The sequence below is a fragment of the Thunnus albacares genome, chromosome 3 (genome assembly GCF_914725855.1).
Source record: "Thunnus albacares chromosome 3, fThuAlb1.1, whole genome shotgun sequence".
Classification (NCBI taxonomy): domain Eukaryota; kingdom Metazoa; phylum Chordata; class Actinopteri; order Scombriformes; family Scombridae; genus Thunnus; species Thunnus albacares.
In genome coordinates this window covers 15,421,049-15,565,227 of record NC_058108.1, presented here as the reverse complement: position 1 = coordinate 15,565,227, position 144,179 = coordinate 15,421,049, and the positions used below count along the sequence as shown (strand labels likewise).

General features: G+C 39.4%; 6 protein-coding genes across 13 annotated transcripts in view; 2 read left to right on the top strand and 4 right to left on the bottom strand.

Annotated features, from left to right (window-relative positions):
• The window catches only part of zdhhc5a (zinc finger DHHC-type palmitoyltransferase 5a), a 28,588-nt gene extending 11,207 nt beyond the window's left edge, over positions 1-17,381 (bottom strand). The window contains 6 exon segments of the mRNA XM_044346665.1: positions 1-73; positions 384-556; positions 1,485-1,642; positions 2,096-2,217; positions 6,574-8,899; positions 16,922-17,381. The exon segment at positions 1-73 is cut by the window's left edge and continues 30 nt beyond it. Coding sequence (XP_044202600.1) covers positions 1-73; positions 384-556; positions 1,485-1,642; positions 2,096-2,217; positions 6,574-6,737 — 690 coding nt within the window. The 5' untranslated portion in view covers positions 6,738-8,899; positions 16,922-17,381.
• Positions 17,382-21,845: 4,464 nt separating this feature from the next.
• slc43a1b (solute carrier family 43 member 1b) lies at positions 21,846-45,248 on the bottom strand. The gene is made up of 15 exons (XM_044346662.1): positions 44,980-45,248; positions 41,049-41,207; positions 39,710-39,893; positions 39,476-39,531; positions 38,873-38,949; positions 29,650-29,742; positions 29,289-29,422; positions 27,564-27,706; positions 26,127-26,273; positions 25,859-25,894; positions 25,141-25,273; positions 24,759-24,888; positions 24,524-24,597; positions 23,139-23,262; positions 21,846-23,021 (listed from the first exon to the last, which is right to left on the bottom strand). The coding sequence occupies exons 2-15, from the start codon at positions 41,200-41,202 to the stop codon at positions 22,794-22,796; spliced, it is 1,713 nt and encodes a 570-aa protein (XP_044202597.1). The 5' UTR covers positions 41,203-41,207; positions 44,980-45,248; the 3' UTR covers positions 21,846-22,793.
• Positions 45,249-52,488: 7,240 nt separating this feature from the next.
• si:dkey-28b4.8 (sarcoplasmic/endoplasmic reticulum calcium ATPase 2) lies at positions 52,489-90,001 on the bottom strand. Its single transcript, XM_044346660.1, has 25 exons — positions 89,823-90,001; positions 88,303-88,360; positions 86,586-86,705; positions 86,143-86,160; positions 85,932-86,014; positions 85,386-85,490; positions 82,500-82,638; positions 70,848-71,014; positions 65,234-65,389; positions 64,901-65,042; positions 64,554-64,720; positions 63,631-63,719; positions 63,379-63,481; positions 63,105-63,236; positions 62,684-62,809; positions 62,351-62,572; positions 62,133-62,244; positions 60,616-60,854; positions 60,268-60,488; positions 59,881-60,083; positions 59,068-59,153; positions 57,844-57,977; positions 57,522-57,639; positions 57,174-57,308; positions 52,489-57,050 (listed from the first exon to the last, which is right to left on the bottom strand). The coding sequence occupies exons 1-25, from the start codon at positions 89,862-89,864 to the stop codon at positions 56,871-56,873; spliced, it is 3,297 nt and encodes a 1,098-aa protein (XP_044202595.1). The 5' UTR covers positions 89,865-90,001; the 3' UTR covers positions 52,489-56,870.
• Positions 90,002-90,297: 296 nt separating this feature from the next.
• On the bottom strand, positions 90,298-98,208 carry pold4 (DNA polymerase delta 4, accessory subunit). The gene is made up of 5 exons (XM_044346661.1): positions 98,078-98,208; positions 96,640-96,758; positions 94,688-94,771; positions 90,920-91,031; positions 90,298-90,369 (listed from the first exon to the last, which is right to left on the bottom strand). The coding sequence occupies exons 2-5, from the start codon at positions 96,743-96,745 to the stop codon at positions 90,345-90,347; spliced, it is 327 nt and encodes a 108-aa protein (XP_044202596.1). The 5' UTR covers positions 96,746-96,758; positions 98,078-98,208; the 3' UTR covers positions 90,298-90,344.
• Positions 98,209-103,424: 5,216 nt separating this feature from the next.
• p2rx3b (purinergic receptor P2X, ligand-gated ion channel, 3b) lies at positions 103,425-114,506 on the top strand. 2 transcript variants are annotated; one of them, XM_044345530.1, is made up of 13 exons: positions 103,427-104,493; positions 104,664-104,766; positions 105,858-105,993; positions 106,101-106,172; positions 107,511-107,580; positions 107,787-107,880; positions 108,302-108,379; positions 108,467-108,608; positions 110,243-110,379; positions 111,070-111,163; positions 111,930-111,995; positions 112,898-112,975; positions 113,902-114,506. In XM_044345530.1, exons 3-13 carry the CDS (start codon positions 105,919-105,921, stop codon positions 114,025-114,027), a joined length of 1,032 nt encoding a protein of 343 aa, XP_044201465.1. In that variant the 5' UTR covers positions 103,427-104,493; positions 104,664-104,766; positions 105,858-105,918; the 3' UTR covers positions 114,028-114,506. The 2 variants fall into 2 exon arrangements, with proteins under 2 accessions (XP_044201464.1, XP_044201465.1); XM_044345529.1 differs by having other exon boundaries at positions 103,425-104,766.
• A 3,088-nt stretch (positions 114,507-117,594) lies between these two features.
• On the top strand, positions 117,595-122,651 carry LOC122979674 (zinc finger protein 239-like). Of its 7 annotated transcripts, XM_044347330.1 has the most exons (4): positions 117,599-117,698; positions 117,832-117,911; positions 119,526-119,673; positions 120,967-122,651. In XM_044347330.1, the coding sequence occupies exon 4, from the start codon at positions 120,976-120,978 to the stop codon at positions 121,951-121,953; it is 978 nt and encodes a 325-aa protein (XP_044203265.1). In that variant the 5' UTR covers positions 117,599-117,698; positions 117,832-117,911; positions 119,526-119,673; positions 120,967-120,975; the 3' UTR covers positions 121,954-122,651. The 7 variants fall into 7 exon arrangements, with proteins under 7 accessions (XP_044203266.1, XP_044203265.1, XP_044203269.1 ...); XM_044347331.1 differs by lacking the exon at positions 117,832-117,911 and having other exon boundaries at positions 117,595-117,698; XM_044347334.1 differs by lacking the exon at positions 117,832-117,911 and having other exon boundaries at positions 117,630-117,698; positions 119,548-119,673.
• Positions 122,652-144,179: the final 21,528 nt, after the last annotated feature.

Sequence of the window (144,179 nt, the reverse complement as noted above, 5' to 3'; positions counted from 1 at the left end):
AAGGACTATGTGGAAACCAGTGAGGCCAGCAACGGGAATGAAGAACAGGCCTGCGACACACATAACAGCCAGCCTGAGAGCACAGGAGGTCAAGGAATATATTAAAGACATTAGAAGCAACAGAAAGGTGGAGGCCATTCATAGATTTCATTGTGATGTGCGTCATGACCATCGGGACACAAAAAAAAAACTTACTACCGAGAAAATTTTCTTAAGCAAGTTAGGTGAGAGGGGAGAAAGAAGCAGATTGTATTAATGCATGAAAACACATACTGACTTGTTGAAGCTTTTGAGAGCTTCAGTCGTTGCAAACTGAACAGAATCTTCAATCTAAAATGAATCTAACCCTATTCATAGAGACTAGGAGGTTCTTAAAAGGATACGTGACGATGGCGTGCAGGCGGTCGATGTTCTGGCGATGGTAGAGGATGAAGAGCAGGCCGAAGCCAAACACAGCTATGATGTGAGCCGTCAGTGACAGGAGGAAGAGGAAGAAGTAGCGGTAGTTCCTCCTGCCGATGCAGTTGTTCACCCACGGGCAGTGGTGGTCGAAGTCCTACATTATGAGGGTTAGAAGACATTGAGGTCAGAAAACTGGCACAGTCAATGACATTTGCTGATATGAAAAGTGATATTATAACATGAGTAACTTGATTTGATGCTTGATGCAAGTTTAGCTTGATATTTTTGGTCTTTGTAGAAGTGGCCTCAGATAACGTGCAGTAGCATATTTAGTTACTTTATTGATTCCGTTGCTACAGACAATGAGGTGATGAACAATGTGAAAAGCTCTGAGGAGTGTCAGTATTTCCATAGTAATAAATCTGGTAAGGCTTCACTTCACAGTTCATCACATCAGCTTCTATTTTTGGTGACTATATATTGTGTTGTTATATTATCATAGTGTGGGCTTTTTCCAAGTCAAACTGCACTTTTGTAGGGCTGTAGTCTGCTGGTCGACTAGTTGGTCGATATGCTCTCATCCGACTAAATTCTCATTTCGATTAATCTCCGTGTTACTTTCATAAGGAGAAAAGTGCTACATCAACAGCCGTCCAGGATTAATCCATTATTTCCTGTGGCGGGAGGGACAGACTAACAAATTACCTGTGAAAACGAGTCAAACTCTGTGTCGTTGCCTAGGAAACTATTGGTAGCGTAACTCTGTTAAGGAATACGGCATTGCGTAGTATGTTTGCGTAGCGAGTGGGAAAAGAGTGAGCGGCAGAGAAGTGACGGTGGATGCGAGCGGAGCAGAGGAAAAGGTTAGCAGTAATTGTCAGTCTGGCAGTAAATGTACTGTCTCACTTGTCTGATTTGATTTGGATATACAAATCTTCATGTAGGTCTTCTTTAGGCAGACTGTGCATGGTTCAGTAGGAAAATATTTAAGTAAAAACTTGACTGTGACCTTCCTAATTAGAGACAGTGTACATGAATATTTTGTGTAAATGGTGAGTGTGTGTGTGTGTCTGTGTGCACACCTCGACACAGTTGTCACAGACGGAGCAGTGGGAGCACCGTGGCGGCCTGTAGAAGCGACAAGTTGAACACCACTTCATCCTGACCTGGATCCCTCTGATCTCCACCGTCTTGTAGAGGGGAGCACGGAAATCGTCCTCCTTGTCCTCGTCCTCCTCGGCTATGGAGACAAGCCACAGAAAACACACGCAATCAACCCTGAGGTCAACCATAATGAGGGTTTTAGACCTGATATCACATCACAAATCCCTCAACCCAACATCTAACTCGTTTTCTCTCAATAATCGCCCTGAAATTCCTCCTCGGATCAATCATAGATCAAGTGAAAGTGAAATTTGTTAATCAGTCAGTCAATCAATCAGTTGCTGTCAACAATATTTTAATGTGACTGCTGTGAGCTCTAATTTGATTTTAAAATCAAACCAAATTAAACTGAACTGCCTCAACTCTGTCCCCTACTAAGTATCTTTCTGTGTCTATTAAATGGTGAAAATAACACAAAACCAACAGCAACAAAAAAAACTGAAGCTACAATTTAATGGCCTATTTAGTGACATAAAATACATCACGTATAGACATAAAGTGCAGTGTGTACCTCCATCTAACTACCCACCTCTCGGGAAGATGCCGGGGTCCATGAATGTGGCCATACAGAAGTTAGCCAAAACAAACAGGAAGATGACTCCATTGTAGATGGGCACGGCCACTGAGAAACGCTCTGAAAGCCATGGACATCTAAAACATAAACAGAGAGGACAGTGCCTGACAGTTAGAGAAAAAACCAGGACAACCACTTTCATATGATATTTCCTAGTTATCATGAAAATGAGGTCCTCTTCCAGACTGATAATTATTATCACTGTAAATACACTTTGGGAAATATGCTAGTTTGGTGATATTCATCTTCAGACTAATTTCATCCGTTTCATCCAGAGCTTGTAGAGGTCCAGAGAATAGTTCTCCATATGTGGCTAACTGGGAATGATATGCTTTGACTGTAGATGATTTCACAGGTCTTCAATGCTGGTTTAAAATGTGTCTGGAGTTGCTGTCACAGCAACATGTCTGTAGGCTCAAACCTGTGAAAGTGTAGGCTCGCTCAAAGTGAGCTGAATCACTGACCGTGCGGAAAGGAAAAGGCTGACCTTTCTTCTATATTTTTCTTATTACCAACAAATCTCATGAAAAGACAGAAACCAACAATGTATTTGTTTCCCAAACCTTTCCCCATCCTGCCTCAGCCCCAAGTACACTAGTTCCTCCTGAAGACGTAGGTCAATAAAAACATCTCACAAATACATGGCTGCCTAAGATTACTTACAACAGTTTTTACAACAGTGCTCAAACCTGACAACGCCCAAGAAATAGCTCCAGGAAGTCAAGTGTCACATGTTGAATGTCTAAGATGAAGGGTCCAATTTCAACCATGGAAGCACAACAACAAGCATAGCGTGGTAGATCTTGGGCACATGGACAGTGTGGGTGTCTCCTGGCACACCTGCTACATTGGTTCATGTCTGCACAGCAGTGCAAAGTGCAAAAGGGCATGGGTGAAGTTGACTATAGATTAGAGGGTGTGGTGATTCATAAATAAAGCCAGTCACATCACTGCTCTCATAGCTCTCAAACAGTCAGTCATCAGTCAGTCATCAGTTAACAGATACTGTATCACCAATATTCATTTATAAATCAATGCAGGCTGTTTTACTGATGTTCCTAATTTAATCACATTAAAATGTATTTTTTATGCCAATTTAAAACTGGAGTGCGGGTCTTTTGTCTCCCTCTACTGACAGAGTAATTACAAAAACACTGTTGTTCTACTCTGTTGTTACGGTTGCAGCTGTTAAATTATGAATAAATTGTTTTGAGTGTCACACAACTAGTGCAGGAACGTCAAACCCGACACCAGTTTAAAAACTCTGGTATGCTGTGAAATACAAAGAGATGTATCTGTAGGTGATAGACTTAATCAGCATTGTGTGAAGTCAATTAGCAAGGGCTTGAATGTAACAAACCTTCATTTACATGTAAAAGTTCTGCACTGCAGGTTTAAATCATTGGCTGAATATTTCATTAACAGTTAATTAAATTATATTATTAATATAGTTTATTTATATTTTAAGCAAATTACAGCACATTTGCTACAAGTGTTTACTTTGCTCTTGTTGATAAAATCACCAAAGTGTCAGTGGATTGACATCGTGCCAAAAACAGAGGTACGTCTAAGATGTCTCTTCTCAGCGTGAAGTCTAGGACCCAAATTCCACTAAATACCAACAACTTTGTGTTGCGTCTTTGAATGAACCTCCCACCTATTTGCGCCTCTCCTCCCATCTGTGCCCAGTGTGCTAAGCACCAAAATACCACACAGACCAGCAAAGTGAATTTCATGGTCAGGAAAATACCAAAGCAGCATGGCACTGCTTACACTGGATTGTTGTGTCTCCATGACATTATACCCAAAATGTTAAGATGCTGTTGTAAACCACATTTTGTCACATTTGATGGACACTGCTGACTGAGCTGGCAGTATTCCACTGCTTCCAGTCATTGAGCTAAGCTCATCTGTGTCCTGAACTGAGAGAAATTAAAGTGATACTGATCTTTCTCATCAGACTGTGAGTAACGCAGCAAACAGATGTTAAACTGGTCAGTTTGACCAGTATGGGTTTTGGATGGTTGATGATGTTTTTAAGATAGAAGTAGCTTACAATGAGTACTGTTATTTAGCATTATTGTATTTGACTATATGCATTCCAAAATTAATTACCTCAAAGAAATGCATATTATTAATCATTTTTCTAAAAAACAAAATAATAACAATCCAATATTTAAACAACATAACCATACGACTGGTTTATGGTCTCCTCCTGTACTTCCTCATTTTTCCAGATAATCTTTTCCAGCCTGTTCTTGCAGTGTTGTAATCTTTCACTGATGAGAAAATGAGAGGGAATGTGAGAGTGACTGCAGGGACACAAACACTAACACACTCAGGGAGAAAGACAGAGTGAGAGACTGGATGATGGGCTTTTGTCAGGGTGACAGATGTTGGCCTATTTTCTCTCCACTAATCTGAAGCACTGAGCTAACTGCCCACCAAACTGACCACACACACACACACAGCTTAGATTTTCTCACATACTGTTTGCACACACAGATATACACAGACAGGCGGGCGCGCGCACACACACACTAACTCAAACCTGTCATTCTGACTTTTTCACATTAACAATCCGTATACACGTCATTTCTCCCACAGACAGCTTCACACATTCCCACTCTCACTACTATTTTTTTCCCTTCTCACACTCTCACCCTCTGACAAACACACACAAACACACTCCAGAGTGAGGTGTCAGCAAGATTAGTGTTGACAGTCTATAACATCATTGACTTAGCATTCTGTCAAAAACATTCATGGGGCTTAAGGCCACACTGGGGCGAATAAATCTGAAAACGCTGTTTACATGTGAAAACAAACTCAGCTCAGTACTGACTGTTTTTTGTTGTTTTTTTTTACAAAGTTCTGCATCCATACTGAAACTCTCAAACTAGAAAAGTGGCTGAATCTCTTCACAATCCACCATTTGTAGACAAATAACCACACTGTCCTGGCTGTATGTTTCCAGGTATCAAGCTGCTGCATCACAGCAGGTTAAATCTGTTTTTTTTTTAGCTTAAACATGTGCAGAGAGTTGAAACTATGGGTCCTCAAATGATTGGTTCAATGTTGCTTATATGACAGTGCTCATGATTATAAAATCTACCAAAGCAATGAAAACATTTAAGAAATTAAGTCATTTGACAAATTTCCAGCAAACTGAGTTAAGTATTTGGTAATACGTATTTATACAATTTATGAAACTGACTCAAACTTAATTATATTCAAGTTAATTGTTTCAATCCAACTGTGTACAGATGCAACACTTCATACAGATTAGTGTTTATGTGACAAATACCCATCAAAATGTCAGTTTAATTAACATGTTTCCTGGTTCCATTAGTCTGATAACTAGAAAGCAGTACAGATTACATTTCTTTTGATAATGACTTCCCAAACTAAATTTGGCTATTTTTTGGCTGTACTGTACAAATTAAATTTTATTATGTAGCCTATTTTATCATGTATAAATGTACAGTATTTTACTCTTTATTGAGAGATTGATACACCAATAGATTTGGTTCATTTCTCTATCCCTAAAAGACGGCCTTCAGCTTGATAAAACTGATCCAGCTTATTGTGAGCAAGTCTGGTTTGAGCTTAAAGCTGGCTAAATCTTGCTCTTTAGCTCCTAAATGCTCCACTATGTTCACCAGCTAGTTGCTGACTGTGTCTGCTGTTTGATGGTGGGGCAGGTATTGTACAGGTTTATCAGAGCTTAAAACAGTGCCTGCTGCTGCTGGAACAGGAGGGCTGATGACAACGCTGAGAATGGACCAACTAATAAGTTCATAAAACCAAAACAACAAGCTGAAAGACACTAAAAGACTTCCAATACAACTCTGGTCTTCTGCAGAAATGTTCAGATGACTCTGCAGTTGTGGGGTGTGTCAGTGGTGGACAGGAGGCCGAGTACAGGGAACTGGTGGACCGCCTTATGGCATGGTGTGGGAACAGCCATCTCCTTTTAATTATGACCAAGATGAAGGAGATGGTTGTGGATTTTTATAGGACCATGAAAAGTACTGTGCAAAAGTTTCAGGCACCCTAGATGTTTAGCTTCTTATCCATTATGCAATACCATCAGGGAGGTGTTTGATTGGTCCCAAATTTATTCATGACATGACAAGCATACAGCTAGAGTCATAAAGAACTATTTTCACTATTTTCAAGAAGAATGATGAGTCCTGCAACAGATGGTATGGTTTGGACCCCACAGATCCCTGATCTCAACATCATGGAGTCAATCTGGGATTACATGAAGAAGCACCTGAGATGACCTAAATAATAAATCCACAGAAGAACATTCTTTCTCCAGGATGGTTACAACAACCTACCTGCAAGTTACCATTTTTCTGTTTGTGAGATGAAATGGTCCTTTCTGTAGCTGTATGTGTGTGAGACTGATGAGCTGTTCCACTTACGTGAAGCAGAAGAATAGCGTGGTGGAACCAACGAGGAAGAAAGTGGCTGCTGACACAGGGACGTAGCGGGAGGGTCGCAGGGGTCTGCTGGGCGGGACCACGGTGTGGGGGAGGGGTGACGAGGATGGACCCCGCCCTCCGCTCTTACTGCTGCCACCTGGCATCACTTCCTGTGTGTTGATGTGTGTGTGTTGTGTTCAGCAACGGCTATGCTGAGGGATTCGTCATTCAGAGTTAACAGTTTCTTTAGGTGTATTGAGTGGATTTGTAGTTAGGGTTAGAAATGGTGGATTGGCGAAAAAAAAGATACAAAAAAATATGGAGGGATAGTTGACAAGGACTTCCTCTTTCTCGTGGAAAAGAGGGAAACACTCCTTGGCATCAGCACACTGAGATGGGAGGAGGAGCCAACACTTGTTTTCTTAGGTTCTTAGGTCAATCCTGATCAACTGTGTGTGAGAGATTAAAAGAAGCTTACAAGTCACTGCTGTAAAAGCTTTTGTTTTCCAGTCAGCCAGAAAAACAGGTGGGAATGCGGGATAAACAAATAAGCCACAGATTGTTAAGAGGAAAAGGTGTCCGGACAGCTACCTGTTAAGAGTCGCAGGCAAATACACAATACTAGTTCAACTCTGCTCTACCAAACATGTCAATCAATTAAAAATACAAGCCAATAGAAATAGATCATTCTTAAGGGTCCACAAGAATAAAATCAGTCTAAAAAGACTAAATCTGCTTGTTGTATAGAAAGGTAAATAAAGGCTTGGTGAAAATCATAATAGTGCAATTAAAAAAACATGGCTATTATTTAGATATAAAAAAAGTATCTGGACCCTTCTGCTGACACAATAATTTTGTTCCTTAGTGATGTTGAAGTCCTATTTGAAATACATAACTATCAAACCTCAGCACAACTGATGAACCTTGATTGACAGATCAAACTGAAATTTGAGATTAAATTCAATTGTGACAGAATGGTGCTTTCTATGTCTTGTGTCTGGTGTGAGCAGGTTGGTGGACAGGTCAGTAGACTGAACACTTTGATTTGATTGGTAAATAAATGGGACTTTTGTGAGGTACAAGAGTAGGCAGAGGTAGACCTGTTTTGGTAGGAGATGAACAAATAAGACAGAAGAAAAGCAAAAGCGAGACATAAAATGAGAGTGAAAAGAAAGAGAAAGGACAGCTTGAAAGAGAAAATGTCCTGTGTGATAATCTGACTTGGCTTTTGGTTTTCCTTCCTCTGTGACCTTCTTCAGCTTAGAAAAAGTGCAGGTCCAGACCAAAAATGGGACATGGGATTGTTAGTAGCCAAGTCTGTGCTAGTAAAATATATGGAGATTCTGGAGTTTTCAGCACCCGCAGATCAGCAGTCTGCGCAGCTGTAGCAGTGTGAGAAAAAGTCTTGTAAATAAAAAAAAAAGACGACAACCCTTTTGCTCTCTGTCAGAGAGGGAGACAATTTGCTTTCAGTCCAGGACTCGTATTAGAAACAGCAGTCTGTAAGCGGGCCAATGGAGTAGCCTGGTTTTCCTGTGTCGGGGCATCCCTAAACCCCGCCGGTGGCTGATTCAAACCACCTCACCTGCCAGCTGCACCAGGGGTGTGATTGGAAGACAAAAAGCAGGAAGTAATGGTGTGGTACTTTCCAAAACATCTGGGTGAAAATCCAGTAGAACATCCATTAGTATCCATGTAAATGAAAATGCTGAGAGCTAAAATTACACCTAGGAGGTTAAACGTGAATACAGCTGTGTTGATAAGGAGCCCTGGGGATTAAGTGTGAACAGTAAATGGGAGTAATATCAGCCGGCTTCAGCAACACAGAACACACTTAACCTCAGTTTCTCCACTGGTCTCCTTGATCCACTGTGTTTGCGAACAACCGCGCCTGTTAGTTATATAACCGTCAGCCTCCCAGCTACAGGCCGTTTTCTTCTCCAGGGACTTCCAGGGCTTTCCCTCTGCTTCCTTCCCCAGCAGAGAGCACTGAGGCTTGGATAATACCCTCCCACAACAATCCCTTGGAGGATACAGCCTCTCTGGAGCAACGTCCTAAAACATGACCTTAACGCAAATGTGAAAAAATGTTGCTATTATGCATGGAAGATAGAGACTGCATCTTGAGGTTTTCCAGGTTTGAAGTATCCTTCTCCAACCTCGAAAAAAAGTGCTGATCAGTGGCCTCCTCTTTTGTGCTGCAAACTGCTTTTGTGTATATGGAGGAAACACGTAGGAGGTGTCAGGACTGAATATTAATTCCAAAAGATCATCCTTGGTCACAAAAAAAGTGAATCCAGTCTGATGGTTGGTCCGGATGCTGCACCTAGTAATGAGAGGGAGAAAGGGTTTGTTATACCACATACTCCAGTTAACAGTTATAGGTGCTGTATTTTAGATGTTTTTTTCCACTGCCTCTACAACTATAAAGGGACAGTCAATCAACACCATTAGGACAATAAAAAGGCTGACATGTGATGACAATATTTTTTTTTCCTACATCTTACACTGTTCAACATTGAGCTGCTGCTGCACAACTGCTTACTTATCTACAGTACAGTAAGAGTGCATGTTCACTTTCATTAACACAATACAAAGTGAGACTTGCATCTTAACCAAACCCCGACAATCACCGGTATCTGATAACAATTCTATGGGAAACACCACTTCCTGAGACAACTCTTGTTAACGGTGTCTGCTTACAACCAAAAGATTGGAAGAAAAATGTTTTAGGGCGTTTCCATCATAGAAACTTTCACAGGGGACCAAGAAACTTTTCAGGAACTTAGGAACTAGGGATGAAATTTAGTTCCTGTAGGAAAGTTCCAGTTGTAAAAACAGGTCCCTGCTCCAAGGGTAGAACCAAGCGGCAACCTCTGGGGCTGAAAAATGAAGCAAATGCGGAAGTGCCAAAAACTGCAGTTCCTCGAATGGCCACTTGAGGCTGGCTCCAAAAGTGAGTCAATCCCCATAGAACCCCATGTTAAAATGCCCAACTTTACAGCAGAAATAAACATGTTCACAGCCTGGTACAAAAAACGTTTTTGGTCACTATAGCTAATTTCCCCTTTGATGACAAATGTACGGGGGTTGAATTTTTTTATAACTCACCTGATTAAATTTTATTAAGCTGTAAAGTTGTGCATAATGAAGGACATGGCTGCTTTGAGTGACAGGTCCGCCAGCCGCTAGGTGGCTTATTTCAGCCATTTGGCCCGCCTCTTTGCCCATTTTGGATTGGCCAGGAGTTAGGCAGAGTCACGCACTGCCAAGATGGCAACGGCCGGAGCAGCAAAACTGCTCTTCAGAAACCAATGGGTGATGTCACAGTGGCTGCATCCATATTTTTATACAGTCTATGGGTAGAACTCTCCAATGGTTCAAGAACTATCAGGGTGGACTTTACATGGCTGAATATGGAGGGTTTTAAGGGCTAAAACTAAATGAATAGATACATAAATAATTATATAATAAAATGCTTAAACGCACAATATGTAATTTTAGCCGTTGGGGTCTCTCAATCAAAACAATAGCAAAAGATGGAGTGTGATGATGGTGTGAAGTAGCGTGGGATCATGGGAATTGTTGTCTTCATTGTTAAACAACCGGCTTCTCCGGGATATGATTACTCCAGTGTTCATCGTTCAGGGTGTTTTTACCGGGAGCCGAATTATCCACAGAGGTCTCCTCCTCTCCAAAACAAATGGACCCGGAGATTACAGGTAAAAACACTGAATAAAGCTGTTTCCCCTAAAAAAAAAAAAAAAAAATCAGTGTTTCTCCAACGTTGTTCGTCGATGTTGTTAATGTAAGTACACAACTCAACAAAATATATAACATAGGTCTAGTTGTTTTTAGACATTTTAATGCGGAATAATTACATATTATGGCTTTAAATAAATGAATAAATAATTATATAATATAATGCTTAATAAATATAATTGTATGATAAAATGCTTAAATAAATGAATAAATAATCACATTGAATGCTTAGTTGTCACCATAAATTAATAAATCACAAATTAAATGAGACATTAAATATATAAATTTTAAATTTATTTGTGTACTTATTTATTTAGTTATACACACACATTTGTATATTCATTTATTTATTTACATATTTGTCCATTTATCCACATATTTCCACTTATTTACATATACTTTTATTTATCCATAGTGTAATTTGCTGCAGCCAAATAAATAAATCTGTCAACTTCATCCAAAAGTCAGGGGACAAACTATAACTGGTGGTTGAACTTGAATCTACTGCTTTTGCCTTATCCAGGATGGCAGCACCCAGTGTGGATCTTAATGAAATCTTGTGTGCTACAATGGTAGATATGTTGGCTGTAGCTGAACAGATGGAGGCAAATGTCAATTCCTATGCTTGAGATCAGACTGATGGCTTGACTGAATGAATTGGAATGATATCGGCCCTGACTGACATAGAAATTAATGAAGCTGTATTAACGATCCTCACAGAGATATTACAGCAACTGAGGCTGCAGGGTGATATGATGGAGGGCTGCAACAATGCTAGTCGACCTGGACGGTGTTATTATGGCTCCCGCTGCTTTTCTTGGCAAGACACGCCCTGCGTACCATTCAAGCGCTAGGATTGGCCAGGCGTCCATGCTTGCATCGGTAGCCTGCTGTTTCCTAACTGTATGTTCAGTGGGTGTCTGATGTTGAGTAATGGGAAATGCTAATTCCAAAGGACTATGAGTGAACAGTTTGAGTCAAGCATAGAGGCTGTGTTGTGCGTAGCCTGAAAAATAGCGATACGGGGCACTGAATTTGATGAATTTACTGTTTATCAGACCACAAATGAGACAAGAATTACAACACACCTACTCTCTCTCTCTCACTCGCTCGCTCAATCTCTTTTCTCGTGACTGCTGCTGCATCTAGGAGCTGTACCCGCCACATGCCAGCCACAGCGCACCGCAGGACGGATAGAGATGTTGCCAAGGTCCACTGTTTGAAATGCAGTTTTGGGAAGTTTTGGAGGTTTGCACCTTCCACCAGCACTAGCAACTCTCGCCTCAGCTCCCAGCACCAACATCACACTGGGCTGGCCTTTAGATTCTTTTTTATTTTTGGACGGTGCAAACTTCCAAATCGTCCGGAAACTGCATTTCAACAGCGGTCCTCATCAACATGTCTATCCGTACTGCGGTGTGTTGTGGCCGGCGTGCGGCACAACAGCTCCTCAGTGCAGTAGCAGCAGTCCCAGGAAAAGAGATCTGAAGGAAGAAAGAAAAATTCAGTGCCCCATATCGCTATTTTACAAGCTATCCATAATAAAGCCTCTATATTTGATTCAAACTGTTAACTCATAGTCCTTCATAATTAACATTTCCCATTACTCAGCACCAGACACCCACTGAACATACAGTTAGGAAATAGCAGGCTAGCGACACAAGCATGGACGTCTGACCAATCCTAGAGCTTGAATGCTATAGAGGGTGTGTCATGCCAAGAAAAACAGTGGGAGCCATAATAACGCCCATCTGCTGGATTGTAATAGCTTAACAGTGTGAAAACTCAAACCTCGATCAAAGAGAGCTCAATTGACTGGTTGAGCCTGCTGGGTCTGTAGCACTGTTCATTCACCAATCAGAGGCTTTAACCAAACGCCTGACTTTTGATGGATAAAGTTGACACATTTATTGATTTTTCTGTAGTAAGTTACACTATGGATGAATAAAAGTATATGTAAAGAAATAAATAAAAGTATAAATAGATGAATAAATGTGAATTAATGAATAAGTAAATAAATAAATTGATACACAAATGTGTAAATATATCTAAATGAATTAATAAATAAAGAAATACGCAAATAAATTTAACATTTATATATTTAATGTCTCATTTCATTTGTGGCTTATTTATGGTGACAATTAAGCATTAAATTGCATAATTATTTATTTACTCATTTATTTAAGCATTTAATTATATAATTATTTATGTATTTGTATATTTGGTTTTGAACCTTTTAAACCCTCCATAGCTGAATGTTGCTGATTGGTGAACACAAACGCCGAGGCAATAACAACTTGTGTACCACTTCATTCACTAAAAAGGAAGTCCTGCTATCAATGTTAGGACGAGGGACGATAGAACAAAATGAATGAATGAGAGAAACAAAACTTTATTTGCTGAGTGTTTCACGGTAGTCATGTTCTAAAGTAGAAACGAACAGCCATCAAACACTCACTCAGCAGACCGTCTACTATGGAGAGGAGTTCCAGTCTCCTTTTCCACCTCTTTATGTCTCCTTTTCATTCATTCATTACATCCAATCAAACATCAGAGCCACACAACAGTTAATACAAAGACTATGACTCTATGTTGTTGTTGTTTCCTTAACTGAAAATTGCTTTTAGTTCCTTGTTTCATAGTTCCTGGAAGTAGTCAAATCACGCTGCTGAGTCTTTCATAAGGAATACATTTGTTTGCCGTTCTTACTGGCGGTAGAGTACTTACTGCTGTACAGTCGGCCAATGCTGAACCAGGAAGATGGTCTATAAAGTTTGACAAATGTGTACAACAGACAGTTTAGGTAATGATATGTAGGCTTAATAGTAATAATTTTACTGTTTGCTATTATTTTCTCTTCCAGATATAAATATATATAATTGATGAGTCTTGCCCTCTTCTGTTTGCAGTGAATGCTTTGGACACCCAACCTGTTTGGTGTCCGTTTGGTTTGGTTTGTTTAGGCTGGTGTGAAAGCTGCCACAACAGCCCTGGTGTTAACCAAACAACAGACTTGTCCATGTAGCAATCATGGATGTATTAAGAAGAACTGGATACCACGTCCTACGAAAGTTACTCACTGGGCACATACACTGAGAAAGCCTCTGTGGGCTTCCACATTTTTGAACCCATAGCAGCATGTTCAGTAGTCCTTCTCCAGCCCAGCAAGTTGAGAGCATGCAGGTCTGAAAAGTGCTGGAACGCTGGAAGAGTCATTTCAGGGGGGGTTTGTGACGCTTAGAAAATGTTATTCACCATTTTACAGTCAATGTAGGATGACAGCAATGGCAAAAGGGTAAAAGTATTATTTATTTCCTTGATCTGGACCACAAGAACAGAACTACGGCTGTGAAAGCACTATGAAGTTGCTTGTCAGTATCCTATCGGTCCTCTTTCTGAATTGCTTATTTTACACCATATTTGCATGAAGCAGTAATGTCAGCATTCTATCAGAGGCGGAGAAGATGTTCACACTGACCAACAGATTGACAGCATCCTGCTATACACCACAAGAGCCACAGACTCTCAACAACAACCCACATTAGCTTCCCTGCTAAAGTTTCCTTCTTATCCAACTTAAAAACATGATCACACATCTTGTCCTGCACCTTAGCTTGTTGAACGAGCCACCAAACAAACATTCACGGGGGAATAAGCGCACTGCTAACATCAGTTTGCTGCTAAATAGCTAATTAAACAGCATGTAAACGTACCTGCAAATGTCACTTTAGTCCAGTTAGATGCTGGTGTGGTTCTTACTCTTCAAAACTACTGCTAACAACACCCTGTCTGTCCATGATATGTACTGTAGCTACAATGCGAGTTTGTTTACTTTGTACTTCGTCACCTACTTTGCCTTCCGTTGCCCTGCTGGGACTGAGCCTGCCAGCTACTGTCCATCCACTCGCCTCTCCAGCTGAGAGGAAATGGAGCATTTTATTAACAATAAATCTAAAAAAAAAAACAAATTGACATTGTTTTTGACTGCAAAAGGGGATGACTAAATGTGATTTCAGTTGGACTTTAATGCATTACGGTTTTTCTGTGTCTTGTTACTTGTGCAATAAATAAACAAAGAAGAAATAGCTCAGCAGCATCTTTATCAGAGAGAGTTTGCAGAGAAAAGGACAAGCAGAGACACAGTGGTTCAGTTTATGGACTCAAGTCTTCAACCCTTCAATCAATAAGCAGATGAGTGCACCTGTTCAGGCCAGGCATGATGGATGGACCTGTCGTCCTACACTTTATCTATTAGTGCTGCCCCATTCATCAGCATTAATTGCTCTCCCCTTTCTCTTTCTCTCTGTCTCAACTTGTATTGATGTTCTCAGTAATGTTAACCTTTTCAAACACTACAAAGTCAGGGAGAAGAAATAAAGTCTCCTCTGACAGCAGCTCAGGTTAGGTTAAATAACCTAACTCCATAATTCTGGATCCTGTCCGAATAACAAGAGGCAAGTCGTAATACAACAACTCGAATCCCACTCCCGCATCATTCTACACATCAAATCAATTATATAAAGGCAATCTACCCTACAACTGTTTCACATAACAATCCATTTACTGAGCTTGCGGTGTCTGGCTCTCTGAATTGCATTTCATTTTTCAGCTTTGTGCAAACATGTTTCTAATTGGGATAATGTAAATAGTATCCTATCCATTATGTTAGCAAAGAAACATTAATTCTGCCACTACATTCCCCAGAACATGCACAGGGGTGATGAAATTCAATAACAGAATTGCATTGTATCAGTAATTATTGTTATCATTTTGTCACTCAGCACTGCTCTTAAACACATCTTTTTAAACTTGATGTGGTTTACTAATTTTAATGTAGGTCTATTTTAAGCTAAGTGGACACTTGTATCTGTATTATGTATGTATTACACAAATGCTGACAAAAAAATCTTGATCATAACATATGGAAGAGGAAGTGTCTGCAGTCATGTTTTACCCTCATGGCCTTCCAAGTAGTGGCCATTTCAAAGCAAACATTACTGAAAATAAGAATTTCAAAGAAAATCTACAATTTAAATGGTTTTAACAAACACAAGCCCAATGTTCAGGTGTGGAGGTGATTTGTAAAACTTGATAACACACACACACACACACACACACACACACACACCATGTCATGCAAGCTCCCAGGAATACAAGATATCACTTCTTGTTTATTACCCAATATTTGCCTAAGCTTGCCAAACTGCCACAGAGGATGATGTTCTGACATGTCAAGGACAACATTAAGGTTTGTAACTGTCATACAGACATGGTACTGCCAAGCAGTATAACACAAATTAAGTTCTCTCATATATATATATATATATATATATATATATATATATATATATAGCCTACATATGTGTGTGTATGTGTCCTTAGTCCATCATGCAGAATTTCTACCCTCAAATGCTGTAAATGCTAGAAAATAGCCAGACACAATGGCACATCCTTACCTGTAAAGGAGCCGACAGCATTGCCTTCACCTACAAACATAAATACTGGGTGTGTAACGTTATGGCCCGCTGCAGTCACAGCAGCGCTGTAACAGCGGCAGATGGAGCCTCGGTATATGCACCAAAACCGGCAAAACGATGGCTTTTCCCCATATATGCAAACTACCTAATTTCCTGACCACGAGTCTGCAATTTTGGCTTGCAATTTCAATCTAATTTTGCTTCGTGGAAAAAATAACTGGTTTGAACTGAACAGCTAACTGACGTCTCAAATGCAGGCAGAGGATGCTTGATACATACAGCTGAGCCAGGTGACATGCAAACCCTAATTGATTCAGCCAAGCGGCCCCGCAGCGCTTGGTTTGACAGCTCAGCGGACACGATTCAGCCCAGCGAAAATGTGCTATTCTCTTTCAAGCCGGATAAAACGTCACGCCAAACTTATATTGAAAATCTCACAATTTAGTGGGGCGGTTGTGATATTCAAATGTATATGTTTAACACATTATATAAACCCCTTTCGATCGTTGTAGGATCCACTCCTTAAATCGGCGTGCACATATAATAATACAGTGCCCCCTGGGCTTGATTATCGATAAACACAACAGCAGTTTCCAGCCAAATTTAGGTAATAATATTTGACATAACGATCTTCAGCCCACATTAGACAGTGGGTGGGTAATACTGAGGCTGGGGTGGGGACGCATAATGTTAGCTAGTGAGGACGAGGATAACGTTACGGACCTGCGTTATGTTAACGTTTGCTATCTTACATTACAATGCTGACTAAAGGTAGTCCATTTAATGATGATGAAATTAAAGTAGGGTGAAGATGAAAAAAAAACAATACTGAGTCACAGCATTGACACGATATAGGCAATTCTTGCTATAACAAGCTTATTCGCTGCTATTGTGCACCAACAGGAAAAAAGAAAATGTGTGACACATAAACATTTACACCAAAACGAAGACGATTCATGGTTTAGACGACAATTAGTGTGAGTGAGCTCAGTATACTGTATGAGCTTTTTTTTCAATGTAACATTAACATTAGCTAACTTAGCCTTAAAAGCTACTCAGCTCTCCAGTGGTTAACGTTAGCCCTGGCTAACAGCAGGCTAACTGCTCACCTGTGAAGGGTTTTATTACAAAGGCTCTGGCTCCAAACACGGTGAATGGGATGTGCCAGTCTTTGTCCTGTTGTTTCCTCTTGAGATTACAATCAGCAGAGACAACTCGTTGCATACATAATTATCCGTACGAGTCATTCAGCGGTGCCAGGTTATGCTTTGGTGGCTAGCTATCCCAGCTCCAAGCTCATTTCCAGATAAATGTGAGCTAACAGGCAGCTAGCTGTACTCACTGTTAGCTCCGGGTGGAAGCTGCTTGGTTTTGTAACTTCTTTAAAATACCGACGATCTGTCTGCAGGTCGCTCCGCCAACATGGAAGGTTACACAGAAGAAAACCCTGTGAGGAAAATTCCGAAATAATGATGTGTTCTTCTCATATATCCATAACATTAGTGGCCAAGAGACTCCCAGAGGCCGATACATTTGTCAGTACAGTACTACAAAACTCTGATGCCAGGGTCCAACAGCAGACTTGTCGTAATAAAAATAGCGCTGATTGGATGACAAGGGTGTCAATCAAGCTACTAGCGTTTTCTATTGCCTCCCGAGCAATGACCCCTCGTCCCTCACAGTAAACGTCATCATTGCACTAAATCGTGAACATTTATTCCCCAGCACAGCAAAACACAGTCCGTGGCTTGTTGACTGAGTTGCAATGGATAATAAAGCCTTGGTAATATTTTTATTGTCTCTAAGCATGGTTGGCACGTAAGCTGTCTCTGACATGAGGTTTTAATCCTCTCATGTGACACACTGACACAGTAACGTATGTTTTGTGTGTGTGTGTGTGTGTGTGTGTGTGTGTGTGTGTGTGTGTGTGTGTGTGTGCAGGGCGTGTGCATGTTCATTGACATTATGTGGCCACTGATGTTACAGACACTTACAGTACGCATGCACTTGTACACACACACACACACACACACACACACACACACACACACACACACACACACACACACACACACGGGCTACACAAAAGAGAGATTAAAATGACAGCAGGGGCTATGAGGATAAGCCCACACAGCCAAGCTCCTCATCAACACACACACACACACACACACACACACACACACACACACACCAAAATAATAACGAATCTGAAATCCTGCCACCAGGAGATCATACATGGAATTGGATCATGGTTCACTGTGTGTGTGTGTGTGTGTGTGTGTGTGTGTGTGTGTGTTCCAGTTGGCATGTGAGTCCATAAATCCCTTAAACCAAAGGGGCAATCATGGCATTGAAAAAAACAATGGATAATTTTGTGATGACCCATTTCCCATAGGGGGTCGAACAAAGAAAAATGTTTTTCAATATGTGTCCCTCCATATGGCTGTATACTGCTGTGCGTAAATGAAGCTTTAGGTGTAATCACACCTATAGATAGTTGTCTTTGTCTGAACCATGCATGGAAAACATGTATCAAAGAGGTCTAAGAGTTCATGAGGAAACACTTATGTGTGGGCATTAGTGGAGTCATAGGTTACATTATATTCATTTGGCAGATGCTTTCATCCAAAGCTCCTTACAACTGGGAGAAATTTGGGGTGTTGCTCAATGCATGATGGGCAGGAGGACCTGAGGATCAAACCAACCCTACAATTAATGTCCGCCTTACAACCATTCTCCATCACCTGAGCTTCAGTTGCCTCAGATACCAAAAAAAGACAATTAGAAGATTGCGCTCCTGTTTTAACAACTAATTAGCTGCATCATAGCTCCAACACTGGATTACCAACAGGGCAAAGCAGGCAGTGGCCTAGGGACCTCACATCCCGGACTCAAGGCTCCACGTTTACCTTGTTGTAAATAATCTGTGGTAATTTAATGAAATTGTTTTGGTATACTGTATGTACCACTGCAGCACAATCTAAACCAAAACCATATGCCTGTGTTATCATGGCTTATCATTTTCTTAACCTTGAAGGGGCTACAATTTAAAATGTAAGTTTAAAGTTTTGCATTTTTTGTTTCGATTCAGTGTAAAGCAATGTTAAGTGGCTATTAATCTTTGCAGTTGGACTTTCTATTGCAATTTTATGAGTGATGTGAATTTCACTCCATTTTGCTTCCATCTCCCTAAAAAAATAAATGCTGATTTCACATTGACTAAATTTCTATGAGATTAAGGCTAAATTTATATTGATTAAGTCTCTCTGCAGCCCACGACTCATTTTCATTTTCCTGCAGCTTTTGGTTTTGTTTTTATGATTTGAGAAGAATGTGTCACTGTTAGACTGGAACTTTGACTCAAGTGACATCATTCCAGGAATGGGTCCAATTTCATTCAACTTATCACAGATTCATATAATCATATTTGTCATATATTCTTATAGGTCTTATAGGTCATATATTCTTTCAAGTTCATGTCAGAATGTTGCTTCGCATTATGATGAATTGTTCCCAAATACAAGGAAGCTATTCATAAAATTCATATTTCTTTCAGAATAATTTGAAATATGAGAACAGGAACTGACACATAATTTAACACTTTCATTGATTTTTACATTTCTCCACAACAAATCAAAGCAACATAGCAAATCAAGTCACTAAATGTAACACAAAATAAATCTTCATCTTTTGAGAAAAGTTATTTACAGTGAACAATTCTTTACATAATTAAATTTTTAAAGATGATAAATATTTTATTTGTGGTATTTGACTTTATTTGTCAATCTTTTGCTCCCTCGTCATCACTAAAATGAGTGACAATGAATGCTGTGACAATTGATTCTGCTGTGACCAGCAGGCCGTAGCTACCACTGATAAACAATGCAATAATAACATAAATTGGGTGGACAAAATAAAAGGAACCCTTGTGCAATGTGATGCGATCCAATACAATGGACATGCAATAAATACTGTCTTTCTGAAGCATGTGTCAGAATGATTCATGTGGCTAGTGCTACTGTATCGGATTGCATCACTTACTTAGATGAGCAGGTACATGTAACAAAAAACATGTTCAAATAAGGTCTTTCCCTTATTTGTGCACATGCTGCCTTTGTATCAAGACACTTGAACATCAGCAGATTGCACTTTATGGGGGTCCCTCCCAAAGCATGCAGATTATGTCACACACACAAACACATTGCAGCTATTTTACACATCATTTTGTAATCACTGAATAAATCTCATGGATCTTATGAACTATTGTCACATTTTTCTATTAACACTGTACAAGGTCTCTGTTCACAAACAGATTTTACTAGAAGCCATGTTGTGCTCTCAGCCTGCAGGCATTCACAACAAAACAGTTTCAAATCTTTACTCCTCATGGCTCACTTGTCTTTGATAAATTCAAGTACTTCTTGAATTGCCTTTACTGTATTTTATACATTTTCCTAAGTGACTAGATTTTATTCATGATAATTAATTTTCGCTTTTGCTCCAAACAAGTCTGTGCCTGCACAGAATCTCAGAAAACCTTTAGGAGAGGTGAGGAGGAGTAATTGTAGTTGCAGTCATCTGTTGGACTGGAAAATGACATTCTAATGAATCAAAATGAAATTACTTATGGAACCTGCACCCAAATTCTTATCAGCTGGTTACGTTATGTCCATAAGAGTGGGAAAGATCTGTTCTTTAAGTTGCAGGTGGAAGTACCTGTGACATCAACTCCCCCCCCCCCACCCCCCCTCTTTTTTGTCCTCCTAGGAAACACTGGTCTGAACACAGATGTGATTGGCTAGAAATATCTCTATATTGTGATGTCATATTAAGCCATTTCAAGATCAAGTGCAGTAAAGAACCACCAGCAACAAGATGCTAACATTATTACCACACTGACAGAAAAAAGCAGGATGCACAGCGGCAAGCCTAAAAAAGATAAATTAATGTTAAGCTCAGGAGAAAAACCTTTAAAACCTTTAAATTACTTTTAAATAAAGTCAGCTGATTGAGTCACATTTATGGTACAGAATCAAATCCAAATACCACAGAGAGAAAGTTGTTTGCTACATGACTATCAATGTAACAAACTGCTATAGAAGTGTTGTTATGGCACCATAGGTATGTAGACAGTTTCAAATAATTAAGAAAGATTGCATAATGCACCACCCTCAATAAGCATTTTGCTTAATTTTCATCCTTCCTTCATTTGCTTTAAGTACCAAAATTGTCAATTTTATACTTAAACACTGCCAGCACTGTGGATAGTGGCATTTGTGGGTTTGGTAGTGTCAGTGATTCTCCCTAAAACCACAACTTGTTGTCTTTACATTTATGTTTGTATACAGCTTAAACAAACTCACTTTAGAGGTGCTGATAGGTGGATTTTTAGCTACGCTAAAATAAGCTAAAGGCCTCCCAGCTCTACCTTCAAACTAGCACGCAGACATGAGAGTGGTATCAATCCTCTTATTGAAATCTTGGCAAGAAGCAAATTAGCAAATTTCCCAAAATGTCTAACTATTCCTTTAATACACACAGGGGGATTGTTTGTGATTATCCTAACGCATTGCTTGTTGCTTTCATGCTAGTAGCTGCATTCAGCTTGTAGTTGCTAACTTTTACTTATTTACTAGCCAGTATGCCATGTTGCTATGTCAAATATGGAAGCATTAGTATAACAACACAACTTAAATATTACTAAAATTTATCAAACATTGTCATTATTGTCTAATTTTTTTATGATCAAAAATTACATTTCTGTAACTAACAGTAATTAATCTCAAACTGTTAAAAACATATTTAAATTATCTCGCAATGTAAAGATAACAAATAGTACCCATAACTGTAAGCATTACAAGCTTGCAGTTTTGTTGTCCCCTGTGATGGATTACTTAAAGGAACCACATTCAGTAATCTAAAAAGCTATATTACACTTTGAAAAATGGCTGGAAATACTCCAAGTACAGCTACTGTATATGGTTAATAGTAAACAAGATAAAACATGCAGAAACATACATTCATGTTTACGAAATACTTTTACATACATTCCTATTACTTTTTATATACTTATACATTCACTGTATAGTTATTCCCAATACTCAATAGTGTCTACTAGACTTGCACTATCCATGTACAGAGTATTACCAGGCATTGTCATTGATTATATTTACAGTATGGTCCTAGTTTTTAATTTTAGTTCAGATTTTATCTGTTTTATCATTCTATTTTCTTATTTACCTGTTCTGTTGCGTCCTTGTGTTGTTTTTGTTTTGTGATTCATGTGTGACTTGGCTGCTGTAATTCTGTAGTTTTCCATTGGGATTAATAAAGTATCTATCTATCTTAACACTGGTATGGTCCATGATTTTTTATGTTTGTTTTTCACTTATTGCTAGGGTTCAAGTGTTAGGCAACAGAGCCTTTCCCAGCATGCAGTTCACTGGTCCATCACATGTACACATATTCTCACTTATAGGGAGTAGGGAGTTAGGGGAGAAGGCAAGCCCCATAAACAGGGGAACAATATTTGAAGTCCACACAAGAAGAAGCATGGCTGGCTTTCCTTCTGTGAAGTGACAGCGCTATCCACTGATGCAGTGAGCCACCCTTACATGTTGTTTTTAAATGATCACATGATGAAATCTAGTGAAAAATCAAATAGTATTTTCCAAATGAGAAGCCTGACATTACAGTTACAGATGTAACTTCCTATTCCATTGCAAACCCTGCTAACACATGGCACTATTACTGGCTATAAGCTTTTTGTTTTATTTGTTTATGCCATTTCTGATACCCCAACTTTAATGACACTGATTAAAGAAAACTTGTTCAATATATATGTTTTGTTTTGCTTTGTTTTTGCAACAGGTCATAGTTTCCTAACCAAAGTGAGGTTGCATCTTCAGAGTATTCATAAACGATGGAACGACCATTAAAAAATAAGTCATATGAATTGGTCATTTCACTCCCATCAGTCATCTAAGCAGTATGTCCATTTGGTGTGTATCCATTAGCTGCATGGCCATTGGCGTGGCTCTCAGCAGTTCCGTTGTTTGATTGGGTTAGAGGTGCATTCTCTTTAGCTGTTTGGCTGGCAGCCAACCTGTCACGCTCTGCGTTTGCCCGGATCAGGTTTCTACGGTGATGGAACAGATAGCCTGGCAACAGGAAGCCAGCCAGGGAGAAGATGAGAAGGCTCAAATTGATCTGTTGTAAGGAGAGACATGTCAGTGCATGCTACAACCTGTATGAGACCTGTTGCATGTATTTGCACACTCTTGTCTTCTCTTTGATTGTGTGTGTATGTGTGTGTGTGCTCCCTACCCAGTAAGGATCTCCCTTGAGGGGTCCCAACATCACCATAAACAGTGGCTGTTGGAGCAAGGCGAATGCAGCGCTGATCATTGACTGCATGCCTGTCAGGGTCCCAAAGTGGTTGGCTGGATAACTAGAGCAGGATAGGAGAAATTATTAACAATAATCAGAAATAAGACCGTTGTCTTTATCCACATCTGTCATTCACAGTAAAAATATAGAAACTTAGTACAACAGGATGAACATGTACGAATTCTACAGTTTTGTCACCATCGAAACAAAAATAGAATAAAATATGAATATACTGTACATGTCAGTATAGAGTAGATGAGAAGTTTATTTTTTACAACTGGGTCTACTAAAATTACAAAAAGTTAGTGAACTAGGTAACTTTATCTGATCTGTTAGCTAAACAGATAAGCTATAACCAGCAAAATTGTTTTAATGTTAGCTGTGTGTGTGTGTGTGTGTGTGTGTGTGTGTGTGAGAGAGAGAGAGAGAGAGAGAGAGAGAGAGAGAGAGAGAGAAAGAAATATATCTTGCATATTGCGATATTAATGTATCAGAATAGGTGTGTTTCTCTCTTGTGTTTCTGATTGTAACTGCCTGCCAATATAGGCCATAATACTGAATTTTATTTAGGATTTCTACATAAAATATATTGCTTAATGTAGTATATTAACCGTTCAGAATACCAAAAACAGTCCTTAACATTCAGTTCAGGCAAAATTGAAAAAATAAAATCATTGTCTGCAATATAAATGCACAATAATGAGATTATATTTATGATTGAAAGCATGATATGAGCTATAATAATCAAATTCTACCAGAATCTTTGTTTTTTTGGTTCATTCCAGACAGGCCCAGTTGTTTTACACTCATTACTTTTAATAAAAAACAGTATTGATGTATTGGTAGAAGGATTATAAAATCAACATAAGGCTCTTTCACCATAGGATCCAATTACAGCACGTTTAAAACTGGACCCAGAATGGCATGTCATCATGACATGTCACATCTAGTGTTTTATATCTATATGTGATTTACTTGCCCATTAAAAATTTAAACATCCATTAATTTATTTTGTTGGCCGCTGGGGGGGGGCAGCGCATTGAGCTGTAAACATAACAATCATGTAAAACAGCTGCCTGCTGCTGCTGGAAACGTGGTTGATGAAGCTTTGAGACTGAGCCAAAACAGTTACAATGCAGGCCGTAAAACCAAAACAATGAGCTAAAAAAGGCAAAAAAAAGATCCACAGAGCTGAGGGAACACAGGGCTGTGTGTTTGTCACTAAAAGCATCACCTTTCAGATCGCATGTAGTCTTTTGATCCATTGTCAATATAGAGATATTGATTTGCGGAGCTGTAAAGCTGTCAGTGGTGGTACTCACACAGCAGCATAGAGACCTCCACAACAGGAGTGGATGAATCCTCTGACCATGGTATGCAGAACAAATGAAACCACCTGATAGATAAGTGAGGACAAACAGACAGAGGACAGATATAGAAATGTTTAATCGAAAGTGTTGCTGTGTGTTTCTTTATCTCTGTGTATTCTTCATATTGTATTAGCATGTATTGAATCTTGTCGCTTGTGTAGATATCCCTGTACAGCATTTTTCTAACCTGTATGGGCATGTTGTCAATCAAGGAAATTACTCCAAAAGTGACCAATAGGAGGTTGGTGAAGGTGAAAGCTCTCAGGGCATTGGTCAGTTTCTGGACCTTTCTGTCTCTCTTTGGGGGATCTGATTGGCTGAAGGGAACAAATACCAAATGTCAAAAGAAACGTACAGCTAAAGAAGAGATATGGATGTTACAAAGTCCAAGATACAGGAGTATGACACTGCTATTACCAAGAGGACTGGATTTTGTCCCTCATCTTTTACAGTACAGTCGAGGAAAGGAACCCTCACATATATATTAAACATCTGGTTTGGTCTGCTGTACAACAATGTATAAATTTAGCAGTGCAATGCCTAATCCTAAATCCAAACCCTCTTCATACCTCTTTTCTATGTGTGTGGTCGCTTTTTCCTCTTCACACTCCTTCATCCTCCAGTCCATGATGTAGCCAATCATAGGACAGGTCAGCAGACACAGCAGCTGCAGTGTACCGAAGATGGATGAGTAGAAGCCAACTGGGGAAGACATGCAGAGATAAGAGAGTGAAGTCAACAGTCATGCATGGAGGGAAGTAAATAGGAGACATACATCCTCTACATACATCTACATACATCCAACCTGTTAATGTTTCATCACCCAATATGGTGTTTCAAAGCCCTCTCCATGCTGCTGAATAAAATTCTGATGGAGATATATTGGATTGTGCTGGAAACACATTGGGTCTAAAAATACTGACGTCAGCCAAAAAAAATGTTTATGCGTTTAACTGTAGATAGTAAACTCCCTCCAGATCCCCAAATTACATTACATTATAACCTCAGTGTCCTCAATCATAGCTATGGTGCTGCTTATTGTCCCACTGATGAATAATATATCATAACAAAAAAAGATGATTTATCATTGGGTAACACTCCAAATCTGACTCATACAGGTAAGCTAAAATCACTTTATTGTAATTTTCAATACAATTACTGCCTTTTTTATACTTATTATAAATCTGTTTTAATAATAATTTCTCATTTCCAGCCATCATCAGTCAAAACACTTTAGTAACTCCAGCTCAGTGCATGGCAGTCATATGTTAACATGAGGACTCTCACCTTGTTCCTCCACCTCGTTCTGCAGCTCTTCTGATGCTGAAAGAGGCAACATCTGCAGGTCAGTGATCACCACAGATGGATTACCACTCTTATATGAAATGTTTGTTGTATGTAGTACAAAACATTAGTGGCAACATCAACACCCATCAGTCATTTTTGACCCAGATTTTGTCAGTATAAAATAATTCTAACTGCTTCAGATTTACTTTTTTATGTGGATGATTAAAAGCGTGGATGTCTGGTTGTATGTAGGTTCTACTGTTCTTACGGTTTGGGTCACCATGGGTGACCAGGAACTCCAGCATTTTGTTCATGGCACCCATGAAGAAGATAAGCCTTAGCTGTGTCATCGCCATGGTTATGACACTCCACAGGAATATGGGAGAGCACACAGAGCGAGAGAGTGGCACCGAGCCTGAAGGAGAAGAGAGAGAGAGAGAGAGAGAGAGAGAGAGATGGTGTGTGTGAAAGTAGTCTTTAGTTCAGCTGGTGGTGAAACTCCTGTGGGAATCTGCAAAGTTGTTACAGTTGACTGGGAGTTCACTTCCATGGAACATTACCAGAGTGCACAGTAAAGAAACTGTTTGTTTTTTCAGCCTGAAATCGAAATCACTGCGTAGTTATTCACTCCCAGCAGCACTAAGAACCAGTTTGAAGAGGGACAGTGTGAGACAGATAAGACTAATGAAACTAAAAGAAGAGCTTTGCTGTAAAAAAAATAGTCATACATACAATACAATACATACAATAGTAATACATGTGCATACAAAATACATCGATGTTGACAAAAATTTCATGGTTGAATCTACTAATTGTAGATCACTTCTTTTGAACTGGTATTCATATTCTCACTGGTAGAAAAGATTTAGAGTTATCTGTTAGATTTTGTTGTAAAGTAAGCAGCTGAGTAGCACATAATATGTGTCTGTAGTAACAGGTACTGACTGTTACATAACACATAGATATGTAATAGATACAATTATTACCTTATTATTAGCTTATCATGTGGAATATGAAGAACTAGGATTGAACTGCAATGCAAGTTTAAGAATGTTTGTAGTTTAGTAGTTTGACATTTTTGAAAATACGTGTTTTGCATTGAGAGTTAGATGAGAAGATTGAATCTACTTTCATTTCTGTGCATTAATTATGGCGCTATAGGTGAGAGACAGTTAGCCTAGCTTAGCATGAGGACTGGAAGCAAATGGACACAGCTAGCCTAGCTCTTTCAAATATACCACCAGCAACTCTAAATACTCAATAATCACTCATTAACACATTATAGCTAGTTTGTTTCATCTAAACAATTGGCAAACAACATCCGGGCGCAGTAACCTCAAGCAGTCTTGTCACAGTGAGGTTGCCAGGTGATCAGCCAAGATACTACGCAGAAGTGCTGGGGGGCAGATTAACTGCTCCTCTAAAACCACAAATTGATGTTTTTACATTTCTATTTGTGAGATACAACATGTTAATTAGTGGGCTTTAAAGGTGTTGGTAGGTGTATTTCAGTCTTTATGCTCTCTAGTTCAAACTATTTACATCACAGTGGCTGCCCACTTCAGTGCAATAAGACATGACGTTTTGTTAGCATTTAACAGCAGTTTGTTCTTTGCCACCCATTTAATAATCATTTTAGTCATTTGATAAACATTTTTATGCCTAAATTTGTGTGTGTCATCCAATAATTCTACACATTCCTCACCCTGGGCTGTGTTTTGGGAGGCTGGCTGATCAGGCTCTGGCTGCATGGTTCCCATCATGTCTTCCATGACGGTCACATGGGTGATGTACCTGTCCGAAGCCATCTTGTGCTCTGTAGCAACCCCTTTCAGCTTCGCCTTTTTACTGCAGAGAGAGGAGTAAGAGATTGAATGTATGATAAGAATCTAAAATAACTCCAGAATGAACATGTCTTGTAAATTTCATGACAAATCTGCTTATTAGATTTTGATATTTCTTGTGTTCACATGAAAACTTGACCTGATTGACTGTGAATATTCAGACCAACTTCTGTTATATAATAAAATATTTAGAGCTTAGCGAACAGTCATCTTTCCTTCAATATAAGCCATTGCCATTACCAAGACCTATGCTGTGTCTCAAATCGCATACTTCTGTTCTTACACTTAACATTTTGAGTGCATAAGTGTGTTCACACTGAGAAGTATGAAAAAATGCAGTGCATTGAGTACCCGGATGGTGCACTCAAAATGATCAAAAAGTTGAGTGTGGAACTATGGACACCTCTCGCCCTCAATGGTCGCCATCTTGGCTACGTAGCGGAAGGAGAGGGACCACTTTTCAAGCTGGAAATGGCGGCCAGGTACGTTGTAGCTACGGTGAACATCGCCACATTATACAAATGTAAGTTATACATGTGTTTTTAGCACTAAGCGCCACTATACTGTTGTCGGATATAAGCCATCAGTATGTCTTTTGGGTTAATTAAGCAGTCTGTAATGATTTGATTTTAATGCTAGCTAATGCTAATTTGTGATCGTAATTTCCGGTAAGTGCACAACAGCTGTGTTTGATTTGAGACAACACTACCCTGTCAAAATTTGTGCACTACGCCAGTAAGTACATAGTGTACACAGTGTACTACATGAAAGTGTACTCACAGAAGTATGTGATTTGAGACACAGCTCTAGTTTTTGACCTCTTAGTGTACACCAATGTAACATCATTACCACATAAATGCCTGAACATCCTTTTTCTAAATTGTCTAAAGTCACTTTGTGTAATGTGATTATTTCATCTTTTAGATTAATCTGATGACTTAAGTTTGTATTTGTGGAAAAATTATACAATTAGAGAGAAAGCTTGGGCAGTGTGTTCATTGTGTCTTTCTTGTTGTCGCCACTGGGGGCGCTAAAGTTGAAACTTTTAATATTTGGTTTTATGGTGTTTTAGAGTCTTACAGCTCATTGTTTTGGTTTAATGGCCTACAGCTTTAATCTTGGCTCAGACTCACCTCATCTCACCTCATCAACTTCATTTTCAGCAGCAGCAGGCCACTGTTAACAGTGAAAAGCTCTGATAAACTCATTGTACACTACCTGCTCAGCACCAAACAGCAGACAGACAAAGCAACTAGCTGGAGAACATAGTGGAGCTTTTAGCAGCTAAAGAGTTTTTTTCAGGAGTTGGTGAAGAGCAAATTAGAGCTAAAAGGGAGAATGAATATTGGACTTAGATTCATCAGGTGGACACAAACACTACTCCAAATTAATGATATTGTTGCTCTGTGTCTGCTGGATGTTTAAATATATGATATCATATCATTTGAATGTTTAGTTTTAATCCCAATGTTGAGTGGTCCTGCAACTCATTACAGGTTTTGTTCAGGGATGAAAGAGTGTGTTTGTGTGTGTTCTCACATGTACAATGATTTGGAAATGTAATGTGATAGAATATTTATACTGACTTGTATCTGATGTCTTCAGGTGCAGGGAAGGATTCAGCAGGCCAGTTTAGGAAGCAATTGAGGAAGACCATGCAGGCCATTCCAGACCAAACCCACATGATGATCCGGAACGACACGCCAATGTCATAAATCAACTGGAGAAGGGCATTAAGACCAGGAGGAAAAGGAGCATTTGGGAAGAAGACAGGTAAAGAGTGAGAAACAGAGATGGAGAAATGGGAAAAGAGAAATAATTGTGTGTGTGTGTGTGTGTGTGTGTGTGTGTGTGTGTGTGTGTGTGTGTGTGTGTGTGCGCATGTTTGTGTGTGTGTGTGTGTGTGTGTGTGTGTGTGTGTGTGTGTGTGTGTGTGTGTATGAGTACCTTGACGGCAGGGAAGGTGACTGCTGAAGAAGCGTAGGAGCCTATCATCAGGGAAAGGACGGTTGATCGTATATTCCCAAACATGTTAGGCAGCTAGATGAAAGAGAGAGAGAAAATATCTATCATATTAAATCAATAATTTAAACATGCATGGAATAAGAAAATTAGAAAAAAAGCATCTGGCTTCTACTTATACTAAATTTACTATCTTTGATTAATGTGTTTTTCGGTCTGACCTTTCAGCTTTTTCGGGCATTTGTATAAAACAACAGATACTGTAAAACCTGCTAAAATAAATTAATTACGAAGCTGGTCTGAGCAAACAACTAAACTTAACCACTTATTAAAGTGCAATTTAATAATTTAACCAGCAGGTGGTGATACTGACTCTTATAAATACAAGCTTTTCAATTGAGGGGTGGAGGTTAAACTAACACACACACACACATATGGAGTGTGTGTGTCCACAGACTTTTACTCTAACTATAGACACAGCTGGAGCACTGCCAATCACACAGCTCACTGCACGTGGCTCAGTTCACAGTACAGGCCTTCATGCTCAGTTTAACCTCACTGCTCATATCAGATTTTTGGATGACTGATGATTTCTATTCTAGAGTGTCACCAGCAGTAGTTCCCACACCAGCATGAACTCCATAGTTTCTAAAGTGTCTCTAGAGGCACTGTTCATTACAACCAGCATGAGACAAGGCAATAGGATCATTAAAATTAAATGAAAGCACACAGATTATCCAGAAAGAAAATCTACTTCAAAATCCCACTGACATTTTGTAACTATGCTAATAACTAAAAATCCATCTTTGCAACAGAGACTTTCTCAATAACATGTTGTGTAGCTTGCTTCATATGTTTCATCTAATATCATTTTTTTATTCAATATTTATGTTTTTAGTGACCTTTAATGGACACCATTTCCCATCCAGGGGTTCTCAAACTTATTACTTAAAGGTCTGCATTTGATTTTTCTTCAAGGTCAGAGGTCTGGAATGATTGGGGAGTACAAACTCGAAGTGAGCCGACAATGCATCTCTCACTCTTGTTTTTGTATAATGGGCTGCTCACAGAGCAACTGGCCCACCGGATTGATTTGCTGTTCAGTCTGGATGTGGACTGAGGTCCGGACTGAGAAGCCAGATGTTTAGCCCACAAACGTCTAGGCCCTAGATGTTCGTGGGCTAAACATCAAGATTGACACATGACATGTGTCCATGAGCGAGGGGTCACGGCTAGGTCAAACATGTCTGTATCATGGATGTTGTAAGGAGAACTGGATTCCGGAATGAAAGATGGCGCCCAGTTCATTCCACTTCATGCAAAAGTTGCTTATGCGCCACTGATGAAGTCAAAAAAGATGCACTAGAGACTTGGCCGGCCAAGCCGGCTTACTTCCGGTTGGCTCTCTGCTCATGGGGATAAAATGATTTAATTGTGCAGCTCTTCTAGACTAGACTTAGGACCTGGAAGTTGTAATTACACAATTTGGTCACTATGTCAAATTGGCTTCACAGCTCAGCATTGCTCTTGGGGACTTGGTCTGTATAAACAGCATAGTCTTGCAATATCAGACTGAGATCTCCCCGCCTACCGATTGTCTGGAGATTACTAAACGCACAGTAAGTGCTTGAATGGCGGAGAATGGCTGCTTACAAATCTACACCCCTTACATTTTGTAAAGGATACACCTTACAGAAATGAATCCCTCCCCCCATTCTCCTCAGATTCTCCTCCATAGTGAACTGCATGTCATTACCCTGATATGAAGGGCCACCCTAAAGACTTTGGATTGGTTCTGCAATGCTGTTTTTTTTAAACTCCCTAATTGTTTCCAGCCAGTTTTAACAGTGAAAGCTGGGAGATTGTCCTCAGTCTCTTGAGCGAAGCGTTAGAGACTTGTGAGCCTATTAACAGCATGACAGAGAATTAGCAGTTATTAGACAGCAGTAATTACTTTAAAAACATTAAGGAGTTTTATGGATATGGACAAAACAAAGTTACAATGATGTAAATACCCGTGCTGCCTTGCTTTTAGTTTTTTCATGGGGCCTGTAGTTTTTTCTGTGCTCTGTCTTTGTTTAACTTTGTTAAAATCCTGAAGGTTTCAACTTGTGATAGTAACTGCTGCAGTTGTCTTAGAATATGGAACATTAACTCCAGGAACATGCTCACATTTATTTAGAAAGACCAATGAAAGAAAGAGAGAGACAGAAGCTAGTGGCTTCAGCCCTCTATAAAGTTGTATTCTATTGTATTCTAGTGGCAAAAACCAAACAAAAAGTAAGGCCTGTATTAAATTAAGGATAAGGAAGTTGTGTTTTATTGCCTATAAATGTATGCTTTCCCTTTGTATGAGAAACAATGTGGCAGTTACATAGGCTTGCTTTTAACTAAGCAGCCATTTTAGCCTGAGAGGTCATTGGAAGAAACAGCAACAGACTGAAAAGCTGAGACAGATTTATAACCACAATAACAGCTACATGGTTGTATTTCAGTAACAGCTGTGGTGACATTAATCTGGTTGGGAGAGGGTGGCTTTCTTACAGTAAGTATAGTGTTCAGCATTAAAAAAGTGTTCCTTTATCTCTGTAAAGTTTATCACAAAATTTCAGAAATTACATTTTAAAAATCACTTCTCAGCCATCTTGGCAGTAATACTGGTGGTGTATTACAGTGTTGTTTTTCCTATTTTATTATTGACAGTTTAACGATCACAGTGGTGTGCCACCTCTGTAAACACTGTAGGTTGATACCCTTCTCAGGACTGCAGGCTAAAGAGTCTGCTTTGGTTAATGGACAGTGTGACACATATTTGAGTTTGAATGCTGTGATTAAGGGAATATTGCATGCTCTGCTTGTGTATTTTTGCCCTCTGTGTTATCTCAAAGGGTCAACTCTGACATATTCTATACCCATTGGATAAAGGAACCAGGTTCAAACAAAGTCGTGTTTGATTGTGTTAACTGGAAATTCTTTTTTGACCTCTGGGTTAATATTACAGATGTGCCCCAATGGGTATGTTGTTAAGTTAAAACTGTGTGGTTTGGTGTGTATGCATATTTGTTCTCTTATTTTTTCTGTCTGAAATCTATTGACAAAAATAGATTTATATTGCAGTAAGCAAGATATTTACTCTACTAGTCCCAGCTGGAAACAGAGGTTGTTCAAAATCATACTGCTTGGAGACAAGGAGACAGAAGTAATATCATTTACTTTCAGTCAATGGTGTGGATGTAAAATATGATTCCTCTCTACTCTGAAATCAATACTGAGGGTGAGATAAGTGATCAAAATTACATTTACATAAACTGTGCTATTGTCAAACATTGTGTAAGCAAACAAATGAGCTCTCTCTGTCTGCCCTTCCTCTTACTGGTCAGTCTGTTTATCTGCCCAGTCTGACTGTCTGTTTGTGTATTATCCTTTTAGAAACAACAAATCTGATCTGTCCAATCAGAGTTGGAGGCACTTTAATTCATGACATAGGTATTGGGAAATTGATCTGTGCTACACTATGAGCTCTTGAACTTAGGGCTAAGTTTCATCCTCTAGCCATGTCTGGGTTGACATCAACAAAGGGGTGTGGAACCTTGCAGCCAAAAATGTGTGACCACGCAGAGTGTACACACTACAAGCACCTCAACTGCGCAGGAAAGCAAACTACTATAGGTGCCCGTCCTTGGACCTATTCCCATTAAGTGGTTGCACACACTATTTTCTTTTTTGAACTTTTTCTTATTGTTCAGCCAAATACAACAAACGAAGGAACTTTCCCTCTTGCTGTCATGAGGTTGCCACCTTATTGTTACAAGTCCATATCTGTCCCTATGTACAACAGCAAAGGCACCAGATTCACTGTGCGTCAGTAAGTCTGTAGTAATTTGTTTGAACACAACTTTATTTAGGAATAAAATAAAAGTAAATGCATAAACGAAAAATTATTTAGGTCTTTATAAATGGCCTAGTTACAAGACAGTACCAGAAAAATGCAAGGACCCATGTTTGTTGATAACATAATTTATGTTTAATGGTTAAAATTCTCTGTTTACAGTTCATCTACTTAACTGTAAAGGGTAAGTACCCAACTGATTCAAAGTGACATGGGGTTCTGGGGGCCCTTCTTTGTGCTGTTGGTAATCCAGCCTTGAGTTAAAGTAGTTGTCTGCTCTCAATATCAGTCACATGTCTGTCTGTTGGTCTGCCCTTTTTCTGATTCTGTCTCTCTGTCTGTTTGCTGTCCTCAAGTTCATTTAATGTCATAGCGGTAACACAACAGTAGTGGTCAACAGTCATAAGGTTTAACTTATGTCAAACCTCTCTGCTCTGTCTTTCTCTCTCTCCTCAGCAATGTTTCCATGCTGTTGTAGCTTTGCTCCCACCTCTGTTTTTCCATTCTTATCTGGCCTCCCTTTTCCATGGCTCTCTTTCCACTAGTTGTTCCATCTGCTCTTTCCTTCAATTCCCAAAGCCTGCCTCTTATCATTCTTTATTTCATTCTTGTGCACTGCTGAAGTGCACATGCACAGTAGTTTGGGAGATTTATCAAAGATGTTCAAAAAAAAAAACTATCAACATGAAGTTCTTCCCACATGTAATAATCATGTAGATGATAACCTTGTTCTAACCTTGTTCTGACCAGACTATCAGACTTTTCTAGGACTTTGGACTATTTAAATGCTTTTCATCCAAAACTCAAGTTCACACACAATTCCTTTTCTAGTGCTGACACTATTCATTTCCTCAACCTCACCTTTTACCATAATGAGAGCTCCATTTTTCATAAGAGCCACCAGGACAATGTATTCATTTCACCTGCTCCATATCTTGGAAATATAAAATCTCTTGTATCTGAAGTCTTGTGTCTTGAGCCAAAATGCTCCTAATTATATAGTCCTAGTGAACTACAACTTTGCCTAAGAAGAATTCTCCAAAAGGGATTATAGATAAGATCATGACAAAACTGTGTTTGGACAAACCCTCTAGTACTGCTGTCCTACAACATGGATCCATCTGCCTAAATGGCAGACTGGGCAATTTGGAGAACAAATCTTAAGATCTCTGTCAAAACCAAGGAGGAAGTTAACCAAAGACATCAAGTTCAAAACAATATTGGGCTGCAAGAAGACTTCATACTTCACATCCACTAAAGATCACAGACATATATATCCTAAGTAAACTTAGCACAAAAAGTAAGGAAATTTGTGTTTGGTAGATTATTTCTTTGTTGTAACAATGCTTCTTGGCAATAAATCGTATAGGCTGGTGACCAGCATGAGAAGGAGGTGCCAGGCTGTTGTGGCTGTATATGGTTCTTCCGCACGCTACGGAGGCTCCTGTTTGTTAAATGAATAAATTGTTAAATTGCTAATATGTCTTGTTTCTTCAAACTTCAATCAGCCAATCCACCAAACACCAAATAAGAGTCAATGGCAGAATAAGCTGTTTGGCATTGGCAGAGAAAATTTGGCATATTTTTCATGGGCGCAACCCACATACTCAGGTCTGCTGCTCATCCCACAAATGCATGTTCCTTACAAATGTGGCACCATTTAAAAGGGAAATAAACAGGCTTTCCAATGGTATAATAATATAAATAATAATCTACCAAACACAAATTTCCTTACTTTTTGTGCTAAGTTTATATAAAAGTTCTGTTGTAAATCACTTCAAATGTCCTGCTTGTAATACTGATTATATAGCAAAACGGAACGCTGCTTGAACACGTAAACAGACCCAACATTTTATAAGCAGTGCAGGTCTTTGACATCATCAGTCAAAGTGATCCAATCAGCTGGGATTTATTAGCTATTGTTACCTGACACCAAACTGTTCCTGATGGTGGTTTTTAAGAAAAGCTGAAAGCTTGAGACTGGAAGGGATGGCAGTGTTCAACTGAGTCACCAGACAAGAAGGTTGATATTGAATGATTCTGTAAAACCCAGAATTATGTTCAATTTCAATATTTTTTATCAAATGCCAATTCCTGCTTTCTACAATATCTGCACAGTATCTGCGACTTTGGTGATCCCCTAACTTTTCCTTTAGCACCACAAGCTGGCCAGCTTTCACACATTTGGTACACACATATATGCCTCCCTCAGGATGAATTGTAATAACTTTGGTGATCCCTTAACTTTTTTTATCTAGTGCCATCATCATGTCAAAATTTGAAATTGTCCAATACTTTGACTAATGACCAAATACCCAAAAAACAAATGGCATTCCCATCACCCAGGGCTTTACTTTGTGTTTAGTGCTGTTTATATGCTAACATCCTAAACTGAACAAATGTTAGAGCGTTAGTATGTAAAAACTATACCTGCTAAACATAAGCATGTCATCATTGTTATTATGAGTATGTTCTCAAAGTACCGCTATACCCAAGTAGAGCTTCATACAGCCATGCTAGTGGCAGTCTTGCTTAGTCTTGCTAAAAATGTAATAAGGGCAGAATTGACCCCTGCTTAGATCCCTGGAAATGGGTGATTTGTGGCTTATGAAGCTATTGTGTGTAGAAGATTAAAATGCCTCTGGCAGCTCTGGTCCTTCAGTGTATTATAGTGCAAACTGCCTTATCAAAGTAGACAGAGCACCAAATCTGTTGGCAGCTAGTTAGGTTAGCTGGGAAAATACACCGTTTACATAGAGTAGTTACGCAAGAACTTACAAGAAGATGACACATACGCATGCATGCACGCACACACACACACACATATACACACAAACACACACACACACACAACTTAGATTTTCTCACATACTGTATGCATGCTCATATATACACAGACAGGCGGGCACACACACTAAATCTCAGCTGTCCCTGTTCGGACATTTCATTGACTTCCATTCATCGTGGGCAGCCTAACCAAAACCCTAACCAAAACCAAGACCTCAGAAATGACTCTTTGCCTCATTAGGACCAGGCTTTGGTCCCCATTAGGTCTACCGGTCCTGACAAGGTCAGTATTTATACCAGAAAAAGGTCCCAATGAGGTAACAAAAACATGTGCACGCTCTCTCACACACACACACACACACGTGCGCACACAAACACACCAGACCAGGAATGACAGCAGTGAGGCCAAAATGACCATGTCAACCCCAGGACATGGTCTAGGTCAGAAAGTGGAAGGAAGAGAGAGAGAGATAGTTGACAGGGGACAGGGCTGTGGGTGGGTGTGTTGGCTGCCCAGGTTTTTGATTGGCTTAGAGGCCGCAGCAGAATTTAGAACAAGTGGAACAGCATGTGCTGCTTTCCAAAATACACACACACACACACCACACACGTACAAACACACAGAAGAACATGTGCTTATAATCACAGGTACACAACTCGCTAAACAGCCACACATATAATGTCCCACACAATTTGTATGTAGATGTGCTGGGCTTCAAAAAGTTAGTTACAGCAAGTTAAGTTAGGCCAGCGAACAGCTGCTACTCTGTTCTCTGCAGGTTGAAACCATGAAGCATGGAGCACTTCTGTCCACACCTCAAACTGTGATGTCACATATGTGTTTTGACTTTGACATATGGAAATATGGAAAAGTGGGTATATGGAGCGTCCTGATGACCTTGCAGTATGTGCAATGTACCATGTCACTGTGATGTCCTAGGTTCCAGACAGCAGGGACCTTTCTCCTAAGTCTCTGTCCCCACAATTCTGTCTACTGTGCTTCATGAGTTCATACACACATAGACATACAGTACATACATATGACCTTCACACTGAGACACAAAGTATCTTTACATTGTACTGAGTTTCATCAACATCAATTATAAAATGTCAATGTGGACTGAAAGTAAACATAGGTCTCCAGGCTGTCGTCAGTTTCAATCCTAACTAAAATTAGGAGAACTCAAAGAAGATGTAAAGAAGCAGTTTACATCTTTAAACCTGAGTTCTTTTTTTTCTTTTTTTTTGCTGATTTTTTATGGGGGCAGCAGAACAAGACAACACTGACATATTATCACCTTATAAAGTTGTTATAGTGAACCTCTTAGCAAACCGGTGCTTATTTACACATCTAGCAGATATAGAACAACATTAGCATTTATTTAGAGCTGTGTTTGTGTCCACCTGATGGATGTAAGTCCAATAGTCACTCTCCCTTTAGCTCCATTTTGGTCTCCACCAACTCTTGAGGGAATTATTTGGTTCTAGTTAATTGCTAATTATCTAACTGGTAATTTCACCTGTGTGAAATTTGGTGCTGGGCAGGTAACGTACAGTGGGTTTATCATTTTTTATTCAGAACAGCTGGAAACAAGGTTGAAGAGAGCTCCAAGTGTGAACCAAAACAGTAAAATTGTGAGCTGTAAAACCAAAACAATGAACTGAAAGACTGTAAAACACTCTGTAGAGTTGAGGGGAACTGCAGGGTTGGCGAGTTTGTGCATATTATGCATTTTACCCATTTTAAATATAACAGTATTAATTAGTGAGCTTCCAATGCTATTGTTGGATTATAATGAATTGTTCTATTATGTATTTCTACAAACTAATTTCTTTAAACCTTAAAAAATAAATGATGTCTCTCTTTGACTTGCTTCTTCATAGGTTTCTTTCTTCTTTGACTGTTGGTGGGGAAATGTTGCTCTTGTGGGCCTTTAGTGCCGATTTTTGCCAATTACAGCCCAGTTACAGTGTATTTGATACAAGGGCATAAAGATGAACTTGGCTTGACATTTAAGCAATGATACACAACAAGGTGTCCAGATATATAAAAATAATGAACAAGTTTGAGGTGAAGAATGCAATGACACAACTATTGCGTCATTTTCTCTGCCAGGTCCTTTATTTTTATATATCTGGCCATCTAGTTGTGTATTATCACACTCCCATGAACACTGACCAAAGAAAAAGAAGGTATGTAGTGTTCAAATCTTCATCTATTTTTCAAAGTTTGTTTGTAGTCAGTTTAACACATGGTTAGGTGTGTTTCAGAGGGTTGAGGTGGATAAGGATGTCTCCTAATTCTTTAGGTTTTCCAGGCACCTCCAACCAGGTGGAGACCCTGGTATAGACCCAGAGCACACCATAGGGACTTTGTATCCTACTGCACCTACCTTACCTGGCCTGCAGCCACCACAACAAACCGAAATTTTGTAATAGAATTGCTTATTTTTCAATGTAACCTTCCTAAGCACGGGTGAAGCTGTGAATACATTTATGATGTGTGTGCATGTGTGGGATTGGGAATCATACTGTGAGTGAGGTGAAGGTCAGGCAGATTCCTCCAAAGCCATTGAAGGAGACAGCCAAGAAGATGAGGATAGACAGCACTGATGGAACACATGGAAATTAAAAATACAATAAGCTAGGATGAAACTTTAAAGGTAAATTCAGTTTTTTTCTTACAATGTCGACCACCATTCCTAACTGAAAATGAGCACACACGACATGTCATGTTATAAAGCCTAATTGCACTGAAAAACAGTGCGCTTGCACAACTTCAGTTCAGCAGATCAAAGCTGAACCAGTTTACAAAAGACATTGGGTAATTTTATTATTTGGCTACATTTTCTCTTCCAAATGACTCATGGACTGTCTGAGGGCGTATGTCCCTTGTCCTGATGGACTGATATCAGAGAAAATTTCCGGGATCTCAGCAGTGACGATAGAAAGAAATGTTATCACAACTGATAGGAATGATGGCAGAACTACAAAAATAAGTCCCAGCCTGTAAAACAACTGAATTTTCCTTTAAGCACAGTGTCCCAGAGGGGAAATTGGGCTGTCACAGTAGCGGCACTGGATCGAAACAAGCATATGATGACTCAAAGTATGGTGCATGGATGGTTTTCTTACCTTCAGGTTTGTATGCAGCAACAGCCATGATTGAGCAGGAGGCTGCAAAACAAGAACTGAAATACATACAGACACAGAATGTCAGAACACATTTCTGTGTGGTGTCACATTCAGATAAAAATCAAATAATAAAATGAAGTATGAAGTGATATCTGAGAGCTGATACATGAATGATTTGATCAGTGTAACAATGATGAAACAATGTGAGTTGTCAGAGGTCATCTCCACTCATACCTGCCAATGAGCCTCAGTGGGCGTGGCCCAAATCTGTCCATCAAAATCCCCAGGGGTAAAGTGGCTGCACTCAAGAGGAACGAGCCAATGGTAAAGCCCAGATTCAGTATCTCCTCCTGCTCGACACAACTCCGCCACTCACCACTCTCCACTGATGTCACGTTGGTTTTGACAGTCTCGTTCTCTGGATTGGGTCAGAGGAAAGTAGAAAGAAAAGTTTTTTTATGACAAGCTTCAGTTTCAACATGAATTAATTTGATGAACAAATAGTTTACAGGAAATGTTGAGGGAGAGACAATGCAAGATGCAAAATACTGGAATAAAAACAGCAGTCTTATTGGCAGAAAACTAAGAAAAAAGATACATCCAGGATACTTTTTGTACTACATTTATATCTAAAACAAGCAGTATTAAGGATACATAGATCAGTCCTTGAACGATGACTCATAGCCTCTTCAGACAGAAACATCAGCTACAAGATTGCCTTCATCAAGTCAACATCTCAGAGTTTTTTGCTAATACTGCTTCAAAAGAATTCTTAAAATGTAACAAGTCCACAGCCATGCTACTGGCTCTGTGAGGCTATTCTTATGCACAGTAGTGTTTTGAGCCAAATGCTAACATCAGGTGGTAGATCTAGATCATGGTGCGAGATGAAAAGTGACGTTAAAGTCACCAAAGTTATTACAGTTCATCCTGAGGTGGGCATGAATGTCTATACCAAATTTCATGGCAATCCATAGTTGTTGTGAGACATTTCACTCAAATGGACAAATGTCAGTCTCATGGTGGCACTAGAGGAAATGTCAATGGAGCATGAAAGGTATTAGGATAAACCATCTGGGAATCCTGAATGCCTGTACAGAATTTTCTGCCAATCCATCAAGTAGATATGCCACTGTTTAAGTGAAAACTTTGACCTGCTTGTGGCACTAGAAGAAAAGTCAGAGGATTATGAAAGTCATTAGGATTCATCCTTGGGAGACCAAGAATGTCTGTACAAAATTCCAAGACAATCCATCCAATAGTTGCCAAAACATTTCACTTAACTGACAGTTATTGAAGTTATTGAAATATTTTAGTCTGGGCCAAAGTGGGTCTGACATTGCCTTGAGCCATGCTGCTGCACGGCAAAAAAATTCAAGCATTCTGTCTGTGTCACTGTAACAGTATCAAAGCCTTTATCAATAAGATCAGAATCTATGCTATGAATGTCCATGTTAAGAAATGTGTGTTGGTGAAACTGCAATACCTTTGAACCTATCTGAGCATGAAAAACAGTTATCCATTATTTTTAAGAGGGAAAGCAAATGTTTGATGGTTTGGATGGTGGTCTCACCAATACAAACGTGTGAATAGAATCCTTCATTCTTCAGCATGATGAGCAGTGAGCCCCAGCCCAGCAAAACAGCGGAGAAGAGCAGGTTCTCTATGATGGCTGTGATGGCCATCCACCACCTCCTCCTGTACGCCTGGTCCAAGCTGGGAGCCATGACGGCTGGAGACACAGAGCAACAGGAAACAAGACGGAAATTAGTCCACAAACCAGCATATTGTAGCTAGGAACAATTCCTAACTGTGCACCACACAATTTCGATATTAGTGTCTCATTCACATAACATTTTAGTTGTCTCACCTTTCTTGCTTATATTTGCTTTTTAGATATTCTGCTGCATTTGACAAATTATCCAAAGACAGACGTCAGGCCTCAGGTTTAATCCAAGCAATGGTGAAAGATGTCCTGTCAAAGTGTCCCTGAGCAAAGTCCTAAACTCCTCACCCATTCCCTCCAAGATGTCCAAGTATTTCTATACTTTCTATCTTCTGCTCTACTACTGTAGAATGGGCTTAATCATGTGGTGACACACATAAACACATTCACAGGTGTGGTGCATGCAAGTCATAGTGCTAAAAAGAAAATTACTGTTTTATTTTTGTAGTTCAGGTCATCGGATCCATCACTTGTGATAATTTTGTACTTGGAATGCAAAATCTCTGAATACAACATCATTGCTAAAACCAGCTCCAGGGCTAATAACACGAGTTATGCTCATAAGATCATGTTGGTTATAAACAAGTCGACAGTTAAGCTAGATGTACTACCACTTTATTTGGAGGTGAAACTGAAAGTGAGAGGAACTATAATGTGCTAATAATCTCTCGTTGCACAGGAAACCTGTGCTCACAAATACGGCAAGTATGGTGGATCAAAATTGAAATAGGAAACTGTGATGAATGTTTACAGTTTGGGTAGCTATTTTACTGTTTGCCTCTTCCAAATAAGTTTGCCTTACCTGAGGATTTGTTTAAAACCTGTCTGTTTGTCTGACTACCTTGTTGGACTTATTTTTAGCAATATTGCTGCATTCCTGGATCTCAGCACTTAGTTTGATGGGTACAACGTTAGCTAACTTGTAACAATAGTTACAAGTTAATGTTTTTAGGACATCTCGCTACCACTGGAAACCTGGATAATCAGTTGTTAGCTAGGCCTGTGTGTCAAATCACCCAATGTGATGATAATTTAAACTGGTATTTCTGGTTATGTCTGCCAAAAAAAGGGGGTGTCCTTGGATTTTACACTGTTGAACAGTTGGTGGTGGTAAAGCAACTAGAAACATAGCAATGCCCTGGCAAAAGGCAGAAAAGCTAGTAGGAGTGGGCGGCATGAATGACTCTGTAGGCTCTGTGTGTTTGCATGAAAACCACACAGGATACATTTAATTTTGTCACCATTAAACAGCAACACTGTTAGTAACACTGGGGTAAAGTAGGTAGAGCTGTAGCGTATGTGATGTCAATTAGTGAGCTGCCATGCATCCTGAAAGGAAACGAAGATGAGACCAAAAAGGGAGTTTGACCCCTCTTGACCTTCTGCTGTAGCTGTGGCTATCAAGTGTCATGCACTGATCTCTCTCTCTCTCTCTCTCTCTCTCCCTCTCACACAAACACACACATGTTATGTTTCCATCACTTCACAGGACATTACATTGACTTACATTCATTTCCTAGAGACTTTTCCTAACCTGTACCATAACCACCACATGCCTAACCCTAACCCTTACCCTAACCTTAACATAGTCCTTAACTTTCCTTGACTTTAAACCAAGTCTCCACCCTAAAATTAATGATTTACATCAAGGTGACTTGCTTTTTGTCCCCATAAGAGAGGTGAGTCCCCACAACATGACTCTGTAAACAGATTTACATCCCCACAACATGAGGAATACCTGGACACACTGAAAACATTAAGGTTGAAAAACGTATCAATGGACCCAATGTTCTTCTCAGCGATGAGTGTGTAAATATTTGACGGACTGAGTTTAAAATCTACATGGTGAGCGTGTGTGCAGCTTTAGAAAGTATAGTGACTCAACGTGTATCACGCACATGTTTGCGCAATGGGAGTCCTGCTGACTGGAGAAACAGCAGTGCTGTCTCTCACTCTCCCTTAAACATACACACGCACATGCTCTAATATCAGGAGTTGAAGGGGAAACACTATTCAGTCTGTGGAGAATTGTGATAGTCTAGGTGGAGATAGACGTCATCCAATGAGCTGTGTATGTGTGTGTGTGTACACTGTGTGTATATTTGGAGTTTTTTTCCACTTTTTTCTGGTCTTACCCTCATAACACCCTCACTGTTTTTGTCATCTATTCTCCTTTGCTGTGCAATCCAACCAAAAACTTCCTGTAGCTGCTTCACAGTAAAAAACATGATTGCTGCAGACTGTACATGAGAGGCAAGTGTGCATTTTCTTAGAGTATAATACATTTTCATAACACTCAGCTATGAATCTGACCAATGATCATTCTGAGATCATTTACATCTTACGGCTTCGGTATGCATTTTGTGATTTTGGGTGCTTAGTTGCAGATTCATTTTCTGTCAGTTGACTAATTGATTAACAGATCAAAATCATTTCAGTTCCAGTTAATACAGATGCAGCAATGCACAACTAGCATTTTACTGTTGAAGCTGGTCGGAGTGGAGCTAATTTGAACTATTTTATATGCGATTCAGTATTTTACTCCAGTGGTTCCCTACTTAGGGGTCAGTCAGGTCAGGAAAAACATAGTTCTGCCACACAAAGTATTTATTTTTAAATAAGTGGTGGCCATTTGGGTCCCAGTATTGCAACTCCCATCTGGGAAAAAGGGAAGGATGTAAAAAAAAAAGGTGCTAAGCAACCAGTTTGAGCTCCATTGTCAGCCATAAGGTTCCTATAAAATGTGAAATAACACATTCTTCCTGTTTCAAATGAAAAGTTGAACTCATACACAATGAAATGCACTCTTGATCAATTCTATGCACTCAGGTTTTTTTTTCTGCTACAGCCTCATTTGGTCTGGTATAGATAGTAGCTTATGGTGAGATAGATTTTGATATGTAACCGATACACTTTAAAGCACACCATGGCCAAATCCTGAGTCTGTTTATTGCCATTGAACACAACAAGGGACCTGGTGGATACCTTTGCCTTATTGTTGACCCTGATGGGCACACACACACTGATCCTACAGTATATGGAGCTGATACACACTTCTTCCCATCACTTAACCTACAAGTATGTGGGGCCCACTTGGATATGCTGGATTGAACTCTATTAGAATATCCAGGATTATTACTTTAAACAGTCTGGGTGCTTCCTACAGGAAATGTCCTTTTTCCAAAATAGTGATTTTGTGTTATTTCATTTCAAGGTCATGTTTATGAATGACAAATACACAACGACACTGATTAATAAAAATGTAAAAGTAACTCACATGGATGCTGATGTTTTTTAAAACATCATTTGTCACAACACTTGAACTCTACTGGAAAAGTTCCACTTACGAAATCATGAAAACCATGTTTCAGTTCAGAACAGAGTAAACACAACCGCATGTGAAGACACCATATCCTGTTTAACTCTATTCCTCCCTGCCTTTCTCTCTCCAGAACACATGTTACACTGATACCTTTTCCCAGTTGCGTTAATGGTCAAAGTGACATCACACTCACCCATCAGAAAATATTTGTGGCCAGAGTTGAATTACAAAAAAGCCATCTCCAGGCCATTTCCTCATCATGTGTTATTTATTAAAAAAAGGATGACAAGATAAAGACACATCACACCTGTTGAATGACTCAGAGTGCAATCCCTTACAGCATCAGAACTCATCAAATCCTCCCTGCTGGCTTTAAGGGCACACCTTGATGTGTCTACATGTGGAAAATAAGGAGGAGACAACTATGCAATATTTTTAGAGAAAATGTTCACTTACTTCACAAGTTCTCCTCCTCCGGTGGATGATCTGTATTTATATGGTGATAATTCAGCACGTTCTCTTCTCTGCTGCTTCTGTTTCTCAACAGGAGAAAGTTTGCTTCTGTTTAATCTTTTTCTTTCTTTCTTTCTTTCTTTCTTTCTTTCTTTCTTTCTTTCTCTGTCTTTATTCTCTCACTCTCTTGCAGAGGTAGCGTGGGATATCCTCCCCTCGGTGTGGCAGCTGTGTTCACTGGCACATGTGCACTCACATTGACTCTTTCTCTCTATGTACAGTTATACTATAAATGGAGCTCAAGTCTCTCCCACCCACTCAACTGCTCTTAACACACACACACACACACACACACACACACACACACACACACACACACACATGCATACCACTAACTTTAATGGATCAGACTTCTTGCTCAAATTTGTTTCACTCAGCTGCAGAATCTGGACACATTTAGTTCAGTAGTTTGATAGAAAATAATAAACCTTCTATCTCCGGTTTTGGTGATTTTAATGCTGTCAAATAAGTTAAGGACTTATATATATATACATAGATATACATTATATTCCCTAACTCCCTCAGTGTCCTAAAACTAATTACTATAATTTGGATAATTTCAAAAAATCCATTGTCATCTAGAAAAAACAATGTATTTGTTCTTGTGAAACTGACATTTTGGAAATAAAGTTTTTTTCCTGACATCAGCACTGATGTAGTGGTAGCTTGCTCACTGGCCCCATCATGTGGTGAACTGTAATGCCTTCAAAAGACACGCATGCACACTCACACGCACGCTCACAAGCACGCACGCACACACAATAAATAGAATAAATAATTCACAGGGACTTCAGTCTTATGACATGTACAGACAGACAATGGCACTGCGTAAAAAAATTGTAGCATACCCAGTCAGGGTGGAGAGTTTTCAGGTAAAGACTACCTGCATTCCACCAATCTTACATATGAAGTTCAGTTTACTTGTCATGAGGAGTACTACATAGTAGCTCTGGAGGAAGCTTTACAAAGTTTGAAAAGATAACATTGATGATCAGGGTACAGTTTGGGGTTGAACACATTTTTAACAGTAAGCCTGAGTTACAGGGAGGGAGGGTCTAATGAAAAATGCTATTGAGTTGCATTATGGGAGGTGTAGGATCCAGTGTTTTCGGATCTTGACCCATACTATTACCCATATATTTTTTTAATGTGTCTCTTGCAAGCCAACCAAATGTTTGGAAGTCCAATACAGAATTCTTGGTGTACCCCTTTAAGGTTAGTGGCACTTACATTGTTTTGTTTTTATAATAGCCTCCACTTTGTAAGATGTGAAGTGTTTGTTGTAGTAGACATGGAATATGCCCAGAAAACTTTGACTTATGTTAATTTTATATAGTTTACTACTTAAAGGTTCTATATGTGGGAATCAGAAATTCGTTCTCATTAGTGACATCTGTGGCTGTTTAATGAACTGCAGTCAACATCCTGGTGCTTGCGCTCGCGACTATTGCAGGTGATGTCTTTCTCCTCGCTTACACTTCTCGTAATTACATAAAAGATCTCTAATATTGTGTTTTGCACCATGTTTCAGCAAAGCATTTCTCACTCCCAGTCAGTCAGCTCCAACCCCCCGCTGTGTGTACATACGCTCACTCGCTCACACACAAACACACACACACACAGAGGCTCCTGTTGTGCTGTGGCCGCTGGCTGCTGAGAGCCAATCCGCACCACCCAACTCGCACAAATATGCATTGATGGACCACTCGAACCTGACCCAACCCGCAAATTTTTTTTACCAACCGTGTTCACTAAACAGTGAGCTGTGGCCAGGGAGCAACACGCTGTGGTTTTGTTGTGACGTGTGCTTATTACGACCTTTGGACTACCAACAGGAAAAACAAAAAGGGGTAAGCTATGTTCTGCTATCGCTCTGGAGCTTGTTTTCTGCTCCTTTGTTGAAGAAATGATGTTGTTTTAGCTGTGTGTGCTCGGGAGTGGGTGGCTTGTCATTGCGGGGGTGTTTTGTTGTGAAATGTGTTGTGGTTAACGGAGACAGCTAGCTGTTTCATTAGCTGGAGAGCTAATATCTGCAGGGTGTTTCTAGTCGGATAGCACCGTTTTTCTTGTGTTGGTGTGTGGTTATCTGGTGTGGTTGTCTGGTCGTTTGTTGATGTTAGCGGGAGAGAGGCAAGGCACTTGGGAACATGCAAAAATGTCACATCCTTTGGATTTTCACAGAAAATCCGGCCCGAGTCCTTCACATAGAAATGAGTCCATAGGCTGTTACAGACAACTGAGAAAGCTGGGGAGGGTCTCATTTTTTACATCATATTACTACCCGTTCACTCATTGGCAATAAAAAACAATTAACACGTGTAAATTGCTTTACAATTCTACATATAGAACTTTTAAGATGGATTTATACTTTTGTATTAAGGTGATATACCATAGCTACAGCAGCTCTGTGTGTAGGCTCTGAAGCTTTACTATGATGTAACTGAAACACGCCTCCTCAAAAATGGTAGTGGCTTTCTTAATAGGTCTTTAAAAAGTAATTTAAATGATTATTCAATAAGATTTTTTTACAGGTTTTTTTTAAATGATAATGTTTCAACAGAATTGATAAAAGAAATTGGAAAAAATAAGTAAAAGAACAAATAAAGTAAAGATGTGGGCTTGGCTTTTCAGGTCTTAAACTGGTCACTTACATTTTTGGGAAATACACCAGGTTGAAATAACCAGAATTATCCTTACGTTGATTTAAAATAATCCATAGGTGATCTTACTTTTGATGCTGTCTGTCAGCTCTTATTGGAGGTTACACCCATCTTTGCTGTGGAGTTGCCATCTGAGATTATGCATACATCAGTGTCATCCCTCTTTCTTTAATGCAGTGGGGACTGTGGTGGGCTTGTTTATCCTGTAACTGTCTCTGTTAGCCCAGCATCTGCTCCATCTTTACAGGGGAGGTGATGGGAGTTCTGTGTTGATCCAAAAATAGTTTGAATCTCTTAAATATCATAGCAATAGTTAAACATTTTGGAAAATGTTCTTATTTGCTTTCCTTCCAAGAGTCAGATGAGAAGGTCGTTACCTGTATTGTGTCTGTGCATTGACTACGGAGCTACAGCTGGAGGTCGATTAGCTTTCAACATTTTTTTTTTACAGATATTAGGGGAGAACGGGGTAACATGAGCCATTTTTTACATTTGATGATTTTACTGCAAAATGAAAGTGTATTTGTTTCAAATAATAGTAACTACATATACCTCAGGTTGTTTTGTACCCATGGAAATTAAAACAAGTTATCGAATTATTATGGTTTTAGAACAATGAGCCATCAAAAAAAGTTATTCCTATGGCACAACTTGCCCCATGGTAGGGGTAAAATGAGCATGGGGATGGGGTAACTTGAGCACTCTAGGGGTAATTAGTGCTTCGATTAAATACTGATATACTTATATACTCAGCCCAATTGAACACCTATGATAGATTTTAGACCAATGTGTTAGACAGCACTCAACACCACCATCATCAAATGAGGAAATATCTTTTTGAAGAATGGTGTTCATCCCTCCAGAAGAGTTCAGAGACTGTAGAATCAATGCCAAGGTGTACTGAAGCTGTTCTGGTGACCCAACACCTTACTAAGACACTTTATATCGGCTTTTCCTTTAATTTATCACCCATCTGTATGTACAGCATGTTTGTGTGTGGCTTAAACTTAACGTCAGTCAACAATTAGGTATTTATTCATCAACATTGTAACACTTGTAACAGTGATCAAACATTAACATGAACAATGTCTCTAGTTTCTAGAATATCAGAAAATAATTTCTGGGGGTAAATTGAGCCATTGACTCAACTTGCCCCAACATCACTGGCACGTTTTACCCAACAACCTCCATTTTGACAAAACTGTTTCACACAGTGGTTCAGATCCACAGTTATGCTAAGTTTATGACCTTGTTTTGTAGCTTACACTGACTTAAATTAACATGTAATCATGTCCAAAATTTATCTATTTTAATTAAGATACAAGACTGATAAATTTAGTAACATGATGAATTCACTTGGCATGACAAAAACCTTTTTTTTTTTTGCTCTGTTTTGCTTACCACTCTCTCCATGTGCTTGAGTCCGAGATGGATTGATTAATGTGAACAATACTTTCTTAATTTGTGGTCACATGATTACTTTTGTTTATGGTTACCTAGATAAAGGGAGTGGCTCATTTTTCCCACTGGCTCTGTTTACCCCGTTCTCCCCTACAGTTGTAAGACACAGATAGATAATGGCCAATTAAAGTTACCGCAAATCTCCACAGGGTGGGTTACAATCCTGTGTATAGTGCACAAAAAACTCTTCTGTTTACAGATCATCGAGCCACCAGATGATCATTGAGCAGATCATCTGGTGGCAGTACTGTGTAACTATATGCCTCATCTGTGGACACAACATGATGTTATACCTCAACACTCATTTTTGAAGGTTTGGCAGAAGAAAAGTCCCACAAGTTAAATTGCCTACAGAAGCATACTGCTCTTGGGTGATCAAGTAATATGTGTATTTTCACTTACATTACTCAAAAAACATTTATGGATTAACTGTCTCATTATGTCCTTTTCAACAAGAAAATGCTACAACTAAGTGATGATACATTGGAATATGGCCTCTTTTGTATTACTCACCCAATGTGGGGATTTCTTTTAATAATACAAAGACATTATGGCTGAAATTCACTTTTTCGTGTGTGTTTTAAGTGTAATACTATTCAAGTGTGACCTTATCATATTCCAGGGACCAGTGCATTGCCTAAAAACATTTCAGCAGCAATGCAGCCCAGAGATCTCACAGACACCTTTACACATTACTACACATATTACTATGGTTATAAAGAGTAACTCAAAGGAAAACTCCTGCTGTCTACACTTAACTGTCAATTTTGCAAGCCTAAATGAAAAACTGGCTCTGAATGTGGAACTGGTGACTCAAAAAATTGGGGAGGACAGGAGGAAAACCAACATGGAATCTTACAACAAACTGCATCATACTATATCATTGTCTCTACCTGATGAAATCGGAGGGGTAGGGGGCAATTTTATATGCCAATAAATCAATTTGCTTTCAAAAACAAAAACCCCTGAGTGGTGAAGACATAGCATAAACATATTGTTTCTAAACAAAGAAGTGCTCATTTTAGCTGCGGAGTGGTTCAGAATGTGTCATTTTACCAACAAAGCAAAATTCAAATTTATAGTATTGTTCTATTGTTACAACAGATTTATGTTCTCATCAGAAACAGACAACATATCACATGATTTACATGTGTTTCCTGTGTATTTTCTTAGTATACAGAAATATATAAAGTACCACAAAGCTTATAATCTGATACAGGTACAGATCAGTGCTGAATACTAGAAAGACTAAACACTAAAAACATTCACAGATCTAAAAGTGTAGGTTCACATCAGAAAGTATTAATGCATGTATCAAATACATGACTTACACACTCTGATCTATGTGCACAACATACAAAATATAGTCTTCAAAGTTGACATGTTAACACTTATTATTCTAGTTACTTTAAGCTTATTACTCAATATAGATTCAGCTTAAAAATGAACTGAAGAAATTCTCACAAGCCAGCAGCCAGACCTCCTGCACACTCATTCACTAATCACACAACATCAACAGCTGACTTAACAACCACTCAATTAAAAGTCCGGACAGCTCACTTTAACTTCAACAAGCAAACTACCCACAACACATTATATATATATATCTGCTGCACTCTAGTTAATGAGATAAATTCACACAACAGCCACAGAGAAATATTTAACCATCAGAGATTAAATTAGCAACCAAAGAGACAGAGAGAGAGAAGCTGTATCTGACGTCTTCTTCTTTCTTTCATGGAGATGAAGTATTCATGTCATAGCATCCATTTGTAGCTGTTGGTCATCTTGTTTGTTAGTTAACAGAACTTTGTGGCTGCTGCTTAACCCGTCTGCTATCATTAGCAACAATGACAAACAAGCTAACTCTCCTGGTTGTTTCTTCGGTTGCTTCTCTCTCCAGCCTCCCCGGAGGCATCCTGCCGCTGCTGCCTGCACAGTCCAAATCCATTCTCCCGTTAGCTTAACAACAGTCCTTAACAGTCCTTCCATGGATGTATAAAGAGTCCTTCAGACTGCTACAGCAAGCTAACTGTTGCATTGGCTAACGCAAGCAGCCATCTACTGCTCGTTATCTACTACTGCTACTCTGCCTTAAAGTGGAGAGAATTGAAGATGAATTTTGGAAACTATCATCGGACCAACATGATGTCAATATTGAATTCTGGTTGTTGATTGGTTAGAGAGGACGTCCTCCCTTGGAGCATCATTTTACGTGTCTTGGCCAATCATAGATTAGAATGAAAAAAAAAATGTATATCAGAATTTAATAAATCTATCAGAGAACGCAGAGAATAGGTGCAGTAGCTTGATAAAAGGTTGAGGAAAAAAGAAAAAAATGAAACATTGGAAGCTGTTTGGAGCAGATGAAATCACAGACCCAAAGTGAAAAGTTAGGCGTTCTTTGGAGTGAATGTGGAATAAAGACGGCATGGAGAACTTCTAGACAGCAGCAGCAACATGTACAGATGATGTAGAAGGGAGAAGTGGTAATGCTAGCATGGCAGCATGCTCACAATGACAACGCTAACATGCTAATGCTCAGCAGGTATGCAGGTATAATGAATACAATGGTTATCATGTGTTAGCATTGGCTAATTACAAAGCTGAGGCTAATAGATGAAAAGTTAGATCACCAAAGTAATTCCAGTTCATCCTATGGGGAATAATCAATGTGTGTACTAAAATCTGACACATAGTAGTCCATCCAACACATGTCGAGACACTTCATGCAAAACCACAAAACTCTACCTCATGGTGACAACAGAAGAAAAGTCAGGAGATCACAAAAGGTAGTAGGACACATCATCTGGGAAATTTTAATGTCTGAACCAAATTTTGTGCAAATCTATCAATCTGTCCTGTAGATGTTGAATTATTTGACAAGTGACAACCTTGACCTGCTGGAGGTGCTACAGGAAAAGTCAGCGAGTGTAAAAAAGAATAAAACAGTGAAGTGTACTGGAGGAGAGTTGTGTGATGTGTTTAAATTTTAATGGATTTGCATTTAAGCTCACTGCACTTCTCTCTCTCTCTCTCTGTGTGTGTGTGTTCTTAGTTAGAAAGTTAGAATTGACCATCAATGTCTGTACAAAATGTGATAGCAGTCCATCCAGTTGTTGAGATATTTCTGCCTGGACCAACCAACACTGCCATCCCAGTAGCCATGCTGTTAACATGGAAAAACTTCCAGAAACATTAATTATGAGCAACCTCGCCCAACGATGGGGAGGATCATCTGATTGATATTTTCAAGGTTTTCAGACTTTGTTTTCTGTGTAATCTATTTTGGATCTTTCATAATGCATCAAACAATCACAACACACTTGAATTCTCAACCATTTTGTAATTTATTGTTGTTTTCATCCTGTAACATCATTTCCCATGACAACAAACTCTCCAAGAGTAGAATGAACAAGAAAAAAGTTTGAATTAAAAACTACAAAACGGGGTTCCCTTGTTTGGCTCTTAATGGAAATGTTGTTGGTTAGCCATTGATGAGGGAACAGAGATGAAGAGAGGGAAACATGAAGAAAATAAATATATATTTTATCAAGTTCTTCAATTGAACCTTTATTTTAACAGGCGAGTCAGTTAGGAACCTTATGCTGCTCTGTATAAACCTCCTTTTACTCATTCTACTCCTACAGACGTGGGTGTGAGCTAATAGGAAGAATAATGTTAATAACATTAACAAAGAAAACAACAGCGTAAACAAAGTTGGAACACCGGGGATTTGTTGCAGCAGGGCTGTCGTCACTGCCAACAAGAAACATATTAATAATAAAAATGAAAAATAAATAGTATCTCATTCTTAGGTGCATCTACATGTGTTTATCCTGCCTTAGTGGTATCAAAAAGAAAATATCTTATTGCAACAAAACAGAAAAATGAGGCAGAACTGTGGGCAGCACAGAAGCAGAGGCTTCTTTATGGTTTTGGATAAATAACAAAGAATAGTAGTGACTAAAATAAAGCTTCAATTAAAAAAACAAAACAAAAACACACAGAACTCTACTGTGTTTCCACAACAGGTCATGACTTTTCAAGAGGTGAGTTGGTCGAGAGATTTTGACATCAGAAAATGTAATGCTTTCCTTTCTAATGCAATCGGTTTACATTTTCATTAGATTATATCATAAAAGGCTTAGGACAGTTAGGACTATTGTTAGAGAAAAAAATGCAGAGAATAAAGTTGAAATATTTTGAGAAAAAGTTGTACTGTTGTGACAATAAAGTCTTTATCCGAAGAAAAAGTCACAATTTTCAAAAAAGGTCACGATGAGAGTAAAATTGTAATTTAGAAAAAAGGTACAATGTCACAAGAATAAAGTCACAATTTTAGGAGAAAGTCATACCATTATGAGAAAAAAGTAATTTTGAAAAAGTCTGAATATTAAAGTTAAGTTGCAATTGAACAAAAATAATAGCCAAAAATTTTGTTCAATATTACTAAACAATGACCTGCAGTTTCATAAATTTCACCAAAAAGCTTCTTATTATCAAAGATTTTAGGATATTGAATGTACTGTGTACATAAAATTACGACTTTATATTGTAATATTTTGACTTTTTGCTCACGACTTTTACTCAAAATTACTTTATTCTCAAAATATCCACTTTTTTTCATAACAGTAAACTGCAATACGTGGTCAACAGGGCCATATGTGATGTACAACAAAAAATGACCAATGCTTTTTTAACATATAAAAATCCCATCAATAGCAAACAGAATGAGATGTCACAGTGGTATCACTGGAGAAAATGGCAGACAAGTCACTGACATTTGCCAAAAAACCCCCCAAAAAACACATTTAAATGAAACACTTGCTCACTGTCAGACCTATTGTATGAGTTGTGGTAACATTTGTAGGAATCTGTGTATTACAGCTCCACTAAAAGCATTAGTTGTCAATTTGAAATCCTGCATCTGAATTCATTTTCAGTAAACTAGCAGAGGCAGTTTCTGTGGTAAACAGGCATGGGGAGGAAAAAAGTATAAAAAAAAAAGAAAAAGAAAAAGGAAGTAACTAAAATTGAAAACAGTGTTGCATTGTACTGAGCACATACACATACAGTATATTTAAAACCTTAACATGAAAGAAAGACCCACATTAATCCACCTAGCTTACATACATGTAGCAGTCGATCCGCATTGTTTAGATGCGGAGTGTAACATCTCTATCTATAATATAATAATCATTTCTTAACTAATCAAACACACTTGACTCATTCATCCTGATGTGAAGGCTTAAATCCAGCTTCAGTCATTCTATGAAGCCTCGGGATGTCTAGAGAACCAGCTGAAGCCTGGTCAAGTCACTTTTAAGACCTTTTCAGTGTCAGTAACAATCAACAGAAAAGAAAATGAAACATACTGAACTGTAGATCTATGAGAAGAAAGGTCTAAGTGAATGGCCTTTAAGATTATAAATGCTATCTTGAACTTTACTTCGATGTGAACCTGTAGACACCCAGCTGTACACAGAACCTACATGAACAAACTCTGCAGGACATGTCTGAGTCTCTGCAGAATGAACTAGTTACAGTACAGACCAGGACTGAACTTCCACTCTTTAACTTGTCAGAAATGTGTGACGTGTATTGACATATGTTCTGTAATGGTCTGCTAACAGTCTTCCTTCACAGGTTAAATGCTTGTTTTCCTCTCATGTACATTATCTACAATGAAGTTCTAACGTAATGTGACTGAATGTTTCTGCACTGCAGCATAAAGACTGTCAGAGCAGCCAGTTGGGGGACTCTACTGTACATCTAGTTGTTTGGCCTCATCACCTGTTTCTGACCACCAATTATTGGTGGGAAATTACAGTACAGATGTAAAGCTGGTGTGTGTATGCATGTGTGTGTGTGTGTGTGTGATTCTGGGCCACTTGGAGCTTCTCTCTTTCTTCTACCTAATCCAAAAATTTTTCAACCAGAAATTCTCATCTAAAAGGTGCTATGTGTAGCATTTTCACCATCAATATATCATCATCATGCTGTTAGGATTAACAGCAAACATCTACATCAGTGGTTCCTAACCTGGGGATTACTTATCGGACTTTTCTCTAAACTTTGCCCTCACTTTAAGTACTGGTTATTTTTTTTACTTTGTCAGTGATCAGTTCCACCAGCCCTTTGTAAATTCAAACTTAGCCTCATTATAATGTAAGTTTTCTCAAAGAGATTTAAACACCACTAAATTAAAACAGACTGCACCACACAAACTAGTTTTATACTTTCGTATAAATTAGTTCTTAACTGACAGGTGTAACTGTTGCTTAGGTAACCAAACTAGCTAACTGACCGAACTAACGTTAGCTTGCTAAGACATTACAAGCTTAGAGTGAAGAGTAAAAGAGCTAAAATGGAATACAGTTGACATATCTGACCTGACACTTAAAAAAATGCAGTTTATAATTGGTTAAACTGGAAAGACTAAATTAAATTTCATACACAAAAAAACAAAAAAAACCCACTATACACCTTTACAAAATGTTATGCTAATAACCAAATAATGCTGTTTAGGTTAGCGTAATCTGAAATTCCCCTCTCACTCTAAACTCCATGAATACTACTATCTGTGAAACACAGATTTCTAAATGTATTCATGTATGACAAAAGAAAAGTCACCATGCATACCTAAATTCCAACATTTACAAAAGACTGTCAAGCTAGCTCATATTGCTTTTCCTCCTTGAACTGAAATTTTCACAGGCTATGTTGTGTGACAATTACCTTCTGTTGATTGCATTTGATCTGAGAGCACGACAGATGTTTCCCTGCATCCAATTACACATTAATGAAGTCTTGACCAGATACCTCTTAGGTTTTAATTGTACAACTGAATTTAGTAACTCACTAGTTTGAAGCCACTTACTAAGAATTTAGGAAGGACTTTACACACAAACTTAGTGAAGAATTGATGAAAAGCTGGTGCAACACAGTCCTGGTCACTATAAAGAAAGGAATATTAGTCTAAGATAAATGCAACCTGTGACAAGCCAAAAAACCACATACTGTATCTAGACTGTTTTTACATTGTGTGTCACTGGGTCAAATTTGGAGGGAAGACTAAATGCTGAATGTTTTGTTTTGTAAAAGTAAAGTGAAACTTTATTCCAGTAACAATATTAACTGCACAGTTTTAACTGGATTTTATTCTGCTTTTTGTTTTTTAAAAAACACAAGCATTTTGAAGTTAGCTTGCTAACCTGCTAAAGTTTATCAGCTAACCTTTAGTATTATAGTTTTAGCAGGTTGGCATGCTATGGTCATTAGTTTTGGAAGTATATTGTCAGCGATATATGCAATTCTGACAAATAGACCAGAAGCCATAGAGACAAAAAGGGTGTGCAGGTACAAATATATTTACATAAAATGTGAGAGAGACAATTAGCTACACAAAGCACCTTTTAGTTTTGAGGAAGTGATGGTCTTAAACTGCCTTTCACTTTCTTTCTTGTTTTTCTGATTGTCTATAGGCTAAATATTTCACTCTTTATCCCTTACATTCTCGTGTGTCAGCATGTTTTGCTTTCCTTGCGTGCTTCTTGTTTCTCTACCTCATCTCACCCTAACACATTCCATCCCCCCATCTTCTGCATTTTTCTTTTGAATAGTCATTCTTTCTCACAGACTTCCTTCTTTCAGTCTCCTGTCTTTCACTGTCTCCCCCCACAGTCCACCCATCCTCTCTTTCTCCTGACACTACCAGAAGATGTTGGTGATGTCTGAGTCCAGGCTGAAGATCCAGATCACTAACGGTGCAGAGATTAGAACAAATGACCAGGACACGCCCTTCACGGAATGACGAAGCCTTGTTGTAATGGCGCTGATGAGTCCTGTGTTGGCGCTCATCCTCTGCAGCTCCTCTTCCTCTTCCAATGTCTTTTTGAGAAATGGATTTGAACAAAGGAAAATGGTTAGACATTGTTCACATTGACATACAAATAACCCTGATACACATTAACAGAGGCATGGAGTGAACGCATCAAGATCATGTCCTCTGACCTGGAACTGGCTTCCTGGTTCAATGTAGTTGCGTGCTAGGAACTTGAGGGCCTCGTCCATCAGGATGACAGGAAGTGACATCTTCAACACTACCACCCACTGAGGCCACGACAGAGGGCGTATCTGGAATATCATCTGAAGAAACGAGCAGAGGAATGAGGGTTACTTAACCCTTGGATACATGGAGTGTCTCTCTCTGTCCAGTATTTGTATCCTGGGTAATAAATGTCTAAATGTAGAATACTTGGAATTTTCTAGCATAAAAATGATTGAATCAGTACTGGCCTTTTCAGTAAACCTTTTAGAACCTTTTAGACACATTCAGAACATGCATGCATGCGTACTTACTGGCAGTGGGTCAACATATAGAATGAGGAAGTGTAGAGCCATGGACAGACAGATGGCCCCCACCAGCCAGGGGTTGGACCAGGGAGGCATTTTCAGCAGGGACTGGTTCTCTGACAGACTGGGCAGCACAGGAAAAGTCAATTTAACAGGTCAGAACAACTTCATTTCTATCCACAGCCACTTGGTTTTACACAAAATCATTCCACTCTGATCAAATACTGAATAACACTGCAGCTTATCTCACTGCAGTACTGGTAGGGTCCTTTCGTATCAAATGTGGGATGTGTAGTTTAGTGTGTGGATGAGTTTGTTTTGTTCTTACCTGTTCAAGGCGTTGCACATCTCTATGGTAACCAATACAGACAGGGCCATGGTCATAGGATACGGAGACTCAAAGACTGAACACTGCACACCAGCAAACTCCATGTGGCCTTCACTGCACTGCAGGTAGTGGGACTGTGGAGAACACAAATGTGTACATAACATTCCTGCCACCATCCTACTTACCTGTCTCACTTCCCATCTTAGTTATTATCCTGCAAGTGCACATCCCTTTACCAGAGGCTGACCAATACATTGACATGCCCAATATTATCAGACAATATATGCAGTAATAGATTTTTTCTACCCTCTTGGGGGCAGTGGAAAAAACTGTAATCACAACATTGACATATCATCACTTTATAAAGTTGTTATGATGAACATATTAGCAAACACTGACTTATTTACACATCTGACAGACATGGAGCAACATTAACATTCATTCGAAGTCTTGTTTCTGGCCACCTGATGGATGTAAGTCCAATATTCACTCTCCTTTTAGCTCTGTTTTGGATTCCACCAACTTTTGATGAAAGATATCTAGCTCTTTAGCTGCTAAATGTTTCACCATGTCCATCAGCTGGTCGTTAACTTTGTCTGTCTGGTGCTGAGCACGTAGTACGCAGTGGGAATGTATAAGAACTTTATCACTGCAAACAGCTGCCTGCTGCTGCTGGAGACGATGCTGATGAGAGTGATGGGACAGAACCAAAATGTTTAAGTAAAACCAAAACAACGAGACACTAAAACACTCAATGGAGCAGATGGGAACCGTCAGTGATAATTTCATATACATATATATTTTCAAAGCCCTTTGCACTGTGTCCATTTTTACTCTGTTATGTTTTTATTTTAATTGATCCATTTGATTATATTTGAAAACTATTCTTCTCCTTCCTCATTACCTGAAAACTAAAGGATTGTATCAACATTGTTAATACAGAACAGCTGTTACTAGCGTCACTAGGTCTGACCTATAATGCATCTATAACCTGCAGTTTTTCAGTTTGTCAATTAGCTGTTTGATAGTTTTAAGTACAAATGAAGCTGTAACATTTTTGCCTGTGTAGTGTAATAATACCATGTTTACAGCCACAAGAGGGTTTCAGCTGCTCACTGTGTTTGAGCTAGTACCATTAAACACCTATATATACTGTAGGTACACAAAGCATAAGAGACAGATAGTAGGATAAACAGGTGTAGTGATGGTGAGATGTGTGCTTACCAGTTGATAGAAGGAGAGTTTCGGTCCGTCATGGGCTGCCATGAACCACCAGGCAGCAGCTCCGACAGTGGCTGCTCCCACATAACCTGCAGAATACAGGTTCTGTAAGAATTTATAGTCTAAAGAACAGAACATCTTGTAAGATGCTCTGGTAATAAATACCGTACTGATCTGAATATAAGACGACCCTGATTATAAAACGACCCCTCCTTTTTCGAGACTCATTTTTGGAAAAAGTCTTACAACTTGGATTAAATTACTCTTATTTGTTTTTTACTTGTATTTACCTAATTTATGTGCACTCGTTTCATTTCAGCACAGTGTGATGCTCTCTACTGAGCTTTGCTGTCAGTTATGGTTGCGCTGAGTTTCTCTCCTCTCCTCTGTTTCACCATGGGCGGGACTGCCCCTCTACACATACACGGAACCGCCCAGTAGAGCAGAGGAAAGACAGTGAAGTAGTCGAGTTAATGACAACACTCGTTACATTACTGTTACTCAGTTGTTGGTAAACTTGGCCTACTTTTGAGCCACTTTATTTGAGATGTTCACTGTGTCTCTCCATCTTTCAGGCCCCCGGCACTGTAGGCTAGTTGTGAGGGATGGTGGCTCGCCTCAGTCAGGAGTGGAGCACTCATTTTACAGATTTTTGGCGCCATCTGTTGTTGTGAATGTATATTGACATTTAAAAGTCTAGACCCTGAATATAAGACAACCCCACTTTTTCAGACAAATTTGCAGTAAAAAAACACCTGTAAATAATGTGGAGCTTTTTATGTGCTTGGTAGTAGTAACGATCATGATTTCACTCACATCCGACGATGAGGTAGCGACAGAACAACCAGCTGGAGATAAGAGGCTCTTTGGGGGAGCGGGGAGGGCGGGACATGATGTCTAGGTCAGGAGGGTTGAAGCCCAGCGCGGTTGCTGGGAAACCATCGGTGACTAAGTTGACCCACAGCAGCTGGACTGGGATCAGCGCTTCTGGCATGCCCAGTGCAGCAGTCAGAAAAATACTGAGGAGGAAAGAACATACGGGAGAAGAGGAAACAGTGAGCAGCCTAAATGAGACATGAGCTAAATATCTCTTTTAATCTTAGAATCAACTGTTGTCTAAAGTCTATACTCCACTTGGCTCTCTCAAAGCTTTTGGCTCAATTTTCAGCATCTACTTGTATCAGCTTCCATTTTTTTACTAACCAGACCACCTCTCCTATGTTGGATGATATCAGGTATCTGATGAACTGTTTCATGTTGTTGTAAATGGCTCTGCCCTCCTCCACAGCAGCCACGATGGTGGAGAAGTTGTCGTCAGCAAGGATCATCTCAGAGGCCGACTTGGCCACCGCTGTGCCACTGCCCATAGCGATGCCGATCTCTGCTTTCTTCAACGCCGGAGCATCATTCACCCCGTCACCTGTCTGAAGCCATGAGAGAGGGGTGCAAGGCCATAAATATGATGAAAAGCATGCATGTATGCAAAAAAATAGAGTGATATCATGTCATGTCATATTGCATACCAGCATGTCTGTGAGGCAGTGCACTCACCATGGCAGTGATGTCACTCAGGCTCTGCAGGTACTCCACTATGCGGCTCTTGTGTGCCGGTTCTACCCGGGCGAAGCAGCGTGCTGTCTGGCAGGCCTGACGTTGCAGGTGAGGGGGCAACTCGTCAAACTCCCGCCCCGTCAGGCCCCCATTTGCCCCTGCACCCTCCTGCTCCTCTTCCTGCTCTGTAATGATGCCCACTCGCCGGCAGATAGACAGGGCTGTGCCCTTGTTATCACCTGGAGAGGTGAATGAAGTATGAAGAGTTGCTATGTCATTGCTTGGATTGTACATGAAATCACAGCCACTGAAACATCTTTTTAAATGAGAGAGAGAGAGAGAGAGCCTGAGAAGGATCTTGAGATAGAGAAAGAGCATAAAGAAAGACTAGAAAGATCATAAAGGAGAAGAGTTTTGAATGACATTTCCTGCCTCACAGTGACTAGTTGTTGTTCATTTGCAGATCGTGGTCACCAAGAAGCTGCATAAATCTAAATGAGCAAGTTCAGGTAGGTGGGTGCTGTACTATTGGCCACTCTGTAGCAGAGCTCAAACAAGTGTCTCAAGTGTCCCACAACCGTCCCGAAATCTACTTTCAACTGTCCCAGACTTAACAACCATCTGTCTACTAAAGGAAGGAATCTCTGTATGCACACCCAAAGGAGTACAGTGTTGAATTTGGTGCAATTGGACACGTGATGCATTGAATATTAATAAACTTTGAATAAACTAGTAGTCAGCGAGCCGCTCCGCTCTGTGCAGGGCGGAGTTTCAGGGGCCTGCCAACTGACTCCAGCATGTCAGAGATGAGGCGTGACACGAGTCAGAGAAAAGTGCGCCAAAAAGAGATAATTAGACAGTGAAAACAGAGCTTTTAATCAAGAAATGCCACTCTTATCCTGCTATTTTTACTGTCCCCGTGAAAACGGGACATCCTTAAATGAAAGCGCTGCTCTGCAGGCAAATATTAGTGACTTGAACCTGATGTGGACAGCGATGAGGAGAGTCGTGAAAGTGAAGAGGCATGAGCTGTTTTTGTCTGGTTACACACCAGACATGCTGCTGCATTTTGGACCATTTGCAGAGGTTTTACTGTGCATGCTGGCAGCGCTGCCAGAAGTGTGTTATTGTAGTCAAAGCAAGAGATGACCACTGCCTGTACGAGGAATTCAGCGGCATACTCAGTCAGATGAGACCTGATCTTTCTGATGTTTTATAGTGCAAAGCGACATAACTGAGTGACAGATGCAACTTGCTCAGTGAAAGTTGGTCATCTATCAGGACAGCCAGATTTCTAGTAGAATTTGTTGGAGATAGTGAGGAGGAGCTGAGCTTGATACTAATGTTACATCACTACACTGGATGAAAATCATATAAGAGTCTCTCTTGTTGTATTATCATTAATTGATAAATATTTGGTATCTGTATAGGAGGACATATATTTTACAGGAAAACATGTGTTTGTGCACACATGGGCATTTTGGTGTGTGTGTAGTTGTGTGTGTGTGCAAGCTTACCTGTGATCATGATGACTCGTATTCCAGCCTGCCGACACATTCGCACTGCACCGAGCACCTCTTTCCTGGGGGGGTCCAACATGCCCACACAGCCCACAAAGGTCAGGTCCGACTGGGGAGAGGGAGGAGAGAGAGTGATGGCACATTCTTTACTTTGTTCAACATTCTGCACAAGTAGCTTGATTATCTAGAGCCAGCGGTAAACACTGAATCATCACCTCATAATCAGCAAAGGCAGCTGAGTTCTCCAGGTTGAGGCAGTGGATGTCAGGTGGCGAGTCCCTGGTTGCCATGGCAAGGCACCTGAGCGTGTCTCGTCCCGAGCCCCACTCCCGCACGGTGGACAGGAGCTGTTCTCGAGCTGCTGAGCTCAAAGGCACACGAACAGAACCACTGACCCGGATATAATTACAGCGCTCCAGCACACTCTCTGGAGCTCCCTGAAGAGACACAGGGGAAAGATTAGACACCGAAGGGAGGAAGAAGTCATGACTCTCATTAAATAGCCTCTGGATTAACAAATGTCTCAAAGCAAGTGGCGCATAACTGACCTTGACAAACATCTTGGCACCAGACGCAGACCTGGTGAGTTTATTTGATGAACAGAAGACAGACATGGACTTCCTGTCTCTGGAGAACTCCAGTGTCAGCTCCTTCCTCATCAGTTGCTTAATCACCTGAAGACAACCAACAAAAAGACAAATATAGTATACGATTAATCTTTAGTACAGTTCAGTGAGCTTCAATGGCAGGACATACATAGATAAAAACAGAAACTAGTTTTCATGTGTCAATACTCATTCAAACAGCTTAATGGTCTCATAGGCAAGGAGAGAAGAAAAAGCATGGAAATGTTTCAGCTAAGTCCTGCATAATGAATGCAGAGGAAAGAGGGTCACTTAATCATACACATCAGCACTTTCTTACAGAAGCCTCTCTCTCATACACACGCACACGCATACAGGCACTTACAGAGCAGCATGCTGTAGCTCTCTCAGGTGGACTCAGTCCTCTCAGGTCGGTGTCAAAGACATTCATTTTCTCCACCAGACAGCAGAGGGCAGTCTCTGTTGCTTCCCCGACCTTCTCATACACACCCTTTGCCTGAAACACACACACACACACACAAGGAACAGAGGTTAAAACATGATTCAGAATCAGATTCCAGTTGTAAATAGTTCCAAATCCATATACGGTCATCTAACATGGTCTGAGCCACTGCTGCTGCCATGTTTGCATTTCATACCTCGTTGTAGTCCAGTGATGAGTCATTGCACAGTGCGCAGATGGAGGCCATCTCCACCAGGCCTTCATACTGACTGCACTTCACCACTGAGCCGTCCTTGTAGCTGGAGACAGAGACAGGGGGAAAGATGGAGGAAAAATCAAAAGAAAGATAGATCAATTTAAAGGTTATACGTGTAATAATCCATATCCATGCATAATCCATTAGCTGTCAGGGGTTATGGGTTAAGAGTTGAATGTTAAAGACACTCACACTTCCCCTTCAGGGGCATAAGTAGATCCAGTCACTGTGAACTCGCTCAGGCTGCAGCGCTCCCCTGACACACTGTCTACAACAAACAACTAAACACACATGCACACACACGTAGACATTGCAGTAGTTGATTAGTTCAGTTGCGTTAGAAGTTCACATTTTAGGTTAGTTCCACATTTCAGCATGCTGTTGTTGGTTTTTGAGGGCAACTTCATCGTGATTGACTTTTAAAATTGCCACTGGTTGAACTGTCATGTCCTGTATCTTGCTGTGTGTACTGATGCTTCTTTCACTGCTGATGATGGAAGACTCGAATAAAATACTGAGAGGGGTTGGATTTACATATGCTATACATGTACTATAATGGTTCACCTAGTAAATTCAGTATAATGTACATTCCCACAGCATTAATTATATCACTACGACAACAGAGTTGTGTCAGACTCACCACTCTGTGGCTCAGTTTCTCTTTTTTTATTGTTTTCATTCACTAACTAATTCCAATTACTTTTACATTGCCATTTGTACTGAGTGTCACATTAAAAGCCTTCCAGGAACAGGAGGGATAATTCCCTTTAAGCTGCTGGAAGGCTTTTACTGTGAAACATCTGTGCAGGACGTGGCTAGGCCTAACTCTAATATAAGCCTGTTTCAAAATAAAATCTGGATTCTCTCCATTGTTGAGATAAAGTAGAAGCCCAGCCACAATTGGAGAATTTACAGTATTCACATTACTTGTGGAAGTGTTAGGTTAAATTAACCATTCGCCATTAGTAGTTTATTTGGAGTAGTGAACAAATTTATTACTGATCGATGCCAAAATGACTATGTAATCAATAAAAAACTCGATGAGACTGACTTGGTAAAAGGTGGATGTAAGCCCATATCTATGAGTCTGGTGTCACGTTTCTCCCAGATCTTACCCTGCAGACTGACATCTGGTTGGTGGTCAGTGTTCCTGTCTTGTCGGAGCAGATGACAGAAGTGCAACCCAGCGTCTCCACTGATGGCAGGCTGCGGACGATAGCGTTCTTCCTGGCCATCCTCCTGGTTCCCAGGGCCAGGCAGGTAGTGATGACTGCTGGGAGGCCTGGAAATAAATATTAAAGACAATCTATGAGGAGGACAAAGTATGTTAGCATTTGTATATGCAGGAAAGCTTTACAGTCCTTCCCAAACAAAAAAATGACCTTCAATTAGAAAAACATGAAATGCTGATGTGTAAGAAGTGATGGCATATCTGTACAGATCAATAGATAAGATGCTTGACCTTCTGGTATGGCAGCAACAGCCAGTGCCACAGCGATCTTGAAATAGTAAACAGCTCCTCTAAGCCAGCTGCCTCCATGGACGGGATCATTAAAATGCCCCACATTGATGGCCCACACCGCCACGCAGATCACACTAATCACCTGCAGGGTAACAACAAGTGTTAGTAGTAGTAACACATTCCTCAGACTTTTATCACTGTAGTAGATTTCAAGATTTTATCAAAGGTCAAAAACAATAATAAATGCAAAGTTATCCAAAGTGACCCCAAACACATTTTTACAATAAACACACACACACACACACACACACACACACACACACAGGTCCTTGCCTTAGACAGCTGCTCTCCAAACTGGTCTAGTTTCTGTTGTAGTGGGGTCCGTTCAGGGTCAGTAGAGGCCATCTCATCTCGGATTTTTCCGATCTCCGTCTGCACCCCTGTCGCCACGACAACCCCAATGGCTCTCCCCGCTGCAATGTTGGTACCCTGGGCAATGGTCATGATAGGCACAACTTCATTCTTATACTGTCAAACTCATCTTTATCTTAACAAAATCATTAGTTTCCGAACATCAGCAAAGAACACCCCAAAGAACTAATACTATGGTAACAAGGCATCTGTTTGTGTTTGTGTATGCTCCCACATATAACAGTGAAAGTGAAATCTATTATCTCACTGTACCAATTTTTTTTCTCTCCTTTATTATCAGATTCTAATGTGTTTCCAGAACATGTGTGTGTGTGTGTTATGTATGTGAAGTCGCACTCAGGTTGAGCAGTACTCTGATGACCACACCAACAAAGACAACCTGCAGGTCTGCAGCCTGTCAGAGGCTTGATGCTAAATAAAACATCAATGGCTGTTGTTCTTTGACCACAGACCACCTGGTGACTCAGCAGCCTTTGAGGTCTGACAGAGATAATACAACACACACACACACACACACACACACACACACACACACACACACACACACACACACACACCGTCACTGCTTTGTCCCTTCAAATAATGGTCATGTTCCCTCTCATTCACACACTCCTGCTTCTATAACCCAACACACATTCTACATGTTTCTTTAAACTCTCATATTCTTATATGTTGCCATGTATGGAACCCTTTAATATTTTCCCTGTTACTTTTTCTTTTATTTTAAATACTTTATATAATATTGTCCAGAGCAGTGGTTATACTGGACATGTTATTAGCAGTTCATAGCACAATTATCTAGTTAATTCCAGTGGGTCTGAATTGTTTTGTGCATCCACTCAGTGTCCTGCATTTTTTAGAGCTCTCACAGGGCTCCCACTCTTTTCTAGAGATCATTTTTCAGGACAATTTCAGTGATGATCTAGCTGGTATGACAGACCAGGGATCACACCATTCACTAATATGTTTCTCTCTGTGGAAGTTTTGCAGTCTATGGCTATAACTTATCTATGAAATCATCTCTTACATGCTTAGAAATGATGAAAAAATGATCATAGAATAATGCAAACACACCTGCAGATGTACAGTACTTCACTTTATTAGTATAACCAAGTTACAATGATGGTTTGGGCAACTCTCACCTCAGCTTTCTCTTTTCTCTCTTACTTCCTCTCCCACTTTCTCTCCCACGGCTAAGTAAAAAATAGAGCCAGCAAAAGTTATTGGCAGTGCATAGCCCAACATAAATTGACAAACTAAATGACATCCAAATGTATCATGGATATTCATACTGCAAAGTGGTCAATATAAAACAAAGCAAATTTCACATTCAAATAAAAATGTTCCTCATTGAGTTTAGTGTGGTCTCTTGACACTCTCCTGCAGAGTTTTTGCTAGAGCTGTCAGTTCTTCAATTTTCTCTGTAACACTTTTGCGATGGGCATTTGATTTTGACAATAATGTGAAGTCCTGTTTTTTCTCTGCCCTGACTGCTATTTCATTTGCCTCTTTTTGCATCGTCTCAGTGCTTTGCATTATTCTTTGCTGTTTTGCTTTGACATTTGCTTTTTCATGGTGGAGGTCCTTTCTTTTCTTCTCATTAGCAGCTTGGTCTTTTTTCTTTTTTTCATCCTCCAGGTACTGCACATACATCATCCTTGCTCCTTTGCAGTGCTGAATGAGGTCTTTTGGCAGGGCTTCATCATGCATGCCCAACCATTGCATCCTGGACCAAGCACAATGTGCCACAGTGCTGCATACTCTGCTCTGCGACTTCCAAGAAATTCACCAAACATGCAGCTGTAAACAAAATCTTGGAACTCTGCTTTATGATGTGCCCTGGCATGCAATGAAAATGCTTTATACTGATCAAGAACGTTTGTCACAGGCAGTGTACCATTCCACATTGAGGAGAACCTGTAGGAGTTTCTAAAATAATGCTATTGCACTTTCAGCAGCTGTTACCATGGTCACAGAGTCAAGGTAGCTCATATGCCACAGTGCCGGGTACATAAGAGGACTTCTCTCCATGATTTTCTTGCATGTCACATCAAGGATGGAATCACATTCTTTCTTGAACACCTGTATGTTCACTGCATTTTCCTGGAGCTTTTCACATGCTGTCTCCAAAGCTTGCTTTGTGGAAAATTCCATGTCCAGCTGTTTGAATGTAAAAAGGATTGCTTTGTCATGTGGGCCCAGTTTCAGCAGCTGAACAAGTGTCTTTATCTTATCCAGTTCTTCCCTTCTGATAAAGCTAGACAGCAAGCCTCTCAGGGTGAACTGCAGCTCCTTTGCTAAAAAAGGCACCATTGGTGCATCTGTCTGGAATGTCTCCAAAAAAGGCTTCAGCTGTCTAGCAATATACACAAAACATTGGAGCTTAGCCTGAAAACAGGGGTCATCAGTGGCCTCTTTTACTGTACAGCAGGATGCAGATGATGGCACTTTCTTGTGGCTGCTGATGTACTCCTGCACCACTGGCCACACTTCTATTGCCCGCAAGGCAACTGCTAAGTCTTCCACCCATTGATAGACACAGATCTTCAGAGGAAATGTTGTTTTGGTCACCTCAGTGAAGTCATCTCACCTTGCTGGTGACTCATGGAATAACTGCCAAAGAGCTCTCCCACCTTCTAACCTGTTTCTTTCTCTCCATTTTGAAAGCTTCCAAACAACAACTTCCCATATTGATAATCTTTGGCACATCTGGGTCCACTTGGCTGTTGTCCGCTTGGAATATCTTAAGGAACTTCCAGTTGACTTTAGGGCCATCCATTGAGACCTGAGACCTACTCTGCCTCTGAAAGGCTAGTACTCGTTGCTTTTGTTGGTTAGATTGGTTAGGTATAGGCACAAGGAGTGAGATGGTTAAGGTTAAGCTTAGAATATCAGGGTCAGAGCCAATCAGAGACAGAGTAGGGGCGGGTCTTCGCAGAATGCGTGGCGGAAAAAAAAAAAAACATTTTTGGGACAAGCCAGCAGCTCAATCTTGAGCCACTTACTCTCCGTCCAGGCCTGTGATGGCTGGGAGTTATTTACGGTTAATGCCATATGAGCAGCACCGGGCTGGCCATACCAAATTGGTGTGTCTGTGTGTGTAGTAGTGTGTGTGTGTGGTTGGTGTGGACCGGGAGGGCTTTTAAATCATGATGTTATGATGGTAGAGGGCTCAGTTGTCAATGACTGTCAGCCATTGGCAATGGATGATGGCATCGGCCCAACACACATTTGATACCATTGCTCCTAGCCAGAGTTGAATCACAAACCTTTGGCAAAACAAGCTAGCAATGACTGGAAAATTGGTCAACTGCTTTACAGGTTTTCCAGGATACATGGGTACCCTGTCTGAGCTCCTTGAGCAGAACAAACATGTAACTCTGAGCAGATAAACAATTCACCTCAACTCTTTTCTCTTAGAGCTGCAGAATTCACCTTTTACTCACCTTTCACCCTATTTTGTTAACTTTTGTTGATTTGGTCATTTTCCTTGATTTTTGTGCTTCTACTATGGTTAAGTAGGCAATGTAGTTAGTTTATTCGTCTGTTTTAATTGCGTTTATTGTTGATATACGACCGCGAGTCTGCACAGGGTGTTTTATTTTGAAAATTGACCGGATGCTGTTTCTTTGTCTGACTTCCTGTCCAGCTCGATCTGCTCTGTGCTACTTGACGCGGCCTCCGCCAAAAATAGACAAGGCGCCTATCTTTAGCGCAGTGGAGCGAAGAGCCGCTTCTGGGACGCTTCTGAGACACGTTGCGGCGTGCCCAGTGGAATCACAAGCGTTGACTTGAGTGGCCGCGATCAGCTCCGGCGGCTGCATCAGAGCTGGAACGCGGCACACGCGCACCCGGAATTTAGGTGTTTCAGTGACCACTGCTCAACTAATTGAGTAAAATCTGTATCTGAGGTGTGGAGATTTTTTGAAATCAATGCTGATTAGAAGAGGAGATAATATAGATAGGAATGTAAGGTAACAACGTACATTTGTTCCAGCACTATATTTAAAGCTATAATGTGTAAGAATTGGCCAGAATTTTAAGTTTAAAACATTCCCAAATTAACTGCAATTATCAACAGAATGTGAAGAAATAAATAGTTTTAATGTTATGTCAAAGACCTATATGCATTGTGTTGCAGAGATGTCTACTTAAATTAGCATGCTAATCAGCTAGCTGCGGCCCATACTGTCACTTTGTACTACAGGGGTGACAGTGAGTCACTGTAGCATTCAGTCTGCCCTCAGTCCAACATGAGAGGAAGAACAACAACTGCTGTTGAACTTTTCACTGTGGGACTATTAATATGTCACTTTATTAAGTTTTAACATTTTTTTCAGGTGAGAAAGTGACCATGTAGACTCCCAATATGTGGTCAGTTTATCCAAGTAACACCTATTTGGAAAGTTGCACCGACGTTGTTGGAGCAGCTGCTGCAGACGCTGCATCAGCTGTTTATATCAGCTGATCCAAGGCATCAGCTATGTGAAAGCTGGTATGAGCCATTTGGCATCGTAGCACATTGTAGTTATCTGGATCGACATTGAAATATCATAATAATAATTAACATATTAGGTCTCTCCTAGATTACTGTATTGCAAAATGGTAGCAATTAATGAAAAAATGATACTGTGTGGCATTACCATTAGTGAGTTCTGAGACATTTTATGATTTACAGCTACCCTAAGGGCAAGTGTGTAAATATTTAGTTGTTACTGTGAGTTATGTTGTAATTTATCTCTGTGGTGCAACTACTCTCTGATCTGTGCAGCCCGTTTGTAATTTAATACTGTCTCTAATGTTTCCGTAGCATTTTGATACCTTGACAACCCCACAGCACAGATTCACTGTAAACAGTAAGCTTTGTGCTATATTCAGTGAGTGATAATAGTGGCAGGGTAGCACGTGTGTGTGTGTGTGTGTGTGTGTGTGTGTGTGTGTGTGTGTGTGTCAGGAGTGATATGCTGCCCCCTATTTGTTTGGATCAGGTGGCCAATTCTTACACATTATACCTTTGAACCATAAAGCTAGTTTTATTCTGTATTTTTGTAATTGCCAACATATCCAATGAAAAGACTAAAACTAACAATGTGTTAGTCCGACTCTCAATACTTTATGACTTCCCTACTGTGTTTTTGTCACTCCACCCCAAGCCCGTCAGTTCCTACTGAAGGCGAAGGCGATCTTTAAAAACAACTTGCAAATGTTTTATTTTAGTTTTTAAAAGGCTCTGTAATTTCCAAACACAGCTGGACACTGTTTTTTAGTAAACTTAATACAAACAGGAGGAAATAGTGAATTGTTGGGGAGATGTGTGGCAGGACTGTGTGTGTGGGATTGAGTCAAAATAAACATCATCCTTCAAGTAAAACATTTTAAATACTTAAACACTTGACTTTTCCTGGCTGTGTGTTTTATGTTGATTGGATTAACAAAAAGTAAAAGTACAAAAGTGACAACCCCCCAAAAAGGAAAAATGATAGAGACACAATGACATATGGTTTTTGAGACTCACAGAGAAAAGCATGTTCTTCTTGTCCTGGTTGACAGCTCGGGGATCTGGTACAGGGTCTGTGTGTTTAAGCACTGAGACAGACTCCCCCGTCAGGATGGACTGGTCCACTCTCAGAGTGGTGGAACGGATGGAAGTCAGCCTGATGTCAGCTGGTACCTTGTCACCAACTGAGGGGTGGTGGGAAGAGAGAAAAGACAAAGATTCTTTATTTCACCTTTCATCACTGTATTTAGTTCAGAGTAACACAAATATGGTGTCTGCACTGAATTCTGTATATGAACTTTGGTTTGCTTTTCCTCGCTCAAAATTAAGTGACAATAGTAATACTTCCGAAAATCCAAACAGTAGCATAACAAAGCATAGATTTACTGTTATACATCATGAAATACTTTTATGCAACATAAATGTAGATTATATAGAAGAGTTTCTTGATTTCCCTTTCTCCTCACCTACTGCCTCACCAATAAAAAAGCAAGCAAGGTTATAAACCAGAGAAGCCACTCTCCCTGGATGACAAGCAAACATTCCCACTCCATTTACCATCACAACTATTCTTAAATTGACACAGTCAGGATGGCAGATTGTAAAACACAGACATGGACACACCAGGCAGCCTCCTCTGCATTCTCTTTTAAGATGAAGACTAAGTCTTTTTTTAGTTATTTTGCATGTTTAGATTAGCATTGTTTTCAGTATGACGGGTTTCTCTGTTAATTATGGGAGTTAAAACCACAAGGAGACAAACTCTGGTCTTGTACCATGTGATTATATAGATTATGAATGTTTTATCAAAAATATTCAAAACAATCATCTAATGAAAGAGTTGTAATCTTACCCACACACAAAAAACAGGTATTTTGGCCAACATAATGTCCTGGATTTGTCTCAACTTCACCTCTTTTTTTCATGTTAATGGTCCAGTAATGCCACCACAGACACTGTGGCTTAAACAAGCAAAACACTCCACTTCTCTCCCTCCTGTCAAACTTGCTTCTCCAAATGCTGCAGTTGCCTAACAGACAACAGCGTGGTCTTGTTACCTACAATAGTACTTTTTAACAAACTGTTTCATTTGAGACTAGAGAGATGAAATCTGTTCACTGGATAAAACAGATGCAAATAAGGACAGACGTCTAACAGATGAAAGGTTAACATTCTTTCTTTAGAAAGAACACAGCTGTTCATAAACTGTTTACAAGTGTTTATATGCGAGTGAGTCAGAGAAACTCAGAGAGAGCAGTTCAGAGAAAGAAATGTATTGAGAGGCTGCACGGACATATCAGACTTTTGGTTTCTTCCATTCGGGATTGTTATACTGGCCAGTTTAAAAGCTCTCAGCTATTTCTGAGATCTATTAAAGCACTACAAAAAAAAAAACAAAAAAACCTTGACATTGTTGGAGAGAGTACTGAAACATTTAACTGGAGTAAATATATTCATACCTTTTCTATTTAATTTAAAAACACTGCTTCAAAAACGTACAAGTTAGGTCTAATTAATGTCTTAATTAATTCTATGTATTTAAGGGGGGACTTACGGGTCAAGTGGCGAGAGATGGAGGATTAGTCAAGCTCTCCACGCCTTCAAACAAATAAACAATTTGATGTGTTTTTACAGATAAATAGCCTACTTTTGAAAAGAAATGTGCAGGTAAACCTGCAGAAAGCTGACCCATACGAGTAAAGTAACCACCAGAAAACAGCAGCGAAAAAGAGCGAAGCATGAATCCAGACGCAGCTCTGACAATGTGACAATGTTCTCTGAACTGAAAGCAGATTTAAATTTGGAGTTGAAGCCAGAAATAAAGTCACTCTGCGATGAAATGAAACATAGATTTGACCAACTGGAAGAGAAAGTGACAACTCTGAATGAAACAGTCAAAAAACGGGACAGCAGACTTGAAGAAGCAGAATCTCAGGTAAGCACTTCAGAGGACTGCAATGCTTTTGCAGAGAGACTGTTATCCTTCCTTCTGCAAAGTAATCAGTACACTACAAGAGAAATGCCAAGATCTGGAAAACCAAGTGACAGAGGATTCCGAGAACAGCTCAAGTTTATTGAGCATTTTAAGAATTTTAAACTTATTCCCTGAACTCAATCTGGGGACAGAAAGAGCCCAGAGGTCATCGAGTTCAGAGGGAAGCGGACCACTCTACTACTCTGCAGAATAAAAAGAAAGAATATATTGAGATTAAGAAACAACTGAAATTGAAGAATATCAGATTCCAGTCACTCTATCCAAACAGGCTCAAAGTTTTCTTTGAGAATGAAGTGGTGGTATTCAACTCAGCTTGGGAAGCAGCAGATGGCCTGCGTGGATATGGAATCAACTGCAAGTTGAGAAGCAGAACTTGCCTGAAAAGAATCGCATGGACTGGGCCAATCCATTCTGTGGGACATAAGGTTTGAGCCTGAACTGAAATGTCCGATCATCAAGAACACTGTTGCTCTTTTTGGAAATGAACATCTCTAAACAGAGAGCTTCAACAAACTGAAAGACAGGTATTTACACTCACACACTCACACGCATACAATTTTGATGCTACTCACTTTCCCTCACACTATAAATACATGTGAACCACCTAAATAGATGCAAATATTCTATAGAGCTGTTTCTAAGATCTTGCAGCTCTGGGCCTTAGCTCAAGACCTTAGCATCCATGCACGAACACAAGCGTGGAAGACTGTGGACAGCTACCTTAAGCGCTTGGTAGCACAAGTGGAAGTTATATCCTGTCTTTTTCTTTTTTCTTTTCTTAGTTTTGTACATTCTTTTTGTTATCTTAGGAAATATGAGGATATATTCGATGTTTTCTTTACAAATAAGGTATTTAAAAATATCTACGCTGGTTTAGAAGGTCTATAGGATACATTGTTGAATAAAAATGGGAAAACTTGTTCTTGGATACAGGGAGTATTGCTTTTAAAATAAAAAAATATGAAGTGATAGTGTATGAACATTAACATAATTTCATTCAATATTAATGGTCTGAACAAGCTCATTAAGAAGACTAAAGTGCTTGCACAAATGAAGCATCAAGGAGGTGATATTGTATTTATGCAAGACACACACTTGAGAAATTAGCAAAATTGTTTAATGCCCAGGTTTTTTCTTCATCCTACCACTCATTCAGAAGAGGTGTTATAATTATGATAAGGAACCATATCCCATTTGAGGTAGAGAATACAGTCTGTGACAAAGAGGGCAGATATGTTTTTGTGGTAGGGAAGATAGATGGAGAATATATCACACTATTAAATATATACAATCCCCCTGAGGAAGGCCCAGGTACAATTGAGAGGATTATTGATTTAGTTACACCACAAAGTAAAGGGATAAATGTGTTAGGACGAGATTTTAATCTATTGATGAATCAAAAAATGAATTCACAAAGTAGTACAAAACACAGGCCCAAAAGGACACACTTCTGATGAGGAAATTCTATAAAGATATTGGAATAGTGGATGTATGGCGAACTTTAAATCCAATTCAAAGAGATTACACATATTATTCCTCAGTTACAGGAAACTATTCAAGACTTGATTATTTCTTTATGTTCTCAAAAGACTTATCTATAGTTAGTATTAAAATTGTCCAAAGACATCTATCAGACCATGCACCTTTACAAATGACATTAAGGAGGAGTAAGGAAAAAAAGCTCTGATATTTGGAGATTTAATAACTCCCTTCTTTTAGAAAATGAGTTTAAAAAGAATTTGCTACAAGAATATATAAAGTATAATGATACAGAAGATATAAATCCAGCAATACTATGGGAAGGGGCAAAGGTTGTTCTATGGGGTGAAATAATAGCCTACGCCTCTTTTAAGAAAAAACAAAAAGAAAACGCAAGAAAAACTCGAGAGGAATATTGAAGAATTAGAAAAAGTATATAAAACTTCTGGGGAAACCTCAGTATTGAAGAACCTTAAAGAGGCTAAAGCAACAATGAATGATTTCTTAAATACGGAAGTAGAAAAATCACCATCCTTTGTAAGACAAAGAACATACAATGGAGGCCCCAGAGCAGCTAAGGTGTTGGCCTACAAAGTTAAAAAACAGCAAAAAAAGGCAACAGAAGTGCAATTAAATGAAAAGCATACAAAGATATTAATAAGGGGTTGGAATGAGACAGCAAATCAATTTGCAAATTACCAGGATCTCTATGATGCTGCTCAAAATATTGTAAACAAGGACAAGTTAATGCAGTTTTTCCAAAAGTTAAACTTACCTAAAGTTACAGAAGAACAGAATATCACACTTACAAAGGCAATATCAGAGGACGAGATTTATAATCATATTAATAAACTTAAGATACATGAGTCTCCTGGAAGTGATGGATATATGAACGTTTTACAAGAATTCAAGTATGACCTTGTTCCACTTCTATGTAAAGCTTATAAATGGGCATTTGATAATAAAATATAGGCAGCGACGTGGAACTCTGCTATTATAACAGTAATACATAAGGTATAAGGTAAAAATCCTATAGATTGTTCATCCTATAGGCCAATCAGTCTTTTAAACACAGATCATAAACTTCTATCTTCAATACTAGCCACCAGAATAGCAAAAATTATACCACAACTAATAAATCCAGATCAAACTGGGTTGATTAGTCAAAGACAATTGTTGAAAATGTGAGAAGAACATTCAACATTATAGAAACAGCTCAGACACAGAATCTCTCTGTGGGAAGGGTTACCTTAGATGCTGAGGTCTTTAATAAGGTCCTATGTCCTTCTCTATTTGAAACCTTAAGGAACTTTGGTTTACACACCATCTTTATAAATTAGTTGAAAGCTATGTATAAACAACCAAATGCGAGAGTCAGAGTTAATAGGGTAATGTTTAATATCTTTAAAATATTGAAAGGCACTAGGCTGGGAGATCTGTTATCCCCACTGATCTTTGCCTTATGTACTGAACCACTGGCAGACTGTATTAGGTTAGAACAAAAAATAAAAGGCATATATACAGCAGGAGAAAATCATAAACTGTCCATGTACACAGATGATATATTCATTTATTTATCTAAGCCTGAACAGTCAATTGAAGGGTTAATGAATGTAATTGGGAGAAGGATGTGGAAAGGATAAAATATCTTGGGATAAATATAACAAAGAGTCTGGACAATCTGTATTTCAAAAACTTTGGAGAATTAACAAGGCAAATTAAACAAGACTTAAATAGATGGTCTATAATCCCTTTTTCCCTTTGGAAAAGAGTTAAAATTATACAGATGAATATATTCCTTTTCAAAGCACTACCCATATATATTGTCTTTAACATGTTCAAACAGTGGGATTCCATAATAATGAAATTCATATGGAATGGCAGAAAACCAAGAATAAAAATGGAATATCTTAAAACTGCCCAAAGAAATGGGCACTCTAAATTTACCAAACCTGCAAGCTTACTATCAAGCAGCACAAGTAAGAAATGCCAAAGTATGTATACTAGAAAGCTCACATACAAGATGGAGGGAAATGGAGTTATATTGTGGAGATATACCACTAACTGTTCTGCCTTTCTCCAAATATAAAAAAACATATGTTGAGAATCTGGACAATAAACAATAGACACCATTGTGTCGATTGCCAGTCAAAAAATTGCTGTCAACTCAATTCTCATTTATTTAGATGTTTCCAAGTGAGAAGTTTCCTCTTTAAGGTACTAAAAAAACAAGAGCTAAGAGAAGCTAAATCTTGTTTTTATCTCAATATTTTGAATGAGGCAAAAGGAAACAGTAAATTGATCTGGAAAAACATTGATAATCCCACAAGGAGGGACCCAAAACTTTTAGGAGATTTTAAACTCAAAGTACAGGGAAAGTTAATTGAAGATCATTTTACTGTTGCTTCTGTCTTTAATATTTTTTTTTTGAGTCTTTATATGAGTTAGATGCTACAGGCCAGGTTTTCAAGCTGGTAGAGACTAATGAGTTACAAGTAAACAAAATCATCAGCTCCTTAAAAAGCTCCAAAAGTAGAGATGCTTTCCAATTAGACACTATGTTTATCAAATCACACAAAGATATTTTAACTCCCCCTATTGCTCATTTAATTAACTTGTCTTTTAAACACAGCTCCTTTCCTGATGACTGGAAATGTGCCATTGTCACGCCTATTTTTAAATCTGGAGACCGCCTTGAAGCCAGTAACTACAGACCAATAAGTATACCGCCAGTGCTCTCAAAGGTTGCTGAGAAAGTTGTCATTAAACAAATGACAACATTTCTTAAAGGGGACGTACTATGCTTTTCCTTATTTTCAGATATATATATAATATATAAAGTCACAATTTTGGATGTTCATGTTAAAACTGGCCGACGTGTCAAATAACAAGGTAAACATATGTAGCAGTAATCCCTGTGAGCAAAAAGCAGCAGCTTTAGACTGCTCTGAACGCTCGGTTTCCAACAGTTTTTTCTACTTTTGGCCCGAGCTGACATCAGTTTGTGACGGATTTCTTTATATGGACACCTGCTACATGCACAGTGTGTGAGTTTGCTGCTCCGCCCCATGAGTAGTTACACCAAGCCATGACGCCATTACACAGCGCAGCAAAGTAAAATAAGTAGTTTACCTGTTGGAGGTGTGCTGGTTGTCTGCAGCTCTTCATAAAACAAGTTCTACTAGATCCTCCAGAATATCCTCTATACAAAATTGTACCATACCATTTTGTCGCACTGCATTTGGGCAGTCAGCTTTCTCTGTGAAAGTTACAACTCAGTGGAATGTCCTACCTGATGATATGAAGAACTGTAGTTCTATCAATGCATTCAAGGCCAAATTAAAACATCAACTAAAGACAAATCAGCTGTGTGACCACTGAGTCTAGTTTACATTATTAATTTTTAATTGACATTGTGGGTGTATGTGATGTGCTATTGTGTGTAGCTTTGTATTTGGTATGGTGTGTTCTGTGTTTTTTTTTTTTTGTTTTTTTTTTGTTTTTTTGTTGTTGTTGTTGTTTTTGCTTTGTACTGTTTGTTGTTGTGCTGTTGTATGTTTTGATTGGGGGGGGACTACAGATGCAAATTAGCTTCAAGCTAACTCCAGTGCAGTGCATCTTTAATGTTTAAAACTGCACACTGTCCAAATATAAGACACAATACTTCTAATGACCCTAGATGTGATAACTAAGACAATACTAAAGATGATATTAATTGCACTGATGTCTTTTTCTTTGTACATGGGTATACACAAGAATGTGGGTGTGAATATATGGGAGCGGCCATCTTGCTTGATGGTCTGTGCAGTAGAGTTGGGCAGCAGGATGATGGCCCACGGAACACACTCCCTCAGCTGTTCCGCGGCCTGACGGAGGTTTGAGAGTGGTTGTTACAGCTGTCAATCATGACGTCAGACCCCCTTTCTATATCGTCCAATAACTAATTAAAAACAAACTTGTTAGAAAAATGAGCACTTGGACAAACATTAGCATGATAAGAACTATCTGAAATGACAGAATCCATCTTTGGGAAAAATTTTGGTGTGTACCTTGATTTTTTAGTTTGGCTCATGTCCTATCCACTAACATGGAGAGGGCGGGACTTATGAATTACACTGCAGCCAGCCACCAGGGGGCAATCAAGATGTTTTGGCTTCACTTCTGGGGAGTTGTCATCTTTATGTGCAGTCTATGGTACGCACACACTCACATGTGTGTGTACATATGCATGTGTATGTTTGTGTGGGTGCATGTGTGTGTGTCCCATGGATGTCTGCACCACTTAAGGACCAATATCTACCAAGATTTCCTGGATTTTGGTGGATTCGATTTTTTATAATTTATAATTTCTGAAAATGCAAATAAAAAATTCTATGTATTTCAATTAAATTAAAAACAACAATTCAAGTATCTATAAATAGAGTAAAAATAATTTGATTGATTATCCTAACTCATGGTCCATTTACTTAATTTCAACCACATCTCACCTGTCTAAATCTGTGTACGGAGCTTGCTTAGTGTTTTTGCAGGATTTTACAGATTTTTATTGACTAGTTTAGCAATTTTGTGAGAATAAAATTTCCATAACCAACAGAGTCGATGTTCAGGGCAACAAAAACAAAACCAAACTCATAATAAACCATAGTTTTTGTTATCAAAGAGATAAGTCAGTTTAAGAGTTATTTCTTAGTTCAATTATATCACCCTATATCAGCTGTATAGTCATTTAAGTCATCCATGCTTGCTGCCATTTCTGTGACCTTTTTTCTGGCTGTCACACAGAAGGATAACCTCCCTTCTCTTAATCCCACCTGCAAAGCTCTGATTGGCTTGGTTGTCTTTCTGCCATCTGGCAATGAGCACACTACCAGACATAATTGATTGAGGACTGTCACCTTGACATTTGAATTACCACTCTAATGTCAGAAAAAATAGATTTGAACTTTTATCATGATCTGTCAAAATTCAGTGTGTAAGCACAGCAGGCCATGCCTTATACTCCAACAGGGGGCGTTTGTGAAGCGCATTTTATCTTTTGCATGCCCTGTTGGTCTGTCAGTAGACTAGACTGTTGATGTCTTTGTTAATGCAAAATGGAGTAAACTATCAGGCCATGCTATGTGTATAATCAAGACACCAAACTATATTAGATGTAATGTGTTGAAGCATTTTAGATTCAACACTGCAGATGGTCTTTTAAAAATAAAGCTGCCTTATAGCAATGACAGCTTTTCACTTGAGTGAGGCAGTGGAAGCACCTAAACTGAACAGAACGTCAGTTCTACAATATAGTTGAGGTTTTCAAATTACCTCTTACAAACTAGAGTAAGTTCTCATTCATTTGAACTTGATTTTTTCAAAGAGAGTGACAGCCCTAATTTAAACTTGCTGAAAAAAAACCATCAGAGATTTGGGCAGCAATTCAGAGGTCTGGAAACAGTTTATTTTAACAGGCCTTCTTCTGATGGCACACATCACAAACAGAGAGGTTATGCTATTAAATCTGTCATCATTTTAAGGTTTTTTTGTGATAATGATGTTACCGGCAGCTTCAGTCCAAAAATGTATCAACGGCTGCAGGAAAAATCATATTGCTCACTGCATTATGTTCTGCCAAAAGATGTTAAAAAGAGAATATAACAACAACAGCTTCAAGCTCTGTCCTGTGGTTCCAGCTCTGATTACTGTCACTGAGTTCCCATGCTCTGGGAGACAAATACTTTTACTACAGATGGAAGGGCACTGGATCACTTACACACACACGCACGCATGCACACACGCACACACGCACACACGCACACACAAAGACACAGACACACTCCTAACCCTGTTTCCACTCTCTGAGCCGCCTGAAATAGCAGTTGAATCTGGAGGATTCAACAGTTTTCCTACTGGGTCAAGCTAAAATCATATGTGTGTGAGAGTGTGTGTGTGTGTGTGCAGGCTGTTACTACAACTGACAGTGCTCAAACAGACCTTGAAAACAACCTTGAAAGACCTTGAAAAATGCTGGAAGGCACTGAGAGATGTGGAAAACACTGCTGTCGACCAGATTAGATATTCCATCCCCTCTAATGTGGTCGGTCAAATTGACGACAAGTGCTCACAGAAGAGACAGGGCATTGGATGCAAACGATGGCCGTCACACACACCTTAAAACTCTAAATGTACTCTAACACTCTAAAACACTTGAGAAAGATGGAGGCGGTCAAAAAACACTCCACGTGGATGAAAATGATTTACAGTCAAGGCCATTAGCTTAACTTTCACACAAAGCATAAACATACTGTTTAGAAAAGATTCAATCAATTGCTTTAGACCATACTATTCTTGCTGTGTATTTTAGCTTTCATGAATCTGTACTCCAAAACCCTCCAAGATTCTGGCTTTGAGATGCAATCAAATCAAATATTTTTCATGAAGGCCTTGCGTGCCTCTCACTGGGTTACCATGACGATAAAAGCCAGCTGAGAGGGCAGAGAGGTAGCAGCAGGCATGTAGATTAAGATGTTTGCCAGGAAGGACTAAACAAAGATGCCACAATGTTATTTCAGCCATGTCTAAAGTGGAAATGCACAGCGCTTAAATCCAAAGGTCATTCCATACTCACGGCAGCAGTGTAGACTCTAATACACAGCTGTCAAATACGTAAAAAACATGCCTTGTAAACTTGCTCCAATTTTCCATTAATTATTATTGTATTGAAGTACAATTACACCTGCTTGGATTTTGAGAGTAGATGTGGATTTTCTTGGCACTAAATTAGTCAAAGGTTATCTACTGAACTTTGAGTACTGTAAAAGATAAGAAATTTAAAGCTGCATTGATAGATTTTTGTATTGTTAGCGTTGAGCAATTATCACTCAACTCTGCAATTCTACTGACTTATTTAGCCTATTGTTTTGGTTTGAGCACAAGACCAACCGCTCCTATAAACCCACTGCACGCTACCTGCTCAGCACCAAATGGCAGAAAGACAAAGGTCATGTCGACACTAAGCCAGCTAAATTCTTAATGCATGTATTTTGGGGGCACCTGTCGGACCCTGAAGTTGTAATTACACGTTTGGCTACTATGTCAAATTCCACATGCTTCCTGGCGGCTTGCTGACTTGCTCGTCTCTCTTCCGCTCATGCTCAGTAGGAGAATTACCTGTTTTGGCATTTTAATGTGGATGGGGGTATTTGCAGAAACAAGATGAAGCTCCTGCTGTGGAGGCATGTTGTTTATATTCGAAGACAGTGTTTTAGAATTTAGCTGGCTTAAAGTGAACATAGTCGTAGTTAGCACCTAGCTGGTGAAGAAAGAGCTAGCAGCTAAAGAGCCAGATAATTAGGAGTTAGTGGGGAGTAATGCAGAAACTTGACTTCAAACGAATGTAATGGTAGCCCATGTCTTGCTAACACATTAGCCTTATCAACTTTGTGTGGCCATAGCATGTCGGGCTTGTGTGTCTGTCAGCTCGTTTTGGAGCTCAGTAAACCTCTAGTGGGCAGAAAACCTATGAATGCAGCTTTAGATCAAGTGGCAACTATGATAGCTCGAGACTGAAGCCAATGTGGAAGTACCTTAAGCTCAAGAGCACCACTCAGTGTTCCCAGTAAGCTAGCGTAAGCTTAGGTCCAAGGCAGCGCCGATGAAAAACTGCAACTCTGAGCTTTAAAGTAGTTCTAATGCAAAAACGGGTGACGTCAGGCCTCATTAAGTCTGGCTTCATATACAGATAATGCTTTAGATGGACAAAAACAAGTTGCAAAGCTAGCTTGCAGACTGTTGTTTATACAGTACAGGTGACTATGACTTGACTAGCAGTGTTGATTCTTTTTATAAGATCATCAGTATGCTGATTTTTTCACCTTCAAAATGCAAATGAACACCTTTTCACTTCAACATGGTGATGGATTATGCTGAAGGTGTGATTTAGGAAGTTTCTTTTGACATGTTTTAAGATGTCACAATTTTTCATGGTGTTAAATTGAATTGAATTTGTTGTCTATGATGGAGGAGCCAACAAGTTTAAAGCCAACACAGGGTGAGCATTTGACACTCAAGAGACATTTAAAATGTATTTTAAGGTGACAAAAATTGCACATTGCACAGTGTCTCAGGCTCAGTCAGACTAAGTGGAGATATACCTTTCAATACATGTATGATGAGAACAATGGTGCTTCTTGTAGTGTTATTTCTCTACGTACCGGCGACTTCCACAATATCTCCAGGAACAATATCTCGGGCTCTGACTCTCTGGACGCTCTTCTTGTCTTGTCGGTAGACTTTGCCCATCTCTGGCTCGTACTCCTTCAGAGCCTCAATGGCATTCTCTGCATTACGCTCCTGAAATACACAGCAACATAGAAAGTTGCCTTCTGATTAATAAGTAACATGTGAGACATTTTAACAGCACCAAAAAAAGAGTTTTTTCTCAATTGCTGATGTGGAAGTTAGAATTATTGATGGAAAAATCCCTTCCTGCATGATTATCCTCATGTGAAGACGAACACAGGCGGGAGGGGGATACAGGAAGCAACAGTTATTATAGCAGTGTTTCCCCTATAATAGCAGAGGCCTGGCAGGCTGCCAGGCCAACGAGAAGCCCCACCAGACCAAAAAATTATTTTTTAAATGTCAAAAATAATGTCAAATATCCATTAATTCGCAAATCAATAGTGTTTGGGAGCAGCTGAGCAGTGCTGTCTCGAAATGTGAGTTAACATCTGTGTCGTTCCCTGGGAAACTGAAGGTAACGTAACTCCTTTTAAGGAATAGGGCAGAGCCTAAGTGAGTGAGTGGTTAAGCGAGAGAGCGAGCGGCAGAAAAATAACGGTGGATGCGAGCAGAGCAGAGGAAAAGGTTAGCAGGAAGTTGTCAGTCTGGCGGTAAATGTACAGTACAGACTACAGTGTGTCAGTTAATAAATGCTGCAGCTTGTCAAGACCATGAAGAGTCACGTCTGTTGTTTCCCAAACTGCTGGAAAAGTGAAGGGGTTAGCTCCAAAGTTAGCAACAATGGGTTAGCCTAACCTGATGACGCTAAACAGATAAATAGAAAACATGTAGCTGCCTGCTAATCCCCCCCCCACCCCGTTTGAGAGATGGATATTTTCAGCACTTAATTACATGGGAGAATGGTGATGGGTTCATGAGAGCATGAGAGCATATAATAGTAATAATCTCTCAAGAAAAAGAAGCACATCCAACAGGCTTTGAAACCTGCAGCTGCCCTAATTGGGCCTTTTTTACAACCCAAACTAGGTCAACAGGAAACACCAGACGAAAAAAGAAACAAACACAACACAACATGAACCACAATGTTGTCCCATATGTGGCCAGTGTCTCTGAAAAGAATTAATAAAGTCATATTCCAGTGCATTTCAGATATGCCATGGGTGGTGAGAACTCTGGTGATTTATTAATTTATTATTAAATAACCTTTTTCATTCTGCTGATCATATGGCAGACCAGAGATGGCACTCAAAAATGCAACTAAGCTTCACAAAAGTCAGCAGTGATACAGCGAAATGTAATCACTTTAAAAATATTATTTCATGAAATGTAGCTGAATGTAGCGGCATCTCCCGACAACGTTGGCACAAATTTTCAAACAGGGGTTATTTGGATAAACTGACCACATATTAGGAATCTAAATAGTTACTTTCTCACCTATAAATAATAAAACTTAATAAAGTGACATATTAACAGTCCTACAGTAAAACTTACAACAGCTTTCAGTCTGGCTAATCTCTGCCATTGCTGCCGGTAGCTTGGGGCAGCGCTACTACTTCTTCCTTTCATGTTGGACTGAATGCAGACCAGATGCTATAATGGCTCACCCTGAGGTGCAAAGTGGTATTACGAGACAGGGCGGGCCAGGCTAGTTAGTTCATATGCTAACTTCAGTAGATATCTCTGCAACACATAGACGTCTTTGACATAACATCAAAACTGTTATTGCTTCACTTTCTGTTGACAATTTTAGTTCATATTTGAACAAGATTCTGGCCAAATCTTACATAGTGCATCTTTAAGCAGTTACTGCAGCATGGTATACAAATGCAGCGTCTTTAATATCCCCAGTCACAGTCATATTGCCTCAGCAGGCCCAATTCGGTGTTAAACAGTGTACAACAGTGCACATTGTGAGATGCATATTGTATATGGCTTGTAGCAGTAGTTACATTGTGAGATTTGGTCCTAAAATTCTCAAGAGTTTTGATACAGGCTGTTCTCAGCCGGTAGCCAGCTTGGCGAATTAGCTTAGTCTCAGTCCAGGGTTTCTGCAGTGTTCACCAAATTAAAAAGACTTTTTAATACCACAAGTACATGAATTTATTGTCATTTATATAATCTTTGTCAGTGCTTCCTGGCTGTATAGAACAACAATTCTTCATAATATAATTAATCTTTTCACATGACCTGGCAGAAATTAGATTAATGGATTAAGCAATTACAAAATAATTAATCAATTGAAATTTTTGCTAAAATTGACACTTGCCCACAGTGATTGGATGAGCCTCCTAGCTACTGTTGCTGCAGTAGTGACAGTGTTTGCTGCAGGTCTGATGGTGCTGACTGAAATTTCACAAAACTGGATTAAACAGCTTCCTGCAGCACAATCCACTATCGCACCAGTCTCAACCAAACTACAATCTCTTGTAGTTTATAGATGTAGAACATCTCTTGACAGCCCGCTAACACATAAAAATCTACCACAACTAATGTTCCTGTCTACAGCAGGAAAGATGAAATATTGAAGATCTTCATACCTTTTAAGGCCTTTTTTAAGGCAAATGAATTCACTGCTTTTCGAGACTTTTAAAGTCCTGCAAATACTGTGTCAGTCAGCTTTAATTTAAAAACATCAGCTCATCAAGTGTAAAAAACAGCCTAGCATGACTGTGCATGATTATGTGATTGATCATTTTAATCAATTCATAACATTTTAGAGCCTCAATATTACCGAATGGTCCAGAGGTTTTGGCAGTTGGCAATTAAATTGTCTCTTTAATGTGTCTCTTAAACACAATATGATCAATGCAAAGTGACTGTCAATCCACCTATACACATGCACACACACTGTTTACCTGCCATACTCCTACAATAGCATTGGCGATGAGGATGAGTAGGATGACGAAGGGTTCAACAAAGGCTGTGATTGTCCCCTCCCCTTCTTCGAACCAAGCCAGCGTCTATGAGATACAAATGACAAGACAGAGAGAAAGGTGAGGATTTGTTGTAGATTGTTATTGTTGTGTTGTATGTGTGTGTAAATTTCACTCGTTTCTCTCACATAACTCACACATAATTACAGAAACGTGCGATGACTAATGAAAAAGCGCTGCCTACAATCTTTGTCTGTGTGCCAAAGGGCGTACTTTTCTGTGCCCGATGGCAGTATGTGTGTAATATCTTCGGCTTTTCCTGGTGGCTCTGGTTGGTTGCAGTTGCTAAGTGGCCACCAAAAGATACTTTTTCAAACCGCTAGCCAATCCACTAGCCACCAGCAGCTGGCTTCCTGCTACATTGTACGGCGCATGATCACAGCTAAACAACACAGAGCTACTTAAGGCCGTAGCCCCACCTAGTCGAAAAGCCAAGCCACGCCACTGTATGTGAGTGTGTTTCCTTACAAAGGAGATGCAGGCAGCCAGCAGCAAGATTCGAACCAACAGATCCTCAAACTGTTCCAAGACCAGTTCCCAAAGTGACTTCCCTGCACGAGGACAGCAAGGAACACAATGAGAAAGAAAGAAAGACTTAGATGAGGTAGTCATAGAGTGATGAAGCTGATGTAAGAAGGAAAAACAGAATGTATTAATCAGGTATAGATAGATAACTCACCTTCTTCAGCTGGCAATTCTGCGAGTAAATAAAGAGTTAAAGGTAGAAAGAAAGGAGAGAGGGTAGGGAAAAAATAAATAGTTACATCATCATCACCACGGATACACTTTTTACTGACATTAGAATATATGATAGATGTGATGTAGATTGACAGCACACTACTGTAAATGTGTATCTGTGTACACATTTCATCATGACAGTGTATGAGAAACCCTTAACCTGAATTAATTCTAAAATCACATTTTATATGAATATGTTTGCTACTATAATTATGCCCATTATCATTATTAGTAGTATAATGGTATTCATTTTAATAAACAAAAGTTGGATGAAATCCACTGCACAGAGCTTTACTGTTGTGTAGATACAGTGGATAATCTATTTGTTTTAAAGAGATGTAATAACTCTTAATCTAAAAAAAAAAAAACAGTTTCCATTTGTACCATTGGGTCCCCATCTCTCCCTGGTCTTCTTCAGCTGCTCACAGCTCAGACCTGTAGACTCATTTACACTGAAGAAGCCTAGAACTTCCTCCACCGTCTTAGTATGAGCATTATCCATCACTATGGAGAAAGAAGGAGAAAGAAGACTTATTAAGTTATAGAGGCAGTTGTAAAATTGAAAGTAACTGTGTTCTATTGTAGTGTATAAACACCCAGTAATACAACAGGAAGGTAATGGGGTTTTCATGAGGCTGCTAATTATATTTTGGAATTGAAGATGCAAACAGCAAATATTTCATGCTGTTTTCAACATTTTTCAACAAAATTTGATTATTTTCATGTTAAAAATATTCATAAAAATCTGCTGTTTTCCTCAGACTTATGTTCTTATCAAGGTGTTAAACCTCTAGGAAAGCATTTACACCCTCATGGGACATAAAAACATTGAGAATATAGGAAATTATAGGAACAAATAAGAATCTAATAATAAAACATATCAAACATTATTGATACACTTTTCATCATGTCAGAGAGATTAAGCACACTGACAGAACAAATCTGATTTTCAGTTAACGATAGTTTTTCAGTATTTTCCACACTTGAAAGGTAGAATGCTTCTTGGCATTGGCACCTGCAATAAAAATTGCACACAGTCACAGCATTAGTTGGCTGGGGAATCAGATGCACCCTATAGCCAAGCAACCACACAAACTGGAACCTGCAGAGACAGGCCCAAGAGGCATGAATAGGGTGTGAACATGCTCTGAATAAATATCCCCCCGTGTCCCATCACATTAGACTATATTTATTTTTGTATCTTTTAGGCAGTGCTTCTCTGAAAGGCAACTTAGCCTCAGACTTTCTCGCCTCGCTCCAAACTCCATTCAAAAATGTGACAATTTAACGCTCTCTTTTCTATAGACAAATAAACGGCATGTAGTCAAACAAGATTTAAGGCATTTTGCAAACAGGTAAGGCCCACTTGTCAATTCGGTTTATGTCTAATACACCGGGTAGGCTAGTTAAACTTATTTAAATAAAAATGTAATGCTTAGCATAATTTTCCTGTCATTGCCATCATCTCCTTTCACCACTATGCCCGTGTGTGAGCGAGCGACCTGCAATAATTAAACAACTTTAAATATAAGTGCTTCATGGTGGACCGTGTAAGCCGAATTTATCACAACACTCCATCCTTAATGACCCCTAAAGGCCCTGACTCACATCATATCACGCAGGCCTACTGTGAGGCAATTTTAACCCTGGAGAGTCGTCATAAAATCACTGTTGCCAAATTCTGCATCTGCAGAATACGATATTGTGCAGCCGCCCCTGAATGCTGCACAAGATGCTCTGATTTATTTGCTTACGAAAGACTAAAAATTATGACACGTCCGGTCATTTGCTAAACGTTAAAATATGTAATGTTAGCTTTAAAATATGTAACGTTAGCGTTAAAATATGTAACGTTAGCGTTGATACTTTCTCGACGTTATTACGTGTAGCCTCGCCTGAATTCTGGGTTTTACAGATCACATAACGCCAAATACTCAGTGACATGTTGCGCACGACTAGTGAGTTTTGGCAGCAATTTGATATTGCTGCATAATTACCAGGTTGTGCGCGTATATATATCAACAGTCATGTGTCAAATGACAAGTGAAGCATCATAACTGAGCTAGCAGTTAGCTAGCCTCATAGCTAGCGTTGTGTTTACCGTTAATCCTCCGGAGATGAACAGGTTGCTTCCCAGAGAGGTCGTCTGTCCACCAGCCCTGCAGTATTAGTCAGACAGGATATATCACGGCACCATGCGTGTTGGATGGAAAATACCCACAGCAACAAAAGGAAAGCAATAAAAATGCAGTTTGAAAAACAGTTTTAACAACAGGCTATCTGGTTATACTGAGACAGCCGCTCATGAGTGAGAAATCATCAGGACGACATTTCCATTAAACAGTATCTGATCCCCGAGCGGTAAAAATGGTGTGTCTTTGAAAAATAAGGCTTGTTTAAGGCAAATGTTTCTTTAAATATGGTTCAAGACTGTTTTATCCGGACAGTTTAGTGCTATTACTCCTCATCCTGCAGGAGTGTCTGTCGGTCACTGATATTCAGGTTGCAGCATTCAATAACGTCAAGCCGCTTAATGACAAAATACAACTTCCGGTCGTAGTTTTCACAGTAAAGACTTCTCCTCTGAAGAAATGCTTCATGCCGCGATGTATTCTCAAATTATATTTCACAATAACCATCATTTGACGGTATTGTTGAAAAATCCCAAGAAGTGCTGCACAGCCACCGAGTAACGGATAGCTACGCCACCAGCGACTCGGGTTTCACCTTTAATTTGAAATCAAAGTCGTAACACTTCCGGTATTATTGGAACTGATTCTGCGTAGCTTGACGCTGCTGCCCGGAATGAACGTGATTAACGGTGTTTGCCAACAGAAACCCAACGGAGCTCAGAAAGAACCAATGAGAGGCCCCGTAATCAGACTGACGCAGCACTTAAACAAATCAGCGTGTAGTATCCTGTAATATCCCGCCCACTGGAAGCTTAGTCGCCAAGCTCTTGATCAATCAGCGAGCGGTGCGTCTGCTTTCGCACAACTGATCTTCATGAGAACCAATTAGCGTTGAGTTCCGAGCCTTTGACTGTGCTGCAGACCAATCGAACGGCACTGGAGGCGGGATAATCGCTAAAAGTGCAACGGGAAGCCCCACCTCTCCCCCGACGTCCATTTGTAAGTGACCCACAGTGTTAGCTCGTAAATTAAAAAAAATAAAAAAATAAAAATTAGCTGGTAAATTGTATTTGTGAAACACTTTTTTAAAGTAAGTCCGCAAAGTGCGTTTAAGTTAATATAAGCCGCACAATCAATATTATTTGCAAAAACATTTTTATTTATTTAGTTCAAAATTTTAAATGGAGGATAAGCCCCTTGAGACGCACCATCTCGTTTTCGAGGGGGTCCTCAGGCACAGTGACTTGTTTTTTTCACCTAAAAGTGAGCAGTATATTCTCATCTCTTTTCAAAAACATAATTAACTCGACGAGATTACTCATAAACTCGACGGGTTTACAGCACACTGAGAAAGACCAATGTCCTTAAAGAAGTGTTGGACGCACATCTGTATTATCGCTATTGGGAGTATACTGTATATTAGGCCTGGCTATCATGACCTTTCACGAATGCTGAACTCTTTCCAACATTGAGATCTGTTCATACTCACTGTGTTGGATTTTTCCTCTCTTGGGAATACTGCAGAACACATTCATTCTTTATCTCTCTTGCGAATCTCGTAAAGAGTGAAAGAAAGAGAGTGTGTTATGTCAGGTCAGTTATAAAAAGACTAAGGAAAATGCATGTCAGTGTGTTGACCACATGGGAGATAGCAGAGGGCAGATGTCTTATGTGACTCCTTCACCATTTCATTTCTACAGTGTCAACAGTGATCCGACCCCACACTCCATTATACATCATAGCAAAGAACAGTCCAGTGCTTTGGTAGAATTTTGTTTATTAAAAATGTGAATAAAAACTTAGTGTGTAAAAGACAACATAGCAGTGGGTGTTCATCATTCTTCTGATTCCGTCCTGGAAAATGGATCCTCTGTTGCTCTTCATAAGGTATCTCCCTTAACAACACACTCCCCTTCCTTCCCCCCCCCCCCTCCTAAACTTTTTCCCTTTTTTCTGGAGCTTTGAAACCTGTCTTTACATTTGTTGGAGTTTGTTCCTTAGGCCTTCGTCCTCACAAAGGATATTCGCTCCATAAGCTGAAAGACAAACAACACAATCACTGCTGTACAAATTAAGATCATTTTTATCGGTGTGAGTTTGTGCTTTAGTGTTAAATGTTAATTAAACACAAGCAGCCATACAAGAACTTCGTTAAATTAAATTCAAACTACAAATATGCAAAATTTTAAAGGTCAAAGACAAGAAACGAACAAATCTACTGGCGTATTACTGACACATATCAGTTGGGACCAAAAATGTAAAAAAGGCTCAAAAAGTGCGAAAAGTGCTCTTCTCAAGCTCCAATCAGGATTCAGCAGCATTTGAATCATTGTCTGACGCCAGTTGGCAACTAATGACACTGGTGTAACTGCCACTAAGTAGCTTCTATGGGCCTAAATATGTTTACTTCCTGCCATAGCCTTATTTCTCCAAGTCACCTGCTTTTGAGTATAGGAGTTAATACAAAGTAAGCATTATATGGTGTTTTCAAATACTCCAGGATACCACCAAACCCCCGCAGTTCTGGAGATTAGACTGTGTGTTATGTGTGTATGTGTGTTGTGTGTGTGTGTGCCAGTGTGTTACCTCAGGTTGTACTCAGGGTCAGTGTGTGTTTGCAGTAGCAGGTATCTGATCTCCTCAGGTGGGTTCAGACCATGGAGCTTTGCCCTCTCCCATCTCTGCAGCCTGCTGATACCTGGAAAGAGAGAGAAATAATATGTTTTCCTCCTGGTGGACCAAAGAATATTACAGAAAAATAGTTACAATATATACCTGTAGATGTCAGTGGAGGACATACAGACTATAGAGAAACATGGATATAGTGTCATCCACAGACATTTTACGGCATGGAGTTCTCAGATATTAGAGTTAGGCTGGGTGGAGTTGAGCTGTGATATGCTGAGACTCCTGTCAAACATGGCAAACATGCCCCAGAACTACTGCTATAAAAGTACTACTGTACTTCTATTTAATCCACTACTTTTCAGCACAAGTAAGGTTGGGGTGTTATGTTTTTCTGAAACATGGTTCGACAACTCCATTAACAATGCTGAGATAGAAATAGAAAATTGTACAGTCATTAGGAAAGACAGGAACATAAAGCAGGCGGTGTTTGAGTTTATGTAAGATCAGACATAGGTTTTAATGTCAGATCTGGTTTAGATCATGTTAACATAGAGGCTGTGTGGCTCAACATTTTATTACCTAAATCCAAACCTTATTTTAATTGGAGCCTGTTACAGACCACCTGACCAAAACAACTTCTATGAACTATTAGAAGAGACCTGCGCAAACTCTGATGACTTTGTTAAATCTGAGGTGATTATGATTGGAGACTTTTACACAGTTCACAAGGGTTTGTGCCTCTACCCAAACCATCACTGACTTAGTATTTGTATCAGACCAATCCAAAATCTCAAAAACTGGGGTTCAAGACAATGGTCTAAGTGCAAGTGTTTCCCCTATAATAGTACAGGCCTGGTGAGCCGCCAGGCCAACAAGAACCCTGCCAGGCCAAAAAAATATTTTTTTAATGCCAAAAATAACATTAAATATACATTCATTCAGAAATCAATAGCGTTTGGGAGCCTATGTGCAGCGCTATTCTGAAATATGAGTCAACCTCTGTGTTGTTGCCTGGGAAACTCTTGATAGCATAGCTACTTTAAGGGATAGGGCACTGTGTAATATGTGTTAGTAGCAAGTGAGTGGTTGAGTGAGAGCAAGCGGCAGAAAAGTGACGGTGAATGTGAGAATGGGAAAAGTTGTGCTCTGAGTTTTGCTCAGCACCCACTAATATATGGTGTCCCACAGGGGAGCATTTTAGGTCTACTTTTCTTTTTGCTATGTCAACGACATGAAGCCAGCCTGTGATTGCAATGTGTTCCTTTATGCAGACGATTCAGCTCTCCTAGTACTATCATCATGATACATTAGAAGTAGAACAATTGCTTAGTTCAGCACTCCACAAAGTTAGAATGTGGTTAGCAGAAAAAAGTTGTCTCTCAATCTCAGCAAAACAGAGTCGATACTCTTTGGGTGAAAAATAAAACTTAAGAAGTCTCCTGGGTTCAGAGTGATAGTTGGTGACTTTGAAGTTATAGCCAAGGAATAAGTTACTTACCTAGGGTGTATATTAGACAATAGTCTATCTGGCGAGAGTGTGGCACTAAAAGTTCTCTCAAAGGTCAATCAAAAAATCTAATTTCTTGCTAGAATATCCACTTAAATCGATAGGAATTCTCTTGAAATATTTGCAGGGACACTTGTAGAATGCCATTTTGATTATGCCTGCACTTCATGGTATACAGGCATCCCTTAGATCCTTAAAAAAAAGTTACAGACCTCTGAAAACAAAGAAGTTAGGTTGATTCTTAAACTCCACGCCCAAATACATCTTCTCCCTGATCATTTTATTAGACTCAAGTGGCTCGGGGTGGAAGAGAGTATCATGTATCAAAATGTGTATTGTTCACAGGATTGTCAATAACGTGGTACCCAAATATCTAAGTAATTATTTTTCCTGGGTATACGACGTTCAGAGTTATTCCACTAGAGGGAGCTCTACTGACTTTGTGCTATGCAGATTTAAAAGCTGTATGGGACAGGACTGGTTTTTACATTCAGCAGCTGTTTTTATGCTCATTCGCTGTTAGGAATTGGTTACCTGCAAGCCTTAAGTCGATTAGCTCTGTTGGAAACTTTAAGTCCTATCTAAAGAGTTGGCTGAGTAGCAGCTGGTCCTAAATATAACTACTTAAGTTGAGTTGCAGTATTTCCTAAATACCCATTTTGTTTGTTTTAATTGTTCTGGGTTATGAGAACATATGGTTTTTAAGTCTGACTGATTTTGACTAATTTAGGTATAGATTAAGCCATTTTTGCATACATATGGTTTTATGCTGTATATTGTAGTATTGATTCATGTAATAATTATTGAATTGGTAGGATTAATTATTGAATTGGTAGGATACCCTGTACTGTATATGTATTGTATTGCTGCCTTCTCTCTGCTTCAACCCAGTAGCACAGAAGATCTATACAATCACGACAGTTTCAAAGTGGCACCAAGATTAGTGTCACCAATTCAGTGTCCGACCAAATGTGAAATATGATCACAATCTCCTTTTCTGTTCTTGAGTTATGGCGTTGAATAATGGCCAGAAAAATGTTTTTGCAGAACATTATGATGTCAGTGAAGTTGACCTTTGAGTTATAAAATGTCATCACTTCATCATTTTATCCTGTTAGATATGTGTGTGAAACTTTGGCATAATTAGCGTCTGAATTCTTGATTTATGGCCAAAAACATCTTTTGTGAGGTCACAGTGACCATGACCTTTGACCACCAAATTCTAATCAGTTCATCTTGAGTCCAGGTAGATATTTGTACCAGATGTAATTAAATTCCCTCAAGGTGTTCCTGAGATATTGCTTTCAAGAGCATGGAACGGACGGACGGACAACCTGAAAACATAATGCTTCCTGCCACAGTTGTCACCAGCGCAGAGACATAAAAACAACAATGAACTAAAAGAGGCTAATAGGCTGCCTAGAACTGAGGGGAACTCTCACATGTGGTGCTACCTGTAGGTAGCAACCTACCTATGAAAAGGTTTGCTTGTACTGAAGTACAAGCAAACCTTTTCACATTACACAGTAATGTAACACAGAACAGATCGACTGTTTATATAAGAGTGTTGATTATTGCAGCTTTAACATATCTGTGTGATAACGAATAACAAAATACACCCTCTGCAACTGGAAAGTATAGATAAGCTTGGCCTATCAGATCAAACATCCTTTTCTGTTAGAAAACACAGCCACATGTTTAACTGTCTTATTACATGTACTTTGTTGTTTTTAGTTGTTGCGGGGTGTATTTTCTTTATTTTTTTGTTGAAGCTAGGCTAACAGTTTCCCTCCTCTTCTAATCTTTGTGCAAAGTGAAACATATCCAGGACCTATCTTTGTGCAGGATACACAGAGATTGAACTCCTATTGTATTTCTGAAAAAGTCAGACACCTCTTTTTTGGCATATTTTGTGATGTAAGCCTTTACATTATTTAGCATGCAGAACTTGCTGTATTAAAACTGTCTTTGTTATAGCTGATCTTCCTTTTATTCTCAATTCTTATATTAAAAAAAACTACACAATTTAAAAAAAGAAGAAAAAAGTTCCTCAACAACTGAGTTGTATAAGTATTTTTTTTTTCACTACTCAGAGATTCCTCAGCCTGTACACAAACTCAAAGTAGTGAATATTTTTTCATTTGACAAAACTTACTACAAACTTTGTTAAATTCAAAAGCCAGACATTCTAAAGCAATATATACGTGTAGGTGTGTCACCTGTGCAGGGCCCAAATCTCCAGTCCAGATCGAAGTCTCTGAGCTTCTGCAGCTCCTCCTCTCTGACTGTTTTAATTTCAGCCTCTGGTCCATCAAAAAGATTCAGAGAGAATTCAAGTCACTATTATATCAGAACAAAGTGTATGTTAAATATACATATATTATAAGTAATATTAAACTGAAATTAACATAAACAACATTAAATTTCAAACCACAATTCTCTCTCTCTCTATATATAGTATATACAGCATACATATACAGTGCTGCTTGAAAGTTTGTGAACCCTTTAGAATTTGCTCTATTTCTGCATAAATATGACCTAAAACGTGATCAGATTTCCATTCAAGTCATAAAACTAGATAAAGAGACATTAGTTAAACAAATGAGACAAAAACCTTACACTTACTCATTTATTTATTGAGGAAAATGATCCAATGTTACATATTTGTGCGTGGCAAAAGTATGTGAACCACTAGGATTTTCAATTTATTTGAAGGGGAAATTAGAGTTGGGTGTTTCAATCAATGGGATGACAATCAAGTGTGAGTCTGGGAGGCCCTGCTTTATTTAAAGAAGAGAAATCTGGGTCTTCACTATTAAAGTCTGAGCTTCACAACACAGGTTTTTGGAAGTGTATCATGGCTCAAACAAAGGAGATTTCTGAGGACCTTAGAAGAAGAGTTGTTGATGCTCACCAAGCTGGAAAGGGTTACAAAACCATTTCTAAAGAGTTTGGACTCCACCAGTTAACTGTCAGGCGGATCATGTCCAAATTGAAGACATCCAACACCATTGTTACCCTCTCCAGGAGTGATCGAACAACAAATATCGTGTAATAGTCCGGGAGGCCACAATGGACCCCAAGGTAATGTCTAGGAAACTAAAGGTCTCTCTTGCAGTGGCTACAGTCAATGTTCATGAGTCCACCATCAGGAGAACAATGAACATCAATGGTGTGCATGGATAAGTCAGAAGGTGATTGGAAAAATATTCTGTGAATAGATGAGACCAAAATCAAACTTTTTGGCTTGAATGAGAAGCGTTATGTTTGGCAATGAGCGAACACTGCATTCCAGCATAAGAACCTTATCCCATCTGTGAAACGTGGTGGTAGTATCATGGCTTGAGCCTGCTTTGCTGCCTCTGAACCAGGACAGCTTGCAATTATTGATGGAGCTATGAATTCTGAGTTGTACCACCAAATTCTACAGGAAAATGTCAAGGTATCTGTCTGTGAACTGAAGCTCAACAGAAAGAGAGTCATGCAGTAAGACAACGACACGAAACGCACAAGTCGTTCTATCAAAGAATGGTTAAAGCAGAAGAAAGATAATGTTTTGGAATGGCCGAGTCAAAGTCCTGACCTTAATCCTATAGAAATGCTGTGGAAGGACCTGAAGCATGTAGTTCATGTTGAGAAGCCCACCAACATCCCTGAGTTGAGACTGTTCTGTAAGGAGGAATGGGCTAAAATTCCTCAAAGCCGATGTGCAGAGCTGATAAACAGTTACCGGAAATGTTTGTTTAAAGTTATTGCTGCAAAAGGGGGTCACACCAGTAACTGAAAGCAAGGGTTCACATACTTTTGCCTCCCACAAATATGTAAGATTGGATAATTTTCCTCGATAAATAAATGAAAAAGATGAAAAAAATGTTTTTTTTTGTCTCATTTGTTTATTTGGGTTCACTTTATCTAGTTTTAGGACTTAAATATCTGTGTAAATATCTGATCACGGTTTAGGTCGCAGTTATGCAGAAATAGAGCAATTTCTAAAGGGTTCACAAACTTTCAAGCAGCACTGTACATATATATGTATTTAACCTTTTTCATATCAAGATTTCATTGACTGTTTCATAAAGTAATGTTGGAAACAATCAATGCCTGTTTCACTGAGGGGACATACAAATAACATCACAAATGACTACTATACAAACACTGTGCTACTCCTCACCTATCTGTGGTGGAGGAGGAGTAGGTGTCTTCCGTCGTTTTCCGCCTCTCCTTGCTTTCTTCACCACCTTGAATGAATCAGTTATCAGTCCTCGCTTGGTTGTCATGGTGACAGATGATCTGGAAAACACACATATGCAAGCATTTAGGAAAAACCTCTCAAACATTATTTAGACTTCACTGGGACACTAAAATTCTCCACTAAAACTAATACTACTACTGACACTTTTACTTTAACTAATACTGATAATAACATTTGTTGTGATTTTTTTAATACTCAAATAGGACTTATCATTATCTTCTGAATGGATGTTAACAAGTTAGAATGAGAAAAATGTAGGTGCACAAGAAAGAAAGACTTTGAGATTACTGTACCATCTTTATCTGCTGATTTTGTAATAGTTACCCATGTTAAGATATATTTGATGCACAAAAGTGAGGAAGGCTGCAATGACAATGTAATTATTTAGTATTATTTTATTCCAAATTGCAAGTTGTACCTATTTGCAGCCCCAATGAGAGTCCCCCACATCTAATGTGTGATTAGGTGATCATTCTTTAGACAAAATCATTCACACTCATTCAAAATAAATGGAAGCCTCTGTCTCTACATTTACGCAATAGTCTCTACTTGTCAATTGCAATAATTCAGTAATAACATGTCAATGTAGCATGTGTGTATTAGTGCTGAATCATTGTGTGGCTGAACATGTCTGAGTAAAGGCTGGACTACTTCTGCTCATGACTGCAAATAAAATCGGGATTAACGCACATTTGATCTCCTTTACGGCAGTGTTATATCCGTCTGACTCTTTGATACAACGCTGCTTTCTACACCACTTCCTGCAGTTCTGTGGTTAAACCAGACTGATAGCATACTGTGTCTAAATGGTCAAAAACTGCATGTAACTACAAACTATTAAAATGACGCATTTCCCTCTGCACTCTGTAGTGCTGGCACCGATCTCCATTTAAAAATCTGATGATTTATGTTGAGTTGTTTCTCAGCAAATATGGCAGGTGGGATGGTTTATTATAATGTTAACGACGATTTCAGCTTCAATTCGGTGCGAATGAATGACAGTAATCTCAGTGATAATTGCACACTTCTGCCTTTGAACTTTTTCTCTGATCGCCACTCCCTATTCCTCCACAAAACACATTGAGTTTTGGTTGGACGGACGAATATGGAGGATCAGTTACGAAAGAGTTAACGCGTTATTACAATTTTACGTTAATCTGTCAGAAGACTCTGCTCATTATAAAAAAGATCGATGAGCTATGTCTGTTTGTCGGTGATCGAATCTGCAGGAAATAATCAGATGTTTCAGAGTCGCTCGATAGATAGACGTGTTTCACCGTGCATAACTAAATGTTGAGCTTGATGTTTTTGCACATATACGATTATCCAATTCCTGTTCTCATAATATTGAACATACCTGGATATGCAAACAATAAAAGCTCAATCAGATGTGTCGCCCTGCTCGAAATGTTTTCTCCTCATTCACTCTGCGAGTACACCAGTCGAGCAAAACAGTAACGACTCTTCCTCTACTGTCTGGACGGTGGGTTCGAGCCCAGGTGGCCCCTTTGCTGCCCCCTGCCGTTTTATCTGCACATTACAGTCAAGCAGTATAAACTGCTAAATTACACATTTTATATGTTAATAGCGTAGAGGTTCTAATTTGTTGCATCTTAACCTTCATAATATGATGAGATTGTAGATTGTGGATCATTTGTGGATATGATGTTTAGTCAACAGTGTGATACAATTAATTAGCTGTATAAATAATCAATTGACTGTTTAAGACGAATTTGTAGGTTATTTGAATAACACCATGAAGATCAAAACAGGGTTCATTCACATTTGTGTGTGTGTGTGTGTGTGTGTGTGTGTGTGTGTGTGTGTGTGTGTGTGTGTGTGAGTGTGTGTGTAGAAGTATGTTCTCCATCTCCTTGGATGTCAGTCGTCAGTCTGACTGGCAACCTCAGAATAACATAAACAAGATGGCTTTCTGTTCCACTCAGCTTTTAGTTTATGTGTGTAAATCTGCTCTTAAAAGGTCTCTTTGCTCTTTTTCTTTACCTGTTAGTCCACCGACACCCCCCACAACCTTCCTCAGCTGTACTTTGTGTTTAGTGCTAATTAGCAAATGTTAGCATGCTAACATGCTAAACTAAGATGGTAAACATTATAGCTGTTTAACATCAGCATGTTGGCATTGTTATTGTGAGCATTTTAGCATGCTAATGTTAGTATCAAATCTGGCCCTCCAGCAAAAACATAAAGAAAGATTAACTTTTCACTTTCATACTGTCATCAAAACTTTTATTTTTCACGAATCAACTATCTGTACTACAAGCAAATCTACTATTACATCTGTAATGTGGTAATGCAACACAGAGGAAACACTTTCATATACCAGTCATTTTTGCCAAATTTGTATTAATATAAGTTGCTCTAATTCGGTTCTTCCTCACTTACTAATGGAAAAAATGACATTTGCTGTCAGATAGAGTCCCAAGAGAAACAGTTTCATCAGTCAATTACATCCTTAAATTAATTAACAGAAATAAAATATATAATATATATATATATATATATATATATATATATATATATATATATATATATATATATATATATATATATATATATATATATATATATATATATATATATATAATAAAATATATATATATATATATATATATATATATATATATATATATATATATATATATTTATATATATATATATATATCGGGGGAAAATACAGGCCTGTGTTTTCACCACACCTGTGAAATGGTGCCCCATAGCTGATCTCTTCTCCACTTCCATCTCAGCAGACAGTGAGAAGAAGACATTTACTGCATTTTATTCTTTATTTGGATTCCCATTAGGTTCCATAAAGTGGCTGTTAGTCTTCATGGGGGGCACATGAAAGTATACTGATATGATCTTTACATCTAATGCTTTTATCATATGGATGGATGTAGTCTTTACAATGAAAATGAAGATGGTGATGATGATGGAAGTTAACCTAATGATGATGTGATGATGGGTGACAGGAAAGCAGAGGACAATAGCAGAGTCTCTGTCTTACTGGCTGTAAATATCATAATCAATACAAATCTTTTTGACCTGTTCTGCAGTCTTCTTCCTTGGTATTTCCCTCTCCATGTCTCCCTTATCCCTCCATCCAGACAGACCACTTACCACGTAATCTAATCTAAGGTACTTCTGTCTGTGTGTGTGTTTGAGTGTTAACTAAGAGAGACAAATGCCTCTCTCTTTGTCTGTGTATTTACATTAAAAACAAGATGGCAATATGATTTAATAATGAGCTCTTTATCTTAGCAAGCATACAAAAATCCAACAGTGTCCCAGTAGATGTGCTAGCAGCTCTGTGAGGATATGCACAGCAGTGCTTTGAGCTAAACGCTAACATTAGCATGCTAAAATGCTCACAAAACAATGCTAACATGCTGATGTTAAACAGCTATAATGTTTACCATCTTAGTTTATCATGTTAGCATGCCAACATTTGCTAATTAGCACTAAACACAAAGTACAGCTGAGGAGGGTTGTTGGGGGTGTCGGTGGACTAACAGGTAAAGAGAAAGAGAGCAAAGAGACCTTTTAAGAGCAGATTTACACAAACACATAAACTAAAAGCTGAGGGAACAGAAAGCCATCTTGTTTATGTTATTCTGAGGTTGCCAGTCAGACTGACGACTGACATCCAAGGAGATGGAGAACATACTTCTACACACACACACACACACACACACACACACACGAACAAACAAACAAACAAACAAACACCATCGTTGAGTGCAACTTCAACTAGAGGTCCTCTTATACCAGGCCACATTGGAAAAAGTGTTATTTTGATCATTAATGGTTGTTAATATCATTTATGTGTAAAGACAAATTAAATTGATTCATAAATTGTGACAAAACACAGAACAGTTAGTAAATATGAAGTGACCAAAATTAAATCCATATGACACCGGAATAATTCTTGTAAAATACTTAAGTATTGTCTAATCAATTGGTGACAAGCAAGTCATGTTTTGGAAAAAATGCTTTCACACATTGAAATTCCACAAATGTGCTGAAAAAAAGCCCAATGTCCGAGTTTTTCACCAGCACTTAAACCAAGCGGCATCTATTGAAGCCAATGTGGAGGTACTCAAAAGTGCCACCAACGGTCACTAAGGTGTGTTTATAGAGCATGAAAAGCAACACCCTGCACTCCTTATTTGGAAGGTCCTGGCTCCAAATGGAAAATATGGTGCCGACCATAAGCATCAACTCTAGGCTTCAACCCGGCTCCAATGCAAACCAACGGGTGAAGTCACACCTCACTACGTCTATCATATACAGGCTATGACTGAAACGCAACATGCATTTGTGGATGGAGGTTGTGAAACGAGTCTCAAAGCTCCGCGTACAAATGTGACATTTATATTCGCAGGATGGTTTTCAAAAGCAAATGTTATTAGAGGAATGAACTTGAAGTTTGAAATATATACATTTATTCATGATATTTATTCAAGTCGGGTTGAATTTTTTTGAATAATTGTGTTACATTTGGTCAAATTGGTTGGTATCTGTTTGCAGATTGGAAAATGCATTTGAGAACATTATAAATTACTTACAAATTTCCTTGCACATTTGTAAATATTGTTTCTATTTGTGGATTATGAAACATGTATTTGTCACCAGACTACTTTCTCTCCATATGGTGGGGTGCTATAAATCTCCACTGAAACCTACAGTATATATAAATAACATTAACAACCATATTAATGATAAAAATGAAATATTTTCAATGTGGCCTAGTATGAAACTACTAGTTGAAGCTGTACAGAACAGCAGATGAACTGAAAAGTGGTGTGTGTATGTGTGTGTGCGTGTGCGTGTGTGTGTGTGTGTGTGTGTGTGTGTGTGTGTGTGTGTGTGTGTGTGTGTGTGTGTGTGTGCGTGTGTGTGTGTGTGTGTGTGTGTGTGTGTGTGTGTGTGTGTGGGAAGTATGTTCTCCATCTTCTTGAACGTCAATCCTCAGTCTGACTGGCGACCTCTGAACAACATAAACAAAGTGGCTTCCTGTTTGCTCAGCTTTTAGTTTATGTGTGTGTGTAAATCTGCTCTTAAATGGTCTCTTTGTTCTCTTTATCTTTACTTGTCACACCCCCCATTCTCTTGTCCTCCACTCCCTCCTCCTTTTCCCTCCTCATCCTTTATATCCCTTGCCCCAGTTTATCAAATTCCCCTCTCTTTTTCCATTGTATTCCTTTTTGTCCATCTCTAATCCCCCCTGTTCTTCCAGAGGGCAAGACAGAATTAATGATATTTTACCACTTCCTGGTTCTCATCCGATGACTTGTCATAAGTGACTGCTGTTTAATGGATGCATTCAGAGATTCTTTATAGCATTAGACTGAAGGCAGCTATGATTGAATTAGTGTGAAATGTTATCTCCTGGATATGGTTTGTGATGTGTATTCGGATGTAGAAACTGATACATGGGTCTGATAGTAGCCTTTTATACAAAATGAGATCTGATCTACTCACTGTGGTCCACCTTTGACATGATGGATATAATGCAGTTTGAATCATTAAATATTTAGCGTAGAATTTATCATTTACTGGTTGTGTGAGGGCAAATGTCTTCTAAAGTACTGAATTGATGCTGATGAATTTTTCAATCATCTCCATTTAAACAGAAACGTTATCAGTTATCAGTATGTTGTTGCAATGTAACAATACATCCTACATCTGATCTAGGCGGGACCTTGGCTTATGGTTCATATTATTATTCTGGTGTTTTGAGCCAAAAATGAACAATGTCAAAATGTCTAAAAATAACAGTGCCAGTTCTGAGGGAACACGTGTAAATGGTAAAGAAGGTCTTCAAATAATATTCATTCTAATCAGTTCAGGTTAGGATCTTGTTAGCAGGTCTTTTGGGCCTGTGTTCTCAGATTCTTTTAGGATTCGGTCTTTCCTCTCTCTTTTTTAAATAAACTTTATGGGGGCCAACATCCGCAGTGTGTCCATACAGTCATGTTGTGCAGAAATGCATTTAAAAGTTGATGTGAAGCTCATATGAGGCTTCAGCAGTCTGAGTTAGTCATATCAAGTGCCACATTTACAGTCTTTTTAGCATCAAATTCCCTCTTTGTGTTTCCTCAAACAGTGTTTCCTTGTTGAGCTGCGGTAGAAGTGTAGTAACAAAAAAAGAAACTTTGACACTAAAAAGACTGTAGAGTTGAAAGATATCTACTTGATTTGACTCATTTGGACGCTGAAACTTCATATTAGTTTCAGATAAACTTTTAAATACATTTTTGCACACAAGGAGGACTGTGGATTTTGTCCTCCATCACTTACATTGTAAGTGCATTATGAAGGGATCTTCTAATGGTCAGTATGAACAGGAGGAATGATTACAGTAAGAAAAACATGTTTCAGTGTTCATTAGGGCACCTGACTGTGGTTTTAAGACACATTTGAAAAATTGTGAACCTTTCCTTTAAGACCTCTGTCAACAGTTAAAGAAAAAAAAAAAAAAGCTTAGTAGCTTAAAGACTTGATGCAGGGGGAGACTAGACTAACTGTATCACAAGGGGAAAAACACACCCTCCAACAACCCTAAAGGTGTCCTTTTTCTTTAAAGCTCATGTTTTCTATTTTCTCTTCCAGTTTTGATTGAGCTGGGGGCTGCTTCATCTCTTTTTTAAATGTAATTTATGCATGTTGGCTTCAGGTAGGTTCCCCGAGGCTCTGTTGTGGCTTGTGGCCAAAATGTTAGACCTCTGAATACCTCTAACCTCTCTTAGTGAACAAAACCAAAAACTAGCATAGCTTAGCTTGAAAACTGGAAGTATGGTGAAAATGCTCCCCCGGATATAACACAAGTGGGAAAATGTCTTTCAGGTTTCTTCAATTTAACAACTTCTTAAACCCATTTCTTTTTTTGCTGTTGTTTGTTTGTTTTGTTTTGTTTTGTTTGTTTAAATGTGTCATTAAGATATGTTAGAGATATTGGTAAGCTAGCAGCTTCCCCTTGCTTCCAGTCTTTTTACTAAGCTAAGCTAATCATATTTCAGACCTATCTTTTTTCTAGACGCTAAGAGATTGAAACTGATATTAAAGTGATATTTATTTTCCCCCCTGTCAATAAAAGAGTCAAAGGAGGTGTATTTCCCAAAATATTTGATTGTTCCTTGACTCCTTGGCTCTAATCACAAGGCAAATTACTTCAAAGGCCAATTTTATTTCCAGTAGTTACACATACTCATTAAATTAACAGATTACATAGGAAAAAAGCTCAATTTCAATACATCTGAAAGCAGATGCTATTGTTTTCCCTCTTTGACTGTAAACCTGTGTTTACTGATGCTGCACACAGAAAACCTGACAATGAATGTCCATGATGCACTGAGAAGAGGGAGGGAGGAGGACTTTGAGGAGTCATTTAGATAAATGAGTGGAAACCAGAGAGTAAGAAATAGAAAAGAGAGGGAGGAAATAAGAGACTGACAGAATGGGTGAAGAGAGAGATAAGGACAAAGAGAGAGAGAGAGAAAGCTGTTTTCTTGTTTACTACTTTGTCAAAGCCTGAAGTTACGGGAAGAAGAGCATCAGTGGAGGCTGGTGTCACTGGGATTTCTGAACTGCGTTCTTGAAGGCAGCTCTGTTTCCAGTGTGAGGAGATACAACTCATGGATATCTGGATACTGCTCTCAGTGTTGGATCTGAAATATAGATTTTCCTTCTTTTTCAACACAGAACATTAATGAAGATGTCAGCCACTTTTCAGGACCCTAATATGCACTTGCTGTAGGCACATACACACACTGCTTTATTTGGAGTTCAGTTTAAGTTTTGTTTGTATTTCTATCATTTCGGTTATATTTCTGTAAGACATATCACATATACAAAACACAATCTTTTTTGTATTTACTCTCATACACACACATATACCGCTAGGATGTGGTCATGTTTTACAGACTTCTTTACCTATGAAACCACCAAGTCGGTGGTAGTGAAGAGCTGGACCATTGGCATCATCAACCGTGTTGTCCAACTCCTCATCATCTCTTACTTTATTGGGTGAGTATGTTATATTTCTAATACGTTTCTGAATCTAAATGAAACCAAAAATTAGAAAACTCAGTGATGAAAACCAAATGAAAAGTGTATGAAAAAAAAACAGATTTTGCCAGTGTTGTGTTAAAACTTGTTTGGATGGAAGAGTAGCAGCTGCCAGTTTCACGTATGTATATTTCAAAGACATTTATATTGATAGACATTGATCATGTACATTATATTGCACAGATCTTTAATTAGCAACCAACTACTTATTACTATCTAGATGATGTGATGGTGATGATAACAATTCATGTACATTAAATGAGTCAGATTTATACAATTTTTAAAGATTATATGTCTGTGAGTATATTTTTAAAAAAAATCAGTCTATATGAGGGTAATTCTTTTGGTAATTGAATATGATCTTTGTCAATCTTATTAATGCTCAATAAAAAATATAATTTGTCAAACAATGAAGTTATGCTAACATATGTTTGTGTCGTTTAAATGGATTAAGATGCATTTCTAGTTAATCACCTATGTTATATTTTTAAGACAACATGAAAGTTACCTAATTATTGTATCTACATCCACAACGGATCAGTTTTCTTTTGGTAACAACATAGTTACACACACAAAACAAATGAATAAAGCATTTAATGATGTGTAGCATTCACATATGGTTTTATATTATTATATGGTTTCAATTAAATACTTATTTAATTTGTTTGTTGATAAAAAATCCATTTGGTGCAGTTGTAGTCATGTATTACCCAGTGCATCTTCCTGTGCTCTTGTTACTGTTAGTGGATGCCTCTTTTTTTTTTTTCAACAAGGGCTCAATAGAAGCTTACAGTATTGTAGCAGCATGTGTAGAACAAGGACCACTGCTAAAATGTCTCTTTCCCAACCAGACCTCACTGATAGCCTCCCCATGTTAATGATCTTATGAGTTCTTGGTATTGACGTACAGCCATTAGCTCAAACTTCGAACCCTGTAATTGGAGATCTCTCCGCTAGCTGAGAGCTGCCTGACACATTTGTTTGTTAAAAAACTGCACAGGTCTGATTTTTCAGTCTGAGCTTATTTTCACATTTTGTGTATGTTTCAGGTGGGTGTTTGTCTATGAGAAGGCCTACCAGGTGAGAGACACAGCGATCGAATCCTCTGTGATGACCAAGGTCAAAGGTTTTGGAGTCTACAATAACAGGGTCATGGATGTTGCAGACTATGTCACTCCTACACAGGTATGGATGGATGGATGGATGGATGGATGGATGGATGGATGGATGGATGGATGGATGACTGGCAGAAGTACAGAGTGATTGTGATGTGTCATATGTGTTTTCTGCAGGGAGCTTCAGTCTTCTGCATTATCACCAAACTGATCACTACGGAGAACCAAGTCCAAGGATCCTGTCCTGAGGTCAGTTACTGTCACAACCATTACTACAACTTACATACTACTACTGTTATTAGTATTTCACTATTAATACTTCTAGCACCATTACAACTACTATACATCAACATTAAAACAGATATAATCCATATTTTTTTAATAACAACATATGAAATGACAGTGTGTAATGTGAGAGTGTTGCTCTTAGTGATGAGCCTCCAGAGAATTATCACCTGAATTATCAGCTGAATTATCAGCAGCTCCCTTATGGAGCTTTATATCAAGTTTCAGCTCATTCAGTTTAGCTGTTTCAGTGCTCTCTAAAAACCCACTGTAGCTACCTGCTCAGCACTAAATGGCAAGCAGAAACAGTTAGCTGTAGACTAGCTGGTGAACATAGTGGAGCATTTAGCAGCTAAAGAGCCAGATATTTCCCTCAGGAGTTATTAGAGAGCAAAACCAGAGCTTATATTCACCAACTTGTTTCTCTTGCCCCCAAGTTGCGAAAGAATCAGTTAATGCAGGTTTAAGAAACATACAGAAAATAATTACAAAGGTAATCCATTTCCATTGCCTTTGTACACATTAATGCCACCTTGAAAGTTTGTCTTGCATTCTGTCTAATTGGCCCTTCACTGTTATTCCAAATAGTACTAACAGTCTGAAAAACTGTGTCATATGGACTCAAAAATCATAAAACATAAAACAGTAAACTAAACATTTTGTCCAAGTTGTGCAGAGTTGCAAGGTATTAATATAGCAGATCTCAAATATGAATACAGTGCCCCAACTATGCTACCAAAATGTATATAACATTTCTTTATAAGCTAAATTCACAGGATATGACGATCAGTTCTGGATTTGTCACTATGTTAAGTATGACACCTTAGAAAAACATCAGGTCATGCTGCTCAAAACCTGTAGGACTTCAATGTCATAAAGTGGGCTCCTTCCTTCGCCAGTTTTTCATTGAGTTTGCCATATCATACCAAAAAGCTGGCTAAAACAGAGGACTAAATGTTTGCCAAGGTATGCATGTCTGCTCTTAGCATTATCACAGTATAAAGTTGACATGGTAAACTGTTCAGTGTTAGCAAACAATTGCTTATTTACACATCCAGCAGACCCAGAACGCGTTCTGAATCATTTTCAGTTAGCCTGACAAATGTAAATTTATTCTACTTTTACTCTGGTTTGGTTTACACCAAATCCTGAGAAAAGTCGCTACCTTTGTCTGTCTTCCATTTGGTGATGAAAATTCTCTGTGGGTATGTCACTACAAGCATCCTCTTTCATATCACACCTAGTCACTTGATCCATTGTTGATAAAAAAAATAATAATTCATGCGATTGTGTTTTACACAGAGTGAGAAGAAGTATATTTGTACACAGAACAGCAACTGCTCAAGGTTCGTTAACAAGCCAGGAAGTTATGGTGAGACCTTCTGTCTTTCTCTTTTTCTTCTATTCTCATTTCTACACGAAAGTATCTGATAAAAACATTTTTACAATTACTACTATTATTGCTCATGCATATAAAACTGTGTTGAATTAACACGTCACAGTCATTGGTTGTTTCTGAGCCTCACATTTATTCAGGTTTTTTCCAGTTTGTATAAATCCTTTTCTTTTCCTGCTCAGGAATTCTTACGGGGAGGTGTGTTCCTTTCAACGCCACCCTCAAGATGTGTGAGATAAAAGGGTGGTGTCCTGCCGAGATTGACACCATCAAGACGTAAGACAATACTGTGCATGTGATAGAGAGATTTTTTCACTTACCAGGCTTTGCTATCACTGTTGTGTGCTGTGAAGAACACTGACTTGAAACATTGAGAAAGATCAGGATTTTCCTGCAAGGTCATAATATGCAATTATATATGCTAGTAATATCTATCCACATAGATAGTTTTGGTTTTATTTGTCCAGTTTGTGTGAAATCTGTCTTCTGCCTCCACCTCAATACAGTGAGGTTGAATGGAAATGTGTCCATTGTTAGAAAGAGTCTTGCCACACCATGATAAGCAAAGAGAAAATTGTGTGCTGGCTTTGTGAGGTTTGAGAAAAATACCAAAATCAAACACAAGTATCTGTGTTTTCTTTTATGTTCCTCCCTCTCTCACTCTCTTTCTCCCTCTCTCTCTCTCTCTCTCTCTCAGTACACCAATGATGGAGGTGGAGAATTTCACCATTTTCATCAAAAACAGCATCCGTTTCCCAACCTTCAACTACACTAAGTATGACAATTATAATTTTACATATGATGACAACACTGATGATGAGGTATGACATGCTGATATGAGGTTATGTCTGTGTGTGCACAGAGGGAACTTCCTCCCCACCATCACTAGCGATTACATCAAAACATGTAACTTTGACATGGTCAACAACACCTACTGCCCCATCTTTAGAGTGGGAGACGTGGTCCGCTACGCACAGCAGAACTTCACCAAACTGGCAGACAAGGTAGAGTCAAGAGCTGCTGAGGCTTTGCAGCAAGTCCAAGTCAAGTCTTTAAAAGAATTTTGCAAATCAAGACATGAGTCTCTCAGGTTTCTAAGTGCTGACCATTAAATGACACAGCATTTGAGCCTTTACAGTATTTTCTACACAACTGAAACCACACCCTTTCTATATATAGGCCTAATTACTAACCAAGGTGTATGCGTATATAATACATTGCGTGACACTGTCTTACTTGTTATTGTTCTGGGATTTTACCAAGTCAGAACTTGAGACATGACATGTTTTTGCCTTTAAGTCTCTAGTCATATCTTTAGGGAGTCAAGTCTTACAGTATGTCTGATTCAAGTCTCAAGTCAAAGTCTCTAATTCATTTTGTCTCAAGTCCTCATTTTTGTGACTTAAATCTGAGTCAAATCTCAAGTAAAAGTGTTTACTCCTAATTTTATGACGTCATTTTGACTTGAATCGAGCCTCAAGTCAAAGCTTTATATGAACATGATGACAAAATGATCTTATTGAACATATATGCCAAACGTTTTCAACTTTTTCATTTTTTTCAACACAGTACAACTAAGGCACAATTAGCATTCAGTAGTTCTGTCTAGGCAACTCAAAGCATTTGGTTATGGTGAGATTGTGATCTTAAATACTGAAAAACTGAAAAGAAATATGAGACAAGTTATAAACCCTGGTCTGCTGTTTTAGAAGAATGTCACACTACTTTCTGTATAGAATAGAATATAGAACATAACCCAGGCAGTGTAACAATTCTCCCAAACATATTAGCATGTGCAAATTAGTTGCATATAAACACCATTCCAGGCAGGCAAGGTTAAGCACATACTAGAGGTCTTCACAGATCCTGAATGTTGGACGCCATCCAAAACGGATATGTAGAAAACCTAACTGAACCTAACATGTATAGACCTGATCCAAAGGGGACTCAACCACAGCCAGATCCCACCTCGATAGACATGAGTATAATCAGATCATAAATACGGTCGATCTAACCAGACCCACATAGAGACCGCCAACACCAGCAGTAGCATGATGTCCTATCATTTAATAAACAGCCACAATCAAAAAGAGCAGCAAAAATGACTGAATAATAATGTCCTACAAAAGAAGAAAGTTACAGAAATGAATTCCCAAAATAATATTATACTTCAAGGGCTAATTCATAGACATAACAGGAAGTCCTGTTTTCACCTCATACACCAGCAATGTTTAGTAATAGACATTTTTAATAAATGTTACTGGTTTACAAGAATACTGTGGTCAGGAAGCACAGGAGAGACTTTGTTTTCCGTTCCAGGGCAAAAGTTGTTGCTAACTTTGAACCCCTTTGTTGCTAACTATTAACTCCTTCACTTTAGCCTGCAGTTAGCAAACAAAACACAGTAACTTGGGTTGGGTCTTGAGGAACTGAAGCTTTTATTTGCTGACACACTGTAGCTTAAATGGTACATTCACAGTTATACTGCTAATATTACTGTACTCCAACTGGCAGCACCTGGCACCTGGCCTCACTTGACTGCACACTCACTATGCACTGAGCTATTCTTTAAAGGAGCTATTCCTATAACACGTGATCAGAGCTAATACTGACTATCTATGTCTATATCTTTTGCCAGGGAGGAGTGATAGGAATAAAGATCGGCTGGATGTGTGATCTGGACAAATCAGACGACCAGTGTAACCCGTCATACTCATTCACCCGACTGGATGCCATGTCACAGAAGAATGCTGTCTCACCTGGATACAATTTCAGGTATACAGCTGCAGGGTTTGAGTATGTGAACGGCTGCATTGTTCACTTTTGGGTTGCTTTTTATAATGTTTCTATACAAAGATCAGTCAATCAAATAGCAATAAAATTCTCTGGATAATCATGATCTCCAGAGGAAGATTTTCAAATATTGAAGTAACCCCCCTAACCTTTTACTAACTATTTCACTAAAATTTCCACTTGTACACATATAAATCTATCCAATTACAGGTCAATTCAAAGGCAGAGTTCCATAACACTTACCAAGCTTATTAATGCACCGCTCCCCCTTTGCTTTAGTGCCACCCTCACACTGACTCTCTACAATAGATATCAATGTCAATAACACAAGGCCATGGTTTTATGAAGTTTGTGGTGAATATCTACAGCTCCAGGAGAATTTTAATTTAGTTAGTTTTTTTTTTTTGCAATTGGGTTCTTATTTTTATAGTCTTCGCCTTCATTTTTGTTCAACACTCGCATTTTTCATGTGGGGACATGCCAAGTCTGTATCTGAGCTTCCGCCATTGATTTTATTTGCTCCATTGACCATTTACAAAAGTGCTTTTAACTGTGTATGATATACTTTATACATGATAGTTAATGATTCAGATTATTGTTGCATACAGATACATAGACTTCAAAAATGTGTATTATAATATACAAATTTGCTTTGTTTGTCTGTTTTTAAAGGTTTGCCAAATACTATAAAATGGATAATGGGACTGACTACCGAACATTGGTCAAAGCCTATGCTATTAGGTTTGATGTGCTTGTCAATGGGAATGTGAGTGTACTCCTTATACCAAGAATCAATTGTTTCCATTGAGAAATAATTAATATTTGTGTTGAAAAAGCTTCAGTTAAGTAATGTACTATCTGCTATAACTAATGTCACTGGGATATGGATCAGTCATTTTGACAGCTCAAGATGAAAGCTACTTTGTTCCTCTTTAGGAGGCACCAGTAGCCTGAGATTTCTATGTGTTATATTATGTATGACTTAATGTCTTGTTAGCGTTACTGGAGGTCTAACAGAATAATCTATACAATACATTTAAATGCAATCCTGGTAACAGTATGGCCTTACTATTTGGGCTTAGGATCCTGGAAGGTTAATTATCTATAAAATAATTTCAGGTCAGATAAAGAAATGAAATTTGACTATCATGCATCAGCATTTTGTCTTAAAGGCTGAGGCCTTTCTGGGTGGAATTTTTATGTTCTCTCCATTTCTACTGTAATGTACCACAACTAAATTATAAAGACCTCTGAGATGAGAAAGCAGGAATAAACAACACAGTTGGCATGATTTAGTTTATTTGCTTGCTCCTCTTTTTTCTGTTACCCCCAGTGGCCTCCTCATGTCAAAACTTAAGGAAAAACTTATTTACTGCCACTTCATGCAAATCAGATGATCAGCACCATTAATCAAAATTAATTGAGGGAATTAAATGAACAGAGCAAGAAATTTCTTGCACTCCCACGTTTAGAGCAAGTGATGTCCAGAAGATTGAAACCTGCTGATGTAAATGATCATTTTTCCTTTATAGGCAGGGAGGTTCAACATGATCCCTACACTCATCAACATGGTGGCAGCCTTCACTTCAGTGGGAGTGGTGAGTTTTACTGGTACTGGTTCTCATAAATGATCAACTGAGCTGATCATTTTTGTTTCTAATTTAAAAGGTTCTCTTTTAAAGGTACCATCGGTAGCGCTATAGAGCAAACTTACACATGCACAAGGACTCAAAAACATGCATGCCAACACAATCTTATAGTACATCTATGCCATGTTCAGACTGACATTAGCTCTATGTGAAAGACCGCAGCCCTCTCATTCATCTGAATGGGGGCCGTGCATTGACACAATGGGGGTACCGACAGGCAAAAACATTAAATGTCAGTTCAGCATTACATCATCTGGCAAGGCACTATGTGAGCCAATCACACACGCGCAAGTGCACTTTCCTGGTGGATTACATTAATGTCATTTTTCTGCTGTTTATTTCACTGTCATCACAATGAAAGTTAAAATACTTTCCGACATGATAACTTTCCAGAGTGGTAGGATCCTGTCTGCGAGTATTGCAAACCATTGTGCTGTGTTTTGGCATCTAATTAGCCTTCAAACGCCTTAAACCATCACTCCCTGAATCATATTTAATAGTCTCACCGGTACCTTAAACAACACGTCCACACCAACGCAGCCCCCTGTGCTGTTTTAATGCAGGGCTGCTTTCAGTCTGAATCCCTGCAAAGGCATCTCACCAATGCATTTTGGTGAGAAATATGTATTTTAAACATTATTGTGTTTGTTTATAAGAAAACTCCATACAGTACCTATAAATATCATCACAGGTACATTTTGACATGTGTTGTACTTTACTACATCATGAACATTTCCTCCCAGCTCACTGAAACTCAACTGTAAACTTTCAACTGTGGACTACACATCCCTACTCTTGTTTTGATGAGTGCTTTATAAATCAAGGTTATCATTATTGTTATTACTATTTAGGGCACGGTGCTGTGTGACATCATACTGTTGAACTTCCTGAAAGGAGCGGAGCAGTACAAGGCCAAGAAATTTGAAGAGGTAAAATGCCAAGTTCTTAAGATAATTGATAACTGCACTTCAGTAAATCTGACCTTATTAATCACAGTGTTTGTAATCACAAGTATGTGATGAGTTTAACCTTAAAACTACATTATTTTTGCCACTTGGGGCAGTGGAACAAGCTGTAAACACAACATTGACATATTTTCACATTACAAAGTTGTTATGGTGAACATCTTAACACTTGTATATTTGCACATTCAGCAGACACAGAGCAACAGTAGCATTCACTGTGTTTCAGTCCACCTGATGAATAATCAATCAATATTGACTCTCCTTTTAGCTTTGATTTGGTCTCCACCAACTCCTGAGAAAAATATCTGGCTCTTTAGCTGCTCGGTGCTTCAGTGTGTTCATTAGTTAGTTGCTAACTATGTCGGTCTGCTGTCTGGTGCTGTGCAGGTAGTATACAGTGGATTTATCTGAACTTTTTCACTGAAAACAGCTGCCTGCTGGAAACTAAGTTGATGAAAGTGGAGTTTGTTGCAGGAAAACTGAAAAAGTGAGCTAAAAGAGGCTAAACAGCTCTGTAGAGCTGAGAGGAACTGCAGAGTTGGGTGATAATTCTCTGCAGCTTTGTCATTACAATTACTCCTTTCACATTAGTTAATCATTTACATCCTTCCTTCCTTCCTTTGTTCATATAACTATTTATTTAAAGCAGCTATAAACTCAAAATGTTTAATCAGTTTATTACTTGAAAGAACAGTGTGGACTAAAACTTTTGAATAAGATGACGGGTGATAGATTTTTCTTACAAAACTATACTTAATTCGAATGTATGTGTACAATTAAGACATGACAACCACCAAAACTGGAGTTCGGAGGTTTTCAGATGGCAATATGAGTGGCAATAGATGCAACTAAAAAGCAAAACATCACTCTCCGTCTTTCATATACTGTAGGTGTCGGACACAGAGCTGGATCCCAAGTGCAATGGGCTGTACCGCTCCCAGCTGTCACTCAGACACAGTGAGACCATCATGAGGTCCAGTGACTCAGGAGCATTTTCTATTGAACATTACAGTTAAAGGAGAGGAGCAACAGCCAAAGAGAAGGGAGCAGTGGACTGAGGAAGAAACATGTGGGATGGGTTTCAAAAATATTTGATTAGTTTTAATCATTCAAGGCCGTCTTTATATAATATCATACTTAAACGTCCCCCAAATGTATGGTTAAACAAGATCTGAAGAACCGTGCAGGTTTGTAGAGAAACATTTATTGAATTGTCACTCTGTTGGCCTAAAATATTCCAGAATAGCAAGTGATGATGTAATGAGAAACATTTTACAAAAGCATGAGTGTATTTGCATGTTGACACTTTAAAAATGTGACTTTGGCTCAAGGTTTTCTGAGCAAGAAGAAATGAATTAGACTTGAAAAATGATTGCATATTTCAGTTTTCTTTGCTTGTTTTGAACTTTGTATCATAACTACTGTAATGTACCACAACTATATTATAAAGACCTCTGAGATGAGAAAGCAGGAATAAACAACACAGTTGGCATGATTTGGTTCATTTGCTTGGCCCTCTTTTTTTTTGTTACCCCCAACGGCCTCCTTATGTCAAAACTTAAGCAAAACATATTTACTGGCACTTAATGCAAATCAGATGATCTGCGACTGGGCACGTCTACATATAGTATGTCTCAACATCAGTAGCAGTCACGAAAAGATCCAGCTAATCCATGCCAACAGCCGTGCACCACTACACCGTCAGAGTGGCACTTCAAGGATTATCCATATATTATCTATATTCCTTTGTTATCCAGGTATAACAGAGGAATATATAAAGGTATAACACCATGTTTTACCACAGTGTTTCTGACATTAGGGACAATTATCTCAGCCCTGCTGATGGAAACATGCCAAAATCACCTCATTTCTGTGACATTTTAAAGTTCTCACAAATGTCACAAACAAGATAAGAATAAATAAATCTCAAGAAAAGAGATATGATGATGTGATTAGGAGGTGGAGATATATGGAGGAATAGGGGGATGGATGAGTCACAGGGAAACAGCAAAACTAGATTATGTGGATGCAATCGAGAGAAAGAAAGCAAATTCAATAAGGAGAGAAGCACCATGTGATGTGTTCTCATGTTCCTAATGGAGCTTCTAACCATAGTAAGCACCATGCTGTGTAAATTGTTAATGTTGAGCTTCCAAGATATGACCATATTGGGGTGGTAAAAATGCACTGTAAGATAGAGGATGCCACATACTGAGGTGAGCAATACTGTCATACTCAAATCTCACATTTTCAACAATGTGGCTTCTATCTCACAAACAATTCAAGCACCTTCTCTGTTATTTTTATGTTTTCACACTGTCTTGTGGAAGTTTTACCTCATCTTTGACATGAGAACCACAGAAATCTTAAAAACAGAATCAGAAAAAACGCTAAATCTAATACATTTCAACGCACGTGGCAGTATCAAATTAGAAGTACTTTGATAGCAAGCTTTGTGTTGATCTATTCACCTCTACCTCAAAGGTTCACAGCATTTGGGCTTAATCAGACTCACCATCAGCCTCTTTGTAATCTCCTGGAAGTTCACTGCAGTAGAGTGCTGAGCCTTTTTGGTTATTTAGTGCAGTAAAAGTGTGTAACTTTGAAAGAACAAACTCTCTTTTCCTGTGGCACATATTTGCGTGCAGTTTATGCTGAACATGAAAAAATATATAATACTGTCTGTTCCAAACTGCACCATTCTCAATGCATCCATAATCAGCCTCCACCACAGTTACATGATTAATGAGGTTTGTTCATGGATTCACTCCGCAGCAGCTCTGTTTGTGTCAGTTCAGCACCTCGGACAGCAACGGATGAACAAGACTCTCAAGGAGAAGAGGACAGGAAGTTCTGACTGCTCTCACCTGAAGAGCTGAGACACAGCTGCAACTAATCACAAATCACTATTTTTAGCCAGTTCTTAATTTTTCAGGCACAGGGAACTGCCTTTTTTTCTCTACATATACACTCCTCCAATGTGCTAAAGCAACAGAAACAATGTTTCAAATGCCAAATACCAAATCAAATTCAAAGTGTAAAGGAGAAATATCTTAGATTGTCCTCAATAAAAAAATCGTCTTCCTCTGTTTGACTTTGTAAAATATGCAGCAGAATTCTATTTGTCACATCTAACAAATGATCAGATTGGTGAGAAGGTGTGTTGAGGGGGGGGGTCTGGGTTGCAGAGACACTTTGCTATCACCCTGTAGTTACTGATGCAGAGCGAGCCTCTCCCCACCACTATAAACAGTCAATCATCAGCAAAGTCAATTTAATTGATCAGTGAGGCAGCCTGTGTGAATATACTTCTTCACTCTGTGCTGTTGGGCAGCTCTGACTCTAACTGCCCCTGTCATCTAGCTGCAGCACCATCTGCTGGACATTGACCATAACACGTTATTAAAAGCTCTCTTCATCTGGTTTTTTCAACGTTAGTCTTTTTAGTACCAAAGTTCCTCTTTTTGTTCCTATTCTTCCACTGCAGCTCAACAGGAAAACACTGTCTGAGGAAACACAAAGAGGGAATCTGATGCTAAAAAGACTGTAAATGTGTCAGATGTCCACTTGATATGACTAACTCAGACTGCTGAAGACTGATATGATGCAACTTTTAAATGCATTTTTGCACAAAATGACTGTGTGGACACACTGTGGATTTTGGCTTCGATCACGTACAAGGGGATCTTTTAATAGCCAGCATGAACAGGAGGAATGATTACAGCGAGGAAAACCTCTTTCACTGTTCAAATAGGCACCTGACTGTTGTTTTAAGACACACTTGAAAAATTATGAACCTGTCCTTTTAGTATTTCCCATTTATTTTTGCAAATCCACATGTTAATTAGCCGCCACTGGAGGAAAGGAAAACTGTTCAGAAACAGATAACATGTAACGATATAGACTGACAGATTATCTTCTGCAATCATTTTTGGCCTTTAGTGGATGGAGCAAGTACAGACATTGCAAAAAAGTAAGTTGCTCAGATTCAGCAGCAGCCCCCAGGGGTTTGTCATCAAATCTCTCATGGCTCTGAAGACCACAAAGAATAGGCATATATGTCAGGTTTGTTGGATCCCTGCTCATATAGGTGTGAAAGGAAATGAACAAGCAAACAGATTTGCAAAGAAGTAGTTTATGGTATTGGAGAAGCAAAATCTCTAATCAGAGCAGCCATGATTAATGCCACCATGATTGCGAGATGGAATTCAGACAACAAAGGGAGACATTACTATAGGATACAGAAGTCTGTTCATTTAAAGACGTTTAGAGGAGGATGTCATAATCATAGAGAAGATGTGATCTTTACACGGCTAATGAGTGGGCATGCAGGTTTTGATTCAATGCTATGTGTAATCGTAAAACGTTCATTAAATCTTTATCCGGCGCCGGAGGATGCGCAACATATAATTAGGCAATGTAGTGAATATATTTCAGAAAGGGAGACACTGAGAGAAATAATGCATGAGGCAGGTCTGGAATGGAGTTTGAAAGAATTGTTAAATTACTTAAATGATTATCATTATCATTATGAAAAGCAATGAGTATACCGATGATGTAATGTTATTGGTCTACGCACTCCGACACAGTAGGTGGCGGTAATGCACTGACATCCCACAATAAACACAAAGAGGAAGAATGTTGAGGAGAAAATACATTCACGAGTGCGACAGGGACGACAGAAAAGGTAAAACTGTCTGCTGCTCTGTGTCTTCCTCTGTCTACGTTAGTTTGATGATAGTACGTTGGTTTTAAAGGTTTCCAGTCTTCAGTACAAACGGCTTCCTGCTGGTCTTTAGCTGTGAGTTTGCTTGTTGCAGGCAGAGAGGCTTTGTGAACCTTGATAGCACTCCGTGTTGACAGCTGGAAGCAGTCTTAACATAAATGACGAAGCTTTGAGGTGAGCCTGATAACTGTGTGTTGGACTGAAACGAAACTTTCTCAAACATTGAAGCTTTACACAGTTGTGTCGATAAGCTCCAGGCAGGGCACAAAATTAGCACCAGCCAAATGCTGGTAAATTATGCTAGTGTCTGGTAGTCTATGGTAATCTATTGAGTGGCTGGTAAATGAGAACATTCACAAGCCATTTAGCCAGTGGACCAAAACGTTACTTTAGCATCCTGACTCCAGGAATGTCTGCAGCCTTGAGGATGTCTGGAGATATTTCTTCATCCTGTGATCTTAGTTATTGACGACGCTCAAGTTAGCTTCAGAGTCAAGTTAAGGGAAACATAAATGACTATATTTAGGCTGATTCTCCGATTTCACTGAAATTTCTGCATCCAGACTACATTAGACCAGTGACAGATCAAAACCACTATACTTAGACTCGTCTAATTTCTTCTAATATATAATATCTGTTAAATCGCCCTTTCTCAGTTTTCACAAATAGAATAAATGTTTCACAAATCTGAAACTGTGTTTTAATGACTCTAGAGTATCCTAGGTAAGGCTAAGTGTAGTGGTTTTTGACCTGGACTAATGTGGTCTGGATAGAGACATATCTGTGTTTTTTCTGTTTTTGCAAGCAAAATAAAGGTTTCACAAATCTGAAAGAGGGTTTAAACAGCGTGAAGGCTTTTGCTACGATGTCTAACACTTTTTCACAAGTGTTAGTGGTGAAAAAACGGAGAATCAGCCACTAAATATCATTATTTATGTTTCCCTTAACTTTTCCCTTAACCTTGAATCAGAAACTGACTTCAGTGTTGTGAGTTTTTGTCACGTTAGCATTCAGACTGTTAGCAGCTGTGTTTTGGTGGTGGTGACATACTTTCTAATATTGAATTCACTCCTTCATATTAACATAGGTTGTCACATTAATCAGATTTTTCCTGTTAACACCTTTTCTCTCTATAGTCCTAACACCACACTGGATGTTGTGGTTAACTCTGACTGTCATGTTGTATGAATTAGTGAACATGAAGTAGTGCAGTCAAACGAAGCAGAATCTGTAATCAGGTCAGTCTTCTGGATGGGATCTACCACACACACGTGCATACATGTGCATTTGTGTGTTGAACTGAACTTTGTTTATTCTGTCGTGTTGAAAACTGAGAGCATCAGTTCAAACATACTGGAGACGTCAGTCTGGATGCTCCGTCCAGTTTTTCACAACAGTTCACACAACAGTCACAGACACTGAAGACAACAGAAGCTCATCATTGCTCTGCTTGATTATTTAAAAGCATTTGAACAGATGATTCTGCTTATTCACATTTCATATGATTTATTTTATTCATATTAACTAATTCAACTTTAATTCATGCTATCAACAAATCTCTTAAATGATAAATAAATATTATTTTAGTGTAATTTAAGGCTCAAATAAGTTGGGAAAAGGCTTTAGGGAAGCTCCAACAGTGACTTATCTCTACTGAAGAGGAACAAAGTGACTGAAGAGTGAGTGGAGGCAGACAGGAAGAACTGTGTGGACACTATGTCATCTGTTACTTATTGAGCGCAGATACTTTGACATCATATTTACTTTGCATTATCTGTTTTCTTTCAGCAGATTCACCTGACGGCACAAGTTTCTCCTCCTCAGTCCAGTTTGGCCACTGATTCCTCTGATTTCCAGCTGACATTCTTAATAACAGCATCATAAAAACACTACCATCAAGAACACTTTGGATCAGAGTCAAGCTCTGATTTAGCAGGTATGGCTCTATCATGGCTATTTACCATGCTCCTACTGAATTATGGGAAATCAAGCAGTATTTTTCCATGTTTTAACTATCTATTGGAGATGTATCTGGAGAGAGCCTTGAGCGCAATGTTTAACCCTAACCCAACCTGTCATCAGTTTAGGTGACTGTGATCAACTTTTATTATTTTATGAACATAGATGCTGTAATCTTATAAGTAACTGAATTCTTAATTGTGAAATCTAATCACTAATGGATGCTTAATGTTAAAATTGAACATTTAATAATATTTAACATTTAATACTTAAATAATATTTATCTGATGACACTGAAATGTTTTACCTAGAAAACCATTTATCTGAGTTTATTTGTTTTATGAATTCCCCTCTTTGATTTGAATTTCAAGTTTCAAAAATGTAATTTCCTGTGTGTATGTACACACACACACACACACACACACACACACACACACTTACATGCTACTGGTCAAAAGTTTTAGAACACCCCAAATTTTCCAGTTTTTATTGAAATGTAAGCAGTTCAAGTCCAGTGAATAACCTTAAATTCTACAAAGGTAAGCAGTCTGCCAGAGGTAAAAAAAAAAAAAAAAAAAAAAAAAGTTATATGTATATATATTTGGTGTCGATGGTGTGTTGTGTTGAGCATGTAATTTGCATACTTTTAATTTTCTAAATTATCTCTTGTACTAAAGGACCAACAATGGTGGTTCTTTTTATTTCAGTGGATCCTGGTAGCTCATTAAAGACATATCTTAAAGAATTAGGAAGCTGGAGAATGTGATGATCAGTGTTTTTTTTTTCACATAGTGAGTAGTAACTGTATGCTTCCATTTCCACATGAATCCATCTCAACTTTCCTCTGTAGTGTCTCTGTACTCCCATCACAATGAATAGCAGCCTCTCTCTGTCTCAGCTTTTGAGTCTGTATGTGTGAACGGCCTGTAAGAACTTCTCTACGGGTTTATTTTGAACACAGGCACTGCTGCCTGATTTCACCTTATTTTTTAAGTACATCTCATCACAAGATGCCTTCTCCTGATTTGATTTGCCCAGCAATTCTTCCATGTTCTGGGGATAATTTAGTTTAAAATGGGCATGTTTGGTGTTTGTAGTGGCATTTTACATTACCACTCTTCATTATGGCCACCATTTCATTGTAAATCAAACACATAGGCTACAGTAGATCTCAAGTACATTGTTCAGGAGGTGATAATGTTGTTTCATGTGAATTAACAATCAAGTCCTACATTGACCTTTATTTCTCTGTCTCTTATCTTCTTCTTAGTCGAACCAAATGGACACGGACAGAAGTCCCATTGAAGAGGAGCCATACCATTGTGACCAATGTGGGAAAACTTTCTTTTTGAAATCTAGTTACAAACAACATATGCGTACTCACACCGGTGAGAAGCCATATCGTTGTGACCTGTGTGGGAACAGATTCCCTTATTTAAGTAGTTATAAAAAACACCTACGTATCCACACTGGAGAGAGACCATACCAGTGTGAACAATGTGGGAAGAGGTTCCGCTGCTCTGATGAAATGAAGCTGCACCAACGTACCCATACTGGAGAAAAACCATACAGCTGTGACCAGTGTGCTAAGAGTTTCAGTCGGCGTAGTTACTACATTGATCATCTTCGTATCCACACTGGAGTTAAACCATACTGCTGTGACCAATGTGGGAAAAGCTTCAGTCGTTCTTATACTTATAGACAACACATGCGCATCCACACTGGAGAGAAACCATACTGGTGTGACCAATGTGGGAAGACTTTTAGAAGTTCAAGTAATTACGCCCAACACGTGCTTGTTCACTCTGGAGAGAAACTGTATTGCTGTGAGCAATGTGGGAAATGTTTCTATTATTCAAGTAGTTACAAACAACACCTGCATGTTCATTCTGGAGAGCTTCCATACTGCTGTGAGCAATGCGGGAAAAGTTTCAGTCAGTCAAAGAGTTACAACCAACACCTACGGATTCACTCTGGAGAGACACGATATTGCTGTGACCAATGTGGGAAAAGTTTTTATTATTTAAGTAGTTACAACCAACACCTGCTTGTACACTCTGGAGAGAGAGCGTTCTGCTGTGACCAATGTGGGAAAAGTTTCTATCATTTAGGTACTTTCAAGCGACACCTGCGAGTCCACACTGGAGAGAAACTGTATAGCTGTTCACAGTGTAAGAAGTCATATGCTTGGCTGAAGTCATTGAAGAACCACCGCTGCAGCAGCAAAGCAAATGAAAAGAGTACTGACTGTTTGTAGGAAGGGAAAAAAATGTGTTTTGATTTTAATGTCGTAATCATTACATTTCACATTGATTTCATTCCATATATGGTCAGTATTTTTTCAGCAATAGCTATTCAATGTATTTGCATTCCGTTACGTATTTCTCAATATTTGTTGGCAGAGTTTGTTCAACTCGCCCACCTACGTGTGATGGATCTAGTGATGCATGTGTGTAATCCATTGTTTGTTTCGGATGCATTTCATTCATCTCACTCACTCTCTTATAGACACATCAGACCTGTATTAACCCTTTCATGCATAGTGGTCACTACAGTGGACAGCTATTCAAAAGCCGTTTTCTTAGATATGCATGGGTTTTGATGGTATAGTTGCACATCAGCCACCACAGTGGACTATAGTGTGTCATCCCATGTTTGAAAAAAAATTAAGTTCAAATATTTTTTTTCATGCCCAAAGGAGAATAAAAACACTTAGGAAAAAAAATCCTGACTGAGGTTATCATAATTCATGCATGAAAGGGTTAAAGCACAGGCCAAGGCTCGACTATTTTCCAGCTGTTGACTTTAAGCTCCTTCTTCTGTTCAGTATGTTGAAAATCTGGACAACTTATCTACAGATGAGTCTGAGATATTGAGATATTGATGATTTTGCGTCTGTATGGCTGAGGACCAAACTGACAATTCAATAAAGAACAAAAAAAGTGATGACATCAATTCATGGCTAATTTTCAAAGCACGTTCAGTAGTTTCTTTTCCTCTCATAATTGCCCACCCTATAACCATGTCTCTTGCTGCCTCAAGGGACATCCCCACCCAGAAAGTGGTGCTGACACCCACAGGTGGTGGAGCAGATAAGACTTCACTTTGGATGGATAGAGGAGGATCCCTTTGTCATGGAGGGGAACACTCACTGCCCGCTGTGGTCTTCGATGCACTGCCCAGCAGGTCCACTGAGGATGGATGCTTTGGAGGGTGAGGTTGATGTGTTCCTAGTTGGCCCTAAACTGGTCTTACAGGCTGTGGATGGCAGAAGTTCAGGAGCTGCTGAGAGGCGGCCAGTGGTGTTTTTCCCCTGTTAGATTGGATATGTAGTCTCAAGTGCAGGGCACAATATGGCACCCAAAGAACCTTCATGTGTAGCCCTTGAACTACAGTGTTTGCAGGTGAATTGTGGAGCTGTGTGGATCTCCCTTCTGTTTGAGAACACAGTTGCAGATGTGACAGCCGTGTTTCTCCTGCGCGTGTGATGAATGGATCACACAACAGGATCACAGATGTGATTTGGTTAGAAAGAGCATGGTACTTGGTCTTTCACAACCAGTTTTATGGTAACAAGCTCCAGAAAATACACGGACTGGCAGTGTCTTAGTGAGGGGAATAGTGGAACGAAGTACCCAGGCATGGGGAGGGCCCTCATAAAGCCTGGAGTGGTTTTATCTGCAATTTTGATATTTCACGTTAGTAGCATTATATTTAAACTATAAGTGCCCCCCCCCCCCCCCCCCCCCACCCACCCACCCCCGAAAGGTGCACATGGTTTAGTCCGTTGCTGTGGACAAAAATAGTTACAAACTGTTCTTCAGATACTGTAATTGTGCTAATGCTGAGGAGTTTAGGTGATGGATGTATAATAAGAGCTGGATATCATGCCACCACTCAGCCTTACAGCCAATTTTTCCCAGTGGTCACTCACAGTATTGCAGTGAAAAATCCCCCTGTGGCCCAAAAAGCATTTTTCCCATAGACCACCATTGTAAAGGAGACGTCTGTAAAACTGTTGACAGGACACCTCCAACTGCAAAGAAATTCAATTATGACTTTCTATTATGAATTTTTGATCCATGGAGGTTTTATATTTGTAAAACTTTCCTTGAGCCAAAAGAAGCGATTTAAAAATCTATGACATCATCACAATGTAAAGTCTATGGGTCAGGGGGTAATTCGCAGGCAGGGCCGGGCGGAGAAACTGTACTGTGCATATTCAGTACAAACTGAACGTGGAAGCAAACCCAGAAGCTAGAAACTTGTCTTGGTGTATGTGCCTGACAAGCAATTCCTATAGGACTGAATGGGCACCATTTTTAATCCAGTAACCAGCTCTAATAATACATCCATGCTTCAGGTGAAATTGAAGCTGTCATGTCACTTAAAAGGCCATATTATACCCCCTTTCCACAAGTTAACACAGTTCCCTGGAGGTTTAAATCAAATGTATCTGACATACTTTGGTCAAAATACCACAAGGATCAAGCGCCACAGCAGCCTTCTCATCCTCTCTAAACAGCTCTGTTAAGAACGGCCAGTTTGAGTGTAAATAAACGTTTAAGATTTTGCTGTGATTTAATCGCAATAAGCAGATTGAAAGGATGCCAAAATAACTACATCATGTCGATTTGTAAAAAGTCTGAATTCACCCTTTGTCAGGTGTATACGCAAGACAAGCAAACAACTGCTAAAATGCTTTTTTGTATGGAGCTCAGATTGACATCAGAGCTATGCTAACATTGTAGCTGCTCCATCCACACTCGAAATAATGTCATGTAAAGGCATAAATACTGCAGGAATCTTATTGTTTATACACATCGATATCTACATACTGTGTAACATTAGAATTATATAAACTCACCAGCATTTAATATGTTTATTTTTGATGACAGCAGCTGAGGTGGTGTGCGACTCCAGTATTAGCTCAAATTAGGGTAAGAAGTGAGATTGAAGATAAATCCACTTAATCCCAAAAGTTGAAAAAACAAACTTCTGCCGGTAAACTGTTCCGGATCGGAGAAGGATCGGGTGTTTATTCCTCTAGAAGATGAGACAGCAACAGCAGCGATGCAGGACTCTTCAGTTCTGCTCCCCAGTTGCCTTTCTCCTGCAGAACAAGAGTAATGATTAGAGCCAGGAACAAAACAAAAGCCACAGCGCAAAGTCAATGGGCTGGCGGTGCTGTTTTGAGATTTAGGCTGCCGTCATCGACACAGTGCAGCACCTGTCCAAGGTGTGAGCACATCCACGCGGGCGGATTTCGTTTTCATTGACATCACATAACTTATGAATTACAAAAAGAAAAAAACAAAACAAACAAAACAAAACAAAACAAACAACAACCAAAAGCCTGAGTTCATCAACAGCTTCCATTCAATCATTCAATTATTAAGCACAATCTAGTATCCCACAACACACTTGTAAACAGGCTGCTGAGTAAATGACGTGAGATCTTCAATTGTGGGGTTTTTTTTTCCCACGCTGAAGCTTATTTTTCATCTCCTGGAAAGTTATTGGCCGCCTTTTCAACTCTTTACACATTGAGTGAGAAAATCGGCCTCATACAGGAAGACCTCTGCTTTTCTACATTCCAAGAACCACGTTGTTAATTGGGATAATAATGATAATAATGACAATAATAATAATAATAATAATAATAATAATAATAATAATAATGATGATGATGATGATGATGATGATGATGATGATGATGATAATAATAATGATGATGATGATGATAATGATGATGATGATGATGATGATGATAATAATAATAATAATAATAATAATAATGATGATGATGATGGTAATGATGATGATGATAATAATAATAATAATAATAATAATAATAATAATAATGATGATGATGATGATGATGATGATGATGATGATGATAATAATGATGATGATGATGATGATAATGATGATGATGATGATGATGATGATGGTAATGATGATGATGATAATAATAATATTAATAATAATAATAATAATAACAACAACAACAACAACAACAACAATAATATAATGATAAAAAATAATATAGAAATGATAATTGATTTTTTCTATTGACCAGCTAGGTTGGCCAAACTACCATAATATGGCATTGTCTGCTGTGTGCTTTAAGAGATGGACCTGCATTTATCTCAGTAGCAGTATCCCACAATCACCTGGCCTTTGGAGTAAGCCTGTCTGCTTGTGTGTTTGCACATGGAAACATCATATCCTGCTTTCACAATTCCTGGAGAAGCTCTTATCCCTGTTTGCAGCATCCAAGCAATTCTCAACCACTTTTCAGGGCAGACTTATGGAAACTCTTGTTTTTCAACCATCTGAAACCTCACCAGCGGGATGCACTTTTACATGGAAATGTGGCTGTGATCTGATGAAATCTGACAATCAATCAATCAATCAATCAATCCCTCATCAACAGGATTATTTCTCTCTCAATCCTAGAAAAGATGAAAAGTCAACGCTTTCTTGTCCTGGCTGAGCGTTTTGTCTCATTTGCGCTGGCCTCATCCCCACTTCTGTAAAACATTACAAGTGGAGCCACTTGAGCTGACATGAGACACAGGGGAAACTAATTGTGCCCACCTCTGCTCCAGGTCACAGCGCTGGGCTGCCTGCCTGCCGTCCACAGGCCCGCTTACGGCGGCTCTGCCAACCTGGGCTCCTCTCTGTGCATCAGCTGCGGCATCGGGGTCAAAGACGCTGAAGGACGACAGGATATCCGCCTTATGGTCCAGGGACACCCCCGCTCTGGAGGACTCAGGCTCAGGCAGCACAATCTCCTCACCACTGTCTCTCAGGCATTGACTTTCAAGGGCTCAAGTCTCATATTATCTTCAACTCAACTTTCAAAGACTTTTTTCTACACAAGGAGCCTTGTGCGTTTTGGCCCCCATCACTTACACTCTAAGTGCCTTATGAAGGGATCTTCTCATGCTCAGTGTGAACAGGAGGAATGATTAGAGCCAGGAACAAAACAAAGCCGTGTCCACCTTCAGTTGGGCACCTGACTATTGTTTTAGGACAGGAGACTTGAAAAAGTGTGAAGCTTTCCTTTAAAAAAAACTGTCAAAACACGGTGCTTTCCCACAGTCAATGATCAGGCCAAGTTGAAAAGTGCCTTGACTGAAATAGTCTTTGCTCTTGTCATTGAATGAGGGTATTTGTGTGATGTGGCTGACATTGTTAAGAGCAGGTGAGGATACGGCAGCTGCACATGAGCTGGATGACATGATGCTTTGAGAGAGCAAAATGTTAAAAACGAGTTTGATGGCAAAGACATGATGAGTTGAGGTAAAAAGCAACTACTCAAGCTGGGGGACCCTTGGTGCCGGAATATGCATCGACAGTACTGGGGTAGAGGGCATGTCATGATCAGTCTCTACTCCTGACACATGTTATGGCTGCCCTCCATTAATACCCACCAGCACTAGCCAACGCAATCACCGTAGGACACAAGGCATCAGCTTAAGCGGCTACTAACAGACCGTAAAGTTCCGGCGCTATTTATAGGTGTCCGACCTGATGCCGGGCTCACCCATGGTGCTTCCTCTTATACTTGGGCTGTTTCCATGTCAAAAAGTCCCAGCTTCTCCTATACTCCCGTCTAAAAATACTTTCACATTTAAAATTACTTGAATTTTTTCATTATTGGCTTTTATTTGACAGATAATGCCCCTTGGAACTATGGGTAAGTAAGAATTGACCAATGATTGCGCAGAAGGTGTTTATCAACAAATCTGATGACATATCCATCAAATATTGACTTTTATCACCTCTATGCTGATTGCTCAGGTCAACTATGAGCCAAATAATCCTCCTCATCTTTCCAAAGCTGTCATTGTAGCAGTCTTTTCATGTTTTGTCCGTTTCAAACAAGAGCCGCTAGATAATGTGAAGCACCTGTCATGTCTCACGTCACCCTTGACCAGCAGAATCGAACGTTCAGCATCACCGCGGCAACGGCGCGAGGGAAATGAGCTGCAATACTATTTTTAGCCACAGCGCAAAGTCAATGGGCTGGTGGTGCTGTTTTGAGATTTAGGCTGCCGTCATCGACACAGTGCAGCACCTGTCCAAGGTGTGAGCACATCCACGCGGGCGGATTTCGTTTTCATTGACATCACATAACTTATGAATTACAAAAAGAAAAAAACAAAACAAACAAAACAAAACAAAACAAACAACAACCAAAAGCCTGAGTTCATCAACAGCTTCCATTCAATCATTCAATTATTAAGCACAATCTAGTATCCCACAACACACTTGTAAACAGGCTGCTGAGTAAATGACGTGAGATCTTCAATTGTGGGGGGTTTTTTCCCACGCTGAAGCTTATTTTTCATCTCCTGGAAAGTTATTGGCCGCCTTTTCAACTCTACACATTGAGTGAGAAAATCAGCCTCATACAGGAAGACCTCTGCTTTTCTACATTCCAAGAACCACGTTATTAATTGGGATAATAATGATAATAATGACAATAATAATGACAATAATAATAATAATAATAATAATAATGATGATGATGATGATGATGATGATGATGATAATAATAATAATGATGATGATGATGATGATGTAATGATGATGATGATAATAATAATATTAATATTAATAATAATAATAATAATAACAACAACAACAACAACAACAATAATATAATGATAAAAAATAATATAGAAATGATAATTGATTTTTTCTATTGACCAGCTAGGTTGGCCAAACTACCATAATATGGCATTGTCTGCTGTGTGCTTTAAGAGATGGACCTGCATTTATCTCAGTAGCAGTATCCCACAATCACCTGGCCTTTGGAGTAAGCCTGTCTGCTTGTGTGTTTGCACATGGAAACATCATATCCTGCTTTCACAATTCCTGGAGAAGCTCTTATCCCTGTTTGCAGCATCCAAGCAATTCTCAACCACTTTTCAGGGCAGACTTATGGAAACTCTTGTTTTTCAACCATCTGAAACCTCACCAGCGGGATGCACTTTTACATGGAAATGTGGCTGTGATCTGATGAAATCTGACAATCAATCAATCAATCAATCCCTCATCAACAGGATTATTTCTCTCTCAATCCTAGAAAAGATGAAAAGTCAACGCTTTCTTGTCCTGGCTGAGCGTTTTGTCTCATTTGCGCTGGCCTCATCCCCACTTCTGTAAAACATTACAAGTGGAGCCACTTGAGCTGACATGAGACACAGGGGAAACTAATTGTGCCCACCTCTGCTCCAGGTCACAGCGCTGGGCTGCCTGCCTGCCGTCCACAGGCCCGCTTACGGCGGCTCTGCCAACCTGGGCTCCTCTCTGTGCATCAGCTGCGGCATCGGGGTCAAAGACGCTGAAGGACGACAGGATATCCGCCTTATGGTCCAGGGACACCCCCGCTCTGGAGGACTCAGGCTCAGGCAGCACAATCTCCTCACCACTGTCTCTCAGGCATTGACTTTCAAGGGCTCAAGTCTCATATTATCTTCAACTCAACTTTCAAAGACTTTTTTCTACACAAGGAGCCTTGTGCGTTTTGGCCCCCATCACTTACACTCTAAGTGCCTTATGAAGGGATCTTCTCATGCTCAGTGTGAACAGGAGGAATGATTAGAGCCAGGAACAAAACAAAGCCGTGTCCACCTTCAGTTGGGCACCTGACTATTGTTTTAGGACAGGAGACTTGAAAAAGTGTGAAGCTTTCCTTTAAAAAAAACTGTCAAAACACGGTGCTTTCCCACAGTCAATGATCAGGCCAAGTTGAAAAGTGCCTTGACTGAAATAGTCTTTGCTCTTGTCATTGAATGAGGGTATTTGTGTGATGTGGCTGACATTGTTAAGAGCAGGTGAGGATACGGCAGCTGCACATGAGCTGGATGACATGATGCTTTGAGAGAGCAAAATGTTAAAAACGAGTTTGATGGCAAAGACATGATGAGTTGAGGTAAAAAGCAACTACTCAAGCTGGGGGACCCTTGGTGCCGGAATATGCATCGACAGTACTGGGGTAGAGGGCATGTCATGATCAGTCTCTACTCCTGACACATGTTATGGCTGCCCTCCATTAATACCCACCAGCACTAGCCAACGCAATCACCGTAGGACACAAGGCATCAGCTTAAGCGGCTACTAACAGACCGTAAAGTTCCGGCGCTATTTATAGGTGTCCGACCTGATGCCGGGCTCACCCATGGTGCTTCCTCTTATACTTGGGCTGTTTCCATGTCAAAAAGTCCCAGCTTCTCCTATACTCCCGTCTAAAAATACTTTCACATTTAAAATTACTTGAATTTTTTCATTATTGGCTTTTATTTGACAGATAATGCCCCTTGGAACTATGGGTAAGTAAGAATTGACCAATGATTGCGCAGAAGGTGTTTATCAACAAATCTGATGACATATCCATCAAATATTGACTTTTATCACCTCTATGCTGATTGCTCAGGTCAACTATGAGCCAAATAATCCTCCTCATCTTTCCAAAGCTGTCATTGTAGCAGTCTTTTCATGTTTTGTCCGTTTCAAACAAGAGCCGCTAGATAATGTGAAGCACCTGTCATGTCTCACGTCACCCTTGACCAGCAGAATCGAACGTTCAGCATCACCGCGGCAACGGCGCGAGGGAAATGAGCTGCAATACTATTTTTAGCCACAGCGCAAAGTCAATGGGCTGGTGGTGCTGTTTTGAGATTTAGGCTGCCGTCATCGACACAGTGCAGCACCTGTCCAAGGTGTGAGCACATCCACGCGGGCGGATTTCGTTTTCATTGACATCACATAACTTATGAATTACAAAAAGAAAAAAACAAAACAAACAAAACAAAACAAAACAAACAACAACCAAAAGCCTGAGTTCATCAACAGCTTCCATTCAATCATTCAATTATTAAGCACAATCTAGTATCCCACAACACACTTGTAAACAGGCTGCTGAGTAAATGACGTGAGATCTTCAATTGTGGGGGGTTTTTTCCCACGCTGAAGCTTATTTTTCATCTCCTGGAAAGTTATTGGCCGCCTTTTCAACTCTACACATTGAGTGAGAAAATCAGCCTCATACAGGAAGACCTCTGCTTTTCTACATTCCAAGAACCACGTTATTAATTGGGATAATAATGATAATAATGACAATAATAATGACAATAATAATAATAATAATAATAATGATGATGATGATGATAATGATGATGATGATGAAGATGATGATGATAATAATGATGATGATGATGATGATGATGATGATGATAATAATAATGATGATGATGATGATGATGATGATGATAATAATAATAATAATGATGATGATGATGATGATGTAATGATGATGATGATAATAATAATATTAATATTAATAATAATAATAATAATAACAACAACAACAACAACAACAATAATATAATGATAAAAAATAATATAGAAATGATAATTGATTTTTTCTATTGACCAGCTAGGTTGGCCAAACTACCATAATATGGCATTGTCTGCTGTGTGCTTTAAGAGATGGACCTGCATTTATCTCAGTAGCAGTATCCCACAATCACCTGGCCTTTGGAGTAAGCCTGTCTGCTTGTGTGTTTGCACATGGAAACATCATATCCTGCTTTCACAATTCCTGGAGAAGCTCTTATCCCTGTTTGCAGCATCCAAGCAATTCTCAACCACTTTTCAGGGCAGACTTATGGAAACTCTTGTTTTTCAACCATCTGAAACCTCACCAGCGGGATGCACTTTTACATGGAAATGTGGCTGTGATCTGATGAAATCTGACAATCAATCAATCAATCAATCCCTCATCAACAGGATTATTTCTCTCTCAATCCTAGAAAAGATGAAAAGTCAACGCTTTCTTGTCCTGGCTGAGCGTTTTGTCTCATTTGCGCTGGCCTCATCCCCACTTCTGTAAAACATTACAAGTGGAGCCACTTGAGCTGACATGAGACACAGGGGAAACTTATTGTGCCCACCTCTGCTCCAGGTCACAGCGCTGGGCTGCCTGCCTGCCGTCCACAGGCCCGCTTACGGCGGCTCTGCCAACCTGGGCTCCTCTCTGTGCATCAGCTGCGGCATCGGGGTCAAAGACGCTGAAGGACGACAGGATATCCGCCTTATGGTCCAGGGACACCCCCGCTCTGGAGGACTCAGGCTCAGGCAGCACAATCTCCTCACCACTGTCTCTCAGGCATTGACTTTCAAGGGCTCAAGTCTCATATTATCTTCAACTCAACTTTCAAAGACTTTTTTCTACACAAGGAGCCTTGTGCGTTTTGGCCCCCATCACTTACACTCTAAGTGCCTTATGAAGGGATCTTCTCATGCTCAGTGTGAACAGGAGGAATGATTAGAGCCAGGAACAAAACAAAGCCGTGTCCACCTTCAGTTGGGCACCTGACTATTGTTTTAGGACAGGAGACTTGAAAAAGTGTGAAGCTTTCCTTTAAAAAAAACTGTCAAAACACGGTGCTTTCCCACAGTCAATGATCAGGCCAAGTTGAAAAGTGCCTTGACTGAAATAGTCTTTGCTCTTGTCATTGAATGAGGGTATTTGTGTGATGTGGCTGACATTGTTAAGAGCAGGTGAGGATACGGCAGCTGCACATGAGCTGGATGACATGATGCTTTGAGAGAGCAAAATGTTAAAAACGAGTTTGATGGCAAAGACATGATGAGTTGAGGTAAAAAGCAACTACTCAAGCTGGGGGACCCTTGGTGCCGGAATATGCATCGACAGTACTGGGGTAGAGGGCATGTCATGATCAGTCTCTACTCCTGACACATGTTATGGCTGCCCTCCATTAATACCCACCAGCACTAGCCAACGCAATCACCGTAGGACACAAGGCATCAGCTTAAGCGGCTACTAACAGACCGTAAAGTTCCGGCGCTATTTATAGGTGTCCGACCTGATGCCGGGCTCACCCATGGTGCTTCCTCTTATACTTGGGCTGTTTCCATGTCAAAAAGTCCCAGCTTCTCCTATACTCCCGTCTAAAAATACTTTCACATTTAAAATTACTTGAATTTTTTCATTATTGGCTTTTATTTGACAGATAATGCCCCTTGGAACTATGGGTAAGTAAGAATTGACCAATGATTGCGCAGAAGGTGTTTATCAACAAATCTGATGACATATCCATCAAATATTGACTTTTATCACCTCTATGCTGATTGCTCAGGTCAACTATGAGCCAAATAATCCTCCTCATCTTTCCAAAGCTGTCATTGTAGCAGTCTTTTCATGTTTTGTCCGTTTCAAACAAGAGCCGCTAGATAATGTGAAACACCTGTCATGTCTCACGTCACCCTTGACCAGCAGAATCGAACGTTCAGCATCACCGCGGCAACGGCGCGAGGGAAATGAGCTGCAATACTATTTTTAGCCACAGCGCAAAGTCAATGGGCTGGTGGTGCTGTTTTGAGATTTAGGCTGCCGTCATCGACACAGTGCAGCACCTGTCCAAGGTGTGAGCACATCCACGCGGGCGGATTTCGTTTTCATTGACATCACATAACTTATGAATTACAAAAAGAAAAAAACAAAACAAAACAAACAACAACCAAAAGCCTGAGTTCATCAACAGCTTCCATTCAATCATTCAATTATTAAGCACAATCTAGTATCCCACAACACACTTGTAAACAGGCTGCTGAGTAAATGACGTGAGATCTTCAATTGTGGGGGGTTTTTTCCCACGCTGAAGCTTATTTTTCATCTCCTGGAAAGTTATTGGCCGCCTTTTCAACTCTACACATTGAGTGAGAAAATCAGCCTCATACAGGAAGACCTCTGCTTTTCTACATTCCAAGAACCACGTTATTAATTGGGATAATAATGATAATAATGACAATAATAATGACAATAATAATAATAATAATAATAATGATGATGATGATGATAATGATGATGATGATGAAGATGATGATGATAATAATGATGATGATGATGATGATGATGATGATGATGATAATAATGATGATGATGATGATGATGATGATGATAATAATAATAATAATGATGATGATGATGATGATGTAATGATGATGATGATAATAATAATATTAATAATAATAATAATAATAATAACAACAACAACAACAACAACAACAATAATATAATGATAAAAAATAATATAGAAATGATAATTGATTTTTTCTATTGACCAGCTAGGTTGGCCAAACTACCATAATATGGCATTGTCTGCTGTGTGCTTTAAGAGATGGACCTGCATTTATCTCAGTAGCAGTATCCCACAATCACCTGGCCTTTGGAGTAAGCCTGTCTGCTTGTGTGTTTGCACATGGAAACATCATATCCTGCTTTCACAATTCCTGGAGAAGCTCTTATCCCTGTTTGCAGCATCCAAGCAATTCTCAACCACTTTTCAGGGCAGACTTATGGAAACTCTTGTTTTTCAACCATCTGAAACCTCACCAGCGGGATGCACTTTTACATGGAAATGTGGCTGTGATCTGATGAAATCTGACAATCAATCAATCAATCAATCCCTCATCAACAGGATTATTTCTCTCTCAATCCTAGAAAAGATGAAAAGTCAACGCTTTCTTGTCCTGGCTGAGCGTTTTGTCTCATTTGCGCTGGCCTCATCCCCACTTCTGTAAAACATTACAAGTGGAGCCACTTGAGCTGACATGAGACACAGGGGAAACTTATTGTGCCCACCTCTGCTCCAGGTCACAGCGCTGGGCTGCCTGCCTGCCGTCCACAGGCCCGCTTACGGCGGCTCTGCCAACCTGGGCTCCTCTCTGTGCATCAGCTGCGGCATCGGGGTCAAAGACGCTGAAGGACGACAGGATATCCGCCTTATGGTCCAGGGACACCCCCGCTCTGGAGGACTCAGGCTCAGGCAGCACAATCTCCTCACCACTGTCTCTCAGGCATTGACTTTCAAGGGCTCAAGTCTCATATTATCTTCAACTCAACTTTCAAAGACTTTTTTCTACACAAGGAGCCTTGTGCGTTTTGGCCCCCATCACTTACACTCTAAGTGCCTTATGAAGGGATCTTCTCATGCTCAGTGTGAACAGGAGGAATGATTAGAGCCAGGAACAAAACAAAGCCGTGTCCACCTTCAGTTGGGCACCTGACTATTGTTTTAGGACAGGAGACTTGAAAAAGTGTGAAGCTTTCCTTTAAAAAAAACTGTCAAAACACGGTGCTTTCCCACAGTCAATGATCAGGCCAAGTTGAAAAGTGCCTTGACTGAAATAGTCTTTGCTCTTGTCATTGAATGAGGGTATTTGTGTGATGTGGCTGACATTGTTAAGAGCAGGTGAGGATACGGCAGCTGCACATGAGCTGGATGACATGATGCTTTGAGAGAGCAAAATGTTAAAAACGAGTTTGATGGCAAAGACATGATGAGTTGAGGTAAAAAGCAACTACTCAAGCTGGGGGACCCTTGGTGCCGGAATATGCATCGACAGTACTGGGGTAGAGGGCATGTCATGATCAGTCTCTACTCCTGACACATGTTATGGCTGCCCTCCATTAATACCCACCAGCACTAGCCAACGCAATCACCGTAGGACACAAGGCATCAGCTTAAGCGGCTACTAACAGACCGTAAAGTTCCGGCGCTATTTATAGGTGTCCGACCTGATGCCGGGCTCACCCATGGTGCTTCCTCTTATACTTGGGCTGTTTCCATGTCAAAAAGTCCCAGCTTCTCCTATACTCCCGTCTAAAAATACTTTCACATTTAAAATTACTTGAATTTTTTCATTATTGGCTTTTATTTGACAGATAATGCCCCTTGGAACTATGGGTAAGTAAGAATTGACCAATGATTGCGCAGAAGGTGTTTATCAACAAATCTGATGACATATCCATCAAATATTGACTTTTATCACCTCTATGCTGATTGCTCAGGTCAACTATGAGCCAAATAATCCTCCTCATCTTTCCAAAGCTGTCATTGTAGCAGTCTTTTCATGTTTTGTCCGTTTCAAACAAGAGCCGCTAGATAATGTGAAGCACCTGTCATGTCTCACGTCACCCTTGACCAGCAGAATCGAACGTTCAGCATCACCGCGGCAACGGCGCGAGGGAAATGAGCTGCAATACTATTTTTAGCCACAGCGCAAAGTCAATGGGCTGGTGGTGCTGTTTTGAGATTTAGGCTGCCGTCATCGACACAGTGCAGCACCTGTCCAAGGTGTGAGCACATCCACGCGGGCGGATTTCGTTTTCATTGACATCACATAACTTATGAATTACAAAAAGAAAAAAACAAAACAAAACAAACAACAACCAAAAGCCTGAGTTCATCAACAGCTTCCATTCAATCATTCAATTATTAAGCACAATCTAGTATCCCACAACACACTTGTAAACAGGCTGCTGAGTAAATGACGTGAGATCTTCAATTGTGGGGGGTTTTTTCCCACGCTGAAGCTTATTTTTCATCTCCTGGAAAGTTATTGGCCGCCTTTTCAACTCTACACATTGAGTGAGAAAATCAGCCTCATACAGGAAGACCTCTGCTTTTCTACATTCCAAGAACCACGTTATTAATTGGGATAATAATGATAATAATGACAATAATAATGACAATAATAATAATAATAATAATAATGATGATGATGATGATAATGATGATGATGATGATAATGATGATGATGATGATGATGATGATGATGATGATGATAATAATAATGATGATGATGATGATGATGATGATAATAATAATAATAATGATGATGATGATGATGATGTAATGATGATGATGATAATAATAATATTAATAATAATAATAATAATAATAACAACAACAACAACAACAACAACAATAATATAATGATAAAAAATAATATAGAAATGATAATTGATTTTTTCTATTGACCAGCTAGGTTGGCCAAACTACCATAATATGGCATTGTCTGCTGTGTGCTTTAAGAGATGGACCTGCATTTATCTCAGTAGCAGTATCCCACAATCACCTGGCCTTTGGAGTAAGCCTGTCTGCTTGTGTGTTTGCACATGGAAACATCATATCCTGCTTTCACAATTCCTGGAGAAGCTCTTATCCCTGTTTGCAGCATCCAAGCAATTCTCAACCACTTTTCAGGGCAGACTTATGGAAACTCTTGTTTTTCAACCATCTGAAACCTCACCAGCGGGATGCACTTTTACATGGAAATGTGGCTGTGATCTGATGAAATCTGACAATCAATCAATCAATCAATCCCTCATCAACAGGATTATTTCTCTCTCAATCCTAGAAAAGATGAAAAGTCAACGCTTTCTTGTCCTGGCTGAGCGTTTTGTCTCATTTGCGCTGGCCTCATCCCCACTTCTGTAAAACATTACAAGTGGAGCCACTTGAGCTGACATGAGACACAGGGGAAACTTATTGTGCCCACCTCTGCTCCAGGTCACAGCGCTGGGCTGCCTGCCTGCCGTCCACAGGCCCGCTTACGGCGGCTCTGCCAACCTGGGCTCCTCTCTGTGCATCAGCTGCGGCATCGGGGTCAAAGACGCTGAAGGACGACAGGATATCCGCCTTATGGTCCAGGGACACCCCCGCTCTGGAGGACTCAGGCTCAGGCAGCACAATCTCCTCACCACTGTCTCTCAGGCATTGACTTTCAAGGGCTCAAGTCTCATATTATCTTCAACTCAACTTTCAAAGACTTTTTTCTACACAAGGAGCCTTGTGCGTTTTGGCCCCCATCACTTACACTCTAAGTGCCTTATGAAGGGATCTTCTCATGCTCAGTGTGAACAGGAGGAATGATTAGAGCCAGGAACAAAACAAAGCCGTGTCCACCTTCAGTTGGGCACCTGACTATTGTTTTAGGACAGGAGACTTGAAAAAGTGTGAAGCTTTCCTTTAAAAAAAACTGTCAAAACACGGTGCTTTCCCACAGTCAATGATCAGGCCAAGTTGAAAAGTGCCTTGACTGAAATAGTCTTTGCTCTTGTCATTGAATGAGGGTATTTGTGTGATGTGGCTGACATTGTTAAGAGCAGGTGAGGATACGGCAGCTGCACATGAGCTGGATGACATGATGCTTTGAGAGAGCAAAATGTTAAAAACGAGTTTGATGGCAAAGACATGATGAGTTGAGGTAAAAAGCAACTACTCAAGCTGGGGGACCCTTGGTGCCGGAATATGCATCGACAGTACTGGGGTAGAGGGCATGTCATGATCAGTCTCTACTCCTGACACATGTTATGGCTGCCCTCCATTAATACCCACCAGCACTAGCCAACGCAATCACCGTAGGACACAAGGCATCAGCTTAAGCGGCTACTAACAGACCGTAAAGTTCCGGCGCTATTTATAGGTGTCCGACCTGATGCCGGGCTCACCCATGGTGCTTCCTCTTATACTTGGGCTGTTTCCATGTCAAAAAGTCCCAGCTTCTCCTATACTCCCGTCTAAAAATACTTTCACATTTAAAATTACTTGAATTTTTTCATTATTGGCTTTTATTTGACAGATAATGCCCCTTGGAACTATGGGTAAGTAAGAATTGACCAATGATTGCGCAGAAGGTGTTTATCAACAAATCTGATGACATATCCATCAAATATTGACTTTTATCACCTCTATGCTGATTGCTCAGGTCAACTATGAGCCAAATAATCCTCCTCATCTTTCCAAAGCTGTCATTGTAGCAGTCTTTTCATGTTTTGTCCGTTTCAAACAAGAGCCGCTAGATAATGTGAAGCACCTGTCATGTCTCACGTCACCCTTGACCAGCAGAATCGAACGTTCAGCATCACCGCGGCAACGGCGCGAGGGAAATGAGCTGCAATACTATTTTTAGCCACAGCGCAAAGTCAATGGGCTGGTGGTGCTGTTTTGAGATTTAGGCTGCCGTCATCGACACAGTGCAGCACCTGTCCAAGGTGTGAGCACATCCACGCGGGCGGATTTCGTTTTCATTGACATCACATAACTTATGAATTACAAAAAGAAAAAAACAAAACAAAACAAACAACAACCAAAAGCCTGAGTTCATCAACAGCTTCCATTCAATCATTCAATTATTAAGCACAATCTAGTATCCCACAACACACTTGTAAACAGGCTGCTGAGTAAATGACGTGAGATCTTCAATTGTGGGGGGTTTTTTCCCACGCTGAAGCTTATTTTTCATCTCCTGGAAAGTTATTGGCCGCCTTTTCAACTCTACACATTGAGTGAGAAAATCAGCCTCATACAGGAAGACCTCTGCTTTTCTACATTCCAAGAACCACGTTATTAATTGGGATAATAATGATAATAATGACAATAATAATGACAATAATAATAATAATAATAATAATGATGATGATGATGATAATGATGATGATGATGATAATGATGATGATGATGATGATGATGATGATGATGATGATAATAATAATGATGATGATGATGATGATGATGATAATAATAATAATAATGATGATGATGATGATGATGTAATGATGATGATGATAATAATAATATTAATAATAATAATAATAATAATAACAACAACAACAACAACAACAACAATAATATAATGATAAAAAATAATATAGAAATGATAATTGATTTTTTCTATTGACCAGCTAGGTTGGCCAAACTACCATAATATGGCATTGTCTGCTGTGTGCTTTAAGAGATGGACCTGCATTTATCTCAGTAGCAGTATCCCACAATCACCTGGCCTTTGGAGTAAGCCTGTCTGCTTGTGTGTTTGCACATGGAAACATCATATCCTGCTTTCACAATTCCTGGAGAAGCTCTTATCCCTGTTTGCAGCATCCAAGCAATTCTCAACCACTTTTCAGGGCAGACTTATGGAAACTCTTGTTTTTCAACCATCTGAAACCTCACCAGCGGGATGCACTTTTACATGGAAATGTGGCTGTGATCTGATGAAATCTGACAATCAATCAATCAATCAATCCCTCATCAACAGGATTATTTCTCTCTCAATCCTAGAAAAGATGAAAAGTCAACGCTTTCTTGTCCTGGCTGAGCGTTTTGTCTCATTTGCGCTGGCCTCATCCCCACTTCTGTAAAACATTACAAGTGGAGCCACTTGAGCTGACATGAGACACAGGGGAAACTTATTGTGCCCACCTCTGCTCCAGGTCACAGCGCTGGGCTGCCTGCCTGCCGTCCACAGGCCCGCTTACGGCGGCTCTGCCAACCTGGGCTCCTCTCTGTGCATCAGCTGCGGCATCGGGGTCAAAGACGCTGAAGGACGACAGGATATCCGCCTTATGGTCCAGGGACACCCCCGCTCTGGAGGACTCAGGCTCAGGCAGCACAATCTCCTCACCACTGTCTCTCAGGCATTGACTTTCAAGGGCTCAAGTCTCATATTATCTTCAACTCAACTTTCAAAGACTTTTTTCTACACAAGGAGCCTTGTGCGTTTTGGCCCCCATCACTTACACTCTAAGTGCCTTATGAAGGGATCTTCTCATGCTCAGTGTGAACAGGAGGAATGATTAGAGCCAGGAACAAAACAAAGCCGTGTCCACCTTCAGTTGGGCACCTGACTATTGTTTTAGGACAGGAGACTTGAAAAAGTGTGAAGCTTTCCTTTAAAAAAAACTGTCAAAACACGGTGCTTTCCCACAGTCAATGATCAGGCCAAGTTGAAAAGTGCCTTGACTGAAATAGTCTTTGCTCTTGTCATTGAATGAGGGTATTTGTGTGATGTGGCTGACATTGTTAAGAGCAGGTGAGGATACGGCAGCTGCACATGAGCTGGATGACATGATGCTTTGAGAGAGCAAAATGTTAAAAACGAGTTTGATGGCAAAGACATGATGAGTTGAGGTAAAAAGCAACTACTCAAGCTGGGGGACCCTTGGTGCCGGAATATGCATCGACAGTACTGGGGTAGAGGGCATGTCATGATCAGTCTCTACTCCTGACACATGTTATGGCTGCCCTCCATTAATACCCACCAGCACTAGCCAACGCAATCACCGTAGGACACAAGGCATCAGCTTAAGCGGCTACTAACAGACCGTAAAGTTCCGGCGCTATTTATAGGTGTCCGACCTGATGCCGGGCTCACCCATGGTGCTTCCTCTTATACTTGGGCTGTTTCCATGTCAAAAAGTCCCAGCTTCTCCTATACTCCCGTCTAAAAATACTTTCACATTTAAAATTACTTGAATTTTTTCATTATTGGCTTTTATTTGACAGATAATGCCCCTTGGAACTATGGGTAAGTAAGAATTGACCAATGATTGCGCAGAAGGTGTTTATCAACAAATCTGATGACATATCCATCAAATATTGACTTTTATCACCTCTATGCTGATTGCTCAGGTCAACTATGAGCCAAATAATCCTCCTCATCTTTCCAAAGCTGTCATTGTAGCAGTCTTTTCATGTTTTGTCCGTTTCAAACAAGAGCCGCTAGATAATGTGAAACACCTGTCATGTCTCACGTCACCCTTGACCAGCAGAATCGAACGTTCAGCATCACCGCGGCAACGGCGCGAGGGAAATGAGCTGCAATACTATTTTTAGCCACAGCGCAAAGTCAATGGGCTGGTGGTGCTGTTTTGAGATTTAGGCTGCCGTCATCGACACAGTGCAGCACCTGTCCAAGGTGTGAGCACATCCACGCGGGCGGATTTCGTTTTCATTGACATCACATAACTTATGAATTACAAAAAGAAAAAAACAAAACAAACAAAACAAAACAAAACAAACAACAACCAAAAGCCTGAGTTCATCAACAGCTTCCATTCAATCATTCAATTATTAAGCACAATCTAGTATCCCACAACACACTTGTAAACAGGCTGCTGAGTAAATGACGTGAGATCTTCAATTGTGGGGGGTTTTTTCCCACGCTGAAGCTTATTTTTCATCTCCTGGAAAGTTATTGGCCGCCTTTTCAACTCTACACATTGAGTGAGAAAATCAGCCTCATACAGGAAGACCTCTGCTTTTCTACATTCCAAGAACCACGTTATTAATTGGGATAATAATGATAATAATGACAATAATAATGACAATAATAATAATAATAATAATAATGATGATGATGATGATAATGATGATGATGATGATAATGATGATGATGATGATGATGATGATGATGATGATGATAATAATAATGATGATGATGATGATGATGATGATAATAATAATAATAATGATGATGATGATGATGATGTAATGATGATGATGATAATAATAATATTAATAATAATAATAATAATAATAACAACAACAACAACAACAACAACAATAATATAATGATAAAAAATAATATAGAAATGATAATTGATTTTTTCTATTGACCAGCTAGGTTGGCCAAACTACCATAATATGGCATTGTCTGCTGTGTGCTTTAAGAGATGGACCTGCATTTATCTCAGTAGCAGTATCCCACAATCACCTGGCCTTTGGAGTAAGCCTGTCTGCTTGTGTGTTTGCACATGGAAACATCATATCCTGCTTTCACAATTCCTGGAGAAGCTCTTATCCCTGTTTGCAGCATCCAAGCAATTCTCAACCACTTTTCAGGGCAGACTTATGGAAACTCTTGTTTTTCAACCATCTGAAACCTCACCAGCGGGATGCACTTTTACATGGAAATGTGGCTGTGATCTGATGAAATCTGACAATCAATCAATCAATCAATCCCTCATCAACAGGATTATTTCTCTCTCAATCCTAGAAAAGATGAAAAGTCAACGCTTTCTTGTCCTGGCTGAGCGTTTTGTCTCATTTGCGCTGGCCTCATCCCCACTTCTGTAAAACATTACAAGTGGAGCCACTTGAGCTGACATGAGACACAGGGGAAACTTATTGTGCCCACCTCTGCTCCAGGTCACAGCGCTGGGCTGCCTGCCTGCCGTCCACAGGCCCGCTTACGGCGGCTCTGCCAACCTGGGCTCCTCTCTGTGCATCAGCTGCGGCATCGGGGTCAAAGACGCTGAAGGACGACAGGATATCCGCCTTATGGTCCAGGGACACCCCCGCTCTGGAGGACTCAGGCTCAGGCAGCACAATCTCCTCACCACTGTCTCTCAGGCATTGACTTTCAAGGGCTCAAGTCTCATATTATCTTCAACTCAACTTTCAAAGACTTTTTTCTACACAAGGAGCCTTGTGCGTTTTGGCCCCCATCACTTACACTCTAAGTGCCTTATGAAGGGATCTTCTCATGCTCAGTGTGAACAGGAGGAATGATTAGAGCCAGGAACAAAACAAAGCCGTGTCCACCTTCAGTTGGGCACCTGACTATTGTTTTAGGACAGGAGACTTGAAAAAGTGTGAAGCTTTCCTTTAAAAAAAACTGTCAAAACACGGTGCTTTCCCACAGTCAATGATCAGGCCAAGTTGAAAAGTGCCTTGACTGAAATAGTCTTTGCTCTTGTCATTGAATGAGGGTATTTGTGTGATGTGGCTGACATTGTTAAGAGCAGGTGAGGATACGGCAGCTGCACATGAGCTGGATGACATGATGCTTTGAGAGAGCAAAATGTTAAAAACGAGTTTGATGGCAAAGACATGATGAGTTGAGGTAAAAAGCAACTACTCAAGCTGGGGGACCCTTGGTGCCGGAATATGCATCGACAGTACTGGGGTAGAGGGCATGTCATGATCAGTCTCTACTCCTGACACATGTTATGGCTGCCCTCCATTAATACCCACCAGCACTAGCCAACGCAATCACCGTAGGACACAAGGCATCAGCTTAAGCGGCTACTAACAGACCGTAAAGTTCCGGCGCTATTTATAGGTGTCCGACCTGATGCCGGGCTCACCCATGGTGCTTCCTCTTATACTTGGGCTGTTTCCATGTCAAAAAGTCCCAGCTTCTCCTATACTCCCGTCTAAAAATACTTTCACATTTAAAATTACTTGAATTTTTTCATTATTGGCTTTTATTTGACAGATAATGCCCCTTGGAACTATGGGTAAGTAAGAATTGACCAATGATTGCGCAGAAGGTGTTTATCAACAAATCTGATGACATATCCATCAAATATTGACTTTTATCACCTCTATGCTGATTGCTCAGGTCAACTATGAGCCAAATAATCCTCCTCATCTTTCCAAAGCTGTCATTGTAGCAGTCTTTTCATGTTTTGTCCGTTTCAAACAAGAGCCGCTAGATAATGTGAAACACCTGTCATGTCTCACGTCACCCTTGACCAGCAGAATCGAACGTTCAGCATCACCGCGGCAACGGCGCGAGGGAAATGAGCTGCAATACTATTTTTAGCCACAGCGCAAAGTCAATGGGCTGGTGGTGCTGTTTTGAGATTTAGGCTGCCGTCATCGACACAGTGCAGCACCTGTCCAAGGTGTGAGCACATCCACGCGGGCGGATTTCGTTTTCATTGACATCACATAACTTATGAATTACAAAAAGAAAAAAACAAAACAAACAAAACAAAACAAAACAAACAACAACCAAAAGCCTGAGTTCATCAACAGCTTCCATTCAATCATTCAATTATTAAGCACAATCTAGTATCCCACAACA

What these genes read in the sequence shown, in the direction of transcription:
- pold4 (XM_044346661.1), bottom strand. Translation starts at nt 96,745, where the DNA reads ATGACAACCAAGCGAGGACTGATAACTGATTCATTCAAGGTGGTGAAG. An exon ending in TCCTCCTCCACCACAGATAG is followed by an intron (nt 94,772 to 96,639) that starts GTGAGGAGTAGC and finishes TTGATGGACCAG; the next exon opens with AGGCTGAAATTAAAACAGTC. An exon ending in GAGATTTGGGCCCTGCACAG is followed by an intron (nt 91,032 to 94,687) that starts GTGACACACCTA and finishes CTCTCTTTCCAG; the next exon opens with GTATCAGCAGGCTGCAGAGA.
- p2rx3b (XM_044345529.1), top strand. Translation starts at nt 104,645, where the DNA reads ATGTGGTCATGTTTTACAGACTTCTTTACCTATGAAACCACCAAGTCG. An exon ending in ACTATGTCACTCCTACACAG is followed by an intron (nt 105,994 to 106,100) that starts GTATGGATGGAT and finishes TGTTTTCTGCAG; the next exon opens with GGAGCTTCAGTCTTCTGCAT. An exon ending in CCTTCACTTCAGTGGGAGTG is followed by an intron (nt 111,996 to 112,897) that starts GTGAGTTTTACT and finishes ATTACTATTTAG; the next exon opens with GGCACGGTGCTGTGTGACAT.
- si:dkey-28b4.8 (XM_044346660.1), bottom strand. Translation starts at nt 89,864, where the DNA reads ATGTGTTCTGCAGTATTCCCAAGAGAGGAAAAATCCAACACA. An exon ending in AACTCTCCTTCTATCAACTG is followed by an intron (nt 57,978 to 59,067) that starts GTAAGCACACAT and finishes TGTTCTCCACAG; the next exon opens with TCCCACTACCTGCAGTGCAG. An exon ending in ATGTGCAACGCCTTGAACAG is followed by an intron (nt 57,640 to 57,843) that starts GTAAGAACAAAA and finishes TGTGCTGCCCAG; the next exon opens with TCTGTCAGAGAACCAGTCCC.
- slc43a1b (XM_044346662.1), bottom strand. Translation starts at nt 41,202, where the DNA reads ATGGCTCCCAGCTTGGACCAGGCGTACAGGAGGAGGTGGTGGATGGCC. An exon ending in CCACTGAGGCTCATTGGCAG is followed by an intron (nt 39,532 to 39,709) that starts GTATGAGTGGAG and finishes TATGTATTTCAG; the next exon opens with TTCTTGTTTTGCAGCCTCCT. An exon ending in TCAAGGGAGATCCTTACTGG is followed by an intron (nt 23,022 to 23,138) that starts GTAGGGAGCACA and finishes TCCTTACAACAG; the next exon opens with ATCAATTTGAGCCTTCTCAT.
- LOC122979674 (XM_044347331.1), top strand. Translation starts at nt 120,976, where the DNA reads ATGGACACGGACAGAAGTCCCATTGAAGAGGAGCCATACCATTGTGAC.